The sequence below is a fragment of the Solanum dulcamara genome, chromosome 1, assembly GCF_947179165.1.
Source record: "Solanum dulcamara chromosome 1, daSolDulc1.2, whole genome shotgun sequence".
NCBI lineage: Eukaryota > Viridiplantae > Streptophyta > Magnoliopsida > Solanales > Solanaceae > Solanum > Solanum dulcamara.
Window position 1 is genome coordinate 88,741,873 of NC_077237.1, and position 144,179 is coordinate 88,886,051.

At 39.8% G+C, this 144,179-nt stretch overlaps 8 protein-coding genes and 2 pseudogenes across 13 annotated transcripts; 6 read left to right on the forward strand and 4 right to left on the reverse strand.

Moving 5' to 3' along the window:
- The first annotated feature begins 329 nt into the window (after positions 1 to 329).
- LOC129884133 (protein CHROMATIN REMODELING 5) lies at positions 330 to 25,201 on the forward strand. Of its 3 annotated transcripts, none has more exons than XM_055958483.1 (31): positions 330 to 651; positions 1,179 to 1,916; positions 2,298 to 2,353; positions 6,491 to 6,934; positions 7,309 to 7,533; positions 7,675 to 7,758; positions 8,320 to 8,379; positions 8,463 to 8,566; positions 8,828 to 8,879; positions 10,180 to 10,243; positions 10,504 to 10,597; positions 10,682 to 10,769; positions 10,853 to 10,987; positions 12,354 to 12,545; positions 12,657 to 12,724; positions 16,780 to 16,873; positions 16,995 to 17,119; positions 17,213 to 17,276; positions 17,823 to 18,035; positions 18,220 to 18,462; positions 18,599 to 18,709; positions 18,878 to 18,964; positions 19,254 to 19,436; positions 20,198 to 20,278; positions 20,367 to 20,597; positions 20,811 to 20,966; positions 21,050 to 21,227; positions 21,335 to 21,516; positions 23,566 to 23,919; positions 24,003 to 24,096; positions 24,323 to 25,201. In XM_055958483.1, exons 2-31 carry the CDS (start codon positions 1,277 to 1,279, stop codon positions 24,742 to 24,744), a joined length of 5,124 nt encoding a protein of 1,707 aa, XP_055814458.1. In that variant the 5' UTR covers positions 330 to 651; positions 1,179 to 1,276; the 3' UTR covers positions 24,745 to 25,201. The 3 variants fall into 3 exon arrangements, with proteins under 3 accessions (XP_055814458.1, XP_055814465.1, XP_055814460.1); XM_055958490.1 differs by having other exon boundaries at positions 330 to 640; XM_055958485.1 differs by having other exon boundaries at positions 330 to 441.
- A 2,236-nt stretch (positions 25,202 to 27,437) lies between these two features.
- On the forward strand, positions 27,438 to 35,593 carry LOC129884158 (uncharacterized). Of its 3 annotated transcripts, none has more exons than XM_055958509.1 (6): positions 27,438 to 27,543; positions 29,765 to 29,876; positions 29,972 to 31,447; positions 31,583 to 31,793; positions 33,742 to 33,824; positions 35,240 to 35,593. In XM_055958509.1, exons 3-6 carry the CDS (start codon positions 30,113 to 30,115, stop codon positions 35,330 to 35,332), a joined length of 1,722 nt encoding a protein of 573 aa, XP_055814484.1. In that variant the 5' UTR covers positions 27,438 to 27,543; positions 29,765 to 29,876; positions 29,972 to 30,112; the 3' UTR covers positions 35,333 to 35,593. The 3 variants fall into 3 exon arrangements, with proteins under 3 accessions (XP_055814484.1, XP_055814480.1, XP_055814487.1); XM_055958505.1 differs by having other exon boundaries at positions 29,765 to 29,868; XM_055958512.1 differs by lacking the exon at positions 35,240 to 35,593 and adding an exon at positions 34,536 to 35,213 and having other exon boundaries at positions 29,765 to 29,868.
- Positions 35,594 to 38,259: 2,666 nt separating this feature from the next.
- LOC129884201 (serine--glyoxylate aminotransferase) lies at positions 38,260 to 42,911 on the forward strand. Its single transcript, XM_055958542.1, has 6 exons — positions 38,260 to 38,353; positions 39,810 to 40,042; positions 40,637 to 40,921; positions 41,039 to 41,405; positions 41,665 to 41,875; positions 42,664 to 42,911. The coding sequence occupies exons 2-6, from the start codon at positions 39,838 to 39,840 to the stop codon at positions 42,799 to 42,801; spliced, it is 1,206 nt and encodes a 401-aa protein (XP_055814517.1). The 5' UTR covers positions 38,260 to 38,353; positions 39,810 to 39,837; the 3' UTR covers positions 42,802 to 42,911.
- A 943-nt stretch (positions 42,912 to 43,854) lies between these two features.
- On the forward strand, positions 43,855 to 57,686 carry LOC129884219 (uncharacterized). Its single transcript, XM_055958552.1, has 9 exons — positions 43,855 to 44,068; positions 46,552 to 46,774; positions 46,879 to 46,931; positions 47,052 to 47,088; positions 48,063 to 48,134; positions 49,300 to 49,404; positions 49,783 to 49,939; positions 50,058 to 50,134; positions 57,376 to 57,686. Exons 1-9 carry the CDS (start codon positions 43,962 to 43,964, stop codon positions 57,439 to 57,441), a joined length of 897 nt encoding a protein of 298 aa, XP_055814527.1. The 5' UTR covers positions 43,855 to 43,961; the 3' UTR covers positions 57,442 to 57,686.
- LOC129884195 (receptor-like protein Cf-9 homolog) lies at positions 52,743 to 54,301 on the reverse strand (annotated as a pseudogene).
- A 51-nt stretch (positions 57,687 to 57,737) lies between the features above and the next one.
- LOC129884189 (receptor-like protein Cf-9 homolog) lies at positions 57,738 to 59,273 on the reverse strand (annotated as a pseudogene).
- Positions 59,274 to 59,344: 71 nt separating this feature from the next.
- LOC129884213 (receptor-like protein Cf-9) lies at positions 59,345 to 60,548 on the reverse strand. The gene has a single exon (XM_055958548.1). It carries the CDS (start codon positions 60,419 to 60,421, stop codon positions 59,345 to 59,347), a length of 1,077 nt encoding a protein of 358 aa, XP_055814523.1. The 5' UTR covers positions 60,422 to 60,548.
- An 80-nt stretch (positions 60,549 to 60,628) lies between these two features.
- On the reverse strand, positions 60,629 to 62,481 carry LOC129884232 (receptor-like protein Cf-9 homolog). Its single transcript, XM_055958563.1, has one exon. The coding sequence runs from the start codon at positions 62,177 to 62,179 to the stop codon at positions 61,556 to 61,558; it is 624 nt and encodes a 207-aa protein (XP_055814538.1). The 5' UTR covers positions 62,180 to 62,481; the 3' UTR covers positions 60,629 to 61,555.
- A 1,550-nt stretch (positions 62,482 to 64,031) lies between these two features.
- On the forward strand, positions 64,032 to 67,067 carry LOC129884237 (uncharacterized). Of its 2 annotated transcripts, none has more exons than XM_055958568.1 (2): positions 64,032 to 64,138; positions 66,228 to 67,067. In XM_055958568.1, the coding sequence occupies exon 2, from the start codon at positions 66,284 to 66,286 to the stop codon at positions 66,752 to 66,754; it is 471 nt and encodes a 156-aa protein (XP_055814543.1). In that variant the 5' UTR covers positions 64,032 to 64,138; positions 66,228 to 66,283; the 3' UTR covers positions 66,755 to 67,067. The 2 variants fall into 2 exon arrangements, with proteins under 2 accessions (XP_055814543.1, XP_055814548.1); XM_055958573.1 differs by lacking the exon at positions 64,032 to 64,138 and adding an exon at positions 64,193 to 64,305.
- An 880-nt stretch (positions 67,068 to 67,947) lies between these two features.
- On the forward strand, positions 67,948 to 71,508 carry LOC129884226 (SNF1-related protein kinase regulatory subunit beta-1). Its single transcript, XM_055958558.1, has 4 exons — positions 67,948 to 68,224; positions 70,353 to 70,531; positions 70,647 to 70,809; positions 71,022 to 71,508. The coding sequence occupies exons 1-4, from the start codon at positions 68,015 to 68,017 to the stop codon at positions 71,340 to 71,342; spliced, it is 873 nt and encodes a 290-aa protein (XP_055814533.1). The 5' UTR covers positions 67,948 to 68,014; the 3' UTR covers positions 71,343 to 71,508.
- The last annotated feature ends 72,671 nt before the right edge of the window (positions 71,509 to 144,179 follow it).

Sequence of the window (144,179 nt, forward strand, 5' to 3'; positions counted from 1 at the left end):
TTATCATAGGTTTAAATTTAAATAATGAGTATGAAAAATAGAAATTACTATTCCCAAATGGGCCCCCAATTGATGCAGATCCAAATTAGTCAGACTTCAATGTTGATACCTTCGAATGGAGCCTTATTCAACGTGAATTCAAATTAGTTGAACTACAATACGGGTATAAGACATTGGGTACAGAACTAAACATAAATAAAATGCTCCCACATTCCATTTTCTCTCTCTCTATAAATTTTAATTATATAGATATATATGTATTTATCTTACAATACAAAAAACAAAGATAAAAGGGGAAAAAGAGAATTTAAAAAAAAATTACTTCTGATATTTTTTTCTCTTGAGGAAATTTATTTGCTTTTTCTCTCTCTCTTTCTCTCTCTACAACACCCACATTCTCTCTCTAAAAAAAAACTGGAAAATTCATCAAAAACCACACCGGTAAATCCGATTCACCTGCTTCATCTTCTTCATCATTCCGATTTTAATCGATTTTTATCCTTAACTTGGCCTCCAATTAGCAATAATCGCTTTAACAAATTCAAAAAAAATAATAATTTCAATTAACAAACGTCGTCGTATTATACACCTTCAGCTTTTTTTTTGAGCCGCCGGAGGTGGGTTGTTGTTCTCCGGTGAAGTAAGTTTCCGGTGAGAGTCCGATTACTCTTTTTTTACCTAACGACGTTGTATAGATTGTGTTTTTATTGGTTTGCTAGATAGTGAGTTGTGTTTTTTTTTTTTGAAATCAATTTATGCTGTAAGCATCGGTTTTTTTGTGGAGTGTTGGTTTGGTTGATGGATTGGAGAGGAATTAGGGTTTTGGGGTTGTAGATTTAGTTTTTTTGGGTTGGTTTAGGGTTAGGAAGATGGTTTTTGGATTGATTTTGTTTGGTCTTCAGTGGGTAGTGACCGATCCATTGTTTTCAGTGTAAGATACTGTGTTTTGTGATTTCATTGACTTGTATGATTTTCTGGATCAGTTTTTTGCTGATATTAAGCAATGGCAAGTGATTGGTGTATTGTACAGAGCTATTTTCTAATATTGTTAAAATAGTTTGTGATGTTCATGAAATGAACTTTAGTTTGTTTGAGTGCATTCTGTTAGCAATTTTACTTCATTGTTGTTGAGAAATGCGCTGGTTATTGATTAGTTTTGAATTTTCCTTGTGCTTCAGAGGTTTTTGGAGGGAAGAGAACTGACATTAATACATTTGAAAGCAATTACCTTTTTGGGAAAATAAGAGCAACTGAAATTTTAATGTGAAGACACAGTATGGCTTTTTATAGGAATTATTCGAATGAAACGGTAACGTTGGATGACAAAAGCCAAGGGGAACAAAGTATGCAGGGAATACATCAGGATGTAGGAAATGAAGAAGTGGAAGGTAGTTTGAGTGAAAATGATGATAATGGTCAGTTACAAGATGAAGTTGGTGTAGAAGTGGAAACAGCTGTGGAGGATCAGGTGCCGCCTGGAAGAGGAGTTAATATGGCTGGGAAATGGGGTTCTGGGTTTTGGAAGGATTGTCAACCTATGGACCCCTCAGGTAGGTCTGGTTCCGGTGAGGAGTCGAAGAGTGGATCAGAGTATAAGAATGAGGAAGAATCTGATGAGGTATCTGATGGTAGGGAAGATCAGTTGGAGTCGGAAGATGAAGGAAGGCAGAAAGAAATGGAAAAGAGTCGCAGTGTTCCCGTCGACGAGATGTTGTCTGATGAATATTATGAACAAGACGGTGATGATCAGAGTGACTCGTTACATTACAAAGCTGCTAACCCTTCAAGTGGGTATAGTTCAAAGCCGCAGTCGAGGCCGGCTGCTGCCAGCAAGTATGCAAGTCGGAAGGCAAAAGCTTCAAAAGATCAGGATGATAACGAGTATGCTGATTACGACGACGACGGCAGTGAAGATGGTAAATTCCTTTCTTTAAAACATATATGATGGAATTTCTATATAGAACATGATGGGAATAGTCATGATTTTCAATTGTTTCCTCTTCTGTGGTGGGACTTGCGGAGCACGCGTACGTGTGGACAATTGATATTTTGTAGGAAGTTACTGTAATGAATTGCTTGTGTGTATGTGGAAAAAGAGGAAAAATAGAGGATTGTAGGAATATAAAGTAGGAGAATAGAATAAAACTAAATAACCACCCATTTAATAGATTACTCTTATCAATCTCTTCTCTTTCTTTCTAGTCGTCAAGAAGTTGTTATTAGAATAAATTAGTGATCGGATTCAGAGTTGACTTTCACCGTAACCTTTTTATTAACTGTTTTCCTACTTCTTGCAGAAGACGATCCTGATGATCCTGACTACGGTAGCACAGGTCGTGGAAGGGGCATTAAGGTTTGCTCTTATGCATGTTGTTGATCATATACTATTCGGCTTGCTTGGCCTTGTTATTGCTTATTGGTACTTCATGATATGTGATGAATGTTGTTGCCTTTTCTATAGTATTTGCCTTCCCAACATTTGACATGCCTTTTAGCATGTCCACTTTTAGAATCTTTGCAGTCGGAAATTTTGGTCCTTATAATTCATGTTGTGTCGCCTATTTTGAAATATAGTACTTGAAAATCCATGTATATAGTATTATAGTCATAATAATGTGTTTGATATATTGATGGGATGAAATTTAATGATAAAATGGCAACGAGTAATACATGGTCTAAATATGGATTTTGTACTCTAAAATGGAGATGGAGGCACTAATGCATTATTTGAGATGGTTTTAGATGAAAATTAAGCTACATGATAGGCAGCAAAAGCAACCCTGTTTCAAAAATGTTTCTTTTGAGCCAAAGGTCTTTCGGATACAACCTTTGTACCCCACAAAGGTAGGGTAAGGTCTATGTACATCCTATCCTCTCTAGAACTCACTTGTGGGATTACACTGGGTATGTTGTTGTTGATAGACAACAATTTTTTTTACTAGTAAGGTCCTTGTCAGTTGCTATGCCAACAAGATTATTGTAGCAATGGTATCGAATACTAACAAATATGTAAGGATTAAGTAGCACTATGCAGGATGATAATTAGAGAGTTAAGAGAAAAGCATTTTAACTCGGCACACCTGATTCTGATGGTTGTTTTCCATGCTGTAATTCCCTAGTTTGGTCTTTTCATATGAAACGACCTCTCTACTTCCCAAAGTAGGCATAAGGTCTGCGTACACACTGCCCTCCTAAGACCCCACTTGTGGGATTACACTAGGTATGTTGTTGTTGTTAGTCTTTTCATATGAAAATTTGTGGAAGCTAAGGTTAATCCTCCTGTTGAATCCGATGTTTATAGACATTAGGGTCTTCTGTGGAGATATTAACTTGAGAATGGACTAAATTAAAAGAAAATGCAATAATAGTAATCTATTAATGTCACCTAGAGGTGCTACGATAAGCTGGTTCTTATGATAGGGTGAGCTTGTATATTATAGCAGGTGTTTTTGACTCTAAAAGAGCAGAAAGCCAGTATCTCATCTTTTATCTTGGTACTTTTTCCAATGATCATTTATGCTTGTATGACCTTAACTGTACTCAAGAAGAGTAAGATCAGAATTGGTGGCTGCCTTAATGTTAAATTTGAACTTTTCTACTTTTTTTAGGCCAACAGAGATAGATAACCCCTTAAAGTTGCACGAACTGTCAATTAAGCACCTTATCTAGCCTGTGGCCAGTTAGACCCTCTGCTATAGTGCATTTTGTGAATACCTATGACTGTCATGGCTTATGGTGCCTAAATTTTTGAGAGCGTGAATCATTTTTCCAAAACTCAAAAAGGTTCTCTTTCTCTCTCCCTTCCATAGCTGACCCTTACCTCCTTTATGAAACACACTCACAAACACCATCAAACTCCACTCATTGCCACAATTGTCCGACCCCTTTCAAACGAGGAGAGGATAAAATGATGAAGATCAGTGTTGGAAACAAGAAATATTCTGGCTTGCTATTTCTCACTGGAAAATATGGAGATTCCGGTGAATCATTTCCGGTAATTGTTCATCAATGGAATCCGTAATGCCATTTTTCCTTCCAGACGTAACACACAAATCACATAAACATAAAAAAGGCTCCATTGCCTGACCCATCAATCACCATAAAAGAGACGATGGACGTAATACATCATGAAAGAACATGTAAAAGTCTTTGGGTCAAGGACTTTATGGTCAAGGAAGGAAGCGAGAGACAGGGATAGAACAAAGAAGCCACATCTAATGATACATGCAATGGAAAAATGCCTGCAGAAAGCAGAAGTTCTAAAGATGCAGGGAGGTTTTTCTTGATTGGGCAGAGAAGAAGAGTGGGGAGGGGAAGTCTCTTTTCCCGATTTAGAAGGAGAAGATTAGGGGAAGATAGGGGATGTGTTTTTCCATTTATTTTTTAAATTACAAACTAATTAATTTTCTTTAAAAAAGAATATATGTGTTATTCATTGATTTGTCTATTTGACACATCATTTGTGATTCTATCTCACGCATTAGGTCTGTTCGATTCGAATGTCCACGAGAAACATATGCCAAGTAGAAGTGTCTACTTGGTCATTGGCAACCCGTAGATGTCTAACTGGCAATTCATGTCAACTTTAATGGGCTATCTATGTATTTGGCCTTTCTTCAAATAACATTTGTGTTTGAGTCATCTAGATTCTAGCACACCTCAACTACTCCACCATGTACCTACTGCATCTCACCAACACAAGCACCAACACAAGTACTGGTGACTCCACCCACCAAGGTTTTTAGTCAGATGGAAACAAATCACCTAGCAGTCTTTTGTCTCTACTAAGAGTTGAATGTGCTATCTCCCATGATTTTCATCTACTTCATTGATTACTAGACCACACCCTTGGATGCTAAATTTTCTAGTTATTATTACTTTCATCCAGCTCGATCACTGAATCCTGCAATCTAATTATTTATATCTGGTGTAAGTTGGTTAGTATCATTTGAGAAGTCAAGATAGCGAGTTGGCTGGTATTTTAGGTAAATTTGGATTGATAATAAATTCTGGTACTTGTTCTTGGAAAAGTACGGAAATGGTAAGTAGGACTTTCCTCCAATTCTTTGCAGAGTAGGGTTATATGTAACAATATTGTCACATATGTGGGCTGTATTGAAACCACCAACAATATTTTTGAAGAATCTTGATGTGACTTATTTCTGTGGTCCTTTGTGGAGTTTTTCTTACTTATTTGATGCTTTATGCAGCTTTTCATTCCTATTGATTTCTATGCCACATTTATATAATTCTCCCTATTCTTGTCCCTTTTCACTAGGCCTTAGAGCAGATTTTAAATTTATGCATTACGTGCCTCTTTTGTGTTCCAAATCATCACCCATAATTGGTCGATTCAAAAGCTCTTTTAGCCAACTGGGTTCCTATATTTGTTCTTAAAGCACTATAAAGTTAGCTCCAGAAAGAACAATTTTAGAACATAACATTTGTATCAGTTTGGACTTCCATGCTCGTCTTACATTAGCTTGGGGTTTCTAGGTTCTTTTATTTAAGAACCAACTTTTTTCACATCTAGGGAACTACTACCACTAATTAAACGTAATCTATCTTGATCTAGGAAAGACCCTAGCTGTGTTCAATTTGTAGGTAATAAGGTTCATGCACAGTTTAGACCTATGGCATGCACACACGAAAATAAATTTTGGAACGGGGTGGAAGTTGAATTATGAAGAAAAATAAAACAGAAAGGAGAAAGTAGATATATGTTCCGCCATGTAACGTAAATTGTCCCATTCTTTAAATCCGAAGTTTGTCGCAACAATGGATTGCTCGACTAGCTCCTTTTGTAAGCTTTACACACCGTTTGTGATCAGTAAAAGAGTTAGTACCATTTTTTAAATGACATCTTGATTCTTGGGTGATATTTTGAGAAAAAAGTTATTAGTATTTGGGTCTCCTTAGGTTATCAAGTAGGATGAACGTTTAATAATACTGGGATTGTACCCATCAATAAAATAATAAAAAATCCTTGGATTGTAATTATAGATTTTTGGTTGGTAAACAAAAAAATAAGTACTTGAAATACTTGCTAATCACTTCAATAAAATCCATACTTTTTAAAATGAATTACCTAGTAACCACTTCCATTTAAGCAAACTCTTGACCATATTCAAAAGCTTTTAGTTCTTTAGATTTTTGATAAGTGTTAATTTTATTAATTACAAGTACCTTAAGGATGTGCTGGAAATTTCAACGATTTTGGTTCTTTGTATGTGGTGGAATGAACTGTATATTGAGGTTTTTGTTCTCTAAGCAACTGATTAAAAAAAATACTAATGTTCTCTAAGCTCAGCTGGTACTGAAACAATCGTTTCTCCTTTTCATTTGTTCAGTTTCCTGTCATTGCAGTGAGTTGGGAGTCGAGTGATGTTGTGATTTTGTTCCCCTTTTCTTTTGGGGTAAATTTGCATCAAACAATTCTAAATATAATTGTATTCGTCAAGTGACCTGGTCATTTGCTTTGATGTCGCAGGACAAGGATGATGACTGGGAGGGTGGAGAGTCTGATGAGGTCAACAGTGATGATGATGAGGTGGGCATCTCTGATGAAGATGAAGAATATTACAGAAAACCTCAAGGCAAGCAAAAGAATAGGGGTGGGCATAGTGTAAAATCTACCAGAGTAGTTAGGTCTCTTGCTACATCTGCTCGACGGAAAAGGGGTAGAACATCATATGAGGAGGAAGAATCATCAGAACATGATTCTGAAAACGAGAGCGATGAGGACTTTGGAAATAAACCTAGAAGAGTTGCAAATCTCCGCCTGAAAAATAGTGTTAGATCTTCTGCTTCTAGTGTATCTGGCAGGAATAGTGAAATCCGAACTTCAAGTCGTCGATCGGTTCGGAAAGTTTCATATGCAGAGAGTGAAGAAAGTGAAGAAATTGACGATAGCAAGCAAAAGAAGGGCCAAAAGGTGTTATCATGGGTTCCATGCATACTATGTTTTTCTGTGTATCTGTTGTCTGAACTTTTTCTGGTCGATGTATTTTATAGCTTGAATCTTAATTTCTTTACCTTCTTACCTTAATTTCTTTATGTGCCATCTATGTCATTGACCGTTTTCACTGGACAATCATGTGCCATTTGCCCTTCATACAAATTGCATGTGCCTGGTGAAATTGCATTTAAAAAAACAAAAGTTCCTGGTGAAATTGCTAGTGCTTTGTGAATCTGGCTTTTAATATGTTTGCTTATCATCTCACATCAGGGAGTCTTTTCATCATTTCATGTCTTTGATATCTTTTCTAGCCCTGATTGATAGTGTGTAACAATTATTTCTTGCAACAGGAAGAACTTGAAGAGGAAGATTGTGACTCAATTGAGAAAGTTTTGTGGCATCAGCCAAAGGGCATGGCTGAAGAAGCTACAAGGAATAACAAATCAGCTGATCCTATGTTGTTGAGTCATTTGTATGACTCTGAACCAGATTGGAATGAGATGGAGTTCTTAATAAAATGGAAAGGCCAGTCTCATTTGCATTGTCAATGGAAGTCATTTGTTGAGCTACAGAATGTATGTCTTTTCAGATCTGCATTGAAGTAACAAATTCATGTTGCTACACTTTCTTATGATTGGCTACATATTCTGTTTTGATAGCTACATATTGAAGTGATTAATTCTAGTTTTATCTTGGCTTTTTCCATGCTTGAGCAGCTTAGTGGGTTTAAGAAGGTCTTGAATTACACCAAAAGGGTCATGGAGGATGTAAAGTATAGGAAGACTGTATCCCGCGAGGAGGTAAGGTTTATACACTATTTCTCAAGAATATTTGAGATATATATTTCTTAGTCCAGTAGGAAGGACTTGACTTGCATGGGCTATTTTAGTTTCTCACGTGTGCTTGTGGTTGTTTAGTGGAAATATTTTAAAGACAATTTAGATAGATTCAGATTTGATTTGTAAATGACTTTTGCATGGTTCACGGCCTTTTAGCTAACATGAAATGAGAAGCTGGCTTGTGAGAACATTTGAGATTTCTGATATATGAGAAAGAGGAGTCACTGATTTACTCATGGAGCCATGTGTTTTGCTGTTCCTTTTTTTGGGTTGGTTTGGGGGGGGGGTTGCATTTTGCTCTTGCAGTTTTAAGCTTCAAATTCTTGTGAAGGAGCTTCTTGCCATTTAACTGTTTTCCTCAACCCCCCCCCCCTCCAAAAAAAAAAGAGGCTTGTGGCCAAATTTTTTTGATTCGTTTTGTTTCTTTATTGCTGTTGACATTTTATAGTTAGCTGCAGGATTTATTTTTCAAATTATTTACAGCCTCCTCTCTTATGACCCCTTTTTTCTGTTGTGCATTAGATCGAGGTAAATGATGTGAGCAAGGAAATGGACTTGGATATCATCAAACTGAACAGTCAGGTTTGTTGTTCTTAGAGACCTCTGTCACCTCATTGCACAGTTCACACAGCTCTTAATGTTCGTTTTGGTTGATACATCCTTAGGTTGAGAGAGTTATTGCAGACAGAATCAGCAAAGATGGTTATGGTAACGTGGTGCCAGAGTATTTAGTTAAGTGGAAAGGGCTATCTTATGCTGAAGCAACTTGGTATGCAGATTGTTTGTGCACTTGTATCATTCTATTTGTTCTTTTGACCCTGCCTGTTGTTTTTACATAGACAATGTTTCTTGTGGTTTACTTGGAGAAGAACGGTTGATTAACTGCGTGCACTTCTGTCTTTTCTCGCCTCTCCCTGCCTTGGATTGTTTGTTATTTGTTTTATCTGCTGAACAAATTATGTTGTATTTTAGCTGTATAAATTGCAATTGAAGCTTGAGTTCTTAGCGGGTCTCCTTCATGTTATCTCAGGGAGAAGGATGTTGATATTGCTTTTGGTCAAGATGCTATCGATGAGTACAAGGTAGCAATGTGGTAGCATACACTTTACGGTCATGTCGTATCACTCTTGGATCCACCTCCTTTTCTGCAGCATTACTGATTAATTCTTTCATTTCCTTAAGTAATGCTGTATGTGTAGATATAATATAATTAATGTATATGATCATATATATTGAGTGTATAGTGTGAAATTAATGAGCGAACATATTTGGATAGTAATTGTTTCTGGAGAAGTGTTTGAGAAACTTGAGCACACAGTAATTGCTTGTTTAATTTTTCTGATCAATGAAATCAGCATGCCACCAATTTTTTTTATATAGAAAAGATCACATAGGAAAGTTTGGTCTTTTCTGATAACATGCACAATGCTTCTATATTCTGATAAGTGACCAGTAAGATTGTCTTTATTAGAGTATCCCATATTGGTCAAGTGAATGGGCCGTTGTCTCCTACTTATGAAGTTTTGGGAAATTCTTACTTCATGAACTAAGCTTTGAGTTGAGTTGGTCTGTCCATTTATTTTCATTGCATCAAAGACATACCCGTTCTTGCTTTTGTGTTTTCCATTGTTGGACCTCCATGCTATGTTATCCATGCTCTGGATATCCAGTCTTGGGGATACGAGAGAGCCAAGGTGATATGTGTGTTAAAGCGTTCCACTTATGTTGTAGTTGTAGTCTTTTTGGATCGGTCTCAAGGTCCATTTTCTTATCACGGTATTTGAGTCAAACCCATCCCTGTTTTTGGTTACCCAGTGTTGGGTCCATGTCATACTTTCCAGCCCATGGGGGCGTGTGGGGGGAGGGGGAAATATTGACTGTGCCTCATTGATTGAGGGAATGGGCCATTGTCTCCTTATGGTTATGGGCAATTCTCACCTGATAGCTGAGCTTTGGGGTTGAGTTTGGCATAAGGTTTATTTCTTTACGTTTTATGGTCAAGAATGTCTTTACTAAATTACTTTTGAATCATTGAATCTTGACCTCCTGAGAACTGATATCGGGATCTTGTTTCCTTGATGTGATCAAGATTGTGGTGTAGGAATAGAATTTCTTTTGCATCCTACCCTGATTGTATGGTACCTTCGACACTAATTTTCTTCCATTGCATTTTCTTATAATTAACTAAAAGTTGTTGCTCATATTCATTTTCCTTTTCAAGACTAGTCAATTAGTGGCTTCTTGTTATATCTGCCCTTTATAATGGTCATTTATTTTCATGGTTACTTTGTTATCTTTTTAAATATATTTGATCTAGTTTGTTTTTGGTCATGGTGAGATCATCTTCTTCTTCAAAGCTTTAAATTGTTATGCAATTTGCAGGCTCGTGAGGCTGCCATTATGGTACAAGGGAAATCAGTGGATTTCCAGCGCAAAAAGAGCAGAGGTTTTACGCTCTTATCTTTTCCATCTAACCTTCTCCTCTTATTCTGTTATTAACATCTGCCATCTCCAATTTCAACTCGTCATTCCATACTTTACATCTCTTTCTATGTTGTCTCTAGTCCCAGATATATTCTTAAAGGCAAATTTGGAACAGGCCTCACCCATCTCATCTGTCTTCTTTACAATATTGTTCATTGTGTTCCTTCTTACTATCTGTTGAATGTTGATGGCATTGTCAATTTAAAACTGATACCTTATTAGGTAGTTTGAGGAAGCTTGAAGAGCAGCCTGAATGGTTAAAGGGTGGGAAACTTCGAGATTATCAGCTTGAAGGCTTAAATTTTCTGGTTAACAGGTAATGCAGTTGGCTCTGCATTATGGTTAAATATGTTTTCTTTCCACTAGTTTTTGCCTCCTGATATGTCTTCTCACAGCACAGTTGGAGGAATGATACTAATGTTATATTAGCTGATGAAATGGGCCTCGGCAAAACTGTTCAGTCAGTTTCAATGCTCGGTTTTCTACAGGTGCTGACTTCTCTTTCTTTTCTGCTCTGCAAAGTATTGCTATTTCATTTTTGGTAAATGGTATTGTTTTATTGTCCCTGCAGAATGCTCAGCAAATTCATGGACCATTTCTGGTTGTTGTCCCATTATCAACTCTCTCCAATTGGGCAAAAGAATTTAGGAAATGGTTGCCTGATATGAATGTTATTGTCTATGTCGGAGCACGTGCTAGTCGTGAGGTAAGTCTGGATTATACAGTGTTGTTCACTGTTCATACTGTATTTCGTTTGATTTGATAATTATCTAGTTAGTCAGTTGTTAACTTTAATGCCTCTAGGGAAATGATATCTGTATTCTTTTTCCAGGAATGTTGTATGATGATATTCAAGCACAATTGTGTGTGATTTTACTACTAGTGACTTCATCGTTATTTTACTTGTCTGTACATTCTTAACTTTCTTGATATGCTGTCTGCATGTTGCGGCCTTATTTTGTTGGGTGTGATGTTTATACCTACTACAGAGGGGTATTTATTCTTTTTCGATGTAATTTACTTTTCTGTACATTCTTTTTTCTTTGAAGCAAACACTGGCTTTGGCGCTTCATGAGCTTTAGCACCCACTCCCCCCCCCTCCCCCACGATCCAAGCCAAACCATTTGAGAACACTGTGCTCATGAATATTGGTTGGTTTAGACCTGAATTAATTTAAAAATGTGTTAATTTCATTTTTTTTTTGAAACGCCAATAATACCCGACTGACTGAATATACTGCTATTTATATTTCTCATTTAGAAAATTGACTCTCTTTGTACAAGATGCAGATGTAGAAACCTAAAACTACTGGGTCCAGTTCCACTCATTAATTTTTGTATATGTATTCTGAACATGGTCATTTGTTGAATGTATGGCATATTTGATCACTGTTGGGTTTGTTGCTAAGAATCATAGTTGATACACATGGCTTTATGAATTATTGTTTTGGTCAGTTCTTATAATGTTTCCCTTGGGATGCTGCTATGCTTTAGTTTTTTAAAATTTAGGTTGAAAAAACAAGTTCATTGCTAGACCAGAATTCTTGTTGTTCTACTCTGAAGCAAAATACTAAATCTAGTTGAATGGGGAAGAAAGCAGGTGAGTCAACCAAATTGCTTCAGATGTTACTTGAGGATTGCATTTCTTATAAAAGATTTTTGAGGGAAGTGTTCGAATGATTCGTAATATAATCATTGAGTTGCTGTCCTTGAATTATCATCTGAGGCCGGTGGTTGAGTATATTTTGCATAACCTTTATTAGCTGCGAATTGCTCCATGTCTCTCTCCAAAAACTATTGTCGGATATCTTGACTGTACTCATTTATAAACAGATAGTGCTCTTGACTTTTTCTCATCTCTTTATATGCTGCAATGTGGGAGAAGGTGCTCTTGACTTCTTCTCATCTTTTTATATGCTGCAATGTGGGAGAATCTTCTTTCTTATTTGGTTCTCCTGACCATGCTTCTAATACTTAATTACTTCTTAATTAAGTTGAATAGATATGATTTTCTGCTGTTGCTTGTCTAGTTCTTTCTTTACATGTTATTTTATTTGCATGTGATCTCTGCAGGTCTGTCAACAATATGAATTCTACAATGATAATAAAGTTGGCAGGACTATCAAATTTGATGCGCTGCTTACCACTTATGAGGTACTTTTGAAGGACAAGGCAGTGCTTTCAAAGATAAGGTGGAACTACCTTATGGTTGATGAAGCGCACAGGTTAAAGAACAGTGAGGCTTCTCTTTATACAACACTTTTGGTATGATGACTTCTCCTGCTGAATTTTTTTCAAGCATGTATGTCTCTGGCATTACTGAGCACTCATATATTGGCTCTCTTTTTCTTTTTTGGGTTTACTTTGTATCTTTAGGAGTTCAACACGAAAAACAAGTTGCTTATTACTGGTACTCCATTGCAGAACAGCGTTGAAGAACTATGGTAGGAGTTTTCTCTTCTTTTATTGTATTTCTATATTTGATTTTACTTTGATGTCCTACTTATTAATTCAGTGTGTGTTGTATATAACTTTGTTTATGAGCAGTATCTTCTTGTTAATCTGTTTGGAATGGTAATAGAAAGTCTTAGCAGATATAACAAGCTATGGAACATGTTTTTTGTAATTCTAGGCATAAGTAGGACCATCTTTAATGCCGTGATTGAGCTTTGCAAGGCTGGAACAGAGAGGGGCTTAGGAAAAAAATTCTGAAAACTTGGAACACCATAACTCAGGCCATTTGGTGGGCTATCTGGCTCGAAAGAAAAAATATAATCTTTGATGGGGAAAAGAGTACCATGCACAGCCTTAAACAGAGATGTCTTTGTTTGGTAGCTTTTTGGTGCAATCTGGTTATTGTACATGATGTATATGGAATGTTAGACACAATAGAGGGATTGCACAATCTGTAATTATGCCTATTGCACTGGCTTAGTGCACAAATTTATAAAAGCTTTACAACAACAACAACATACCCAGTGAAATTCCACAAGTGGGGTGTGGGGAGAGTATGATGTATGCAGACCTTACCACTAACTCATGGAGATAGAGAGGTTGTTTTCGAAAGACCTTCGGCTCAAAAGTCACAGTCCCAAGTAACGGAGAAAAAACAATATATATAGCATAAAGGCACAAAAAACGAATAACAAGAATAATAACGATAGCAAAGTAATGTGATAATCAAAGGCAATAACAAGAACAATAACGATAGCGATGCAAATTTTACAGAACAAGAACAATAGCAAGAACAATAATGATAGCAAAGTAATGTGATAAAGTGATAATCAAAGGCAGTAACAACGCAACTATAAAGGCGCACCTAGACCTACGACCACCCTAAACCGGCACACGGCCAGACACCATTCTACCCCTATTAGCCTTCTACCATAATCCACAACCTCCACTCCTTTGTATCTAAGGTCATGTCTTCGGTGATATGGAGTAGCACCATATCTTGTCTAATCATCTCTTTTCAATACTTTTTCGGTCTACCCTACCCCTCCGCATGACCCCCAAATCCAACTGCTTGCACCTCCTAACTGGGGCGTCGACACCCCTCCTCTGCACATGTCCAAACCATCTCAGTCTCGCTTCTCTCATCTTGTCTGCCACAGATGCCACTCCCACCTTCTTCCGAATAACCTCATTCCTGATCTTATCACTCCTAGTGTGTCCAAACATCCATCTCAGCATCCTCATTTCCACCACATGTAGCTTCTGAACATGAGAGTTCTTTACTGGCCAACACTCCACTCATATAACAATGCTGGTCTAACCACCGCTTTGTAGAACTTACCTTTAAGTTTAAGTGGTACTTTCTTATCACGCAGGACTCTAGAGACAAGCCTCCATTTCATCTACGCTGCCCCAATGCGGTGCGTGGCATCATCATCGATGTCCCCACTACTCTGGATGATGGATCCAAGATATTTAAAGCCTTTTGTCTTGGGGATAGGTTGAGTGGCAAGCCTCACTTCCATGCCCTCTTCCTCCATCGCAACACTAAATTTGCATTCCAAGTATTCTGTTTTGGTCCTGCCCAATCTGAACCCTTTGGACTCCAGTGTTTGTCTCCAAACCTCTAGCCTATCGTTAACTCTATCTCGAGTCTCATCAATCAAAACTATGTCATCTGCAAATAGCATACACCATGGAACCCCCTCCTGAATAGACCTTGTCAGCTCATCATCACCAAGGCAAAAAGGAAAGGACTCAACTCATCATCACCAAGGCAAAAAGGAAAGGACTCAGCACAGATCCCTGATGTAGTTCCATCTCAACAAGAAAATACTCTGAGTCACCTTCCGTTGTCCTAACCCGAGTCTTGGCTCCAGCATACATGTCCTTTATCGCCCTAATATAGACCATCAGGACACCTTTAGCCTCCCCTCCAGACACCTCTAGAGAACATCCCTTGGAACTTTGTCATAAGCCTTTTCAAGGTCAATGAACACCATATAGAGATCCCTTTTTCTTTCTCTAAATTTCTCCACCAATCTCCGCATAAGATGAATTGCTTTAGTAGTCGACCGCCCCGGCATGAATTCGAACTGGTTCTCTGAGATTGACCTCCTCTCCTCACCCTCGTCTCCACCACTCTCTCCCAAATCTTCATAGTGTGGCTTCGCAATTTGATACCCCTGTAATTATTATAGTTTTGGATATCACCCTTGTTCTTGTACAATGGAACCATAGTACTCCACCTCCATTCATCGGGCATCTTAGCAGTCTACAAAATAACATTAAACAACTTAGTCAACCATTCCAAACCTGCCTTGTCAGTGCTCTTTCAAAAGTCAACTGGAATCTCATCGGGCCCGGTCGGTCTCCCCCTCCTCATCCTGCTAATGGCACGTCTAACTCCTCAACCCTAAAACATCTGCAGTACCCAAAGTCCCGAAGACTATGAGAGTATGCCAAATCACCCAATATAATGTCTCTGTCTCCTTTTTCATTTAAGAGTTTGTGGAAGTAAGCTTGCCACCTTTGCTTGATAGAGGTCATTTTAAAAGCTTTAATTACTCATAAAAACAAGTTACAATTGTAAAGTAATGTCTGTCTTTTCTTGCGACTGAGATTATGTCTAGAGGTTCTTGATCCTGCAAGAGTTCATTTTCCCCTGAATAGGATAGCATTTGGTTACTACCTATTAAATAAGAAAGGATCACATTTGGTCATCTGTATCTTTATAAATGTCCAATACTGTTGCTTTTTGATTGTTATTATTATTCTTTGATCTTTTAGCAATAAGCAGAAAGTAAGAGTTAGAAAGAATGTGCCTAGCTTATAGAAGAATGTTGGATCATCATGTGACTTGGAAAGAATGGTCTGGAAGAGACCAGGTTGAGATGCGAGTTTATGTATTATGTAGATTCTTTCAGGAAATATGCTTCTAATACTCATTGACCCAGCAGAACTTAGATGCTGTCCCTTGAACTGATCATGACTTGCAGTCTACCACCTATTGACATTAGCATTTAGATACAGCTCTTTATTTTTTTTTAGATAACTAACAAATCCTCGTGGGCGAGTGGCGCACAATTCAAAAGTCGGTGGGTAGTGGACCCGGCCTCTACCCTTCTCCACTTAAATACCAGGCTTTTGTATGCAACATGGTTTGAATCCATGACGTGCGTCTGCCCACATCTCGTGCTACGCTCTTACCATTATAGCAACCACAGTTCTTCATCTTTTAAGCATAGTACATCGTCGAAATCAGGGCATCGACTAAAAAATTTCACTTCGGCGGCAATGAAAAAAGAGAGAAGAGAATGCAGTCCTTGTAACTTCCTAAGAATGATCATGGTATTGTCTCTATGCAATGGATGTGTTTGACATCATAGATGGAGTTGCTCATCAGAGTTTCTCAAGTTTCATTCTCGAAGAATGTTAAACTGTTTCTGCTTCGAGTATCTCCAATTTCATTCTCTCAAATTCTTTAGCGCCTAGCTGTCTCACTAGCTGCAGGGTGTATTTGTATGCTCCTTCTATTAATTAAGACGCTTTTTATAAGCATTTCTGGGGCAAAACCTTTTGTTTTTGACTTCTTGTTTTAAAATTGAATTGTATTCTCCTCCTGTCTGGAGTAGCTACTCAATCTACTACTTTTTTCGCTTATCCAGTAACCTCCAACCAGTCCCTTTCCTTTTCTTTTGGTACAATACTGTGTGCAATCTTCTTCTTTGTTGGCTTGCTTTAAAATTGAATAATTAATTGTACTCTCCTTCTATCAAGAATAACCTCCAATTAGTCTCTTTTTGTTTATTTCAGTATAGAACTGCTTCAATTCTTTTCTTGTATATCTTTATCAACTGTAACACAGAGAGCATCTTATTCCTGCCTGTTCATTTTAGCCCCTGCATACTGGTTGAAATCTAATCTTCATTGTTTACCTAAAAAAAAGAAGAAAGAAGCGATCCCTGTCCTTTTATAAAAACTTTTGTGAGGTCATATATGCCTTCAGTTGGTTAATATGTCTATTTGTTCATGACCTTGGCAGGGCCTTACTCCACTTCCTTGATCCTGATAAGTTCAAGAGCAAGGACGATTTTGTTCAGAATTATAAGAATCTTAGTTCGTTTAATGAAATAGAGGTATCTTTAGAAATGTTATTATCCTGGTTGTCTTTGTCTTTCTCTCCGGATGCTATTTTGTTATAGTCTGGTGACCTTTGCATGGACGTACTTTTTAAGGGAATATTATGTTGTATTGTAGCTTGCGAATCTTCACAAGGAATTGAGGCCTCACATTCTCAGGAGGGTCATAAAAGATGTGGAGAAGTCACTTCCTCCAAAGATTGAACGAATTCTTAGGGTTGAGATGTCACCGCTACAGAAACAGTATTGCCCATTGACTTAATGTATACTTACCTTTAAATTGTTAGCAGCACCTAGTTTTCTTAATTCAATCATTTTCCATGTTATATTTGGTAGGTATTACAAATGGATCTTGGAAAGGAATTTTCAAGACTTGAATAAAGGTGTTCGTGGGAATCAGGTTGTCAAAGGACCCTTAATCTTCTATTCCTTCATATGGATACCATCATTTCCCTTGCTGTATTTTCTTAATTTGTCTTTAAAGATTTTGACTACTTACTTTGCCTGCCATCGTTTAAAATGATCAGCATAGTTTTACTTGCATAATGTGTAGATAAGAGGAAAGATTTATTTTTCGGGTACTGGTTGATGTGGTGTCCAAACTCCAAATCTGTTTTCATTCCTTTTGTAAGGTAGAATAAATAATAGCATTACAACGTGGATTTAATTTAATATTCCCAAACTAGAGATCTTGATTTTTGATTTGAATGAGCAGCAGTATGGGATTTCTCCATAAACATGAATTTTCATGACCAAGTATGACAGAAATAGGAAAAGAGGTTACAAGATCCCCATTGCGTTCTACTTATACGTTCCTATAGCATCTTTTGTGACCTATGCATGATTGCATACTAAAATAATTGTCTACGGTACAGATTATTTTCTTGATATGCAACATAAAGAACTACTCCTTATTTTGCTTATGTTGGCCTTGTGAACTTTGTAGGTTTCACTTTTAAATATTGTGGTGGAGTTGAAGAAATGTTGCAATCACCCCTTTTTATTTGAAAGTGCGGACCATGGTTATGGTGGGGATGCAAATTATTTTGGCAGCACAAAAGTGGAAAGAATTATACTTAGCAGTGGTAAGCTTGTTATACTTGACAAGCTGCTGGACAGATTGCATGAGACGAAGCATCGAGTGTTGATATTTTCTCAGGTTCGTAACTCCTTTTCCCTATGAGAAATGGTTTAAAATATATACAGCGAGCATTTATGTTACTATCCTTAGTCACAAGAACTGTTATAGAAGGCTTGTTTTGAGGCTCACCCTTAGTCATGATGATGTTCACCTGTGCTTTCAACTATCTTAGTAAGTTCTGTCAATCATCTTCTGATTGCAGATGGTTAGGATGCTGGATATACTGGCAGAATATTTGTCTATCAAAGGATTCCAATATCAGCGGCTTGATGGTAGTACTAAGTCTGAGTTACGCCAGCAGGCTATGGACCACTTTAATGCACCTGGTAGTGAAGACTTCTGTTTTCTTCTGTCGACGCGAGCTGGTGGATTGGGTATAAATCTTGCAACAGCAGACACTGTTATTATTTTTGATTCTGATTGGAATCCCCAAAATGACTTGCAGGTTAGGACGAACTTGTTGTTTACATATGTTGTGTAAAGGTTTACGATTAGCCAAATCAAAAGATGGATTTTGTGAAAAAAATTGTTTTATCTAGCATGCTCCTTTATGCTGTATCATCTTTGTTTGTCCTAATCAGGCAATGAGTAGAGCTCATAGGATAGGACAGCAAGAAGTTGTCAACATCTACAGATTTGTTACAAGTAAAAGTGTGGAGGAAGATATCTTGGAACGTGCTAAGAAGAAGATGGTAAGACAAGATATGGATGCCTTCAATGTTCGAATGCCATTGTTTTTTAATGTGACATAGTATGTTATTGAGATATCAAATGTGTCATAGTATGTGGTTGAGAAATCAAGTGTGGCAATTTTGTATATTGGTGTCATGATGGTTTTATCGGTCATGTTTTTCTTGCAGGTTCTTGACCATCTGGTGATTCAGAAACTGAATGCAGAGGGTAAATTAGAGAAGAAAGAAACCAAGAAAGGAAGTCTCTTTGATAAGGTATGGAAGAGCAGTGGTAGTCTCACAAATATCTGATAGATAAAGTGCTAAGTTTTGTATGTTCTGTTACTGACTGAACTCAAATGACACGATGAAAATAAAATTCTATACTGTTAGAAGTTAGAACATCTCTACCTTTATGAGGTAGTGGTAAGGTCTGCGTACACTTTACCCTCCCCAGACCCCATTAGTGAGATTTTACTGGGTATGTTGTTGTTGTTGTATAAGTTAGAACATATTTGATCTTTTAGATAGTTTATATATTACTGTTTGCCTGCTATGATTGTAGAATGAGCTCTCTGCAATCTTGAGGTTTGGGGCTGAGGAATTATTTAAGGAAGAAAAAAATGATGAAGAGAGCAAGAAGAGGCTTCTCAGTATGGATATTGATGAAATTCTTGAGCGGGCTGAAAAGGTTGAAGAGAAAGGAGCTGAGGCAGAGGAAGGAAAGGAGTTGCTGAGTGCTTTTAAGGCAAGTTGCAATTTTCCTTCTTGCAGATATTTTTGCTGTTCTTTTTTTCTTTTTGAAACTGGTGAAGTTGTATTCCTCAAACATTAAGGACATGCTGGAAACCTTCAAAATATTGTGTATCAAATCATAGCCCAAAATAGTAATTACAAAGATCCTAAAAGATCTACTAACCGATCAGCTTCCTCTACACATTCTTCTTTACACCAAAAATAGAAGGCTATAATAATACAATTCCATTTGATTTTCTAAATGGAAGTAAAACTATCTTCAGAACATCTATTGTTTTTTTCTCTCCTCACTATGTACCATATACAGTGTGGAACTAAATTCTGCCACTTCTTTTGACTCTTGCTTCCCCCTCTCCTGATCCAGCAGCTCAAGAGACCTGCTGTATGCTCTGGCATTGTCCATTTGGTTTCTGTGAGACTGAGAAATAGTGCCCAAATCTCTGCCGTTACTTTTCAGTGTAAGAACAAATGACGGGTTTGTTTCCACAGCCTCATTACAAGGGAAACACCTGGATACTATCTGAAATCCTCTCCTTTTGCTGTTTGTTTTTCTTTCTGATTCTCCTCTTTTGATTTCTCCGACTTAGTGGCTCATCTTTTCCATTTGCTTTTCCGCTCTTTTTCTCATCTCTTCTTCCCACTAAGTTTTATTTCTCTCAGATTGGAGGTCAGACATGCTCGAGACTTAATTTTTTTCCCCCTTTTCCCTCTTTGTTCCCTGTATAACCCGTGTTTTGCAATTTCTCTGTGCAGGTTGCCAATTTCTGTGGTGCTGAAGATGATGCAACTTTTTGGAGTCGATGGATAAAGCCAGAAGCTATTGCACAAGCTGAAGTATTTAATACTACTTTAGTAGGGCTATACTTTCTGTAATGGTTTCTATACTGATGAATTTTTTATTTTATGATATTTTCTTTGATAGGACTCTTTGGCTCCTCGAGCTGCTCGAAATAAAAAGAGTTACGCAGAAGCTAGCCCTCTGGTGGAAACTAATAAAAGAAAGAAGGGTGTTGATGCTCAGGAAAGGTTCCCTAAGCGTCGCAAGGGAGATTTTAGCTGCACACTTCCGGCAATTGATGGTGCTTCCGCTCAAGTGAGAGGATGGTCTTATGGGAACTTGTCAAAAAGAGACGCCACACGTTTTTCTCGTGAGGTAGGGCTAGTTAATTATGTACTTGAGTTTATTTTGGCTCTCTTGTTCTACTTGTAAAATGTATTTGTTGGAATGGACAGTTCCTTTGTTCCTTCAGTTGTGTGATTTTATTTTCTTTCCGTCCATTCGTGGTAACATCTTGTCTTGGATCATTATTTTTGATTGTGTAGATATCAAAATCATATTAATCTGTTAACTTCCCACTAATTTTAGGTCAAGAAGTTTGGGAATGATAGTCAAATTGACTTAATATCATCAGAGGTTGGTGGGGCAGTTGAAGCGGCGCCAACTGAAGCTCAAGTTGAGCTTTTTGACTCATTAATAGATGGCTGTAGAGAAGCAGTTAAAGGTGAAGTTGTTGACCCAAAGGTCTGTATATTGGTTCATAATGTACTTTTGAAGATTGGGCGATGACACACTTGAGCTGACATTTCGTGTGTTTTCACCTTCAGGGACCTCTCTTAGATTTTTTTGGTGTTCCTGTGAAGGCCGATGATCTATTGGGCCGTGTTGAGGAACTTCAACTCCTAGCAAAGCGCATTTCTCGGTATGAGGATCCCGTCTCACAGTTCCGTGCTTTGGCTTATCTAAAGCCTGCTACTTGGTCTAAAGGTTGTGGCTGGAACCAGAGTAAGTTGATACCCCTTTTTTATTTCAACACTTGTTCTTTCCATTTTCCTTCCCCTTTCTATCTTGGAAAATTCTCTGTGGTTTGTCTTGACTCCTTTATTTGGTAGAGGATGACGCCAGACTGCTACTCGGAATTCATTATCATGGATTTGGCAACTGGGAAAAGATACGGTTAGATGAAAAACTTGGCCTCATGAAGAAGATTGCTCCAGTGGAACTACAACATCATGAGACTTTCTTGCCACGAGCTCCGCAGTTGAAGGAGAGAGCTTCTCAACTTCTGCAAATGGTATAGAATACTCACTCCTGAGTCTCTACATTCATTAAAATTGCATGTTAGTTCCATCTTTCTATTATTATGTCATCATTCTCCTTTCTCCTTTTTGGTTTTCGTGCACTCATCTGCATTCAATTGCTGCTGAGAGCATTGTGTAGTTTGCTAGTGAGACAGATCAGACAAAAATATATTTTGCTACCTAGAAGCAGCACTTTCTTATTTAATTGAAAAAGACATGATGACAAAAAGGACATGAAGATAAGTTATCAAATTACAATCTTAGAACTGAGATTGTCCTTTCATTTCTGGAAGGTGTGTCTATGTGCTACAAGGAAGTGTTGATGCATGATTTAGCAGACTTTGATGTGTCTAAGGGACTAATACATTTGTCTGTAAACCCATAGCATCTTAAAATTTCAGTCCTTGTGTTCTTTTACTGGAAGTAATAATGTATGTGGGGTTTTGCTCCGTGTCAGTGAATGTTTGGTAATAAATTTGCTGTGTTCAAGATGATATTGAAGAATTTCAACTCAGATTAGAGAGTTGTATTATTTAGACTGTTAATTTGAATATGCTTCTAGGAGTAAATAAGTGAAGTCACTTGATCAAACGTACAAGGGTTCCCTCCCCTCTCCCTATTTCATGGGTTAAGCGGAGTAATGGATAATCAGTAATAACTTCAGTAAAAGAATTACCCTTGGATTTTGTATTTTGCTTGTTAGGTCACCAAAGCTTTTTTATTTTTTTTTATTTTTTTAAGGGTGAAGTATTTTATTGGTGTGAACCAGCAAAGCTGGAGAATGCTCTAAAAAGTTACTTTACTGAGAACAGAAAGAACCAAGAAAATCTATCGAGGCAGAAGGCTCTAAAACATAATTACTTTACTGAGAACAAAAAGAACCAAGAAAATCTATCATGGCAGAAGGCTCTAAAGCATAAACCATGGCCATGTCACACTAATAAGTATGCAAAAGAACAAATTTTCTGCTCAAGATTAAGAGCCTGGTTTGATTGGCTTATGTTAGGTGCTTTTAAGCAGTTTTATAGTGTTTGGGTAAAATAAAAAAAATGCTTATAAGCATTTGTTTTTAAGTCAAAATAACAATAATTAGCCAAAAGTCATTAGTCAAAAGCCAATCCATACAGGCTTTTTACCTGAAAAGTGGAAAGGCAAGAGGATCTACATGGTTATGTTCATTGTGTAGTGTTTCCAAGTCCTCCACATTAGCTTAATTGGTCCATTCAGAGTTTAGTGTTTGGTTTACATGCTAAAATTCAAATTCAAAAAAAATGTTTGGTCGTACGTTCTTTACCTCCCCAATTTATCCTTTTTTTTGGATAACCGAGAAAATTTCCCAAGAGTCGGTGGTGCACAGTTTGAAAGTCGGTGGATAATGGGCCTGCTCATCTGCCCTTCTTCACTTAAATACCAATCTTTTGTTTGTGGCAGAATATAAACCCGTGATGTGCACATGAACCACACCTGACACTTTGTGCTCTTATTACTTAGACCAAAGCCCCCGTTCACCTCCTCTAGTTGTACTAAACAACACAAAGGCGAAGGATGAATTCTTTTCTTGTTCACAAAAAAGATTGACCTTCCCCATTTTCGCTTCCCCTTCTCTTGCCCTCAAGAAGGAAAATAGCGATGCCATATCAGTATGTTCTGGTCTCATTGTGTGGGGTGTCATTGACATAAATAGTGAACTCCATCTGTGTGGTGCTCATGCTGCTGCTTTATATCAGTCATGGCATGATCTCTATCTTTACAATGTCAACTGTTTCAATATCTTGGACTTGTTCAACCATAGGTCTTCAGTTTGCTTCCTTCTGACTTTTGATACCTGCTTTCCCAGCAAGTGCACTGAATGCATACAGTTGTTTCTTTTTGAAATTCGAATTCCTTTGTGTTTGTGGTTATATTTTCTTCCTCTTAGTTTGCAGATGTTCTTCCAGCTGTAGGATGTGGAAGTTCGCTAATCTTTTTTGCTGTGTGTTGATTCTAAGAACTTTAGCTTTTCAGTTACCTGTAAAACTTACCCACGTTAGTCTTGCTACCAGGAAGTTGCAGCTGTTGGTGGGAAGAACACTAGTTTAAAAGTGGGCCGTAAGTCTTCCAACAAGCAGAAGGAAAGCCTTCCCAGCACCACAGCACCTCTTGGAAAGGGTAAACAAAGTAAATTAAGCTCATCCGGAAATGCTAAAATGGGTAGAGGCAGAGCTGCAAAAGGTCAAAAAAAGGTTGAACCGTTGGTTAAAGAGGAAGGTGAAATGTCAGACAATGAGGAAGTTTATGAGCAGTTTAAAGAGGTGAAATGGATGGAATGGTGTGAAGATGTGATGGTATATGAGGAAAAGACGCTTAAGCGTCTTCAAAGATTGCAGACTACTAGTGCTGATCTCCCAAAGGACAAGGTTAATTTACTAAATTCAGTTCTCTGTCTCTCCCTTATTTCTATCTCTCTTTTCAGTGGGTCTGAATCTTTTTATCGTACCAGGTGTTGGCCAAAATACGGAACTACTTGCAGCTTCTTGGTCGCAGGATTGATCAAATAGTTTTCGAATATGAAAAGGAATCCCATAAGCAAGAAAGTAAGCCTCTCATGTTACCATTATTTGGCTTCAGCTAATAGTTTTATAATTACTGCCCCTCCTTGAGACCCTCTCTACCTGAATTGGAGTGTGTGGGTGCATTAGTGTTCCTTTCTCTTAGTTATGAAGCAACATATGAATGTGGAAATGGAGCTATTCTCTCTCTCTTAATTTCTCCCCTCCTAAATGCATTCAGTTAACAGGCTCATTTAAAATCTTGCTACAGGGATGACAGTCCGTTTATGGAATTATGTCTCAACATTTTCAAATTTGTCTGGCGAGAAGCTTCGTCAGATTTATTCTAAACTTAAACAGGAGCAACATGTAGAAGGAAGGGTAGGACCATCGCAATTTAATGGTTCTGCACCTGCGCATCCAACGCCAGGGTTTATACCCCGAGGTTTTGATGCGGCCAAATTTGAAGCATGGAAACGAAGGAAAAGAGCTGAAGCTGATGTTCATTCGCAAGTTCAGCCCCAACATCAAAGAACTTTGACCAATGGTACGCGCCTTCCTGAACCGAACTTATCATCAGGGATTCTTGGCGCAGCTCCTTTAGATAGCAAACAGTCGGTTAATGGTAGGCCTTACAGAACACATCAGTCTGGCATGCCCCAGAGACCAGGTTTCTCATCCGGTCCCAGATAGCTCTTCTACTGGACATAAACTGCCATGGTACCCCTGCAGGGAAGCCATTCAATTTTGTCTCAGTGGCTTTTGCTGCTTCGGTCTATATTCTTTACCTGGAATTGCGTTGGTCCATGGGAATACAAATTTTTGCCAATTCCTTGGCCACCATCTGCTATTCTGAAGCAACTGTAAACCAGAGGACTGCATCATTTAGAAGCCAGAACCAGTGAACTCAGAGGCCCTTTCCTAGATCCAGGAGATGAAGATTTGGATATATTGAAAAATTCTAGGGCACAAATATCTTCCCGTTATAGATAAAATCCCGGTCTTTTTTGTTTTGACGTATATAGTGGATAGTGAAAGAGCATTTCCCTAGGTCATATGTGACAGTATGTCACAGTCTGTATGTATTATGCTTTTTGCGAAGTGTACATTATCAAATTTTGCTTATTCAATAACTCAACATTATTCTTTACACCACTGACTCCACTTGACTAGTTCTCTTTTCTCTGTTGATTAGTTTTCTGCATTTACTGGTTTCTTCATGTACTATGCCGATGTCTTTACTGTGTTGAGGGTCTTTGTTTATCTTGTTACTTATTCAGGTAACATTAACATTACTGTACCTTCCCTTACTTTGCTATTGATTCTTTTTTTAAGTATGAAGTCAGCAGAATTGATCCTCAGTATTGTGCTGATGAAGTCGCGAACAACTATCAACGATAATCAGGTAATTAGATGACATCAGTGTTGTTTTTTGAAGTGTGTAAATTTCAATTGCTGTATTTACATATTATAGCTTTATGAAGGGTACACCGTTCAGTTTGTTACAACTTAGAAGGGATGGTCTTGAAATAAGGTCCATGTTGCTTAGGCTCTCCAAAATGTTGTCACACATGTGTCGAATTCTCTCGTCTCTTGAAAAAGGAGTCCAAGCAAGATTTAAGGTAACAGAGCTAGTCTTGAGAGTTGTGGCAAATGTGTTTGGATTCTTACACTAGTTCTCATGGTAGAAGTGGTTTCTATATTCCTTGAAAGAAACAAATTGTAATAGTGTTTGTCATTTGCTGGCAATACAGTATTACATCTTCATGGTATGGATCTGAATCATTTAGATATTAGCTTGTGAAGTGCATTCTATTTCCATTCATAATCATTTATTAACGGTTATTCGGTTAATAGCTTCGAATCATTCAGATCTTATACCTTAAGACTTCATTTAAAGAATAATGTACCATTACCACTATTCTATACATTAAATTATCATTGTAAACCACTTCTACAACTTGCCACCACTACAAAGTATCTCTGCTATTAGCTTCTGTTGCATAATCATCATCATCAACTATCATTGTATCACCGACAACTTTAATTGTTGGTCACAATTACCAGTAGCCGCAACTACCTAAGTTAATTGGACGCAATGACTATCCAACTATTACCAATCACCTCTACGAACTAGCTTCGATTACTGAATGATCAACACTAATCACCTCTGTGATCAATCACTAGCATTAGCTACACTGCACTACAATCACTACTGCACAATCACCATCAACCACAATCCATCATCTTAGACTTTATACGAGAACGGCCACCATCAGCTTGGGCTAACAATTAACATTTACGATAAATAATAAATAGAAAGATAAAAAGAAGAGTCGCTTCATTTGACAAAAAATCATCACTACTTGACAACATCGTAAATTAGATATGTATATTATTTTATCTAAAATTCAATATTTTTATTAGTTCTTAATATAAATTATGAATATTTAGACACTGAGAAAACTAACAATTTTAATTGTTTAGTATTCAAATTTAATTATAATATTTTAATATATATTCATATTTAAACATCTTTTTCTTGTTAAAAGACAAATGGCGCCATAATCTGATTTGAGATTCAGAAAATACCTAAGAAAGAAAACATCATTGAATGGAAAAGTAATTTGAATGATTTTAGTGTATTTCAAATTAGATTATATTGTCTCTGAGTTGGATTCACAAAATCAAATACGTATATATTTTGAAGGTTATTTACTTTTATTATAACAGTTTTAGACGTACTCCTCTATTTTAAATTATATCACTTATACCCCTTATATTTAAAACTAAGTAATTGAAATATAATTATTAAAACATAGATTAAAATTATAAATAAATAGTTTTTAATGTAATTTTATGATAATAGGAAGTAGAAGAATAAATACACACGCTAAAATAAATATGAGAAATTCAACAACATACCCGAGTAATTTCACGAATGAAGTCTGAAAAGAGTAGTATATACACAATATTACCCCTTCCTTGCGAAGGTAGAGAAATTGAAAAAATTCCCGAGAAATTCATGTTTAAAATATAGAAAAATTATTACTAATAATTGATATATCTTATTAAATAATTTGTATTCATTTCTTATTTATATATTTCAAAAGGTACACGTTTTATTTGAAAAACAAATGTTCTCTATTTTAATCAAATACGTGAATAAAGATATTCAACAATTTCTTTTATCTTCTTTATTAAAATAAATACATAAATATAATATAAGTGTATAATTTAAAACTATAAGAGATATATATGAAATTGAGTCATCGTACATGTACATTTAATAAATACTTAATAGAAAATTAGAGAAAAAGAAAATATCCCAAAAGGAAAAAAAAAGGTTTGGAAGTCAAAGTTTAGTAGTAGAATAGAAGTAGGGGTCTTTTTATTTTTCTCCAAAAATAAAATAAAATTAGTTACAGAAGAGCCATTTATCTGCCATTGTTATTCACGCTGCTACTGATTTCTTCTTCTTTATCTGCGATGGTGAGCAGCCAAATTATGCCTTTTCTTATTTTCAGCTTTGATTTCAGTCTTTTTTGTTGTTTTATGTTTAAAGTTTCAATCTTTTTTGCTTTATGTTTCAGCTAAATTTTCAGTCTTTTTTGACGTGTGTTTCAATTCCCACTCATGAAATTGTATAGGTTTTGTTAATTGAGTTATGTTATATCTGTATATATGCATTTGGGATTTGTGGGTATTCAAAATCTTGGTTTTTGATGTAATCATTGAGGTGAACAATCTAGCAGTCAATCAAGTTATGCCCTTTCTTTGATTTTTCAGTCTTTTCTTTGCTATATGTTTCAAGATTCATTCTTTTTTGCTATATGTTTCAATTCCCACTCATGGAATTGTATAAGTTTTGGCTCACCTCTGGGGTACTGTGCAATAAGAATGTTTCGTCAAGGCTTAAAGGTAAGTTTTACAGTGTGGTGGTTAGACCAACACTATTGTATGGGGCTCAATGCTGTCCAGTCAAGAATATGCATGTTCAGAATATGAATGAGGATGCTCACATAGATGTGTGGGCATACTAGGAGATATATAATTAGGAACCAAGTTATACAGGACAAGGTGGGAGTGACCCTCATGGTGGACAAAATGAGGAAATGAGGTTGAGATGGTTCGGACAAGGAGGTGCAAGGATGCACTAGTGAGGAGGCGTGAGAGGTTAGTTATAGAAGGAGTTAGGAGAGGTAGCGGTAGGCCAAAGAAGAACTGGAGGGAGGTGATTAGACAAGACATGACACAACTTGAAGACATGACTCCTAGATTAAAAGGCAGGGAAGTCGAGAATTAGAGTAGAAGGGTAGTGGGTATTCGAGTGTTGTCGTACTTGATTTATAGTTTTTTTTTCTCCAATGTGTATTAATAGCTGTTGCTACACTTGTTTTGTACATTTTTGTTTTGTTCTCTCGTCTTCTTTCTTACTTTCGTGCATTATTTGTATTTTTTTGGTTTGCTCTCGCTCGGCTCGCTCCCGCCTGTCTTCTTCCCACTGTAGTGAAAGATCTTTTTCTTCACCATAGCAGGGGGAGGGTCTATTGAAAGCAACCTCTCTACCCTACAAAGGTAGAAGGAGGTTCTGCTTACATGCTACCTCCCCGGACCCTACTTGTGGGATTACTTTGGGTATGTTGTCGTTGTTGGGTTTTTGGGTATCCAAAATCTTGGATTTTAATGGAATTATTGAAGGTGAATTACCTTGCCTGAAAGCTTAGCAGTTAGCAGAAAACATTGGTTTATTTGTTAATTATATCTTCAATACACAGTGTGTAGGCAAGATTTTTACCAATAAGGTTCATCATCTACTATATACATAAACCCAGGTTCATCATCTACTGTATACATAATAAAGGGGGTTTGTCTTTTCCGCCCCTCTAGCTCTTCCCCTGTCAATACGTGTCATGTGATTCTTTTTTTGGGGCCGTATCACCTCCTTTAAAAGCTTAGCAGCTAGGGTGCCCTTCTATTTACTTAATTGTGTTTTTAATGTCCCATCACTTGATTCCTTTTCTTGGACCACAAGTGTATGTCTTAAAGTTAGCAATTAGAGAGATTATACTTGTGCTTATTTATTTATTTACTTATACTGAATGTGACCAGGAGGTCACGGGTTCAAGCCTTGAAAACAGCCTCTGGCAGAAATGCAAGGCAAGGCTGCGTACAATAGACCCTTGTGGTCAGGCCCTTCCCCGGACCCCGCGCATAGCGGGAGCTTTAGTGCACCGGGCTGCCCTTTTTTACTTATACTGAATGTGAATCCCCTAGAAGCACACATGTTGACGGGAATCTTCTCAACTGTATCGACGGGAATCCCCTCAACTGTGGCTTATATATTAGTAGTAATTTATTTATTTAGTTTTGTCTTCAATGTTCTTTTCTTGAGCCAAGTATGTAGATATACTTTTTATTAATGGGTAGCCGTGAGATTCCAACTTGCTTTCCCGTACCATGTTATTGTGTAGTCACTCCATCAAAAAGTTTAAGTTATAAGAGAAGGCTTGCTTTATTTATTTAGTTATGTCTTTGACATAAGTTATGATGGATGGTTATTGTTATTTAAAGTGATCTTTCAGTTGGATGTTTTTTTATAATTTCAGATGCTGTGTGAGTGTAAACTTTCAATAGCTTAGTTATCTTTAATATTTTTAGTAAAGAACATACATTGGCACAATTATGAAGTTGCACCTTTGGTTACATGCAGGTCACGTGTTCAATGCGTGGAAACAGCCTCCTCGCATAAATCCAAAGGGAAGGTTGCAGATTATATATGCCCACACTTCTACCCTGGGGAGTATTTCATTTCATGTACGGTGGTAGGCCTTCCTTTTTTTTTTTTTTTGGTACAAGTATTTTTTGACAACTTACATTGATTATATTCCTTTTCTCCTGCCTCTAATCATTTTTTCAGAAGATGTCTTGATAATGGAATTTAAGAAGCTTCAAGAAAGGTAGTAACTGATTTATTCGTCTGTGGATGTGGGGATAAGTAGGGGATAGGAGTGAAGTTGTTTCTCTGATCTATTTGCTAGTAAGTCTGAATCCCATTAAAATGGTGCGACGGGGATTGGAGGGCTGTGATATTTTGTTTGATATATCCCGTTTAGGGAGAAAGAGGGCACACTCTTGGAATAAGGAGTCAGAGTCTGAAAATAGTGATATTTTTCGTCTCAAAAGGCAGATTAGAAAAACTAAGAATATGGATGAAGATTATGTACAGTATTTGATGCTTCTCCTTGACTACGATGAAGAGTCTAAGTGTTACACAAATGAAGGCGGAAATGAAGGTCCCGCTGTTGCTAAAGATAGGCTTTATCACGACATGGATGAGGATGTGAATGAGTATGAGGATGATGAAGACGAGGATGAGGATATTGATCCAGAATACAAGAAGTTTTTGGCTAATGCTAAACCAAATGGGAACTCATATATGGTTAAAATTGATAGAAGTGTTGGGTTTCCTGTGTTTGTAGAGTTTGAGAAAGATGATGGATCTGATGCAGGGTTCGAATATTTAGGACAGAGAAAACACCAGGATTCTGGGGATGAGAAGGATTTTGGTAATGTCAGTTGCAAAGATAAAGTACAAAGTCAGCCATTTTCAAGAATTGTCCTGGAAAATGATGATAATAGATCTGCAGGAGACACCAATGTCATATTTGAGCCTTCTGATCCTGTTACTCCGATGGAAAAAGGGCTGACGAGCAAGAAGCTTAGCTTGGGGGAGAATGGTGAATGCAAGAGGCGTCGGAAGGGTGAGATGAAGAATAGGTCAAATAAGGAGCAGAAGAAAAAGAGAGGGAGACCAGCTAAAGTTACTACAAAAGAAGAGGGAGCTGATATAGATGAAGACTATTCCTATCTTCTGGAGAAATTTATATGTAAGAATTGGAGCACAACAACCTCATTTATGAGGAAATATAATCTAAAAAGGAAGAAATCATCAACAAATGTCCTGGAAAATGATAGTAATATATCTGTGGGAGACATCAATATGACACATGAGCCTTCTGATCCTCTATCTCCAAAGAAAAAGAAGAAAAAGGGGCTTATGAGCCAGAAAAATAGCACGAAGGGAAATGATACATCCAAGAGGCAGGGAAAGGGTGAGAAAAGGAAAAGATCAAACGAAAAGCAGACGGCGAGAAAAGGGAGAAAATTAGCAGTTGTCCCTTTAAACGAAGATGTAGCCGGGAGAAAATCAGTAGATGTCACTGTCAAAGAAGAGAGAGCTGATGTTGATGAAGCCTCATTTAAAAGTGGCAACAGTTTTGAACGCGAGGCTGCTGACGAAGATCTTCAAATAGTTGTCAATGATAATTGTACATTTGGAAAGGAAGGAGGTTCTAATATCGTGGAAGCTTCTTTAGCAAAACACTGTGAAAATGTATGACCATTCTCTGCTTCTCCTCCTCAATTTATTTTATCCTCCCTACACCTGATTTCTTTCTTAGTTAATTTGAAGTTTTGGAGTATATTCTGTTGTGATGCTTATATATTGATGATACAATGAATATTTAAGGTTGAGGATAGCTTCCCAAGGAAAACTGTGCGTTCTGATTTTTGGTACAATGTCAAGGCTCTTCTCGAGAGGCCTTACGATCAGAAGGAATATATCGGATTGTGGAAAGCTGTCAAAAGTAGAAAGCCTACTCTAAAGGATATGGACTTGCGTAACGGGAAATTTTACTCGTCGAGGCGGTTGGGAAAATCATATTTGGATCATTATAAAGGTGAGCTAAACATCTTAAATATTTTCTGCATTGATGATATGGTTTTCTATACGTTTCAAAGTGGTGTTACTCCTCCTTGCCTGGTTCCAATTGTGCATGTCAACCAATGTCTTGTCCATAGACGTTCTGACTTTTTCGAACATTTGTAAATTTGTTCATCAAATGGTTGTAATCAGTCACTGAACTCAATCCCTCCTGACGTATACATATTATTATGTTAATTTTCTTTTCGATAAGGAATTCTTGTGTTGATTTTCCTTTCTAAAATTTTAAAACAATTTAAATTCTTCAGCCCCTGAACTTCATTATAAAATTTCTCAGTTGCTATTGCAAGATTTTATGTCAACTGAAAAGAAGAACAAATATAAAAATGTATTAAGAAGTTGACATAGTTATTTGAAAAAATACCAACCAAAAGTAAGTGTAGGTTTTTTTAAACTAAGGTGTTTCTTTTAAGATTCAAATTACTGCAAGATTTGTGGAACCCTTTTCAATTCTTCCGTTTGCATAAGTTTACTCTCTCGCTCTAGCTAAGTTGTGGAATTATTCTTGACTATTGTTTCAGAGTCAGACCTGAAACAACCAATAGGTTAATATTGAGTTAATTACACTGAACAACCTTGTAATATGTCTCAATTTCAGATACATCCCCTGTATTTTGAAATGAAACACGTATAATCCCTATATTATTGAAATTCTATACTTACACCCCCTATGAGGTATATCCATCACTAACAACAACAACAAACCCAATGTTTGCCCCTTCCTTGAGAAGGTATAGTGGATGCTTCCGAGACCCTCGGCCGTATCCATAACTAAGTGTATTAAATTATATTTATTAGTAACATATTAAAATTATAAATAAAAAAGTTTTATGCATGAAATTTTTTGAAAAATAGGATTACCATTTTGTTAAATAATCAGTATGCGCTATCGATTAAAAAGAGAATATTCATTTTTTGAAATATATATCTTTTGAAACTCTTAAATAAGAAATGAAGACAAATTACTTAATGCTATGTAGTTAGTGATGGTCATTAATAAACATTATTTCAAATTGGATGTTCATATCTTATGCATGCAGGGGCGGAGTCACCTTGTGTTCAGGGGGTTCATATGAACTCCCTTCGGTGGAAAGTTATAGTGTTATACTATTTATACATGGTTAAAATAATTATATATATATATATATATATATATAGTAGATGTCGAACCTCCTTTAGCTACTTTGTGTATTTACCTCTTAAGATTTTGAACCCTCTTAATGAAAATCCTAGCTCTGCCACTATATGCATGAACCGGCTAAAATAATTGTCATTCTAAAGTGAGGTTACTGTTGTAAATGGTGCACTTAAAAAGCGCTAAAGCCCTAAAAAGTGAGGTGCTAAACACGTTCAGCGCTTTGCCTCGTTTAGCGGGCACTTCAGTGTCATCATCAAGGCTCTAAGATATATTTTTCTTGCCAATGAGCGTAATTCTTGACATTTCACTTTGTCGTATCCCCCCCCCCCCACCACCTTTGTCCATATATTTGTTTTCATACTTATAGTTATTAGTCTTGGACTACTTATTTGTATGTTTCTCTATTTGCACCTATCTTCGTTAAAGCCCATGTTTTATTTGAGCTTAAAGCTCCAACATACCTTAGAGTTTTTAGTTTTTTTTTTTTTTTTTTTTTCCGCCTAATTTTGCCATTTTGATTCACTAAACATATATATATTGATAGAGGAAGCTTCTTTTCTCACTTTCCTTAGTTTGATTAAATTTGTTCAAAAGTTAATTCCATCTAACCATGCTTTACCTTCACTTCAATTTTCTTGGCCGCTTTTTCTTTGTATTCTCTGCAGTTTTGTGCTATAAACAGCATTTGACTCTGTGCTTCTGTTAATTGTTATTTAGGTTTCACTGCAAAGGCATTATGTATTGATTGTCCACTTTAAACTTGCAGACCTTCATGAAAAACTTAAAGAAGTTGACAATGACAACATAAAACAGCTAACCATCTTGCGCGGCTTTTTCTTCTGGTTACAGGTGAGTTGCTCATATTTTGAATAATGAATTGTGTAATGCGTTCCTTTGGCTGGACTTCTTGGCCGCCTACATATGTTCGCCATGTCTACAGTATACATCATCATCTCCTTTTTTGATAGGTAGCACATGTCTCTCGTCACTTTACCTCGTGCCCTCGTCATAGCAACATCCTCTACACCCCCTACAGGGTCCATTATTTTTCTACTTATTGCATTAGTCACATCTATTTTGACTCCCCCCATCCCACCCCAACACACACACACGTGTGCGAACCCCCTTGGGAAGGTTCTAGAAGGCCGCCCATCTGGAGGCATAGAAGCTTTCATGCTTAGTGATCTTGGGAATACATTTACATTGACTTACGGAATAACTGATCAATATAGAAAGAAATTGTTTTATGGAATCCGTTTTAAATACACAGCTTTACTGTACTTCACAATTATATAAATGCTAGTCCAGTTCTGGAGAAGCAATTATAACCTAATCCTTTTATTAATATTAAGTAGCATGTTATATTCATCTGACATCAATAAGTAATTTTGTTTAGTCGAAATCCATCTTGAGTTGTCTCATTTGACTTCATGAGTGCACTTACTCTAGCTTATTTCCATACTTTTTTGTTTTTTAGGCTAGCTCCTTAGGCTGAGTGTTGCACAATGTAATGGAGCTAACATTGAATATTTCTGTAATTTTGCATCTTCTTGATGCCAGCAAACAACTTCATAAAAAAAACGTAATGATCAGATCGGTTGATGCATCCACCAGTGACAGTATAAATGAAGCAGCCCATGGAGTACTTTTGTAGCCAAAGCCAGATTCATCACCCTGGATATTTGTCAAGATAATCAATTTTAGTAACTTAATATGTGAGCAAATAAGTTGGCATTATTGTTTATTAAATTTTAATTTATGTAAACATTCAGTATGCTGATATGTTTCGGACACAACCTCTCTACCTTTGTCATGGCTGATATGTGGGATTATACTGGGTTTGTCATTGCTTTTGGCATCTTGTCTGACTTTTTATTTTACCTATATTTAGACTTTCTTGTGACTCACAGAAGAAAAATGTTTTGGTGATTGATAACTTGATCCAATTGAAGCTAACCTTTTTGGTTTCCGTTTCCAATTGAAGCTTTTAAAACAACTTAAATTTCATATTCACATGCTGGTTGGGTGCAACTATTATAAGAGTGACTTGAGCATTGATCTCATTCGTCTAGTCTGAGGAATGTCGTTATGAGGGATTGAGGAGACATAAATTCTGTACTTTCATTTAAACAGCAATTACAATAATCCAGTATTTGAGACAATATCTCCGCGTCTTACTATGTTCTGTTCATTACATATTTAGTACTTTGCACAAATTTAGTTTTACAACATAAACTCCATGATTGTTCTTCTGTGGTTGCTAGAATCTCACACAGAAAGGAGCCTTCAGGCCTTGGACTGATCCGGATTGGCTCTCATTGGTTGATAATTCTACTGTTCCAATGCTTACTTCCTAAGAATAATCAAGCCGGGACAAATTGGTGAAAAATGCTACTAAAGTATGCTATGCTGAAGTCAGAAATTATACAGTGCGTTGTCCATTTTGTTAGTGGATTATCTTGCTATCTTTTTTTCTTTTCTTGGCTGATAACATTGTAGTACTCTTTTGAAAGATTTTAAACTGGCTGTTGTTGATTTACCTGAAGTTACTTCTTTACAAAGGATGTAAAGGGGATTGAAGTTACTCTATGCAAAGAGATTTTTGGTTGATATCTTCATCTACTTGTGTTTTGTGTTTGCTATGTACTGCTTTCCTCATTAGCTATCATGTTTTCTTCACTATCGTTTTCCCTTCTCATAACTACTTTGATTTGCTGCACTTGAGCAGCCGAGGGTCCTTTAGAAACAACCTCTCTACCTCCACGAGGTAGGGGTAAGGTCTGCGTACACTCTACCCTTTCCAGACCCCACTTTATGTGATTTCATTGGGCAAGTTGTTGTTGTTATCTTCATCTACGTGTGTCTTATTTCTTCTTCTTTCCTTTTTACTCTGTCTTGTTACCTGTTTACATTCCCTTAATGTCGCCTTCTGAAAACAATGCAAATGGTGTGGGCAAAAGAGACCTTCCTTTTGTGCATGTCGAGACAATAAGACTTTACGTGCACCAGGGCCTTTGCCAAAAGAAAAATATCAATCTGGTATGTGTAGATGTTGTAACTGAGTATTTTGGTATGCAGATTTTGGAAGCTTTTCCTTTATTTGGGCTGTCATTTTCTCATTTCCCTTGCCAGAAAGAGGTAAAAATTAGAAGGAAATTAAAGCAAAGAAAGCTCATGGTAAAGTAACGATTCATATAATCAACTTCAACTTATTTGAAACTGAGACGTAATTATTGTATAGTAAACTGCAATGTATCTAGGGGTGTGCAAAAATCGAATCGAAAAAAATATTATTGGGTTATTGCTATTGGTTATTGGGTTAATGGGTTTTTAATGATTTTATAAAAAAAATTATCGGGTTATTGGTTCGATATTGATTTTTAATATTGGGTTATTGGGTAAACCGATAACCCAAGACAATAGTAATGCACTAAATTACTCCTAAATAAATATTAAATATTAATATCAATACCTTATTGGTTATTACCTTTGTCCTTTATAGCCTTCAATTCACATTATTGTCCAAGTTCTTTTATTTCTGTTGCACTTGTAGAGTTCTTTTCATGTTAGTCACTATTGTTTCTATTTTATGAGCATTTCATAAAGTTTTATTATTGTCTTGTCGCGCCAAATTATTGGAGAAGTCATATAATTATTTTATGAACATTTTCTTATGGGGTAAACCGAAAATCGAACCGTTAAGGACAAAAACCGATTAAAAATATCTTATTGGTTTGTTATTGGTTTAGCATATTTCAAAATCGAAAACCGATAATACATAAAATCGAACCGAACCGACCGATTCACACCCCTAAATGTGTCTCTGTTAGGAACCTTTATTGAGTCAATTCTCCAAACTTTCTAGCATTAGAAGTTGCACTTTGTTAAGAAAACTTCTCCATCATTTCACTACTTGTTACACTAAGATATTTTTTGGGGGCAAAGTTAAGCGCGACTACTCTCTCTCTTATAACGGTCATGTCCTACTCCGCTTGCATGCGTCTCAACTAATCTACTGAGTACCTATTACTCACCACCAACACATGCATCAGGTAACATTGGGTATCACGACTTAGTGTGACTGATTTTGACCACTTACCTAAAGGGTACAAGGCCAACATATATTTAATAAAGACAATTTGGATGAGTGTGATCGAAAACAAATGGCTAAACACAGAGAAATAAAAACAAACCAATGAAAAGGAAAGTAACAAGATAACAAAAATATATGAAAATTGCTAGGTATAGCTATTGTTTCCCACAAACGAGGGAGTGGTTCATATAGGCCTTTTTATCATCTTATCTTTTCACAAATTCTTTCTCAACCTCATACACTAAATTAAATGTTTGTGTGGTCATGTATAAACCTCTTGTGAAATAAAAAGAATTTATGCATTTTCACTTTTTATTTTTCATCACTAGGTGTTCTCTAGTCATCTTGATAAGCTCTTTGATTTTTTTCTCCACCTATTATATTTGAATCATGTACTCGCTCGATCTCAATTTACGTGATATGTTTTAACTGAGTATAAAATTTAAGAAAGAAAGAACCATTATTAAAATTTGTAATTTAAAACAAATTATGAATATTCTTATCTAGATAAAAGTAAAATTAAATTTTTTAATTTAATGTAAATATCGAGTGCGACTAAGCAGATATGTGAGGAAGAGAGGAGACGTGTGGTGCTTTGCTATACCCTCAAATTGTAGAGAGGACCACTTTTGGACTATTCTCATAACATTAATTACTTTCTTTCCATATTATTTGTTATTTTGGAAAATATTTTTAAAAAAAATTATTCGACGTCTAATATATATATATATATATATATATATATAAATTCTATCACGTATAATTAAAGTTTTCTTTTCATACTTGTGTTATATTCCCTTTATTTGAGCCGATGATCTATCGGAAATGATCTCTCTAACTTTACAAGATAGGAGCAAGATTGTATACACATCATCCTCCCTATACCTTACTTGTGAGATTATACTAAGTATGTTATTGTTGTTGTACGTATAATTAAAATGCAATCGCTTGAAAATAAGAAAACTATTTTATGATAAATAAGTTATTAATAATAGAATGATCTTTTATCTTTAAATATTTGAGACCAAAATTATGGTTTTTTTAGAAGAAAGTAAACAAAAAATTAAAATTAAAATTGGACAATCAAAATTCATAATTTTTTAAGCCACAGGATTAGCATCCACGTAAGTCACTTATCTGCCACGTCAACTACAATATGGGACCCACATAGAAAGGTTGAGTGGTATAAGAGTTTGTATTTGTTGCTTTGGACTTTTCATATTTCCCCTTGGCTTTGATTCTCTGCTCTTCTCTGAGCCTGTTATAGTTATTAACTGCATTTCAGGTACATAGTCTCTTCAAATTTCACCTATTATATTTATGCATGTGTACTTACGAGTTTATGTTTTATGCACTAACGTGATAATTGTTAATTTGATCTACAACGAGTTGCGTAGTCTCATGATATAGAATGAAAGGTAGTCAGTTGAACATCCTTCGTCGAGAAATTGTATTGAGTGCTTTTTACGAGTTTATGTTATGTGTACTTAGAGGTTGGCTATGGTGAGTATGAGGAGAGGTAGAAGTAGGACGAAGAAGTATTGAGGATAAGTGTTTGCAGGTTATCGAGAACATGACTCTAGATAAGAGATATGGTGGTTGAGAATCAGGGTAAAAGATTAGTAGGTAGTTGAACGCTGTTTAGTTTCCCTTATTAGTACTGTTATTATTACTCTCCTATTTTGTTCTTACTTGTTTTTCCTTTGCTTCGGTTATTGTAATATATATTGTTGCTATTGTTCTCTTCTTCATTATGTTCAGGATGACTCCTTCACTAGTATGCTTTCTTTTTGTACTTGAATTTGTTATGCTTTATTTTAGTCGAGTGTCTATCGAAAACGGACTCTCTACCTTCACAATATACGTAGGGGTAAGACTGTGTATACACAACCCTCCCGGACCCCACTTATGGAATTATACTGGGTTTGTTATTGTTGTTTATGCTATGTGCACTTATGAGGGTAAATGTTAGTCACATACAGCAACAAGTTGAGTATGATATCTTACAAAATAGAGTTATAACACGCTATAACCGGTTGAGTTGAGAATGTTGATAGTGTAAAATTTCTTGCTATCGGGTATATAACTTAAACTCATATTATACATATATGTTATTGTATAACTCGTGCCATCTCGTTTTATGTGATAGTGTTTGACCGGATATAATATGTTAATTTTATATTACTTTAGCACGGTAGGTGAAGAAATACTAAACAAAGTTTAATCCAAAAATAAACAGGATTCTTGAAAGGTTAGGGTGTATGGAATAGTAAAATTAGTGAATTTAAAAAATTATGTTCACAGAATTTAATTATTGATAATTTTACACCCTTCTCATTTCTTTGACATTTTCCTAACTAATTACCTAACATCTAGCTGATATTATGGAAAGTGTTTAACTGAGTCAGTTATTAGTGGGGAAAAATTGAGTTTTTTCTTTGTTGAAATTAAAGGAGAAACAGAAAACTAAATGTTGATTATAGGGTGTGGCTAGCGGTCAATGAAGTGAGTGAAAACTATAGAAAACCACGGTTCAAAGTTTGAACCGATGGAATAGTCGAAGTGCGCACAAGCTGGCTCAGACACCACTTTTATAAGAAAAAACATATTTGTTTAGTGTCTCGTTCTAGCTATACAAGTGGTATAACATTTGTTTTTCTTGTTCCTAGTTGGCTTCTTGCTTTGGTTTGTAGAAATTGTGTAGTAATTGGAGTTTTTTTTTGTGTGTGGACATATTGAAGGCATAACGTGAACTGTTAAGGGGAGAAAATGGACTATGTTAATGGACCTGGAAGGAACCATTTGTTTGTTCCGGGACCTGTTAATATCCCGGAACAAGTTCTCCGTGCTATGAACAGGAACAATGAAGATTACAGGTCCCCGGCTGTTCCAGCTCTCACAAAGACCTTGCTTGAGGATGTGAAGAAGATTTTCAAGACTACTAGTGGAACTCCATTTCTGTTCCCAACTACAGGTATAACAATACGTTGGCCGGTGTCTTACTCTTTATATATATCGTCTTGTTATTTGCATCCAAATGAGTTTGGTTTGGTATATGTTGCCACTTATTTCAATTTTACAGACAGGGGAAATACAAGTTGAGTAGGTTTAGTCGTCTTGATTGTCCACCTTGGAGTTAAAAATGACGAGATACGATCTTTTTTTAGTATTAGGATGAATCTTTTGCTCGGAAAATAGGACAAAATAGAAGAAAAAGATCTATATAGGCTATACAAATCAGTTGAGATTAACTCTTAGTTATGTTAGTAGTTTTGGTTTAGGTCCAATAGTCTAAAGGACTCGTTTAGTCCTGTCAGAGATTTATTTGTCATATAGCCGACCTCAACTTGCTTGTGATTGAGGCATAGTCATTCGGTTGTTGTATTTCGATGAATCTTTTCAAATTGATCTTGTCCATCTTCTGTTATAACAATAAACAAAAGGTGATGGCTTTGCAGTAATATCTGCAACATCATCGATGAACATAATTTTAAGTAGTTTTTGAATTTCTTGTGGCTCAACTGTCGAATTTGTGATGGCCAAACTTCATATTGTTTCCGAGTGGCAGGTACTGGTGCATGGGAAAGTGCACTCACGAACACGTTGTCTCCTGGTGATAGAACTGTATCGTTCCTCATCGGTCAGTTCAGTCTGCTTTGGATTGATCAACAGAAACGCCTAAACTTTGACGTTGATGTCGTTGAGAGTGATTGGGGCCAAGGTGCAAATCTTGAGGTTTTGGCCTCGAAAATTGCAGAAGATAAGTCGCATACCATCAAGGCGATTTGCATTGTGCATAATGAGACAGCCACTGGAGTTACCAACAACTTGGCTACTGTAAGGAAAATACTCGGTAATGTATCTAAACTGTGGCATTTTTTCTTCGAAAAAGTGAATTCAGATAACGAAAAGTATGTATGAAATTCACACTCTCTGAAGTTTCGTATTTGTTTCTGTCGATGCCTACCAGATCACTACCAGCATCCTGCCCTCTTCCTTGTTGATGGAGTGTCCTCAATTTGTGCACTCGATTTTCGCATGGATGAATGGGGTGTAGACGTGGCACTTACTGGTTCCCAAAAAGCACTTTCACTCCCCACCGGGCTCGGGATAGTCTGTGCTAGCCCCAAGGCACTTGAGGCCAGTAAAACTGCAAAATCAGTGAGAGTTTTTTTCGACTGGAGCGATTACCTTAAGTTCTACAAGCTGGGAACTTATTGGCCGTATACTCCTTCCATCCAACTTTTGTATGGTCTGAGAGCAGCTCTCGACCTTCTTTTCGAGGAAGGCCTCGATAATGTGATTGCAAGACACGCTCGTCTTGGTAAAGCAACAAGGTAAAAGTACAAACCTCTGTTACTAAATAAAGAGGAAGGACCAAAAGCTCAATATGCTATACATCAATTACATACTTTTTAACTTCACATTTTACCCTTAATGACATGTTCTTATAGTCACACAAATTTCATTGCTTATTTAAGACCACACGTATTAAAACTCTTTCTTAAATTCTGCGCCCACTCAAACAGTGTCATATAAAAAGATTCGGTCTTGAAATGGAGAAATGATACATATTTCTTTTGACCGAGAATGCAGACTTGCTGTGGAGGCATGGGGCTTGAAGAACTGCACTCAGAAGGAGGAATGGTTCAGTGATACAGTCACAGCCGTTGTTGTTCCTCCACACATCGAGAGTTCTGAAATCGTGAAAAGGGCATGGAAGCGATACAACTTAAGCTTAGGTCTCGGCCTAAACAAAGTTGCAGGAAAGGTTTTCAGAATAGGACATCTTGGAAACTTGAATGAGGTAACATTCTCTTTATTGCAGATAACATGTCTTATTTTTATCGCGCATTTTGTGAAGACTAATAAAATGAAGATTACGCGATCTCATTCCTCGAGCACGTTAAGGCATTCAAGAGCATTTTTTTAAATAAAAATTCAGGATCATTTTTGTGTTATGTGACTGCTATTATGCATAAGCTTTTGGTTTGTTAGTCTATTGGCACCAGATACTCATAATCATCCAAGTTAAGGGCTGTTTCAACCAATGTTGCTCGGACTCTTAAAAAATGTCACTGGGAGTTTGGAGGATCCAACATGGGTGCGGCAACATTTGTAGAGAGTCTAAGCAACGTAGGTTTCAACTATATACTAACTAAGCTAAAATCATAACATCATCATCAAACAGTTAATTTATGTGCTATGAGTTCATATCTACAATAAATTTATGCTCCGCATCCAAGATAGTGGATTCAGATGAACCCGACATCAATACTCTGCATCCGCCTATGTTTTCAACCACTACTTGATACTCTTTCTTCATCTCTACTCAGAGGCGGAGCCATGATTTCAATAAGTACTAATAACTTGGTTTTAAATCTAACGTGTACATATTTAATGAATAAATTAACACATGAAATTCATCTGTTCAGTCAAACACCGTCACATAAAACGAATCGGATGAGTAATCCTTTTATGTTACTATTTTCGACACAGATGAGAATGCATGCTACAAAAGATAGGGTCGAGTTGATACATCAACCGTCTTTTTTTATTATTACATAATAATTCTTGTTTTTTTCCTTCTTGTAGTTGCAACTATTGGGATGTCTTGCTGGAGTTGAAATGGTACTTAAGGATATTGGTTATGCAGTGAAATTTGGTAGTGGAGTTGCGGCTGCTAGTGCTTTTCTGCAAAATTCCACTCCACTTATTCCATCAAGAATTTAATTCAATTATTATTATTATTGAAAGTATACAAAACCAATGCATGTAAATTATTCTCTTCATGTAACTTTTGTTTCAATGTTCAAATACTGGTTGAGAATACTTTTGTAAAATTGCAAAATTTCCTTCTTTCTTCTTTTTGATATATTCTTCTGATCTTTCTCGAAAGTCGATCACTAGTAGTCAATAGCTATTATCTTGACACCAAAGAAAAGTTCGACCCCATGCTAAATATTTTTTTACAGAGGAAGAGAGGTAAGCAAATGTCCAAATTATCAATTTAAAAAGAACAATATTTTCTTTCAAAATTCACTCTTGGAGTGACATCTATCTATATTAGAAATTTTCTAAATTCTATTTATTTAAACTTTCATGTAAGTTCAACTTTTGTTGTTTTTATCATTGGCTCAATTAATTCAAATTCATATCACGTATGTTTCATTTAAGGGAAATGCTTTCTATCGAAGTTTTATTCTTAATATTTGAATAAAAAAAAATTTAATCAGGGGAAAAAAGAATTCATGTTGACATGCCGACTCAATAATACTAACTAGCTTAATACATAGTCGGACCCTTGAACTTTTCAGATATTTTTCATTTATACACTGTAATTAAGCCTCGTTCCAATCGAACACTTTCAATTTAAATTTTGATTTTTTTTCTCGTGTGTTCTTGTTCGTTTATTATTAGACAGTTAAGTTACTCACATAAAATATGTCATATCCTTTAAATGAGATAACATTATATTTTATGTGGTTAAATTAAGAACCTAATAGAAAAATAAAAACATACACAAACGTATTTTCAAAATTTAAATAAAAAATGGCTAATTAAAACACTTAACTAGAAATTGAGGTGTTCAATTGCAACATGACTTAGTTCGAATATGTAAATGAAATATCCTAATAAGTTAAAGCGATTGACGACATATTAAAATCAATTTGTTTATAAAAAAAAGAAAATACTACATTGATTGCATTAAAATATCATTTTGTGGGACCCAACATGAACCCTACAAAATTAGGAAAGTGGATAAAGTGGATAATAATATCTGTTGACCATCTCAATTCTTGATTTTTCGCATTTTAGGGTCTTACAGAAAAAAAAAAGTTTGAATTTTTCTCATGTGATTCAACAAGAAAAAGGAGAAAGAAGAAAGAAAAATGGAGCTGAGAAGTATATTCTTGCCTCAATTCAAGATTCAACAACCTCAATTCCCTTGGGTTTTTTCTAAAGACGAACCCCTTGTTGTTGTCGACATTTTTAGCAGGTAAATATGATGTTTTTGTTTGGAATCTGTTCCTAATAGATTAGATATAGAGTATTTATATAGCCCCACCCTAATTAGTTTGTGATTTCTTGAATAAAGTTAGTTTTTTTATTTGTGATTCTGAATGAAATGGGTATAGAAGATTTATATGGTTGACCCCAATTAGTTTGTGATTTACTTAACACCCAAATCAAATTGGTGGATATATATGAGCCTTATGGATTTTTTTATTCCTTTTATTTGTGATTCTGAAATGGGTACAATGGAGTGGAATAGACTTGGAAGATTTATTTAGCTGACCCAACTAAAGGATAGCCCAGTGCACTAAGCATCTCGCAGGTTTGGAGAAGGAGTGTGATGTAGGCAGTATCTGATTTCACAGCTCAAACCCGTGACATATAGTTTACACAGAGACAACTTTATACTTTATTGTTGCTCCAAGGCTCCCTTCGGTGGTTGACCCAAACTAGTTTGGGATTTATGTAATATACAAATAGGATTGGTGTGTATATATATGAAGGTAGTGATGTTCTCAAATCTAATCTTGGAATTCCTTTGAGGGGTTGCATAAAGGTGGTTCTTTTATTTGTGATTCTGTTGGAAGTAAGTGCAGTGGAAATGTGGAATAGATATAGAAGATTTATGTAGCTGATTCAAACTATAAGACAGCCTGGTGCACTAAGCATCCCACATTCAGGCAGGTCCAGAGATGGGCCGCACCCCTAAGGGGTGTGATGTAGGTAGCTAACCTGATAGTGTTTGATTACACGACTCAAACCTGTGACCTATAGGTCACATAGACAACTTTATACTTTACTGTTGCTCCAAGGCTCCCCTTCGTAGCTGACCCAAACTAGTTTAGGATTTACGTAATACCCAAATAGGATTGGTGTGTATATATATGAAGTTAGTGGTGTTCTTAAATCTAATCTTGATATTCCTTTGAGGGGTTGCATAAAGGTGGTTCTTTTATTTGTGATTCTGGAGGAAATTGGTGAAGTGGAGTGGAAATGTGGAACAGATATAGAGCCCGTTTGGATGGGCTTTAAGTTGGTCAAACCAACTTATAAGCCTTTTTTAGCTTTTGGACGTATTTGCTTAATGCTAACTTTAAGCCATAAAGTTCTTAAAGTCAGTCAAAAATGAAAAGTTAGGATTTCTAACTTTTTTTTTCTAAGTGCTTAAAGCCATTTTGTTTGACCATGGAAATTACTTTTATATCCCTTATATTTTAACTAAATTTCCAAACTACCCTTTTTATTCTTTTAACCCTAAAATTCAAACACTTATTTTCAACATAAGCACTTTTATCTAAACACTCAACTGCTTATTTATAAAAATAACTTTCAGCACTTTAAAGTTCTAAAAGCACTTCATACATAAAAGTTATTTTTTTTAAGCCCATCCAAACGGGTTCATAGAAGATTTATGTAGCTGACTGAAACTAGTTTGGGATTTATTTAAAACAGAAATCGGGTGGGTGGATATATATGAAGCTAATGGTGTTCTCAAACTTAGTATTCCTTGAAAGTGTTGCATGTAAATAAAGTTGGTTCTTTTATTTGTGATTTTGAATGAAATGGCTACAATGGAGTGGAATAGATATAGAAGATTTGTATAGCTGATCGAAACTAGTTTGGGATTAATTTTAAACAGAAATCGAATTGGTGAATATATATGAAGCTAACGGTACAAAACTTGGTATTCCTTCATGTAAAAAAAGTTCTTTTGTTTGTGATTCTGGTTGAATTGGTTACTGGAATGGGAAGAATTATATAGCTGACCCGAACCAGTTTGAGATCTACTTAATACGAAAGTTGGATTAGTGTATAGTTATGAAGCTAATGGTGTTCTAAAATTTCAATCTTGGCATCCCTTTGAAGGATTGCATGTAAATAAAGGCGGTTCTTTTACTTGTGATTCTGAATGAAATAAATCAAGTGGAGTGGAAATGTAGAATAGATATAGAAGAATTATATAGTAGACCCAAGCTAATTTTGGAATTTACTTAATAACCATATCAAATTTGTGGGATATGTATGAAGCTAATGGTTTTCTTAAACTTGGTACTTTTTTAAAGGATTACTAGTGAATAAAGTTGGTTCTTTTTCCGGGTTGACCAGATTACAAACAGAACGGTAGTAAAGTTCTTTTCTTTTGTGTTTCCAAATAATTAAGGTTGGGTGTTACCTCAAAAAAAATAATAATTAAGGTTGGGCGCTGGACCATTGGTATAAATGCTTGATACTAGTGCAATGCATTATTGAACAATTGCATAATGAATGTAAAAAACTCTAAATTTGTTCATGGGGATAATGTTATCGTCAAGAACATGCCAAGAAAAGAGTGTTAAATTCTAAACATATCTTCTTCATCACTGTATGAAAAACAAGATTTATTGAGTTATATTTCTTTTTGGCATCTCAAAAAATTCTAACTTCTGCATTTTCTCTTCTCTCTGATGGTATGCAATCTGTTTCTAGGGAGGCTTTTCCCGTTTCATATGATAGGTGGAAAAATATTGAAGTACATTGCAATAATGACCAAAGTATCAGGCACTCACCTCTGTCAAAGCAGGACAATGCAAAGTTACCTGAGCTAACTTTTAACCGGCTTCAGCAAACTGATGATGGGTACTCTGGATTGCAAAGGCGGAACTTTGGTCGTTTCATTGCTCGTGAAGCCGTGCTGGATGAAGAATATTGGGTTTGTTCTGCTGCTTTTAAAAAAAAAATTCATGGCTATTCTTTGTTACTCTTCCTAAAAGTATTTCAGATTTTCTTGTTCCTCTGTCTTACTGTCAATGGCAGACAGCAGCCTGGCTCCGAGCAGAAGCACATTGGGAATCTGTCTCCTATATGAGGTTAGAGCTCACACTTATCACCTATCCCTCTTATAAATAGGACTAGTTTAAAAATTGTTTTCTCTATGTAAGTCTGAGTTTTTATATGGTAAATATTAACTGTACTTTTGCTAATTTTAGGCATGTTGATGCATATAAAAGAAAGTATGCTGAACAGGTGAGTTGCAGTAAAAACTTTTTGTTTGTTAGCAGTTAAAATATTATTTGTTGAAGTTGAGATCTTACCATCTAATATTTCCCCCCTTTTCCCTGCAACTCAGTAGTATGACGTTAAGCAGTTACTGTTTTAAACAATTGCCCCGTCTCATAGCTTGCCCACAATGGTTTGTCCGATCATAACTTTTATCTATATCTTTAGGCTGGCCAGGTAGTAATAACTTCAGTGAGCCCTCACATGTTTATTATCAGTGAAACACATATAGAGGTCACTGCATTTTATCTATTTATTAGTTTGAGAGCTCCAAAGCTATTCTTCTCATGCCAGATCGAGGTTTATACAATGTTATCAAAAGCAAAAAGCGCAAAAATACTCAAGGCTGTTGGGGATTTAAGCGCAAATAAAACATGGGCTTTAAATGGAAAGGTGCACATTAAGCGAGGCAAAAAAGCGCCCAACACATGGAGTAGAAGACAAATGGAAGTTGTATCCTCTGCTGGAAGAAGCCTGGTTCTGTTAAAGATTTAAAATAAATTCACATGTAAGATTGTGAGCTTGCATATTCATGTTTCGGGCATTGGTTTAATGACTTCTGTACTTTTAGTATTTAGACTTGACAAAAGAGCAAAGACAGATCCTTACCTAGTTTGAATAGATTAAGCATTTGGGATTATAGGCATTGAAGCTCAATGCCCATAAATGATATTACATTTTACTAGGATTGTTATTAGGACAGCACATGTAGTTTCATTTTGGGAAAAGGTGTTTCACGTGGTTGATGAGCTTGCGTTTAATTAGACATGTTCAAATTTGGCAATGACATATATTTGGTACTAGCAACAACACCTTTGATATAGTGTTCTTCTGTTTACACAAATATTGATCATCACATGTTGCTCTAATTTCTACCGCTACTATTGCTTAAACCCTCATGTTTATTTGCTTTTTCTTTTCGTTCCAATCTTTGTGTGCAGGAGTTTTATGCTTTAAAGAGAAGATGTTCTGGTCAGGATGGAAATTGCTTGAAGTGTTTATGTTTTGTTGCGGTACGTATAGTGGCTTGTAGACAATTTCCTTGTTCTTCCTTAGTGTTGTGTTTGCACTAGTTGCAACTGGTTAGTCATAGTTGATTTAGATGGCTCTCTAACTTCCAGAATTGCTTTCATTTTACCCCTGATTTCAAATATAGTGCTTTGCATCTAATCCATTTTCGCCTGTCGCCAATTTTATTACTATCTAAGGTTCTTATTTTAGCGGTAAAATGTAAAGATGGAGATTTTTTTAAAAGAAGTTTGGGAGTCTTCTCTAATTTCTCTATAGCCAATGCTAATCACCGTTCTGATTTATTATGTGTAAATAGCTTCAAAAAGTTGGTGACTTGGGTGTTGGTTCATAGGCTGAAGAAATCTAAGAACCTCATACAACTGGGGCTGCTTCATAGTGCATAAATCCTGACAAACCAAGCTAACAACTGAACTTTTCCTGCGGCCTTTGCTAGGCCTCTTCATGTCATATTAAGCTGTTGAATACCTAAGTGCCTTATACTACATTATCTGAAGCTAAAGAAACATTTTTCAAGCTATTTTGGTATGTGTTCTCTAATTTCCTTCTCGGACCTGAGTTAACTGCTTCTGAATTGAACACCTATTTTCTGATTTAAGAACTGTAAAAGCACTTACGTCTTGGTTTTTTCCGGCAGATAGCAAACATCGGAGGTAATGGTTCTCCTTTGAGAAATTCCTTCATTTAATGTGAGAATGAATACATATAGATTGTGCTGGATGTTGCCGATGAATTCTGGCTAGGAAGTAATACGAGAACTGCAAAATAAATTTTCTGTTTAAACCATGAACCAGCTAGACTACCGTCCGATAAAAAGTTCAATTGTGTCTGTGCATTTTGAATTTTGATGAGAAAATTCTCACTCCATGAGGTGCGGGCAATTAAACTTCACCACTTTGTGCCAAGTGGCCTGATGCTTCTTCAAAGTGCTGACATCTGTTTAACAAGTTCTAGTTTCTGCATAATATAATTTTTTTTGAGTAAAAACATGCTTAAAACTTCTGCCATGTACTTAGATGATTGTTATGTGATATTCTTTCTTTTAGAATTTGATATTTTCTTTCATGTAAGTAAGATGATTGTTTGTGATATTTATTCTTTCTAGTTTGATATTTTTATTGGATATCCATTAGCCTTCAAATGTTTCAGGTCAAAAAGGAAGAGAAGAATGTTAGAAGAACAGTACTTAACAGTGTAGTGGGAACGTTGGACCTGTCCATCCGGCAATTTGTACAAAGGGAGAAATACCCAGGGGTACCAATTTAAGCAAACTCGTAGCTAAATGTCTAAGTTTTAATGGATCTTCTTTTACTCTAATGATTTGTCTCAACTGTTGGACTGGACAAATGGAATTTGATTATATTGCAACTTTGCATATGTTACTATGTGCAAATATTGGGGATGCCTACATCTTTGCATTTATTTTTCTGGTGAAAGTCCTTTTGTTGTTCCTTTTTCATTATTTTCTACTGTTCTTTCTCCACGGCCCCTTCCCTCCCAATTCTGCAACAGGAGAAAAAGGAAGAAGACAAGCTTGAACTGTACTTTGTTTCCTCCTGTTAAAGTGGAAGTAAATTTGTGTACTCGGGTTTGCTTAACCCGCTGAATTCCTTTTCTTTTCATTGTCTCCAGGAAATCAAAAGGTTATCAGCTGTCTTGGCACGTCAAGAACCCTTTGATTCACATAAATATGCTTACATTGCAAATGTTTGTGTTGCAAAGTATGCTCGACGTCAGGGTATTGCTTCAAATATAATACATTTGGCTGCTGATATGGCTACATTAGAAGGTGCCTGCTTTCAACTTTTTAATGTGCTCTTCATTATGATCTACCAGTTCAGAATTGCCATCCCTTTTAATTAATTTTCTCTGAATTATGTGTAATTTAAGTTTTCATGTCCAAGCAGGTTTCAAGCAGCTATTTGTTCATGTAAATGTAGACAACATACCTGGCCAGGAATTATACAAAAAAACTGGCTTTAAGGTTAGCTTCAATCTGTTTTTCCATATATGGAGCATCTTATTGCTATTGTTTAGTATCTGTTTATGTGAATGATCGTCTTTCGTTAGCTTTTTTTTGTTTTTTTCTTTTTTCTTTTGACAAGTGAATGATTGTTTTCATTATTGTGTTTTACATTTTGAATGTCTTAATGTTTGCATTTCATCTCTTATAATCATCCCAAGAGTTGAAGCTAGTCTATTGATGACCATGAAACATTGTTATTAGGCTGTTAATCTATTCAGATTTCAGTTGCGAGGGACCAACTGATGAAAGTTTATCAAATTAAACTCTTTCTTTGCACATTTATAGGAAGTAAACTGGAATATGAAAGACACTTGTTATAAAATATAGATGGAATGCAGAAATACTTATATGTAAATAAAGCCACAAGAGACTGAGAGAAACATGAAGTTCCTGGTTTTGTAGGAGCTGTTCTAACTTGTCAGTAGGCAACGCATCATGCTCAAAAAGTACAAATTTCAAGTATAGCACTAAGCCACTATTTCATGGAGTTCTCTTTTGTGATTTCCTCATCAAACAACATACCCAGTGAAATCCCACTAAGTGGGGTTTGTGGAGGGTAGAGTGTACGCAGACCTTACCATTTCAAGAGTTACATGGTATTGAGGTCATTAATGACACAAGGTTTACCATCTGGTCAAACGAGTTAGGATTTGGGATTGTTGGAATGTAATCTTCATGAGTCCCAGTTTGCATAATCGTCTGTAAGAGAAACACCTCGAGTTGCTCTGCTCAAATACCCTTACTTTGTTTCCTCTTTTGTTTTCTTCGTGTATATTTGTGGTTTCTTCGCTTAGCCTTTTTTCTTTTCCATTTGAGAGCCCATTTTGATTGGCTTATAAGTTGCTTATAAGCGGTTTTCAACTTTTTTGAGTGTTTGGCTGGCCAACTTAAAGCCATTTTGTCCTTAAAATTAGCTCAAAGAAATAATTGGGCCTGTTTGGCTTAGTTTATCTAAATAAGTTTATAAGTTGCTTTAAATAAGCTAAGCCAAATAGGCACTGAATCAAGGGATCATCTCCATTATCCAAACCTTAATGATTTGCATCGAGACGTAGGTATCACTCTTTTGGTTTATTTGTAGTTATAGCCTTCTAGGGCCTAACTTCTATTGCATTATAAAGAACGGAAAAAGGACAAATATATCCTCGAACTATCACAAATGGTATGTCAATACCCTATGTTATACTTTAAGGTTGTATATACCTTTATCGTCAATCTTTTGGGTTGTGTATAACTGTATATCCTTAAAGCTAACGGATGGACACGTGGCTTCATCTAAATAATTAACCCGATTTTTTTTCCACCCAATTAAACAAACCACCCATATTCCATAATTTATCCACCCGACCCAGATTAAAACACCAATGGAAGGGCCTTTTTGTGTTTCAGAGTTCATGGAGTGATTGTGCCCAGAACCACACCCCAATTTTGTGATTGTCCACCGTCGCCGATTTCGTACAAGGTGCCGGAAACATCATTAGAAATGAGATTTGTGGCGTTTCTCTTGGTGGAATGCAGCGATTTTTTGAAGGGTTGTGCGCACCTTGGACAGGCGCCCAGCTTGACACTGGCCTTGCTCTGTTAAGGTCGCCGGAACCGCCGTCGACAGCTAACAGTTGCCTGCTGGAGTTCAAGCCATCCGAATGAGATGAAATTTGTTGGTGTAGAAAATAAGAGGGTGGAGAATAAATTCCAGAGGTCAAAACATCACGAATTTGGCCGAAAATTGGTCGGAATGCCTCACAACAGTGCCCTGTCTCAGGCGATTTCGTCGAAAATTCGCAAAAGTTCTCCATTGATTTTTGTCAAATTGTAGGGGAGATGAGTTGAATTTTGGTGAGGGAGTAGATCTGATGATGTTCCATACACAATCAGTGGACCTTTTCGGGAAATATTACTACGATTGAGCATTTTCCCTTTCCGAGGCAAATAGCATGGTTGTCCTTGGCCTTCTCAGCATCTGGGTAAGCACTAATTTTCTTCAAAGCTTTGATAGTATTGTTAGTCTTCTCAATACCCTCGATTGAATCAGAAACAACGAGAGGGAGCTCAGGGACTGATTCAATCTGATGTCCACATGTTAGAACCAATGAAGAAATGAAAGATGCAGCAATAACAGAAGCAACAACATACCAATAGCCGGGTTATTTCAGTTTGGTTGTGGGTCGGGTGGGTTTAAAATAGAAAAGGGTTGGGTTTCTTGATTTTGGGTTAAAAAAATAAATAAAATAGGGTAAATCGTTTAGATGAAGCCACGTGTTTGTCTGTTAACCCAAAAAATTGACCCAAAAAATTGACGGTAAGAGTATGTACAACCTTAAAGTATAACGAAGGGTATTGACATACCATTTATGATAGTTCTGGGGTATTTGTCCTTTTTCGGTATAAAGAATGGCACTTGTGCTTGCATAATATGAAAGGCGTTTAGGTGGTGAAGATTAAACAGAAGGTTGATATTTCTATAAATTATCAGCTTTACATTGAGCTAACACTTATCTTTTGTAATTCAACATCCTTTTGTTCTTTTATTTTGCATCTTCTTGATGCCATCAATGAAACTTCTTGCTTCATCAAAAAAAAAAGTTATCACTTTTACATTTCAAAATTTGGTGACTGGTGAAAATTTTCATGCTTAGATCTAGTTGTACCACTTACTCCCTCTGTCTCAATTTATGTGTTATCCTTTTCTTTTTAGTCTATCCCAAAAAGAATGTCACCGTTCTTACAATATGGCTGAGAATCTAGGAGAGATTCTAACACAACTTCAAGCAATCATATTGCATCTCCAATTCAATTATTCCATCTTCTGTGATGGCCTCGCTGCTGCTTTCGCTTTCTCATAACAATTCTGTATTCGAGTTCTTCAGCGATCCTTGAAAGCCAATTGGAATTTCGACTCGAAAGCATGAAATATGCTATGGAGAGTCCAATAATAAGTCCACTCCCATATCCCATAAGAATCCCATTCCTAAATTCACTCAGAGATGTAGAGTTGCTTATTTCATCCAGCAGATGTGTTGTGTTGTTTGTCTCTGACGTACTGCTACTTCCACAACCTTCTGAAACAGGTAATCCACGTAATCCATCATTACCTTCATACGAAATGATCTCAAATGTAGAAAATTGATTTCCTTGAGGAATGCACCCTTCGAGATGATTGGAGGAGATATTTAAGACTTCAAGAGATGTAAGAGAAGCAAATCTTGCTGGTATCCCTCCTACAAGATAGTTATCTGACAGGTCCAATGATTCGACTACAGATAAATTACCAAGTGATAATGGTATATGACCCTGCAATCGATTATGAGAAAATTTCAGCACACGAAGCGCAATGAGATCTCCTACAACACTGGGAATATGTCCTTGAAATCTGTTATTTGAAAGATCCATAGTGGTGTACAAAAACAAGATTCTCTCAACTTCAAGCTCCAATCCCTTTGTCACTACAACTACCGAGTCTTGGTAATATCCATCACTTACTGCCTTCTTGGATGGATCAATTGTCCTCATGGCTTTCAGATGTTGAAACAGACCCATAGGTAAGTTTCCTGAGAAGTCATTGTAAGAGAGATCTATGATTTGAAGCTCAGGAAACATACTTTTAATCTTTGAAGGTTGAATGGACCCATGCAATTTATTGGATCTCAAGCTTAGAACTTGCAGATCTGGCAGAGTTCCCAACCACATGGGGAATGTGTCGTTGAGATAATTATGTCCTTAATCGAGAACCTGCAATTTTTACAATTGGCTAAAGATCGGGGAATTCCCCCCCTCTAGTTTATTGCCATGCAAGTTGAGGCTTCTCAGTGAACTTCCAATTCTAAAAGTAGTTGGGAGAGTCCCTGAAAGATTGTTGTGGTGCATATCCAAAACCTCGAGATTGTTACTCATGTTACCCAAACATTGTGGAATTTCTCCCTTCAAGTTGTTTCTCGCCAAATCTAGCATTACCAGTGATGTCAAATTGCAAATAGACGAAGAAATTTCTTCAGTGAGATTATTATGGGATATGAAGTTTCTTGTGGAGTTTGATGGAATAGGTAGTGAACCTTGGAGCAAATTGGACTGGAAATCAATAATATATCCAGACTGAAGAGGAATTGAATCCACACTTGTCAGCATGTTGTGGGATAGATTAAGAAGTTGCAATGGAAAGATCCAATTAGACCATGCCCAATCTGGGATTCTTCCTTGAATCTTATTATTTGAAAGATCCAATCGCCAAAGAAGCTTTGCGTTTCTTAAAAACTCCAATTCTTTCACTTCACATGCGGCCAATTGTAAGCTCATAAGAGATCCTGGCAAAGTAGATTTAACTTCCTTTTCATTAGTCAATGAGATACTGTTGTATGAAAGACTAAGATATGAAAGCCTTTTGTGGTCTGAAATGAGGCCGACATCCACATGACCACTAAAATTATTCGATGATAGGTCAAGGTACTTTAGGTACACAAGATTTTGAATTGACTTGGGAAGATGGCCTTGCAGCTGATTATTGCTGAGATCAATCAAGATTAGTGAATTGGATTTGAAATCCTCAAGCTGACCAGAAAAGTGGTTATAACTCAATTGTAAATAAATTAGTGATGGAAGGGAGAATATCCCTGATGGTATTGTTCCATTCAGGGAGTTGTTTCCAAGGAACAAAGACTCATATGCGGGAGAGATTGGATAGAGATTCAGGAATAGGCCCTCTAAGGTTGCAATTTTTAAGAAACAAAGAATGCAGTGAAGTTAGATAGCCAATAGACTCTGGCAAATTATTAGAAAAATTCACAAAATTGAGTTCTAACTTCCTGAGAGATGCACTGCTATTCCATTTGGTCTTTGGAAAAGAACCGCTGAGTTGATCATTTTCTGATAAGTCAAGTGTTTCTATGTTGGGAAGGTGAAAAATACTCTCAGGTATTATCCCATACAATCCTGTATCTCTCAGGCTCAGAGTTGTTAAATGAGAAGAAAAAATTAGAGGAATGGTGGAAGAGACGTTTATGGAAGTAAGATCAAGCTCTATTAAATGGGTTAAACTCTGAAGGAGCATTTCAAAATTGTGAGGTCCAAATTTGAGCATTTCTCCTGAGAAATAAAGCGACTTTAACTTGGAAAGATGAGAAATTTCAGAAGTAATTTGACCTGAGAAATATGAGTAGGAAAGATCAAGATGCGTCAAGCTCGAGAACCTGCCAAATTCAAGGGAGATGTGAGAATCAGAGAAGTTATTAGAAGAAAGGTTGAGCCTTTGGAGATGAGAGAGTTGGAAGAGGCTGCTATTGGAATCAGTCTTTCCTACAAGACCGCTACAGCCGAGGTCAAGCTCAATGACATGGCCAGTCATCTCATCGCATATGACTCCATCCCATGAGCAATAATCTCTACTCATGTTTCATGAATTCGTATAGTAGTAGAAACTACACCAATCTAATGAGGGATCTACAGTAAGAGTTTTCTTGAATTTTAGAAGAGTGGAGCTTTGATCTTTGCGGCACGGATGAGGTATGGATGAAGAAAAAGCAAGCAGACAGAAACAAAGAAAGAGCAGAAATGAGAATTGCCCAGACCCCATGTTTAGCATCGAAGTGTTTTAGAGAAAGTTGGTAGTGAAAATCAAGAGAAGGTTACGCAAATATATTTAGGCAGATCAAGTTGCTACAAAGTAGTAAGTAGTGAGAAGTCTGTGTGTTTGATAATTGGACTAAATTTTTGGATAAATTTTTTACATATTGTAAGTTCAATTGATGATTACCTTAATAGTAGAGGTATGCTTGACAAACCGCACCAAACCGATAATCCGAGTCCAATCAGGAAAAAATAATTCGATTATTGAATTGGTTTGACTTGATTTGGTATTGGAAAAAGAATCCCGATCAGAATTGGTTTGGTTTTAACTAAAAAAGGTCAGACCAAACTAAACCAACCCGACATTAATGTATAAAATGTTTTAAAATATGTTATACATAAAAGTATTCACTATTGATGTAATTTGTAAATACTTTTTTCGTAGTTTTCATCTTTTAACATATTATTTGAAGTTTGATGCTTAGAATTTTGAATAATCCGATAAGGGTTATAGCCCATAGATATTAGTAACTCAAATAAAGCTTAAATCAATCTATAATTTTGTGTTTGATAATAATGAATTCAGTTGAACCCGTTGTTTATGGGCTGCATCCACCTCTACAAAAATAAAGAGCGGAGGAAATGAACTCAAGAAAGATAATGTATTATGAATGTAAATTTGTTGGTTTTTTTCATGGAAATTCAAATGAAAGCTACTTATCATTAATGAGTAAAGACCAAACGGAAACATGTTTTCTCCGAATTTTGCAAATTCGTCTGCTCTCTCTTCTTCACACAAACTCTCTCTTTCACACTTTCTTTGTTCATACTTTATCAAAGAAAATGTTAGTCAAGCCAAACTTGAGTTGTTCTATTTTTGTCTTTTTATTTTTATCCATGTGTTACACATCTACATGTTTTTCACTAGTAACCGAAACTATCTTAAAAATGTAAGTTTCCTCATTAGAGGATATATATAAATTGTTAAGTGGCTAAAATTTCTACCACATACAAAGGTCATTCTTGCACTCATTGAGTAAGAAAATATGTGAATTTTGAAGACAGCGGGTGCATAATATTGCTCTAATCTGTAATTTTGCGAAAGCACATGTTTTTTTGTATTAATTTGGTCCTGTTATAAATATATAAAAAATGGTTAGAAGTGCTTACTCATCTAGTGAAGGATAGGTAGGCGGAGTCATAGTTTGTAGCTTATGAATTCGGAATGTTAGTCCTTTTGCGTTACTGGGTTTTAAATCCGCTTCTTGCACTCTTAGCTCCGCCCCTTGTAGAGATTGAGCTTATAGGTGCATAGTCTTCTCTTTGCATTTCTAATGTTTTTACATCTTGAACCTTAAATTTACAGGTCAATTAGCAACTAGTAAGACTTGTCATCACTTACTATGAGGTTAAGTTGACCTTCAAAACAAGGTAGCTTTTCATGGAACGTCATATAGCAAATCTGATATGATAATCTATAACCTGTTAAATTGAATTGACGGTGTAACATTTCTTTACACGTAATGTATAACTTAAATCCTTTTGAAATTGTTTACTTCAACCTATCTTAGTTTGTTTGAAAATATACTCTTGATGTATAACAAAAAGTGAGTCTTTTGACTTGCTCTTGTCACTCCCTGCAGATTGTGGAAGCCGACTCATCGTCTCTATCAAAAGAACAGAGGATACTGATGTCCTTGGATTTATGATTTCCCTTAGCTACTTCACTTCCAGACTAAAGAGGATATTTTAGTTTGTACATTTACATGGTTTGAAGCCAATGCCTTGTTGATTAATGTATGTATCTTTGGGTAGACAGACAAATAGTTAGTTACAGAGTGTTATATATGTATAAATAAGTTGTACGATTTGTTTGGACTAGGGAATGAGTACGTATTGGACACGTGTTTATTTAAGTATCCAATACGAGCAATCCGATTAAATATTTAGTGTATTTTGGAGAATTCAGACTATGTACTCATACATAATGTCAGATATTTGGACATGAAGATATTGTTTTTTGTTTTCTTATCAAAAAATGATTTTGTTGTTTAGTATATTACAATGTTGAGAAAGTTAAATATGGGTATGAGTCTATGAGAGATTCTAACACAACTTCAAGCAATCATATTGCATCTCCAATTCAGTTATTTCATCTTCTGTGATGGCCTCGCTGCTTCTTTCGCCTTCTCATAGCGATTCTGTATTCGAGTTCTTCAGATATCCTGGAAAGCCAATTGGAATTTCGACTCGAAAGCATGAAATATGCTATGGAGAATCCAATAATAAGTCCACTCCCATACCCCATAAGAATCCCATTCCTAAATTCACTTAGAAATGTAGAATTGCTTTCTTCATCCAGCACATGTATTGTGTCGTTTGTCTCTGGCATCCTGCTACTTCCACAACCTTCCGAAACAGGGAATCCACGTAATCCATCGTTACCTTCATATGAATTGTTCTCAAATGTATCGAATTGAGGTCCTTTAGGGATGCATCCTTCAAGATGATTGTGGGAGAGCTTTAAGTCCTCAAGAAATGTCAGAGAAGCGAGTTGTTCTGGTATCTCTCCCAAAAGCTGGTTAAATGAAAGGTCCAATGATTCGAGTACAGATAAATTTCCAACTGATGATGGAATATGATCTTGCAATCTGTTATGAGAAAAATTCAGCATCCGAAGCGCGATGAGATCTCCTATAACACTAGGAATATGTCCTTTGAATTTGTTATTTGAAAGATCGATAGTGGTGTACAAAAACAAGATTCTCTCAACTTCAAGCTCCAATCCCTTTGCCACCACAACAACCGAGTCTTGGTAATAACCATAACTTGGTGCCTTCTTGAGTGGATCAATTGTCCTCATGGCTTTCAGATGTTGAAACAGACCCATTGGTAGGTTTCCGGAGAAGTTATTGTAAGAGAGATCTATAATTCGAAGCTCAGGAAACATACTTTCAATCTTTGAAGGTTGAATGGACCCATGCAATCTATTGGATCTCAAGCTTAGAACTTGGAGATCTGGCAGAGTTCCCAACCACATGGGAAATGTGTCGTTGAGATGATTATGTCCTAAATCAAGAACCTGCAACTCTTTGCAATTTGCCAAAGATCGGGGAATTCCCCCCCTCTAGTTTATTGCTATGCAAGTTGAGGCTTCTCAGAGAACTTCCATTGGTGAAAATTGTTGGAAGAGTCCCAGAAAGTTTGTTGTTGTGCATATCCAGAACCTCGAGGCCACTAATATTACCCAAAATTGAGGAATTGCTCCCATCAAGTTGTTTCTCGCCAAATCTAGCATTACCAGTGATGTCAAATTGCAAATAGAAGAAGGAATTTCTTGAGTGAGATTATTTTGGGATATGAAGAAGAATGTTGTGGAATTTGATGCAATAGGTAGTGAACCTTGAAGCAAATTGGAACGTAAATCAATACTATATAGAGATTGAAGAGGAATTGAATCCACACTCGTCAGCATATTGTGGGATAGATTAAGATATTGCAATGAAAACATCCAGTTAGACCATGCCCAATCAGGAATTCTTCCTGGAAGCTTATTATTTGAAAGATCCAAGTCATAAAGCTTCTTTGCGGATCTTAGAAACTCCAATTCTTTTACTTCACATGTGGCCAATCGTAACGTCTCAAGAGATTCAGATAAAGTAGATTTAACTTCCTTTTCATTAGTGAATGAGATACTATTGTGTGAAAGACTAAGAAACGAAAGCTGTCTGAAAAGAAGCTGACATCCACATGGCCACTAAGATTATTGAAAGAAAGATCAAGATATGTTAGGTTCACATGGTTTTTAATTGATTTGGGAAGACGGCCTTTCAACTGATTATTGCTTAAATCAATCCAGCTTAGTGAATTGGAATTGAAATCCTCAAACTGACCAGAAAAGTGGTTATTATCCAAACATAAAAATCTTAGTGATGGAAGGGAGAACATCCCTGATGGTATTGTTCCATTCAGGGAGTTATATTGAAGGTTCAAATCCTCTATGCGGGTGAGATTCATAAGAGATTCAGGAATAGGCCCTCTAAGATTGCAATTTGTAAGAGACAAAGAATGCAGTGAAGTTAGATAGCCAATAGATTCAAGAAAATTATCAGAAAAATTCACGCCACTGAGATCTAAATCTATGAGAGATGCAGTGCTGTTCCATTGGGTCTTTGGAAAATAACCACTGAGCTCATATTTGTAACTTAAGTCGAGTGTTTCCAAGTTGGGAAGGTGAAATATACTCTCAGGTATTATCCCATACAATCCTGTATTTCCCAGATCCAGAGTTGTTAAATGAGAAGAAAAAATCGGAGGAATGGTGGAAGAGATGTTTATGAAACTAAGATCAATCTCTCTTAATTGGGTCAAATTCTGAAGGAGCAATTTAAAATCATGGGCTGCAAATGCTAGATCATTTACTAATGATGGGGAGAGGCGAAGAGACTGTAACTTGGAAAGATGAGAGATTTCAGAAGGAATTTGACCTGAGAAATTAGAGTTGGAAAGATCAAGATGCATCAAGCTCGGAAACCTGCCGAATTCAGGGGAGACGTGAGAATTAGAGAAGTTATTCAAAGAAAGATCAAGCCTTTGGAGATGAGAGAGTTGGAATAGGCTGCTATTGGAATCAATCTTCCCAGCTAGACCGTTTAATTGGAGGTCAAGCTCAATAGCATGCCCAGTCATCTCATCGCATACGACTCCATACCATGAGCATCAATCTTTGCTCATATTCCATGAACTCATATAAGAGTAGGGATCAGTAAGAGTTTTCTTGAACTTTAGTAGAGCGGAGCTTTGATCTTTGCTGCACGGATGAGGTATGGATGAAGAAAAACAACGCTGACAGAAACAAAGAAAGAGCAGAAATGAGAATTGGAAAGTTGGAAGTGAAAATCAAGAAAAGGCTACCAAAATATATATAGGCAGATCAAGTTGCTACTAAGTAGTAAATAGTGACAAGTCTGTGTGTTTGATAATTGGACTCAATTTTTATATAACTTTATTCACATATTCTAAGTTCAATTGATGATTACCTTAATAGTAGAGGTGTACTCGACAAACCATACCAAATCGATAATCCGAGTCTAATCAGAAAAAAATAATTCAATTAGTAATTTGGTTTGACTTGATTTGGTAAAAAGAAACCCCGTCATAATTGATTTGAATTTAACTAGAAAAGTCCAATCAAACTAAATCAATAGCTTCTATAGACTGAAGAGGAATTGAGTCCACACTTGTCAGCATATTGTGGGATAGATTAAGACGTTGCAATAAAAACATCCAGTTAGACCATGCCCAAGCTGGGATTCTTCCTTGAATCTGATTATTTGAAAGATCCAACTGCCAAAGAAGCTTTGCGGATCTTAGAAACTCCAATTCTTTCACTTCACATGCGGCCAATTGTAAGCTCGCAAGAGATCCTGGCAAAGTAACATTATGTTTGTTCTCATTGGTCAATGAGAAAGATCAAGATAATATAGTTGTTTGAGGTCAGCAAAGAAGCTGATATCCACATGGCCACTAAAATTATTGAAAGAAAGAATAAGGCCTGTTAGGTTCACACGGTTTTGAATTGACTTGGGAAGATGGCCTTGCAGCTGATTATTTCGTAAATCAATCCATATTAGTGAATTGGAATTGAAATCCTCAAACTGACCAGAAAAGTGGTTATTGCTCAAGACTAAACGACTTAGTGACGGAAGGGAGAATATCTTTGATGGTATTGTTCCATTTAGGGAGTTATATTGAAGGTCCAAATCCTCTATGCGTGTGAGATTCAAAAGAGATTCAGGAATAGGCCCTCTAAGGTTGCAATTTTTAAGAGACAGACTGCAGTGAAGTTAGATAGCTGAGAGAATCAGGCAAATTACAAGACAAATTCACGCCACTGAGATCTAACTCTACGAGAGATGCACTGCTGTTCCATTTGGTCTTTGGAAAATAACCACTTAGTTGATCATTGTTTTGTAAGATAAGTGTTTTCAGGTTGGGAAGTTGAAAAATGCTCTCAGGTATAATCCCATACAATCCTGTATCTCTCAGCCTCAGAGTTGTTAAATGAGAAGAAAAAATTGGAGGAATGGTGGAAGAGATGTTTATGGAAGTAAGATGAAGCTCTCTTAATTGTGTCAAATTCTGAAGGAGCAATTCAAAATCGTGAGGTCCAAATTTGAGCATTTCTCCTGAGAAATAAAGAGATTGTAACATGGAAAGATGAGAGATTTCAGAAGGAATTTGACCTGAGAAATAGGAGTCAGAAAGATCAAGATATGTCAAGTTCAAGAACCTGCCAAATTCAGGTGAGATATGAGAATGAGAGAAGTTATTAGAAGAAAGGTCGAGCCTTTGGAGATGAGAGAGTTGGAATAAGCTTCTATTAGAATCAATCTTCCCTACAAGACTGCTGCAGCCGAGGTCAAGTTCAATGACATGGCCAGTCATCTTATCTTATTTCATACGACTCCACCCCTGAACAACAATCTCTGCTCATATTCCATGAACTCTTATAATAGTAGGAACTACACGTAACTAATGAGGGATCTATAATAAATGTTCTCTTGAATTTTAGAAGAGCGGCGCTTTGATCTTTGTGGCACAGATGGGGTATGGACGAGGAAAAAGAAAGCAGACAGAAACAGAGAAAGAGCAGAAATGAGAATTGCCCAGATCCCATGTTTACCATCAAAGAGTTTTAGAGTAAGTTGGTAGTAGTGAAAATCAAGAAAAGGCTACACAAATATATATACACCTTAACATTATCACTGATGCAATCAACAACTTTGTTGTATATGATGCAGGATATACGTTTTTTGGTTCTCATTTCTCACCTCTAAAGTAGTGGACCATATAGAGTTGCACGGACGAGCCAGGTAGGGTTGAGGGGTTTCATCCAAACATTTTTGGGAAAATTATTTTTCATGTATACATAGTAGATATTGAATCTCATTCGACTTTTTCGTATCTTGAACTCGTTTGGTGAAAATTTTGGCTCCCCCACTGTCCAGTTGAACTCGTTGTTTATGGGCTACATCCGCCTCTACAAAAATAAAGAGAGAAGGAAATTAAATCAAGAAAGATAATGAATAATTACATGAGTTTTAATCTGTTTGTCTGATTTTGACTTGACACGGAGTTTAATAAAATAAATAAGATTTTTAAATCTTGTATTCATACATTAAAGAGATGAAGACTTTCCTTTTCAAAAAAGACTAAAAAGGAAACTGCAAATGTAAATGTGATAAAATGTAAAGACTTATTATTATTATGTACCAAAATGGAAATGTGCTTTCTCAAAATTTTTCAAATTCGCTCTTTATCATTCACACTTTGTTTATATTCTATCAAAGAAAAAGTTGTCATTCTAAAGTCAAATTTGAAATGTTTTGTTTTTGCCTTTTTATTCATGTGTTACACATCTTTACAAGTAAACAAAATTATCATAAGAAAAAAAAATCCCTGAAAAAGAAAGCAAGCTTAAAATGAAGTAGAGAATCATATTTTTAGTTTATTTTCTTAACATATAATCATATGTTAACACTACTTTCTGATTTTATCGTCATCACAAAGTTTAGAGGTTAATTACACCAATGATCACTACTAAACATACTTTTTTTAAAATTAAAGTCATAAAACTATTTTTAAAGTTATAAGCAATTCAAAAAATATTAAAATTTAAAAAGAAAACGAGTTGCTGCAAATCATATGTATAAATTGCATGTCCAAATAAATAAATAAATAAAATATAGGTCATTACTAATATAGTCTTGCAGCAAGGATTTTCCCAAAATATAAAGTCATTGGGATGGAGAATTTTCTATTAATATACAATTTTGATTTAAGACGATTCAAAAAATGAACGTATTCAAATATGAGTGTTTTTGAGATTGAAACATATAACTATTGTCTTTCATTTTAGAATTATGTAATTAGACATATAAAGTTGAAAATGTGATAAATCAAGCTACTAAAACTCAAGTAAATTAATACTCCTACAAACTTTGTCAAGTCACAAAAAGAAGAACAACAAATTTACAAACACAAATGAGATTCATGATATAAAATAAAACTTAACTATGAACATAGAAATAATTAAACAACTATAATCTATTAAGATTTACCAATGTCATTATTTTTATAAGAAAAATTATTAAGCGTGGCCAAAAGTTCTACTATCCTTTATAGAGGTCATTTCTGCAAATTACCTACTTTTAGGGGACCAAAACACATATAATTAAACTGCAAGGGCTTATATGTTTCAAACTTACAAAAGAAGGATGCAAAGCGCAATTTGCCCCAAAATTTTCTCTTTTTCCCTCTCATATAAAATCCCTTTCCTTATCCCCTAGCTGCCGGCTTTAGTCACAAATTCTCCGGCGAACTTTCCGGCAATTGTCTTGGCAGGTACGGTATTCTATATCTGAGCTCTGAAGCTAAAAGGGTTTTGAGTCTTTTGACTCCTCGGAGTCAAAATTTGAAGCTTATGGGTTCGGAATGTTAGTAGTTTTGAGTTATTGAGTTTTATGATTCGTACACTCTAGCTCCGCCCCTTGTAGAGATTGAGCTTATAGGTGAATAGTCTTCTAAAAAGTTGCTATTTTTACATCTTGAGCATGGAATTTTTAGGTCAATAAAGTAGCAACTTTGTGCTTGTTGGCAAGAATTGTCATCACTTATTATAAGTATGTATTGGAATTATATAGTCGAGACGAAGACGATGATGAGCTATAATCATGCAATGCTCCTAGTTGTGAGGTGTGTTGGTGATGGCTCGGTTTTTCTTGAGTAAAAGCAGTAAAAATGGTGTTGTAAACTTAGGCAGGCACTACATTGAGAATGAAATGGACCCTAATAGAGCAAAATGTAATAGAGGATTTGTGTAGTTGACTTCAACTAGGTTGGAATTGAGACATAGTTTGTTGATTGATTGATACCTCTTTGTGAATTTTCTTGTTTTTTCGTTTTGACTCAATGTTATAAGTGCATTCCTCTTAATATTTAACGAATAGATATGCAATTCAATGTCTTTCACTTGTTGAAATATCAGGTCTTTTGAGGTCTAACTATTCTCGTTTCAATTCTAGCAATGAAGTCTTATCTGTACGTATCCTTTTCAGTTGGCGCAGATAATATATGTCAGTGCTACATTACTGTTCTGTGGTGGTTCCTTATGACTCGAAACAGATTAACTTCTTCGATTACCTTAATTTGCAACTACGAACAAAAGAAGTTTTTTTTTCCATAGGTTTAATACAGCATAGGCTTGTTTTGTTTCCGGGGGAAGAAGGCATATTTGCAGCTCTGGTTGTTCTATGTTCCTATTGGAAGAAAATGGTCCAGAGGGAGTATTGAGGAGAATAGTAATATTAGGAATGCAGACCACAATGTGGTATCATGAAATTGCACCGAACATGGGTGTGTTGGCCTTGAATTTGGTTATCTGCACACCCACTATGGGTGCGTTAGCATTTCAATTCTCAGTTTCAAAAAATATTAGGAATGCAGTATATTAAATGCTTATTTATCTTCAATATGGTGAGCTCGCCTTTTCTTAAAAGACTCTGAGCTCTGTAGCCATTTTGAAAAGTAAGCGCAAAACATTAATTTTGAACTATTCATGTTGTGCCTGCAAGATAACTACACTAAGATGAATTTATTTTAGCATTTATAAACGATTAAATTCAATTTCACCACTGTTCCCCCTCTGTATGTGGCTTCATTTTCAGCAAGTGGAAAATAGCTTTGAGATGTTGTGTCTTATGATTCGTGACATCTGATAATCTTGTGACTTTGTTGACTGGTTTACTGGAAATAACACTTGCAGGTAGTTTATTAAAGTATATCTGAACAATTTATTCATGTTTGTAGATTAGAGAGTGAAATAAAGAGGGTCATTCTCTTGAGGTACGAGTTGTTGGAGGGGGATAAAGTTTGCTCTGATCCAAAACTGTATACTAGCTGCTGGTGAAAAATAGCTTTTTTGAAATTCACAATATCAATCGACCTGTCTCAGAGTAGTTGATGTTGTTATTTGTCATGTATTGTCGTTTCACTAGAAGGATCTCCAGTGATTGAATGTGCATAATTTGCTTTTGATTTCATTTCGTGTTTAGAGAAAGAAAAAGAGGTCTCTTTTCTTTGTGCTCACTTGGCTTATGCTCTTACTTTGTGTATGGTTTTAACATTTTCTCATTCTCTGTCCTGCTATATTAATCCATGACATCATGATATCTGCAATTTTGTTTTCTGTTTGCCGTTGCGAATTTTCTGTATCTATTCACTTAAGTGATTACTGGTTAATCATAGTATAAATTATTAAAAATATGCCAGAAACTTTACTTCTTATATATGATACATTCTTAACCTGCATTGCTGCCTAGAGAGTTGTTCTCAAATATTTGTTTTGGCTGGTTCACAAAGTTCAATGCATTCTTCAATTAGCTAATATGAGTGTGCCACTTTCTATTTAATTTTCTTTCTTCCTGTTGCACAGGCTTAATCTGAAAGTGTGGAAATCAGAGAGAACACCAGGGGAAAAACAAAAAGACAATGGGAAAACCACCACAACCAATTCAAAATGGGAAGGAGGAGATAAAAGAGATTGATACTGCGACAACCAGCAACAATAACGAGAGCAGCAAAAAGAAGGTGACAAGAAAGTTGCCAAGCGCGAGAGAGCTTGTATCACACTATGAATCACAAGGCATGGATCTCCAAGAAGCTTCCTTTAAGGTCATTGAGGATCTCCAGGGTGCTCTCTTCAGGGTGATCAGCACTTCTCGAAATGACAAGAATCGCAATAATAATCGGAATGTGTCATCTGAAACCTCTAGAAAACTCGATGTCATCAATGCTCGACTCCTCAGCCTTGACATGAAAGTTGACTCCAAGCCAGGCTACCCTCAAACCCTCGCCATCGGGATGGCTTCTGGTGGCCTTCTTCAAGTGCTCCCTCGTGTTGCAGAATCGGTCGTCCAAATTTGGAACACTGTTAGAAATGCTACTAACTCAAAACAGTAATAGATGATAAATCTTGTTGGTTAGCAATACTTGCTTGTAGTCATGGTTCTTCTACTTCTGAAGTAGAGTTTTGTTGAACTTATGATATGCCAAAAAATAGAAAATTGTTCTCTTATGGCCCTTTCTTTTATCAACATTGTGCAACCTAGTGTCATGGATCTTAGCGTGTATCACATTTTTTGGCTGTTATACAGTTGCTGTCGCTCAAGATCTATGGTCTTTATCCGGACCCGATGAAAAAAGTGGGATCACCTATGTTTGTTGGGCTTTCTTAACGGTAGTATTGACAATATTCTTGTTGTTTTTTGTTCTTCGATTTTGATTATCACCTTTGTTTGTATGTGCTTTGATTATCTCAATATTCCGTTGTTGTTACTGTTTTTTCTTCAGTATGTTGTGTACTATTTTTCATTTAGCATTATTTCATTGTTATTAATGGTTTTAAGCCACGAGTCTATCAGAAACGATCTCTCTATCTCTACGAGGTAGATATAAGATTTGCGTACATTCTATCCTTTTTATACTCCACTTGTGAAATTATATCGAAAATATTGTTTTTGTTGATGTACCTTGCTTATATTACTTTCCTTAATGCCGTTAAATTTCTTTATAAAGACCTCGTTTGATCGGAACGTATAATATTCAAGTTTTTCTTTTTCATTTTTTATTCTTCACATAAAACTTTTCGTTTTCATTTGATAATATTAAAAATTCAAAAAGATAATTTTGTCTTCTTTCCCACATTATTAATTGTTGATAATACTTTTTTGGTGTCACCATCATAGAGGATAATATATGCACAAACAAAGTACATTTTATACACATTCATAAATTTAGTGAATCTACACCTTTCATTTTGTACTTATCCTTTATCAACCATTCTGATCTCTCCACGTCATCAATATTTATCCTCTAAACTTTCCTTATTTTTTTCCCACTTTTCAATCTCGTGTTTTCAAAATAACATTTTTATCTCTTAAAAGATAAATCTCCATATAGTCTGCCGCATTTGAAGTTTTGTGTATTATTTTCCATGGAAAATGATTTAAGTTATTGAATCGTAAATTAGTCGAGATGATCATAAACGAAAAATTGAACTAAAAAAAAGTCAATCGAGGGCATTTTTGTAAATAACCCCTAATACTGTGCCTTATCTTTTACTATATATGAAAACACGAGAACGTGACTTGTATAACTTTCTCTCTCTACATATACATACAAAATATACATATGTATATTCACTAGCATTATTGGAAATACATGGGGAATGCGAGCGCCAGAGAAGACGGCGCCGCCGTCGACGGCGAAGGCAACGGTGATGTGGTACCGGGAAGAAGATCTAATGTTGAATCTGGAATAGTAGAAGATTACAACGCTCTGAACTCGCGCGTGCCTTCAGCTGACTTGATGGTCAATTCTCCTCCGCAGAGTCCACATCGTTCTGCTTCACCTCTCTTGTTCGGACCTCAGGTTTCCAATTTATGCTCATTTTCTCCTATTTATTATATATACATATGAAGCAATATATGTGTGTATGTGTGTTTCTGGTGTTGATGATTCAAAGGTGGATTTAGGATTTGGTGTGGAGCAGAGCACAAATGAGGTCTAATTTGAGCTTTATGTATAGTTCATTTGTCCAATATGTAGCCTTTTTTCACTTTTTGGAGATTCAAACTAAGAGAGTTTTGTTTTAAAAATGCATTTTTAAAGGAAGGACAGGGTTTTAATTAAAATTAAAGTATTATTAGAGTCCTAAGTTGGTTGGGGAGGGGAATGACTAGCGGTTCTTATATGGATTTGGGCAATCCTCTCTTAATGAATTAGTTTTTGGGTTGAATTAGGCATAAGTATCATATCTTTACCTGGTATTAGGGACTCGCGGTGTTTATAGGGATTTGGGCAATCCTTCTTTAATGAGTTAGCTTTCGGGTTAAGTTAGATCCGAGTGTCATATTTTTGAGCAATACTCCCATGAGCTAGTTTTGGGGATTGAGTTATACTCAAGTGTATATCTATACATGGTATCAGAGGTAGGTTCATTCCCGTTTGGGCTCTTAGCCCACGCTGCAGTTGGACCTGAGCGTGAAAGGAGTATTAGAGTGGGTTAGAGTCCCACATTGGTTGGGAAATGATTTGACAGTCTGCTTATATGAATTTGGGTAAGCTAACCTTTTGGGTTGAGTTAGGTCCAAGTATCATATTTTTACAAGTACCAAAAATTACAAAGGAATGGACTTGTCTCTATCTGAGTATATAAGTAATCTAGCAAATGCATTGTAAGGTCTGTCCCATTTACAGTATTCTGTCTATTCCACATATAAATTTTGCTCGTCATGGAGTATTTACTTGAGAAAAGATGACTTTTTTGCCCTTTAAAACATCAATGATTTCTTTCTATCCAAGTACATTTCTTACCATATTGATATGATGAGAATTGCAACTTATAGTACTTTTTGTTTAGTTTTCAAATGCCTAAATTTTAATTCCAAATAATGAGTTTATCTAGTTTGATTTACCGCGAAAGTTAGTCACAGTGACTCTTCTTTAGGAAATGTGCTAAACAAATTAAGATGGAAGAATTAATCCTTCTTAAATGGTTTAATAGGTGATGGATACGCCCACGCCCTCTGCAATTACTCTGCATTTAATTCTGCCTGTCTGTATGCCTGTGATTTGTAGGGATGTGTCTTCATCTATAGCGGAGAGTTGTAAATTGATGGTTGTGCTGTTCATTATATGCTTAACTGTGATTTGATGAGTTATCTCGATGTGGTAGCGTTGAGGTGTTCTGTTTGGCAGTAAATTGAAACACCTATAGGAATAATAATTACTGCTTCCCAATCCCAGATTGGTAATATGAACCGAATCCTCTATATTACATTCCACTTCTATTAGGTTTCATGATATTCCTATATGTAATATATTTAGGTAAATGCTGGATAAACTCTTTTCTGTTAGGTTGGAAGTTTGCATTGTAGGACTTGCTTGAGTGTTGGCCTTAGACCCTCTGTTAAATCGGAAAAGGGAAAGCATCTCATGGCTTATCTTTTTGTTGGGTAAAACAGACATACTAATTTATGTTAGCAAGGTACTTGGAAAAACAAAAGGAACTTATGCCAGACGAGCAAATTATAATGTTTCTGTATTAGAATGTCTTGCACTATTGATTCCTAATGCATCCGGGAGCAAGAGGCGGGTGCAAAAATTTTATACTGTAATCCTAGTAGGACTGGTGAAACCTTTTAGTCAATCTGTAGTCGAGTGAAATTTGGAGGTCTCCTTTTTTGTGCGAGTTCTGCACTGAATAATTTAATCTTATTCACACTCGATGATTTTTTTAACCACCATATACTTGATGAAATCCTTCAAGTTTTATAATCAACATTATCACTCAAAATTTAGTTCTTTCTAAGCAGACAGAAGGGAATAATGTCCCTATGAGGTGGGCCAATTATCAAAAGCAAGCACCTCTTATTTTTAGTTATCTTGGAGATAGACCAGGAGCTGTTAATTGCTTCTTAGGTGCCCCAATTGTACCCCATAAATACTTATGTCTGTCTAGTTTTGAGACTAAACTTCTCTTTATCATCCTTTTCAGGTGCCAGTAGTTCCTTTACAAGGAGGGGCTGGCAATCCTGTTAGCAATCAAATGTGGGGCAATGAATCTCAGGATGCCTCTGATCATCCTCCAGAGAGTGGCATACCTACTTTGATAACATGGAGTTATGGTGGTAATAACGTTGCTATCCAAGGATCTTGGGACAACTGGAGATCAAGGTAAACTCTGGCCCTGTGTTCCGGAGTTGAACTAGATTCAACCAAGTACCGGCTGTTGCGGTGATTCCTGTTAATGGGGTTTCTGAACGTATCCACTAATGATATTTTCTTGCAGGAAGATTCTCCAAAGATCAGGCAAGGACTATACCATTCTCTTGGTCCTTCCGTCGGGTATATATCATTACAAATTCATTGTGGATGGAGAAGTTAGATATATTCCAGAACTTCCATGTGTAGCAGATGAGACAGGCGTTGTCTTTAATCTTCTTGATGTCAATGTAAGTGAGAATTCTGCCTCCTGATTATTGAGGGGAAGCCGATTTACATTTGCCTAATGAACTGATAGTTACATTATCACAGCAGAGGCATCTTTGATAACTTTAGCACATTAATAAATAAACATGTGTTCTATAGTCTATATACCTGCTATTCCCTGTGAATTTGCTTGGCTCATAACACATGGATAATGCAATTCGTGTCCTTCCTACAGGACAATGTGCCAGAGAACCTTGAAAGTGTTGCAGAGTTTGAGGCCCCACCATCACCTGAATCTAGCTATGCACAATCTTTGCTGGGAGATGAGGATTTTGCAAAGGAACCAGTGGCAGTTCCACCACAACTTCATCTAACTGTTCTTGGTTCTGAAAACTCAGAAGAGACACCTTCTTCTCCGAAGCACCAGCACGTAGTGCTTAATCACCTCTTTATAGAAAAAGGATGGGCTTCTCAATCTGTCGTTGCTCTTGGTTTGACGCATAGATTCCAGTCCAAATATGTCACCGTTGTCCTGTACAAGCCACTGAAGAGGTGACCCCGATCCGTGTTTACAATCAAATCTTTCTAGAGCTTTCCCAGTGTGGTTGCTTTTAGATTTCCACTGTTTATAGACCTGCTCAAGGTTCAAACTTCCTTTAACCTCTCTGCTCTGTTGTACAATAGTTTCAAGTTTTATCAGCAATGCATATTATCCTTGCAAATTCGGGCATTATTAAATATAAGACTAGAGAAACGTATTCAGTCATTAAAAAAATAGCGCCAATATAAAGATCTTCTTTAGTGCGTAATAACCGATTGTATATCTTCATTGATAAATATCATAATAAGCGATATTCACTAGGCCAAACTCTAACCTCGGAACAACATATCTCTCATTTGCCCTTCGAATGGATAATTGTTTTTGGTGGTTTATTAGTTTTGTAACTCATATATCTTTGTTTTGTAATAAAAAAGTTACTCAATTATTGTCATTTCACGTATAAAGTTAAGAATGATATGGTTCTGGTGGTGCCTATAATCATACTGTATATATGAATGTTGCTCGACTATCCAAACATGTTTTAAATATCAATTTTCACTTTGAAAACAAAACTACTTTTCAAATATTCACTATTATCATTGCCAAATTTGCCTTTATACTTCTATCAACATAAGTACACCTTTTGAGTTGGTAGAGAACAAATGATGCTACACAATTCATCCAATACACTGTAAATCAGGATTTAAAGATGAAGAAATAACAGTAATATTATTGCTTAAAAGCCTACAAAAGGTCCCAAAAACTGATTAAACATCATTGAAAACAGTGACTATTTCTTCTTCTGTAATTCCTTTGCCTTCGCTGCTTCTTTCTCCTTCCCATCATTATTTTGTGTGCCAGCTCTACGATGATTCTTGCAAGCCATTTCGGTTTCCAGTTGAAATCATGAAATATATTACGGATAATCCAATACATAGTCCACTTCCATAGCCCATAAGAGCAACTTTCCGAAAATCACTCTGAAATTCAGAATTGCTTTCTTCATCGTCTAGCTGTCCAGATACGGCATAATTTGTCCCTGATACATGATCACTGCCACAACTTTTTGAAACAGGAAATCCACATAATCTATCATTACCTTCATATGAATTGCTCTCGAAGGTCTGAAGTGGAGTTCCTTGAGGTATACACCCTTCAAGATGATTGTAGGAAAGATTGAAGACTTCAAGAGATGTAAGAGAAGCAAAGCCTTCATATGAATTGCTCTCGAAGGTCTGAAGTGGAGTTCCTTGAGGTATACACCCTTCAAGATGATTGTAGGAAAGATTGAAGACTTCAAGAGATGTAAGAGAAGCAAATTGTGCTGGTATCTCTCCTACCAGATGGTTACTTGACAGGTCCAATGATTCGACTCAAGATAAACTTCCAAGTGATGGCGGTATATGACCTTGCAAACCATTATGAGATAAATTCAACTTGCAAAGTGCAATGAGATCTCCCATAATACTTGGAATATTTCCTTCAAATTTGTTATTTGAAAGATCGATAGTGGTGTACAAAAAGAAGATTCTCACAATTTCATGCTCACATCCCTTGGATATGACAACTACCGAGTATTGGTAATATTGGTATCCTTCATCACTTGGTGCATTCATCGTTTGATTAATTGTCCTCATGGCTTTCAAATGTTTAAACAGACACGGTAAGTTTTTTGTGAAGGCATTGGAGGAGAAATTCTTGGGTTAATATACATGAAAAATGAGAAAATCACCTAATTTCGCTTGTGCGGCCTCTAAATGCTATGAATATGACGTGGATCAAGCCGAGACTACACATATTACTCCTCCGGGTACTTACGGAGGGTCTCACAAAGGTTTCAAAAAAATATTGACCGTAAATCATATCCCAAAAATATTCATGGGCTAAAACACACGAAAAATGAGAAAATTGCCTAATTCAGCTTGTGTGGATCCTAAATGCTATGAATACTTCGCTGATCATGACGATGCTACACATATTTCTCCCTCGGTACTTAAGGAGGGTCCCATAAAGATTTCGGAAAATAATTGATCAAAAGATATATCATCAAAATATTCATGTGCTGAGAAAATTGTCTAATTCCGCTTGTGTAGCTCTAAATAGTATGGATACGCTGAGGATTTTGCCAAGACTAAACGCACAACTCCCCAGGTACGTATGGAGGGTCCTATAAAGGTTTCGAAAAAAATTGACCAAAATTCATATCACCATAATATTTATAGGCTAATACACATGAAAAATAAGAAAATCGCCTAATTCCGCTTGCACGACCCCTAAATGCTATGAATATGCTGTGGATCGTACCGAGGATACACGTATAGATACCGTAGGTATTTATAAAGGGTCCCATAAAGGTTTTAAAAAAAATGACCGAAATTCATATCACTAAAATATTCATAGGTTAACACACACGAAAAATGAGAAAATTATTTAATTCCGCTTGTGCGGCCCTAATTGCTATGATTATGCCGTGAATCGTACCGAGGCTACATGTACTGATTCCGAGGGTACTTACAGAGGGTATCATAAAGGTTTAAGAAAAATATTGATTGAAAATTATATCACCAAAATATTCATGGGCTAATACACATAAAAAAAATAAAAAAATAGCCTAATTCCACTTGTGTGGCCTTAATTGCTATGAATATGTCATTGATCCTGCCGATGTTACACATACTGCTCCCCCGAGTACTTACGTAGGATCCCATAAATGTTTCTAAAAATTTTTGGCTGAAAGTCATATCACCAAAATTTTTATGGTCTAAAACATATGGAAGATAATAAAATCACCTAATTCTCCTTGTGCGGCCCCTAAATGCTATGAATATATCGTGAATCATGTCGAAGCTAACACACCTCTCCCCTGAGTACTCTCGGAGGGACCATAAAGGTTTCGGAAATTTTTTGACCAAAAGTCATATCATCAAAATATTCATTGGCTAACACATACAAAAAATAAAAAAAATTATCTAATTCCGCTTGTGCGGCCCCTAAATGCTATGAATACGCTGAGAATCATGCCGAAGCTACATGTACTGCCTCCCCGGGTAATTACGGAGGATCCCATAAAGGTTTCGAAAAAAATTGACCAAAGTCATATCACCAAAATATTCATGGGCGAACAAACACAAAAAATGAGAAAATCATCCAATTCCTCTTGTGCGGCCCTAAATGCTATGAATATGCCATAAATCGAGCTGATGCTACATGTACTAATTTTGCAGGTACTTACGGAATGTCCCATGAAAACTAAGAAAATAGCCTAATTTTGTTTGTGCGGCCCCTAAATGCTATGAATATGTTGTGAATCGTGTTGAGGCTTTATGCACTGTTCCCTCGGATACTTATAGAGGGTTTCTTAAATGTTTCAGAAAATAATTGACCAAAAACCATATCACCAAAATATTCATAGGCTAACACATACGGAAAAAAAAGAAGAGAAAATCATCTAATTTTGCTTATGTGGCCCCTAAATGCTATGAATATATTGTAGATAGTGCCGAGGCTATACATATTGCTCTCACGGATACTTACGGAGTGTCCCATAAAGATTTTGGATAAAATTTGACCGAAATCCATATTAATAAAATATTCATAGACTAACACACAAAAAACGAGAAAATTACATAATTCCATTTGTGCGGTCCCTAAATGCAAAAAATACACCATGGATCATGTCGAGGATACACATATTGCTCCCATCGATTCTTACGGAGGGTCCCATAAAGGTTTCTGAAAAAATTTGACCGAAATCCATATCTCCAAAATATTAATGGGCTAACACATACGTAAAGTGAGTAAATCGCCTAATTCCGCTTGTGAGACCCCTAAATACAATAAATACACTTTGGATCATGCCGAGTCTATACATACGGCTCCCAAGGATACTTACAGAGGGTCTCATAAAGGTTTCTGAAAAAATTAACGAAAGCTATTGAACCAAAATATTCATAGGCGTTAACATACGAAAAATGAGAAAATCGCTTAATTCTATTTGTGTATGAATATTTTCTGGATTATGCCGAATTTACACGTACTTCTCCCTCGAAAACTTACAGAGGCTTGCATAAAGGTTTTCGAAAAAATTGACCAAAAATTATATCACCAAAATATTAATGGGCTAACACACACGTAAAATGAGAAAATTGCCTAATTGCTCCTATACGACCCCTAAATGCTACAAATACGTTGTAGATCATGCCGAAGATACACGTAGTGATCCCCCGAAAACTTATGGAGGGTACCATAAATGTTTCAAAAAAAATTGACCGAAAGTCATATTATTAAAATTTTCATGGGCTAAACACACGAAAAATAAAAAAATAAATCACCTAATTCAGCTTGTGCGACCTTAAATGTTATGGATACACCGTGGATTGTGTCGAGGCTACACGTATTGCTCTCTTGAGTAGTTAATGAGGATCTCATTAGGTTTTGGATAAATATTAACCGAAATTTATATCACCAAAATATTCATGGGCTCACGCACACAAAAAATAAAAAAATTGCCTAATTTCAGTTATGAGGCCCCTAAATGCTATGAATATGTCGTAGATCATTCTGAAGCTACACGTGTACTTACGAAGGATCCCATAAATGTTTCTAAAAAAAATTGACCAAAAGTCATATCACCAAATTATTCATGGGCTAATACATATGAAAAATGAAAAAATCGCCTAATTCTGCTTGTGCAGTCCCTAAATACTATGAATATGCCGTATATCATGTTGAGGCTACATGTAATACTTTTTCGAGTACTTACGGGGGATCCCATAAAAGTTTCAAAAAAATTGATCGAAAGCCATATTACCAAAATATTCATGATCTAATACACACGAAAAATGAGAAAGTCGCCTAATTCTACTTGTATGACCCCTAAATTCTATAAATACACTGTAGATCATGCCGAAGCTACACGTACTTCTCCCAGGGTACTTATGGAGGGTCCCATAAAGTTTTATAATTTTTTTTACCAAAAGTCATATCACCAAAATATTCATTGGCTAACACACAAAAAATGAGAAAATGAATTAATTCCATTTTGCGGCCCATAAATGCTATAAATATGTCGTAGATCGTGCTAAGGCTACATGTAACACCCCAGATTTTTTTTTTGCCAAGACTTGAACCATTCTTCTTGTGCGTGTAGGATCGAACTCGATGACTTGTAATTTTGTATATGAGTTTGGATCAATTCCTAAGTATTGAAAGTGTATTAGATTTTTTTGAGGATCATAAGAGATCTCTAACACCAAGCCGAGTCCAAAGAATTCCAATCGACTAAGTTTTAGGATGAGTTTGTATAAGGGTCAAATTCAAACGACCATATCTCTTAAAATATAATGAATTTGGTAGTCCATGACGTATCAAATTAAAGGTCTTTGAGTCTTCTTTCCAACTCCACCAAAATTGTAATTTTTGGAGTCCAGAGTCAAAAGTTATGACCATTTTACTATATACTATAACTGCAGAAATTTCAGGCCTGGGGCTACAGTGGCACCCGACACCACTATAGCGCCAGAAACTGGTCTCTGTAGTTTGCTCCTTGGTGCGATACGCCATTATTAGGCCTGCAGGTTTTTGGACCTATTTTTCAGTTTTTTCTTGAGAAAGGGCATTCCGAACTTTTCCCCACCCATTCCAAATATAACCCTAGCCATTTTGGGACAAAAAAAATTAGTTCTTCATCACACCAAGGAGGGTTTTCTCCTCATTTAGGCATGGAAGAATTGGAGAGAAGAAATAAGAGAAGAAGAAGAGGAGTTAGATTTCAAGCCATTCCTTCAAGTCTTGATTTCCTTCGATTTTCAGGTATGTAAGGCTAACCTAAAATATGGATTGAGTTCTTACGTATGCCCATAGATGTGATGGATGGAAGTTGTGAAAGATTTGAACCTTCTATGAATGTTTCTTGAATTTTTGTATATAAATCCATATGTATTAACGATGTTCTTAAGTTGAGTTTGTTGAGATTATGGATTCATGTATTCATCCACATGAAACCAAGATGAGATTTTCTTTTTGGTCATAATTTGTCTTGAGGTTGAGATTGATGGTTTTTATGTATAATAAAAACAATATGGCTTTCAAAGTGAAATGAGGTATTCTTTTATATGAATTTGATGAAATTGAATATTGAATAAAAATGAGGATTTTGGAGCAAGATGATTGATGATGATGTGAGTAATGTTTATTTAACTAAGGAAAAATGATTGATGAAGAGGTTATGTTGATGATGATGTTTTGAGTTGAAATGGATTGGTGCCTATGTGACTACATGATATGTGATTTGCATAATTTGATTTGATTGGAGTCATATGAGTATAAATGATTGATTGAGAAGGAGTTTTAAATAAATGATTTGTGAACATTTTTGCATAAACTATTTATATACTATTTTGAGTTTAAAGAATGATTATTTTTATCTTTGATTTAAAAAGAGTTTAAGCATGATTTGAGTTTGAGAAGTCTCTTAATTATCATTTTGAACATGAATATTTTGAGTATAAATGAGTTGAACATTTTTACATAAAAATGTCTATTTTGAGTTTGAGTTGAGGAGTTAAAATTATGTTTTAAACACATCTAATATTTTCTGCATTCATTGAGTTGAGATGGTAGAAAATTTAAACATAAGAGTTTGATGATTGAGATGAGTTGATTTGAAAGAAGGTCCAATGAGGCCAGATTTGATTTGAGTTGTGAAAAGAGTCCAATGAGACTAAATGAGTTGATTTGCAAGAGCCCAATGAGACTAAATGAGTATTTTGAGTATTTTACTCACTTGATAGATATGAGCATATTGAGTCTTGGGAGAAGTATTGAGCACCGAATTGGGTAAGAGTATAGTCCATACTCAAACCCATGAACTACCTAGCCAATGTAGGAAGGGATTGGACTATTAAAGTCAGATGTTTCCCATTTTATTGTCCTGAAATGATAGGACTTGATTTGGTTGATTGGTTGATTCGTTCATACCCTGGCAAAGTATGAACGAACGTGGCAACAATGTCGGCTTGTTGTACATCACTGGATCATAGGTGATGTTTGTCGGTTAGAGAAACTCCCAAATTGAGTGGATTGTGCATGATATGATTGGTTTGATTGTGATTGTAGATGATTGAGTTAAATTGTAAAACATTGCTAAATTTTAATTTACATATCTATTAAATTGAGTCCTTTGACGTGATTGTTGAGTTGATTGTATATGATTGGATTGGATTAGATGATATGTGATTAGATTGTATCTGATGAAATATGATTGGATTGGAGTTGATGGTATATGATTGGATTGCATATGATTGGATTAGATGGTATGTGATTGGATTGGATCGGATTATATATGATTGGATTGGATCGGATTGTATATGATTGGGTTGGATCAGATTGTATATGATTGGATTGGATCGATTGTATATGATTGGATTGGATCGGATGGTATATGATTGGATTGGATCGGATTGTATATGATTGGATTGGATTGAATGATTTGATTGAATTGTATTGTACATGATAGATTGGATTGGATGGTTTATGGTTGCTCTCTGTCTAAACTGTGTTCTTACTTTAGACTTATGACACCTTGATTGAGTCTCCCTTATCTTTCTGATTTGAGATATCCGAACTGATATTATTCTACCTTGAGGTATGTTTCATTCCGCCATATTACATACTCGTACATTCCATGTACTGACGTCTATTTGGACCTGCATCGTTTCATGATGCAGAGACAGATTTAAGAGATCATCAATAGAAGCACAATTGAGGATCTATTCACACTCAGCTTATTGGTGAGTCCTCCCCTACATTCGGAGGACACCACTTATGTTATTCTTGCGTTGAGTTTAGTCCTTCATTTTGATTTGAGGTAGCCATGAACATGTCATTGGCACCAATTAGATAGTAGTGATAGAGGCTTCATAGACTAGATAGTGATGAGTCAATTGAGTATTTTATTTCCATGAATTGTTCTTGTCAGACTATTTAATGACATAGATTGGAGTTTGATTTGTTGGCCCATGACCTTTATTCCTTTGAGTTAGATTGATGATTTGAGTTGCCCACTAAATTATTTCTTTATTTTAAGCCTTCCACTAATTGATTGAATAAACGGATGTGTGATTGGACTAGGTGGTTTGCTTGGGGACCAGCAATGGTCTTTGAGTGCCGGCCACATCTAGGGTACCCTCGCAGGGTGTGACACTACACGTACTTCTCCCACGAGTAGTTACGGAGGGTTCCATAAAGGTTTCAGAAAAAATTGACTGAAAACCATATTACCAAAATATTAATGGGCTAACAAATACGAAAATTGAGAAAATCGTCTAATTCTACTTATGCAGCTCCTAAATGCTATGGATACGTCGTAGATCGTTACTTCTTCTCTGGGTACTCACAGAGGGTATCATAAAGGTTTCGAAATAAAATTAATCAAAATTCATATCACTAATATATTCATGGGCTAACACATACAAAAAATAAGAAAATAGCCTAATTTCACTTGTGCAGCCCCTAAATACTATGAATATATTGTAGATCGTGTCGAGGCTAAATGTACTGCTCTCTTGGATACTTAGAGAGGGTCCGATAAAGATTTTCGAAAAAAATTAACTTAAAGCCATATCATCAAAATATTCATGGGCTAACAAAATAAAAAATGAAAGAATCACCTAATTTAGCTTGTGCGACCCTAAATGCTAAAAATACGTCGTAGATCATACCAAAACTATTCGTACTTGTCCCACAAGTACTTACAGAGGGTCCCATAAAATTTTTTGAAAAACATTGATCGAAATCCATATCAACATAATATTAATGGGCTAACACACTCGAAAAATGAAACAATTGCCTAATTTCACTTGTGGGGACCCTAAATGTTATAAATATACCGTGGATCGTGCCAAGGCTACACATAGTGCTCCACCGAGTACATACAGAGGGTCCCATAATGGTTTCAAAAAATATTGATAGAAATTCATATCACCAAAATATTCATTGGCTAACACACACGAAAAATGAGAAAATCATCTAATTCTGTTTGTGCGCCCCTAAATGCTATGGATACGTCGTGGATTATGCCAAGGTTACACATACTACTCTCCAAGTACTTATTGAGGGTCTCATAAAGGTTACGGAAAAAATTAATCAAAATCCATATCACATTTCCTAGGTCGTTACGGATGCTAAAATGGAAGAATCTAAGAAAATTTTACTCGGACCCCCGGCACCCAAAAATCCGTGGGTTAACACACATGAAAAACTGGCAAAATTGCCTAATTCTTATTACGTCGCTAATAAAATGCTCCTAAACCCTTCTAAAGCACCGTCGGGGCTACTAAAGTCATTTCCTAGGTCGTTAAGGACGCTACTATGGATGAATCCAAGAAAATTTGACCGGAACCCCTGACACCTAAAAAATCCGTGGGCTAACACACACGAAAAACTGAAAAAATTGCCTAATTCCTATTATGTCGCCAATAAAATATTTCTAAACCCTTCTAAAGCGCCGCCGGGGCTACTGAAGTCGTTACCTAGGTCGTTACAGATGCTACAATGGAATAATCCAAGAAAATTCAACCCGGACCCCCGGCACCTAAAAAATCAATGGGTTAACACACACGAAAAACTAGCAAAATTGCCTAATTCTTGTTGCGTTGCCAATAAAATGCTCCAAAACCCCTCTAAAGTGCCATCGGGGCTACTGGAGTCGTTCCCTAAGTTGTTACGAATGCTACTATGGAAGATTCTAAGAAAATTCAACCCATACCCCCGACACCAAAAATATCTAGGGGCTAACACACACAAAAAATAGGCAAAATCGCCTAATACCTATTGCGTCGCCAATAAAATGCTCCTAAACCCTTCTAAAGCGCTGCCGGGGCTACTAGAGTCGTTCCCTAGGTCGTTACGGATGCTACTATGAAAGAATCCAATAAAATTCGATCCAAACCCCCGACACGTAAAATATTCGTGGGCTAACACACACGAAAAACTAGAAAAATTGCCTAATTCCTATTGCATCGCCAATAAAATATTCCTAAACCCTTCTAAAGTGCCGCCGGGGCTACTGAAGTCGTTCCCTAGGTCGTTACAAATGCTACAATGGAATAATCCAAGAAAATTCAACCCGTACCCCCGACACCTAAACAATTCATTGGTTAACATACACGAAAAACTGGCAAAATTGCCTAATTCCTATTGCGTTGCCAATAAAATGCTCCTAAACCCCTCTAAAGCGCCACCGGGCTACTGGAGTTGTTCCTTAGGTCAATAAAGATGCTACTATGGAAGAATCCAAGAAAATTCAACCTCTACCCCTGGCACCTAAAAAATCTGTGGGCTAACACACACAAAGAACTGGCAAAATCGCCTAATACCTATTGCGTCGCAAATAAAATGCTCCTAAACCCTTCTAAAGCACCACCGGGGCTACTAGAGTCATTCCCTAGGTCGTTACGGACGCTACTATGGATGAATCCAAGAAAATTTGACCGGAACCCCTGACACCTAAAAAATCCGTGGGCTAACACACACAAAAAACTGGAAAAATTGCCTAATTCCTCATATGTCGCCAATAAAATGTTCCTAAACCCTTCTAAAGCGCCGCCGGGGCTACTGAAGTCGTTACCTAGGTCGTTACAGATGCTAAAATAGAATAATCCAAGAAAATTCAACCCGGACCCCCGGCACCTAAAAAATCCATGGGTTAACACACACGAAAAACTAACAAAATTGCCTAATTCCTGTTGCGTTGCCAATAAAATGCTCCTAAACCCCTCTAAAGCGCCACTGGGGCTACTGGAGTCGTTCCCTAAGTCGTTACAGATGCTACTATGGAAGATTCTAAGAAATTTTGACCCGGACCCCCGACACCTAAAACATCCATGGGCTAACACATACGAAAAACTGGCAAAATTGCCTAATTCCTATTGTGTCGCCAATAAAATGCTCCTAAACCCTTCTAAAGCGCCACCGGGGCTACTGAAGTCATTTCCTAGGTCGTTACGGATGCTACTATGGAAGAATCCAAGAAATTTCGACCCAGACCCCCAGCACCTAAAAAATCCGAGGGCTAACACATACGAAAAACTGGCAAAACTGCCTAATTCCTATTGCGTCGGTAATAAAATGCTCCTAAACTCCTCTAAAGCATCGCCGGGGCTACTGAAGTCGTTCCCTAGGTCATTACGGACCTTAAAATGGAAGCATCCAAGATAATTTGACCCGAACCCCTGCCACCTAAAAAATATGTGGGCTAACACATACAAAAAACTGGAAAAATTACCTAATTCCTATTGCGTCGCCAATAAAATGCTCTTAAACCCCTCTAAAGCGCTGTCGGGGCTACTGAAGTCGTTCCCTAGGTTGTTACAGATTGTACTATGGAAGAATCCAAGAAAATTTTGACCTGGATCCCCAGCACCTAAAAAATTCATCGGTTAACACACACAAAAAACTGGCAAAATCCCCTAATTTCTATTGCGTCGCCAATAAAATGCTTCTAAAACCCTCTAAAGTGATACCGGACTATTGGAGTCGTTCCCTAGGTCATTACAGATTCTATTAAGGAAGAATTCAAGAAAATTCAACTCGTACCCCTAGTAGCTAAAAACTCTGTGGGCTAACACACACGAAAAACTGGCAAAATCGCCTAATACCTATTGCATCGCCAATAAAATGATCCTAAACCCCTCTAAAGTGCCATCAGGGTTACTGAGTCGTTCCCTAGGTCGTTATGGATGCTACTATTGAAGAATCTAAGAAAATTCAATCTGGACCCTGGCACCTAAAAAATCTGTAGGCTAACACACACGAAAAACTTGCAATATCGCCTAATTCCTATTGCGTCACTAATAACATACTCCTAAACCATTCTAAAGCGTCTCCAGGGCTACTGGACTCATTTCCTAGGTCGTTACGGATGCCACTATGGAAGAATCCAAGAAATTTTGACCCATACCCCCGGCACCTAAAAAATTTGAGGGCTAACCTACATGAAAAACTGTCAAAATCGCCTAATTCCCATTTTATTGCCAATAAAATGCTCCTAAACCCCTCTAAAGCTCCTCCGGGGCTACTAGATTCGTTCTCCTGGTCATTATGGATGCTACTATGGAAGAATCCAAGAAAATTCGACCCGGACCCCCGGCACCTAAAAAATCTGTGGGCTAACACACACGAAAAACTGGAAAAATTGCATAATTTCTATTGCGTCGCCAATAAAAAGCTCCTAAACCCTTCTAAAGCGCCACGTGGGCTATTGTAGTCGCCCCTAGGTCATTACGGATGCTACTATGAAAGAATCCAAGAAAATTCGACCCAGACCCGCATCACCTAAAAAATCTGTGGGTTAACACACACGAAAAATAGGCAAAATCACCTAATTCCTATTGCGTTGCTAATAAAATGCTCTTAAATCCCTCTAAAGCACCGCCGGGGCTACTGGAGTCGTTACCTAGGTAGTTACGAATGCAAAAATGGAATAATCTAAGAAAATTCGACCCGGACCCCCAGCACCAAAAAAATCTAGGGGCTAACACACACGAAAAACTGGCAAAATCGCCTAATTCTTATTACGTCGATAATAAAATGCTCCTAAACCCTTCTAAAGAGCCGTCGAGGCTACTAAAGTCATTCCCTAGGTCGTTACGGATGCTACTTGAAGAATTTAAGAAATTGCGACCCGAACCCCTGGCACCTAAAAAATCCCTAGGCGTTAATTCCTATTTCATTGTCAATAAAATGTTCCTAGACCTCTCTAAAGCGCCTCCGGGGCTACTAGAGTCGTTCCCCAGGTCGTAACGGATGCTACAATGGAAGAATACAAGAAAATTCGACCCGGACCCAGCACCTAAAAAATATGTGGGCTAAGAGACAAAAAATTAGGAAAATCGCCTAATTCCTACTGCGTCACCAATAAAATGCTCCTAACCTCCTCTAAAGCATCGCCGGAGCTACTGGAGTCATTTCCTAGGTCGTTACGGATGCTACTATTGAAGAATCCAAGAAAATTCAACCCAGACCCCCAACACCAAAAAACTCTAGGGGCTAACACATATGAAAAATAGGCAAAATCGCCTAATACCTATTGCGTCGCCAATAAAATGCTCCTAAACCCTTCTAAAGCGCTGCCGGGGATACTAGAGTCGTTACCTAGGTCGTTACGGATGCTACTATAGAAGAATCCAATAAAATTCGACCCAAACCCCCGACACCTAAAACATTTGTGGGCTAACACACACGAAAAACTGGAAAAATTACCTAATTCCTATTGCGTCGCTAATAAAATATTCCTAAACCCTTCTAAAGTGGCGCCGGGGCTACTGAAGTCGTTACCTAGGTCGTTACAGATGCTACAATGGAATAATCCAAGAAAATTTAACCCGGACCCCCGGCACCTAAAAAATTCATTGGTTAACACACACGAAAAACTGGCAAAATTGCCTAATTCCTATTGCGTTGCCAATAAAATGCTCCTAAACCCCTCTAAAGCGCCACTGGGGCTACTGAAGTCGTTACCAAGGTCATTAAAGATGATACTACTGAAGAATCCAAGAAAATTCAACCCCGACCCCTAGCACCTAAAAAATCTGTGGGCTAACACACACAAAGAACTGGCAAAATCGCCTAATACCTATTGCGTCGCAAATAAAATGCTCCTAAATCCTTCTAAAGCACCACCGGGGCAACTGGAGTCATTACCTAGGTCGTTACGGACGCTACTCTGGATGAATCCAAGAAAATTCGATCGTAACCCCTGACACCTAAAAAATCCGTGGGCTAACACACATGAAAAACTGGAAAAATTGCCTAATTCCTATTATGTCGCCAATAAAATGTTCCTAAACCCTTCTAAAGCGCCGCCGGGGCTACTGAAATCGTTACCTAGGTCGTTACAGATGCTACAATGGAATAATCGAAGAAAATTCAACCCGAACCCCCGGCACCTAAAAAATCCATGGGTTAACACACACGAAAAACTAGCAAAATTGCCTAATTCCTGTTGCGTTGCCAATAAAATGCTCCAAAACCCCTCTAAAGTGCCATCGGGGCTACTGGAGTCGTTCCCTAAGTCGTTACGAATGCTACTATGGAAGATTCTAAGAAAATTCAACCCATACCCCCGGTACCAAAAAAATCTAGGGGCTAACACACACGAAAAATAGGCAAAATCGCCTAATACCTATTGCGTCGCCAATAAAATGCTCCTAAACCCTTCTAAAGCACTGTGGGGGCTACTAGAGTCATTCCCTAGGTTGTTATGGATGCTACTATGGAAGAATCCAACAAAATTCGACCCGAACCCCCGACACGTAAAATATTCGTGGGCTAACACACACGAAAAACTAGAAAAATTGCCTAATTCCTATTGCGTCGCCAATAAAATGTTCCTAAACCCTTCTAAAGTGCCGTCGGGGCTACTAAAGTCGTTCCCTAGGTCATTAAAGATGCTAATATGGAAGAATCCAAGAAAATTCAACCCCGACCCCTGGCACCTAAAAAATCTGTGGGCTAACACACACAAAGAACTGTCAAAATCGCCTAATAACTATTGCGTAGCAAATAAAATGCTCCTTAACCCTTCTAAAGCACCACCCGGGATACTGGAGTCATTACCTAGGTCGTTACGGACGCTACTATGGATGAATCTAAGAAAATTCAACCGGAACCCCTGAGACCTAAAAAATCTATGGGCTAACACACACGAAAAACTGGAAAAATTGCCTAATTCCTATTATGTCGCCAATAAAATGTTCCTAAACCCTTCTAAAGCGCCGCCGGGGCTACTGAAGTCGTTACCTAGGTTGTTACAGATGCTACAATAGAATAATCCAAACAAATTCAACCCGGACCTCCGGCACCTAAAAAATCTGTGGGCTAACACACACGAAAAACTAGAAAACTTGCCTAATTCCTATTGCGTAGCCTATAAAATGCTCCTAAACCCTTTTAAAGCATTGCCGAGGCTACTAGAGTTGTTCCTTAGGTCGTTACAGATGCTACTATGGATGAATCCAATAAAATTCTACCCGGACCCCTGGCATCTATAAAATGAGTGGGCTAACACACACGAAAAACTGGCAAAATCGCCTAATTCCTATTGCGTCGCATATAAAATGCTCCTAAACCCTTCTAAAGCGCCACCGGGGCTACTTAGGTCATTTCCTAGGTAATTACGGATGCTACTATGGAAGAATCCAAGAAAATTCAACCTGGACCCTCGGCACCTAAAATATCTATGGGCTAACACACACGAAAAACTAGCAAAATTATCTAATTACTATTGCGTCGTCAATAAAATGCTCCTAAACCCCTCTAAAGTGCCACCGAGGCTACTAAAGTCGTTCCCTAGGTCGTTACAGACGGAACCCCGGTATCTTAAAAATTGCATAATTCCTATTGCGTCGCCAATAAAAAGCTCCTAAACCCTTCTAAAGCGCCACGTGGGCTATTGTAGTCTCCCCTAGGTCATTACGGATGCTACTATGAAAGAATCCAAGAAAATTCGACCCAGACCCCCATCACCTAAAAAATCTGTGGGTTAACACATACGAAAAATAGGCAAAATCACCTAATTCCTATTGCGTTGCTAATAAAATGCTCTTAAATCCCTCTAAAGCACCACCGGGGCTACTGGAGTCGTTACCTAGGTAGTTATGAATGCAAAAATGGAATCATGCAAGAAAATTAATCCCGAACCCCCGGAACCTAAAAAATCCAGGGGTTAACAGACACACGAAAAACTGGCAAAATTGCCTAATTCCTATTGCGTTGCCAATAAAATGCTCCTAAACCCCTCTAAAGCGCCACCGGGGCTATTGGAGTCGTTCCCTAGGTCATTAAAGATGCTACTATGAAAGAATCTAAGAAAATTCAACCCCTACCCCTGGCACCTAAAAAATATGTAGGCTAACACACACAAAGAACTAGCAAAATCGCCTAATACCTATTGCGTCGCAAATAAAATGCTCATAAACCCTTCTAAAGCACCACCGGGGCTACTAGAGTCATTCCCTAGGTCATTACGGACGCTACTATGGATGAATCCAAGAAAATTTGACCGGAACCCCTGACACCTAAAAAATCCGTGGGCTAACATAAACAAAGAATTGGCAAAATTGCCTAATTCCTATTGCGTCACCAATAAAATACTCCTAAACCCTTCTAAAGCGCCACCGGGGTTACTAAGGTCGTTCCCTAGGTCGTTACGGATGCTACTATGGAATAGTGCAAGAAAATTTGACCCGGACCCCCGGCATCTAAAAAATCTGTGGGTTAACACACACGAAAAACTGGCAAAATAACCTAATTCCTATTGCGTTGCTAATAAAATGCTCTTAAACCCCTTTAAAGCACTGTCGGGGCTACTGGAGTCGTTCCCTAGGTCGTTACAGATGCGAAAATGGAAGAATCCAAGAAAATTCAACTCGGACCCCCGACACCTAAAAAATCTGTGGGCTAACACACACGAAAAACTAGCAAAATCGCCAATTTCCTATTGCGTCGTTAATAAAATGCTTCTAAACCCTTCTAAAGCATCGTTGGGGCTACTGGAGTCATTCCCTAGGTCGTTACGGATGCTATTATGGAAGAATCCAAGAAAATTCGACTCGAACCCCCGATACCTAAAAAATCTATGGGCTAACATACACAAAAAACTGGCAAAATTGCCTAATTCCTATTCGTCGCCAATAAAATGCTCCAAAACCCTTCTAAAGCACCGCCGAGGCTACTGGAGTCTTTCCCTAGGTCGTTACGGATGCTACTATTGAAGAATCCAAGAAAATTCGACCTGGACCCCTGGCACCTAAAAAATCTGTGGGTTAACACACACGAAAAACTAGCAAAATTGCCTAATTTCTATAGCGTCGCCAATAAAATGCTCCCAAACCCTTCTAAAGTGTCATCGGGGCTATTGGAGTCATTCCTTAGGTCTTTACGGACGCTACTAAGGAAGAATCCAAGAAAATTCGACCCAGACCCCTAGCACCTAAAAAATCTGTGGGCTAACACACACGAAAAACTGGCAAAATTGCCTAATTTCTATTTCATTACCAATAAAATGCTCCTAGACCCCTCTAAAGCTCCTTCGGGGCTACTAGAGTCTTTCCTCAGGTCGTTACAGACGCTACTATTAAAGAATCTAAGAATATTCGACTTGGACCTCTGACACATAAAAAAATCTGTTGACTAACACACACAAAAAACTGGCAAAATTGCCAAATTCCTATTGCATTGCCAATAAAATACTCCTAAACCCCTCTAAAGCACCGCCGGAGCTACTGAAGTCGTTCTCTAGGTCGTTATGGATGCTACTATGGAAGAATCCAAGAAAATGCGACCCAGACCCCCGGTACCTAAAAAATACATAGGTTAACACACACGAAAAACTAGCAAAATCGCCTAATTCTAAATGCATCGCCAATAAAATGCTCCTAAACCCCTCTAAAGCACCGTCAGGGATATGGAAGTCGTTTCCTGGGTCATTACAGATGCTACTACAGAAGAATCCAAGAAAATTCGACTCGGACCCCCGGCACCCAAAAAATCTGTTGGCTAACACACAACAAACTGGAAAAAATTGCCTAATTCCTATTGCGTCGCCAATAAAAAGCTCTTAAACCCCTCTAAAGCACCGCCAGGGCTACTAAAGTCGTTTCCAAGGTCGTTACGGACTCTACTATGGAAAAATCTAAGAAACTTCAACCCGAACCCCCGGCACCTAAACAATCTATAGGCTAACACACACAAAAAACTGGCAAAATTGCCTAATTCCTATTGCGTGGCCAATAAAATGCTCCTAAACCCCTCTAAAGCACCACCGAGGCAACTAACTCATTCCCTAAGTCGTTACAGATGCTACTATGGAAGAATCCAAGAAAATTTGACCCGGACACCTGGCACCTAAAACATCCGTGGGCTAACACTCACGAAAAACTAGCAAAATTTCCTAATTCATATTGCGTCGCAAATAAAATGCTCATAAACCCCTCTAAAGTGTTGTCGGGGCTACTAAAGTCATTTCCTAGGTCATTACAGATGTTACTATGGAAGAATCCAAGAAAATTAGACCCGGAGCACCAACACCTAAAAAATCTGTGGGCTAACACATACGAAAAACTGGCAAAATCGCCTAATTCCTATTTCAATACCAATAAAATACTCCTAGACCCCTCTAAAGCGCTTCCGGGGCTACTATAGTCGTTCCCCAAGTTGTTACGGATGCTACTATGGAAGAATCGAAGAAAATTCAACCCGTACCCCCGGTACCTAAAAATCTGTGGCTAAAACACACGAAAAACTGGCAAAATCGTCTAATACCTATTGTGTCGCCAATAAAATGCTCCTAATCTCTTCTAAATCATTGTCGAGGCTACTGAAGTAGTTCCCTAGGTCGTTACGGATGCTACTATGGAAGAATCCAAGAAAATTCAACCCATACCCCCGGCACCTAAAAATCTGTGGGCTAACACACACAAAAAACTGGCAAAATTGCCTAATTCCTATTACATCGCCAGTAAAATGCTCTTAAACCCCACTAAAGCACCACCGGGGTTAATGAAGTCATTCCAAGGTTGTTACGGACGCTACTATTGAAGTATCCAAGAAAATTCGACCCAAACCGCTGGCACCTAAAAAATCCGTGGGCTAACACACATGAAAAACTGGCACAATTTTCTAATTCCTATTACGTCGCCAATAAAATGCTTCTAAACCCCTTTATAGCACCACCGGGGCTACTGAAATCGTTCCCTAGGTCATTATGGATGCTATCATTGAAGAATCCAAGAAAATTTGACCCGAACCCCTGACACCTAAAAAATCTGCTGGCTAACACACACGAAAAACTGGAAAAATCACCTAATTCCTATTGCGTCGCTAATAAAATGCTCCTTAACCACTTGAAAGTGCCGTCGGGGCTACTGGAGTCATTCCTTAGGTTGTTATGGATGTTACTATGTAAGAATCCAAGATAATTTGATCCGAACCCCCGACACCTAAAAAATCCGTGGGCTAACACACATAAAAAACTGGCAAAATCGCCTAATTCTATTGTTTCACAAATAAAATGCTCCTAAACCCCTCTAAAGCACTGCCGGGGCTGCTGCATTCGTTCCTAGGTCGTTACGGATGCTACTAGGGAAGAATCCAAAAAAATTCAACCCGGATCCCCAGCTCCTAAAAAATCTGTGGGCTAACATATACGAAAAACTGGCAAAATCGCCTAATTCCTATTGCGTTGCCAATAACATTCTATTAAACCCCATTAAAGCGCCGCCGGGGCTACTAGAGTCGTTCCCTAGGTCATTACGGATGCTGGAAGAATCCAAGAAAATTCGACCCAGACCCGCGCCACCTAAAAATTAGTGTGCTAACACACACGAAAAACTAGCAAAATTGCCTAATTATATTGCGTCGCCAATAAAATACTCTTAAACCCCTCTAAAGCACCGTCGGGGCTACTGAAGTCATTCCCAAGGACGTTCGGGACATTATTATGGAAGAATCCAAGAAAATTAGACCCAGAACACCGCCACCTAAAAAATCTGTGAGCTAACACACACGAAAAACTGGAAATATTGCCTAATTCCTATTGCGTCGCCAATAAAATGCTCCTAAACCCTTCTAAAGCACTGCAAGGGCTACTAGAGTCATTCCCTAGATCGTTACGGACTTTACTATGAAAGAATCCAAGAAAATTCGACCCGAACCCCCGACATCTAAAAAATCTATGGGCTAACATACACGAAAAACTGGCAAAATAGCCTAATTTCTACTGCGTCGCATATAAAATGCTCCTAAACCCTTTTAAAGCGCCGCCGGGGCTACTGAGGTCATTTATAGGTAGTTACGGATGCTACTATGGAAGAATCCAAGAAAATTCGACTCGGATCCCCAACACCTAAAAAATCTGTGGGCTAACATACACAACAAACTGGCAAAATTGCCTAATTGCTATTTCATTGCCAATAAAATACTCCTAAACCCTCTAAACCCCTTTATAGCACCACCGGGGCTACTGAAATCGTTCCCTAGGTCGTTATGGATGCTATCATTGAAGAATCCAAGAAAATTTGACCCGAACCCCTGACACCTAAAAAATCTGCTGGCTAACACACATGAAAAACTGGAAAAATCACCTAATTCCTATTGCGTCGCTAATAAAATGCTCCTTAACCACTTGAAAGTGTCGTCGGGGCTACTTTAGTCGTTCCTTAGGTTGTTATGGATGTTACTATGTAAGAATCCAAGATAATTTGATCCGAACCCCCGACACCTAAAAAATCCGTGGGCTAACACACATAAAAAACTGGCAAAATCGCCTAATTTCTATTGTTTCACAAATAAAATGCTCCTAAACCCCTCTAAAGCACTGCCGGGGCTGCTGCATTCGTTCCTAGGTCGTTACGGATGCTACTAGGGAAGAATCCAAAAAAATTCAACCCGGATCCCCAGCTCCTAAAAAATCTGTGGGCTAACATATACGAAAAACTGGCAAAATCGCCTAATTCCTATTGCGTTGCCAATAACATTCTCTTAAACCCCATTAAAGCGCCGCCGGGGCTACTAGAGTCGTTCCCTAGGTCATTACGGATGCTGGAGGAATCCAAGAAAATTCGACCCAGACCCGCGCCACCTAAAAATCAGTGTGCTAACACACACGAAAAACTAGCAAAATTGCCTAATTATATTGCGTCGCCAATAAAATACTCTTAAACCCCTCTAAAGCACCGTCGGGGCTACTGAAGTCGTTCCCAAGGACGTTCGGGACGTTATTATGGAAGAATCCAAGAAAATTAGACCCAGAACACCGCCACCTAAAAAATCTGTGAGCTAACACACACGAAAAACTGGAAATATTGCCTAATTCCTATTGCGTCGCCAATAAAATGCTCCTAAACCCTTCTAAAGCACTGCAAGGGCTACTAGAGTCGTTCCCTAGATCGTTACGGACTTTACTATGAAAGAATCCAAGAAAATTCGACCCGAACCCCCGACATCTAAAAAATCTATGGGCTAACATACACGAAAAACTGGCAAAATAGCCTAATTCCTACTGCGTCGCATATAAAATGCTCCTAAACCCTTTTAAAGCGCCGTCGGGGCTACTGAGGTCATTTATAGGTAGTTACGGATGCTACTATGGAAGAATCCAAGAAAATTCGACTCGGACCCCCGACACCTAAAAAATCTGTGGGCTAACATACACAACAAACTGGCAAAATTGCCTAATTACTATTTCATTGCCAATAAAATACTCCTAAACCCTCTAAAGCGCCGTCGGGGCTACTAGAGTCGTTCCCCAGGTCATTACAGATGCTACTATTGAAGTATCCAAGAAAATTCGATCCGGACCCCCGGCACCTAAAAAATTCGTGGGTTAACACGCACGAAAAACTGGCAAAATCACTTAATTTCTATAGTGTCGCCAAAAAAAGCTCCTAAACCCCTCTAAAGCACCGCCGGGGCTACTAGAGTCATTCCCTATGTGATTATGGATGCTACTATGGAAGAAGTCAAGAAAATTCAACTCGGACCCCGGCATCTAAAAAATCTTTGGGCTAACACACACGAAAAATGGTCAAAATCTACTAATTCTTATTGCGTCGCCAATAAAATGCTCCTAAACCTTTGTAAAGCACTGTGGGGGCTACTGGAGTTATTCTCTATGTCGTTACGGATGCTACAATGGATGAATCCAAGAAAATTCAACCTGCACCCCCGGCACCTAAAACATTTGTGGGCTAACACACACGAAAAACTGGCAAAATCGCCTAATTCCTATTGCGTCGCATATAAAATGCTCCTAAACCCTTCTAAAGTGCCGCCGGGGCTACTGAGGTCGTTTCCTAGGTAGTTTCGGATGCTACTATGGAAAAATCCAAGAAAATTTGGCTCGGACCCCCGACACCTACAAAATCTATGGGCTAACACACACAAAAAACTGGCAAAATTATCTAATTACTATTGTGTCGCCAATAAAATGTTCCTAAACCCCTCTAAAGTGCCACCGAGGCTACTGAAGTCGTTCCCTAGGTTGTTACAGACTTTACTATGAAAGAATCCAAGAAAATTCAACCCAGACCCCCGACATCTTAAAAATCCGTGGCTTAACAAATATGAAAAATTGGCAAAATCGCCTAATTCCTATTGCGTTGCCAATAAAATGCTCCTAAACCTCTCTAACGCACCACTGGGGCTACTAGAGTCGTTTCTAGGTCGTTACGGACGCTACTATGGAAGAATTCAAGAAAATTCAATCCTTACCCCTGACACCTAAATTATTCGTGGGCTAACACTCACGAAAAACTAGCAAAATTGCATAATTCTTATTGTGTTGCCAATAAAATGCTCCTAAATTCCTCTAAACCACCGCTGGGGCTAGTGAAATCATTCCCTAGGTCGTTACGGATGTTACTATGGAAGAATCCAAGAAAATTAGACCCGGACCACCAACACCTAAAACATCTGTGGGATAACACACACGAAAAACTTGAAAAAGTGCCTAATTCCTATTGCGTAGCTAATAAAATGCTCCTAATCCTTTGTAAAGTGCCTCCGGGGCTACTGAGGTCGTTCGCTAGGTCGTTACGGATGCTACTATGGAAGAATCCAAGAAAATTCAACCTAGACCCCCGGCACCTAAAAAATCCATGGGCTAACACATACAAAAAACTAGCAAAATCGCCTAATTTCTATTTCTTCGCCAATAAAATGCTTCTAAACCCTTCTAAAGCGCCGTCGAGGCTAATGGAGTCGTTCCTTAGGTCGTTATGGACGCTACTATAGAATAATCTAAGAAATTTTGACCCGAACCCTCGATACCTAAAAAATCTGTGTGCTAACACACACGAAAAATTGGCAAAATTGCCTAATTCCTATTTCATTGCCAATAATATGCTCTTAAACCCTTTTAAAGCACTGTTGGGGCTACTGTAGTTGTTTCCTACATCGTTACATATGCTACTATGGAAGAATCCAAGAAAATTTGCTTAATTCCTATTGTGTCGCCAATAAAATGCTCCTAAACCCCTCTAAAGTGTCACCGAGGCTACTAAAGTCATTCCCTAGGTCCTTACGGACGTTACTATGAAGGAATTCAAGAAAATTCGACCCGAACCTCCGGCACCTTAAAAATCCATGGGTTTACTTACACACATGAAAAACTGGCAAAATTGCCTAATTCCTATTGTGTTGCCAATAAAATGCTCCTAAACCCGTCTAAAGTACCGCTAAGCTACTAAAGTCATTCTCTAGGTCGTTACAGATGCTACAAAGGAAAAATCCAAGAAAATTCAACCCAGACCCCCGACACCTAAAAAATCTATGGGCTAATACGCACAAAAAAACTAGCAAAATCGCCTAATACCTATTGTGTCGCCAATAAAAAGCTCCTAAACCCCTTTAAATAACCGCTGGGGCTAGTGAAGTCATTCTCTAGGTCGTTACGGATGCTACTATAGAAGAATCCAAGAAATTGTCGACGCAAACCCCCTGTACCTAAAAAATCTGAAGGCTAACACACACGAAAAGCTGGCAAAATTGCCTAATTCCTATTGCGTCGCCAATAAAATGCTCCTAAACCCCTCTTTAGCGCCACTAGGGCTACTGAAGTTATTTCCTAGGTCGTTACAAATGCTACTATGGAAGAATCTAAGAAAATTTAATCCAGACCCCCAGCACCTAAAACATCTGTGGGCTAACACACACGAAAAACTCGAAAAATTGCCTAATTCCTATTGCGTCGCCAATAAAATGCTCTTAAACCCCTTTAAAGTGCCACCGGGGCTACTAAAGTCGTTCCCTAGGTCGTTACGGATGCTACTATGGAAGAATCCAAGAAATGTTCGAACTGAACCCCCACCACTTAAAAAATCCGTGGGCTAACACACATGAAAAACTAACACAATTGCCTAATTCCTATTGCGTCGCCAATAAAATACTCCTAAACCCCTTTATAGCACCATCGGGGCTACTGAAGTCGTTCCCTAGGTCGTTATGGATTCTATCATTGAAGAATCCAAGAAAATTTGACCCGTACCCCAGCACCTAAATAATTTGTAGGCTAACACACACGAAAAACTGGCAAAATTGCCTAATTCCTATTGCATTGCCAATAAAATGCTCTTAAACCTCTCTAAAGTGACGTCGGGGCTACTGCAGTCGTTCCCTAGGTCGTTACGAATACTACAATGGAAGAATCCAAGAAAATTCGACCCGGACCCATGGCACCTAAAAATTTTGTGGGCTAACACACATTAAAACCTGGTAAAATCGACTAAGTTCTATTGCATCACTAATAAAATGCTCCTAAACCCTTCTAATGCACCACCGGGGCTACTAGAGTCGTTCCGTAGGTCGTTACAGACTCTATATAGAAGAATCCAATAAAATTGACCACGGACCTCCGGTACCTAAAAAATCTGTGGGCTTACACATACGAAAAACTGGCAAAATAGCCTAATTCCTATTTGATTGCCAATAAAATGCTCCTAAACCCTTCTAAAGCTCCACTGGGGCTACTGAAGTCGTTCCCCAGGTCGTTACGGACGCTACTATGGAAGAATCTAAGAAAATTTGACTCGGACCCCCGGCACCTAAAAAATCTGTGGGCTCACACACCCAAAAAACTGGAAAAATTGTCTAATTCCTATTGCGTCGCCAATAAAATGCTCCTAAACCCTTCTAAAGCATCGCCGGGGCTAATGAGGTCATTACCTAGTTCGTTACGGATGCTACTATAAAAGAATCAAAGAAAATTCAACCTGGACCCCCGGCACCTAAAAAATCTATTGGTTAACACACACGAAAAATTGGCAAAATCACCTAATTTCTATTGTGTTGCTAATAAAATACTCTTAAAGCCCTATAAAGCGCCTCCGGGGCTACTAGAGTCGTTCCCTAGATCGTTACGGATGCTAAAATGGAAGAATCAGGGAAAATTTGACCCGGATCCTCGTCACCTAAAAATCTGTAGGCTAACACTCACGAAAAACTAGCAAAATTGCCTAATTCCTATTATATTGCCAATAAAATGTTCCTACACCCTTCTAAAGCGCCGACGTGGCTACTAGAGTCGTTTCCTAGGTCGTTACGGATGCTACTATGGAAGATGCAAAGAAAATTCAACCCATACCCCCGGCACCTAAAAATCTGTGGGCTAAAACACAAAAAAAACTGGCAAAATTGCATAATTCTTATTGCATCTCAAAACATTGCTCCTAAACCCTTCTAAAGCACCGTGGGCCTACTGGAGTCATTCCCTAGGACGTTACGGACGCTACTATGGAAGAAACAGAGAAAATTCGACCCAGATCCCCAACACCTAAAAAATATATGGGCTAACACACACGAAAAACTGGCAAAATCGCCAAATTCCCATTGCGTCGCTAATAAAATGCTTCTAAACCCTTCTAAAGCACCGTCGGGGCTACTGGAGTCATTTCCTAGGTAGTTACGGACGCTACTATGGAAGAATCCAAAAAATTAAACCCGGACGCCCGGCATCTAAAAAATCCATGGACTAACACACACAAAAAACTGGCAAAATTGCCTAATTCCTACTACGTCGCATATAAAATGCTCCTAAACCCTTTTAAAGGGTCGCCGGGGCTACTTAGGTTATTTACTAGGTAGTTACGGACGCTACTATAGAAGAATGGAAGACAATTCGACCCGGACCCCCAACACCTTTAAAATCTGTGGGCTTACACACACGAAAAACTGGCAAAATCTCCTAATTCCTATTGCGTCGCCAATAAAATGCTCCTAAACCCCTCAAAAGTGCCACCGGGGCTACTGGAATCATTCCCAGGTCGTTACTGACGCTACTATGGAAGAATCCAAGAAAGGTTGACCTGAACCCTGGCACCTAAAAAATCCGTAGGCTAACACACGCGAAAAACATGTAAAATCGTCTAATTCCTATTACGTCTCAAATAAAATGCTCCTAAACCCCTCTAAAGTGCCGCCGGGGCTACTGGAGTCGTTCCCCAGGTCGTTATGAACGCTACTTTTGAAGAATCAAAGAAAATTTGACCCGGACCCCCGGCACCTAAAACATCCATGGGCTAACACACACGAAAAACTGGCAAAATCTCCTAATACCTATTGTGTCGCTAATAAAATGCTCCTAAACCTCTCTATAGCGCCGACGGGGCTACTGGAGTCGTTCCCCAGGTTTTTATGGACGCTACTATGGAAGAATGGAATAAAATTCGACCCGTACCCCCGGCACCTAAAAACTCTGTGGGCTAATACACACGAAAAACTAGCAAAATTGCCTAATTCCTGTTGCGTACCTAATAAAATGCTCTTAAACCCCTCTAAAGCACCGCCGGAGCTACTGGAGTAGTTCCCCAGGTTGTTACGGACGCTACTATGGAAGAGTCCAAGAAAATTTGACCCGGACCCCCGGCACCTAAAATATCCATGGGCTAACACATGAAAAAGTGGCAAAATTGCTTAATTCCTATTGCGCCGCCAATAAAATGCTCTTTAACACCTCTAAAGCGTCGCTGGGGCTACTGGAGTCGTTCCCCAGGTCCTTAGGGACGCTACTATGGAAGAATGGAAGAAATTTCGACCCAGACCCCCGGCACCTAAAAAATCAATGGGCTAAGACACACGAAAAACTGGCAAAATCGCCTAATTCCTATTGCGTCGCCAATAAAATGCTCCTAAACCTCTCTATAGCTTCGCCGGGGCTACTGGAGTCTTTCCCCAGGTTGTTACGGACGCTATTATGGAAGAATAGAAGAAAATTTGACCCAAACCCCTGGCACCTAAAAAATTCGTGGATTAACACACACGAAAAACTGGCAAAATTGCCTAATTCTTATTGCGTCGCCAATAAAATGCTTCTAAACCACTCTAAACCACCGTCGGGGCTACTGGAGTCATTCCCCAGGTCGTTACGGAAGCTACTATGGAAGAATCCAAGAAAATTTGACCCTGATCCCCGGCACCTTAAAAATCCATGGGCTAACACACACAAAAAATTGGCAAAATCGCCTAATTCCTATTGCCTCGCCAATTCAATGATCCTAAACCCCTCTATAGCACCGCCGGGGCAGTTGGAGTCGTTCGCCAAGTCGTTAAGGACGCTACTATGGAAGAATTAGAGAAAATTCAACCCGTAACCCCGACACCTAAAAAATCCTTACGATAATACACACGAAAAAAATTGCAAAATTTCCTAATTTTTATTGCGTCTCCAATAAAATGCTTCTAAACCCCTCTACAGCGCCGCCGGGGCTACTAGAGTCATTCCCCAGGTCATTACGGACACTACTATTGAAGAATCCACGAAAATTTAACCCGAACCCCGGGCACCTAAAAAATCCATGGGCTAACACACATGAAAAACTAGCAAAATCTCCTAATTTCTATTGTGTTGCTAATAAAATATTCCTAAGCCCCTTTAAAGCGCCACCGGGGCTACTGAAGTCGTTCCCCAGGTCGTTACAGACGCTACTATGGAAGAATCTAAGAAAATTTGACTCGGACCCCCGACACCTAAAAAATCTGTGGGCTAACACACACAAAAAACTGGAAAAATTGTCTAATTCCTATTGCGTCACCAATAAAATGCTCCTAAACCCTTCTAAAGCATCGCCGGGGCTACTGAGGTCGTTACCTAGTTCGTTACGGATGCTACTATGAAAGAATCAAAGAAAATTCGACCTGGACCCCCGGCACCTAAAAAATCTATTGGTTAACACATACGAAAAATTGGCAAAATCACCTAATTTCTATTGTGTTGCTATTAAAATACTCTTAAACCCCTCTAAAGCACCTCCGGGGCTACTAGAGTCGTTCCCTAGATCGTTACGGATGCTAAAATGGAAGAATCCAAGAAAATTTGACCTAGATCCCCGTCACCTAAAAATCTGTAGGCTAAACACACGAAAAGCTGGCAAAATTGCCTAATTCCTATTATATTGCCAATAAAATGTTCCTACACCCTTCTAAAGCGGCGACGTGGCTATTAGAGTCATTTCCTAGGTCGTTACGGATGCTACTATGGAATATGCAAAGAAAAATCAACCCGTACCCCCGACAACTAAAAATCTATGGGCTAACACACAAAACAAACTGGCAAAATTGCGTAATTCTTATTGCATCTCAAAAAAATGCTCCTAAACCCTTCTAAAGCACCGTGGTACTACTGGAGTCATTCCCTAGGTCGTTACGGACGCTACTATGGAAGAAACCAAGAAAAATCGACCCAGATCCCCGGCACCTAAAAAATATACGGGCTAACACACATGAAAAACTGGAAAAATCGCCAAATTCCTATTGCGTCGCTAATAAAATGCTTCTAAACCCTTCTAAAGTGCCGTCGGGGCTACTAGAGTCATTCCCTAGGTCGTTACGGACGCTACTATGGAAGAATCCAAGAAAATTAAACCCGAACGCCCGGCATTTAAAAAATCCATGGACTAACACACACAAAAAACTGGCAAAATTGCCTAATTCCTACTGCGTCGCATATAAAATGCTCCTAAACGCTTTTAAAGCGCTGTCGGGGCAATTGAGGTCATTTTCTAGGTAGTTACGGAAGCTATTATAGAAGAATCGAAGAAAATTTGACTCAGACCCCCGACACCTAAAAAATCTGTGGGCAACATACACAACAAACTGGCAAAATTGCCTAATTGCTATTTGATTGCCAATAAAATACTCCTAAACCCTCTAAAGTGTCGTCGGGGCTACTAGAGTCGTTGCCCAGGTCGTTACAGATGCTACTATTGAAGTATCCAAGAAAATTCGATCCGGACCCCCGGTACCTAAAAAATCCGTGGGTTAACACACACGAAAAACTGGCAAAATCACCTAATTTCTATAGTATCGCCAAAAAATGCTCCTAAACCCCTATAAAGCACCGCCGGGGCTACTAGAGTCATTCCCTAGGTGATTATGGATGCTACTATGGAAGAATCCAAAAAAATTAAACTCAGCTCCAGGCATCTAAAAAATCTTTGGGCTAACACACGAAAAATGGTCAAAATCTACTAATTCTTATTGCGTCGCTAATAAAATACTCCTAAACCTTTCTAAAGCACTGTGGGGGCTACTGAAGTCATTATCTATGTCGTTACAGATGCTAAAATGGATGAATCCGAGAAAATTCGACCGGCACCCCCGGCACCTAAAAAATTTATGGGCTAACACACACAAAAAACTGGCAAAATTGCCTAATTCCTATTGCGTCGCCAATACAATTTTCCTAAACCCCTCTATAGCGCTGCTGGGGCTACTGGAGTCGTTCCCCAGGTCGTTACGGACACTACTATGGAAGAATGGAGGAAAATTCGACCCGGACCCCCAGCACCTTTAAAATCCGTGGGCTAACACACACGAAAAACTGGCAAAATCTCCTAATTCCTATTGCGTCGCCAATAAAATGCTCCTAAATCCCTCAAAAGTGCCACCGGGGCTACTGGAATCATTTCTAGGTCGTTACTGATGCTACTATGGAAGAATACAAGAAAGGTTGACCTGAACCTTGGCAACTAAAAAATTCGTAGGCTAACACACGCGAAAAACATGTAAAATCGCCTAATTCCTATTGCGTCTCAAATAAAATGCTTCTAAACCCCTCTAAAGTGCCGCCGGGGCTACTGGAGTCGTTCCCCAGGTCGTTATGAACGCTACTTTTGAAGAATCAAAGAAAATTTAACCCGGACTCCCGACACCTAAAAAATCCATGGGCTAACACACACGAAAAATTGGCAAAATCTCCTAATACCTATTGTGTCGCTAATAAAATGCTCCTAAACCTCTCTATAGCGCCGACGGGGCTACTGGAGTCGTTACACAGGTTTTTATGGACGCTACTATGGAAGAATGGAATAAAATTCGACCTATAACCCCGACACCTAAAAAATCCGCGGGCTAACACACACGAAAAACTGGCAAAATTGCCTAATTCCTTTTGCGTACCTAATAAAATGCTCCTAAACCCCTCTAAAGCACCGCCGGAGCTACTGGAGTAGTTCCCCAGGTTGTTACGGACGCTATTATGGAAGAATAGAAGAAAATTTGACCCAAACCCCCGGCACCTAAAAAATTTGTGGATTAACACAGACGAAAAACTGGTAAAATCGCCTAATTCCTATTGCGTCGCCAATAAAATGCTCCTAAACCCCTCTATAGCACCATCGGGGCTACAAGAGTCGTTCCCCAGGTCATTAGGGACGCTACTATGGAAGAATGGAAGAAAATTCGACCCAGACCCCCGGCACCTAAAAAATCAATGGGCTAACACACACGAAAAATTGGCAAAATCGCCTAATTACAATTGCGTCTCTAATAAAATGCTATTAAGCCCCTCTAAAGCGCTGCCGGGGCTACTGGAGTCGTTCCCCAGGTCATTATGGACGCTACAATTGAAGAATCCAAGAAAATTCGACTCGGACCCCCAGCACCTAAAAAATCTATGGGCTAACACACGAAAAACTGGCAAAATTGCCTAATTCCTATTGCATCGCTAATAAAATGCTCCTAAGCCCCTCTAAAGCACCGTCGGGGCAATTGGAGTCATTCCCTAGATCGTTATGGATACTACTATGGAAAAATTCAAGAAACTTTGACCCGAACCCCCGGCACCTAAAAAATCTGCGGGCTATCACACACTAAAAACTGGCAAAATTGCCTAATTCCTATTGTGTCTCCAATAAAATGCTCCTAAACCCCTCTATAGCGCCGCATGGGATACTGGAGTCGTTCCCCAGGTCGTTGATTCTACTATGGATAAATCAAAGAAAATTTGACCCGGACTCCCGGCACCTAAAAATTCTGTGGGCTAACACACACGAAAAACTAGCAAAATTGCCTAATTCCTGTTGCGTACCTAATAAAATGCTCTTAAACCCCTCTATAGCACCTCCGGGGCTACTAGAGTCATTCCCCAGGTTGTTACGGACGCTACTATGGAAGAATCCAAGAAACTTTGACCTGGACCCTCGGCACCCAAAATATCCATGGGCTAAAACACACGAAAAAGTGGTAAAATTGCTTAATTCCTATTGCACCGCCAATAAAATGCTCTTTAACACCTCTAAAGTGCCGCTGGGGCTACTGGAGTCGTTCCCCAGGTCGTTACGGATGCTACTATGGAAGAATTCAATAAAATTTGACCCAGATCCCCTTCACCTAAAAATTCTGTGGACTAACACACAAGAAATACTAGCAAAATCGCCTAATTCCTATTGCGTTTCCAATAAAATGCTCCTAAACCCCTCTAAAGTGCTGTCGGGGCTACTGGAGTCGTTTTCCAGATTGTTACGGATGCTACTATAGAACAATCCAAGAAAATTTGACCCATACCCCCGATACCTAAAAATTCTGTGGGCTAACACACACGAAAAACTGACAAAATTACCTAATTCCAATTGCATCGCCAATAAAATGCTCCTAAACCCCTCTATTGCACCACCGGGGCTACTGGAGTCGTTCTCCAGGTCGTTACGGATTCTACTATGGAAGAAATCAAGAAAAATCGACCTAGACCCCCGACACCTAAAAATTCGTGGGTTAACATACACGAAAAACTAGCAAAAATTGCCTAATTTCTATTGCGTCGCCAATAAAATGCTCCTAAACCCCTCTAAAGCATCGTCGGGGCTACTAGAGTCGTTACCAGGTCATTACGGATGCTACTATGGAAAAATCGAAGAAATTTTGACCCAGACCCCCGGTGCCTAAAAAATCTGTGGGGGCTAACACACACAAAAAACTGGCAAAATCCCCTAATTTCTATTACGTCACCAATAAAATGCTCCTAAACCCCTCTATAGCACCTCCGGGGCTACTAGAGTCATTCCCCAGGTCGTTACGGACGCTACTATGGAAGAATTGAAGAAAATTTGACTCGGACCCCCGACACCTAAAAGATCTGTGGGCTAACACATACGAAAAAGTGGCAAAATTGCTTAATTCCTATTGCGCCGCTAATAAAATGCTCCTAATCCCCTCTAAAGCACCGTCGGGCTACTGGAGTCGTTCCCTAGGTCATTACGGATGCTACTATGGAAGAATACAAGAAAATTCGACCCGAACCCCCGGTACCTAAAAATTCTGTGGGCTAACACACACGAAAAACTGGCAAAATTGCCTAATTCCTATTGCGTCGCTAATAAAATGTTCCTAAATCCCTCTATAGCGCCGTCGGGGATACTGGAGTCGTTCCCTAGGTTGGTACGGACGCTACTATGGAAGAATCCAAGAAAATTCGACCTGGACCCCCGGCACCTAAAAAAGCTATGGGCTAACACACATGAAAAATTGGCTAAATCGCCTAATTCCTACCGCGTCACCAATAAAATGCTCCTAAGCCCCTCTAAAGCGCCGCCAGGGCTACTGGAGTCGTTTCCCAGGTCGTTACGGATGCTACTATGGAAAAATCCAATAAACTTTGACCCAGACCCTCGACACCTTAAAAATCTGTGGTCTAACACACACGAAAAATTGGCAAAATCCCCTAATTCCTATTGTGTCGCCAATAAAATGCCCTTAAACCCCTCTATAGCACCTCCGGGGCTACTGGAGTCATTCCCCAGGTCGTTACGGATGCTACTATGGAAGAGTCCAAGAAAATTTGACCCGGACCCCCGGCACCTAAAATATCCATGGGCTAACACAAACGAAAAAGTGGCAAAATTGCTTAATTCCTATTGCGCCGCCAATAAAATGCTCTTTAACACCTCTAAAGCGCCGCTGGGGCTACTGGAGTCATTCCCCAGGTCGTTACGGATGCTACTATGGAAGAATTCAATAAAATTTGACCCGGATCCCCTACTCCTAAAAAATTTGTGGGCTAACACACAAGAAATACTAGCAAAATCGCCTAATTCCTATTGCGTTTCCAATAAAATGCTCCTAAACCCCTCTAAAGTGCCGCCGAGGCTACTAGAGTCGTTCCCCAGATCGTTACGGATGTTACTATGGAAGAATCCAAGAAACTTTGACCTGTCCCCCCGGCACGTAAAAAATCCGTGTGCTAACACACACGAAAAATTGGCAAAATCGCCTAATTCTATTGCGTCGCAAATAAAATGATCCTAAACCCCTCTAAAGCGCCGCCGGAGCCACTGGAGTCATTCTCGAGGTCGTAATGGACGCTACTATGGAAGAACTCAAGAAACGTCAACCCGTACCCCCGGTACCTAAAAGTTTTGTGGGCTAACCCATACGAAAAACTAGCAAAATTGCCTAATTCCTATTGCATCGCCAATAAAATGCTCCTAAACCCCTCTATTGCACCATTGGAGCTACTGGAGTCGTTCCCCAGGTTGTTACGGATGCTACTATGGAAGAAATCAAGAAAAAATTTACCCGCACGTCCGGCACCTAAAAATTCGTGGGTTAACACACACGAAAAACTAGCAAAATCGCCTAAATCCTATTGCATCGCCAATAAAATGCTCCTAAACCCCTCTAAAGCGCCGCCGGAGCCACTGGAGTCATTCTAAAGGTCGTAATGGATGCTACTATGGAAGAAATCAAGAAACGTCAACCCGTACCCCCGGTACATAAAAATTTTGTGGGCTAACACATACGAAAAACTGGCAAAATTGCCTAATTCCAATTGCATCGCCAATAAAATGCTCCTAAACCCCTCTAAAGCATCGTCGGGGCTACTAGAGTCGTTTCCCAGGTCGTTACGGATGCTACTATGGAAAAAACGAAGAAACTTTGACCCGGACCCCCTTCGCCTAAAAAATCTGTGGGCTAACACACACGAAAAACTGGCAAAATCCCTTAATTTCTATTGCGTCGCCAATAAAATGCTTTTAAACCCCTCTATAGCACCTCCGAGGCTACTAGAGTCATTCCCCAGGTCATTACGGATGCTACTATGGAAGAATTCAAGAAAATTCGACTCGGACCCCCGGCACCTAAAAGATCTATGGGCTAACACATACGATATACTGGCAAAATCGCCTAATTCTTATTGCGTCTCCAATAAAATGCTCCTAAACCCCTCTAAAGCGCCACCGGGACTACTGGAGTCGTTCCCCAGATCGTTACGGATGCTACTATGGAAGAATCTAAGAAATTTTGACTCGGCCCTCCGGCACATAAAAAATCCGTGTGCTAACACACACGAAAAATTAGCAAAATTGCCTAATTCTATTGCGTCGCAAATAAAATGATCGTAAACCCCTCTAAAGCACCGCCGGAGCTACTAGAGTCATTCTCCAGGTCGTAATGGACGCTACTATGGAAGAAATCTAGAAATTTCAACCTGGACCCCCGGCACCTAAAAATTCTGTGGGCTAACACACACGAAAAACTGACAAAATTGCCTAATTCCTATTGCATCGCCAATAAAATGCTCCTAAACCCCTCTATTGCACCACCGGGGCTACTGGAGTCGTTCTTCAGGTCGTTACGGATGCTATTGTGCAAGAATCCAAGAAAATTCGACCCGGCCCCCGGCACGTAAAAAATCTGTGTGCTAACACACATGAAAAACTGGCAAAATCGCCTAATTCCTATTGCGTCGCAAATAAAATGCTCCTAAACCCCTCTAAAGTACCGCCGGGGCTACTGGAGTCGTTCCCTAGGTCGTTACGGATGCTACTATGGAAAAATCCAAGAAAATTTGACCTGGACCACCCGGCACCTAAAACATCCGTGGGCTAACACACACGAAAAACAAGCAAAATCTCCTAAATCCTATTGCGTCGCCAATAAAATGCTCCTAAACCCCTCTATAGCACCGTCGGGGATACTGGAGTCGTTCTTCATGTCGTTATGGATGCTACTATGGACGAAATCAAGAAAATGCGACCCGCACCCTCGGCACCTAAAAAATCCGTGGGCTAAAACATATGAAAAACTGGCCAAATCGCCTAATTCCTATTGCGTCGCCAATAAAATGCTCTTAAACACGTCTAACGTGCCGCCGGGGCTACTAGAGTCGTTCCCCAGGTCGTTATGGATGCTACTACTGAAGAATCCAATAAAATTCGACTCGTACCCCCGGTACCTAAAATATCCGTGGGCTAATACAAATGAAAAGGTGGCAAAATTGCCTAATTCTATTGCGCCCCAATAAAATGCTTCTAACCCCTCTATAGAGCCGTCAGGGCTACTAGAGTCGTTCCCCAGGTCGTTACGGATGCTACAATGGAAGAATCCAAGAAATTTAAACATGTACCCCCGGAACGTAAAAAATTCGTGGGATAACACACACGAAAAACTTGAGAAATCGCCTAATTCCTATTGCGTCGCCAATAAAATGCTCCTGAACCCCTCCAAAGCGTCGCTGGGACTACTGGAATCGTTCCCTAGGTCATTACGGATGCTACTATGGAAGAATCCAAGAAAATTTGACCCGAACCCCCGGCACCTAAAAAATCCGTGGGTTAACACACACGAAAAACTGGCAAAATTGCCTAATTTCTATTGCGTCGCCAATAAAATGTTCTTAAATCCCTCTATAGTGCCGCCGGGGCTACTAGAGTCGTTCCCCAGGTCGTTGCGGACGCTACTATGGAAAAATCCAAGAAAATTCGACCTGGACCCCCGACACCTAAAAAATCCGTGGGCTAACACACACGCAAAACTGGCAAAATCATCTAATTCCTACTGCGTCGCCAATAAAATGCTCCTAAGCCACTCCAAAGCGCTGCCGGGGCTACTGTAGTCGTTCCCCAGGTCGTTACGGAAGCAAATATGGAAAAAACGAAGAAAATTCGAGCCAGACCCCCGGCACCTAAAATATCCGTGGGCTAACACATACGAAAAACTGGCAAAATCTCCTAATTCCTATTGCATCGCTAAAAAAATGCTTCTAAACCCCTCTAGAGCACCTCCGGGGCTACTGGAGTCATTCCCTAGGTAGTTACGGATGCTACTATGGAAGAATCCAAGAAAATTTGACCCGAACCCCCCGGCACCTAAAAAATCTGTGGGTTAACACACACGAAAAACTGGCAAAATTGCCTAATTGCTATTGCGTCGCCAATAAAATGTTCCTAAATCCCTCTATAGTGCCGCCGGGGCTACTGGAGTCGTTCCCAGGTCATTACGGACGCTACTATGAAAGAATCGAAGAATATTTGACTCGGACCCCTTCACCTAAATAATCTGTGGGATAACACACAAGAAATACTGGCAAAATCACCTAATTCCTATTGCGTCTCCAATAAAATGCTCCTAAACCCCTCTAAAGCACCGCCGGGGCTACTGGAGTCGTTCCCTAGGTCGTTACGGATGCTATTGTGGAAGAATCCAAGAAAATTCGATCCGTCCCCCGGCACGTAAATAATCTGTGTGCTAACACACAAGAAAAACTAGCAAAATTGCCTAATTCCTATTGCGTCGCAAATAAAATGCTCCTAAACCCCTCTAAAGTGCCGCCGGGGCTACTGGAGTCGTTCCCCAGGTCGTTACGGATGCTACTGTCGAAAAATCCAAGAAACTTTGACCTGGACCCCCCGGCACCTAAACAATCTGTGGGCTAACACACAAGAAAAACAAGCAAAATCTCCAAAATCCTATTGCGTTGCCAACAAAATGCTCCTAAACCCCTCTATAGCACCGTCGGGGCTACTGGAGTCGTTCTTTATGTCGTTATGGACACTACTATGGAAGAAATCAAGAAAATTCGACCCGCACCCTTGGCACCTAAAATATCCATGGGTTAACACATATGAAAAACTGGCAAAATCGCCTAATTCCTATTGCGTCGCCAATAAAATGCTCTTAAACACCTCTAAAGTGCCACCGGGGCTACTAGAGTCATTCCCCGGGTCGTTACGGATGCTACTATTAAAGAATCTAATAAAATTCGACTCGGACCTCCGGTACCTAAAATATCCGTGGGCTAATACACATGAAAAAGTGGCAAAATTGCCTATTTCCTATTACGCCCCTAATAAAATGCTTCTAAACCCCTCTATAGAGCCGTCAGGGCGACTAAAGTCGTTCCCCAGGTCGTTACGGATGCTACAATGGAAGAATCCAATAAATTTATACACGTCCCCCCGGAACGTAAAAAATCCATGGGATAACATACATGAAAAACTTGAGAAATCGCCTAATTCCTATTGCGTCGCTAATAAAATGCTCCTGAACCCCTCCAAAGCGCCGCCCGGGCTACTATAATTGTTCCCTAGGTCATTATGGATGCTACTATGAAAGAATCTAAGAAAATCTGACCCGAACCCCCGGCACCTAAAAAATCTGTGGGTTAACACACACGAAAAATTGGCAAAATTGCCTAATTCCTATTGCGTCGCCAATAAAATGTTCCTAAATCCCTCTATAGTGCCGCCGGGGCTACTGGAGTCGTTCCCCAGGTCATTGCGGACGCTACTATGGAAGAATCCAAGAAAATTCGACCTGGACCCCCGGCACCTAAAAAAGCTATGGGCTAACACACATGAAAAACTGGCTAAATCGCCTAATTCCTACCGCGTCACCAATAAAATGCTCCTAAACCCTTCTAAAGCGCCGCCGGGGCTACTGGAGTCGTTTCCCAGGTCATTACGGATGCTACTATGGAAAAATCCAATAAAATTTGACTCGGACCCCCGACACCTAAATAATCCGTGTGCTAACACACACGAAAAACTAGCAAAATCGCCTAATTCCTATTGCGTCGCAAATAAAATGCTCCTAAACCCCTCTAAAGTGCCGCTGGGGCTACTGGAGTCGTTCCCCAGGTCGTTACGGATGCTACTGTGGAAAACTCCAAGAAAATTTGACCTGGATCCCCCGACACCTAAAAGATCTGTGGGCTAACACACACGAAAAACAAGCAAAATCTCCTAAATCCTATTGCGTCGCCAACAAAATGCTCCTAAACCCCTCTATAGCACCGTCGGGGCTACTGGAGTCGTTCTTTATGTCATTATGGACACTACTATGGAAGAAATCAAGAAAATTCGACCCGCACCCCTGGCACCTAAAAAATCCATGGGCTAACACATATGAAAAACTGGCAAAATCGCCTAATTCCTATTGCGTCGCCAATAAAATACTCTTAAACACCTCTAAAGTGCCGCCGGGGCTACTAGAGTCATTCTTCGGGTCGTTACGGATGCTACTATTAAAGAATCTAATAAAATTTGACTCGTACCCCCGGTACCTAAAATATCTGTGGGCTAATACACATGAAAAAGTGGCAAAATTGCCTAATTCCTATTGCGCCCCTAATAAAATGCTTTTAAACCCCTCTATAGAGCCGTCAGGGCTACTAGAGTCGTTCCCCAGGTCGTTACGGATGCTACAATGGAAGAATCCAAGAAATTTAGACACGTCCCCCCAGAACGTAAAAAATCCATGGGATAACATACACGAAAAACTTGAGAAATCGCCTAATTCCTATTGCATCGCTAATAAAATGCTCCTGAACCCCTCCAAAGCACCGCCGGGGCTACTATAATCGTTCCCTAGGTCAATATGGATGCTACTATGAAAGAATCCAAGAAAATTTGACCGTAACCCCCGGCACCTAAAAAATCCGTGGGTTAACACACACGAAAAACTAGCAAAATTGCCTAATTCCTATTGCGTCGCAAATAAAATGTTCCTAAATCCCTCTATAGTGCCGCCGGGGCTACTAAAGTCGTTCCCCAGGTCGTTGCGGACGCTACTATGGAAGAATCCAAGAAAATTCGACCTGGACCCCCGGCACCTAAAAAAGCTATGGGCTAACACACATGAAAAACTGGCTAAATCGCATAATTCCTACCGCGTCACCAATAAAATGCTCCTAAGCCCCTCTAAAGCGCCGCCGGGGCTACTGGAGTCGTTTCCCAGGTCATTACGGATGCTACTATGGAAAAATCCAATAAAATTTGACTCAGACCCCCGACACCTAAATAATCCGTGTGCTAACACACACGAAAAACTAGCAAAATCGCCTAATTCCTATTGCGTCGCAAATAAAATGCTCCTAAACCCCTCTAAAGTGCCGTCGGGGCTACTGGAGTCGTTCCCCAGGTCGTTACGGATGCTACTGTGGTAAACTCCAAGAAAATTTGACCTGGACCCCCCGGCACCTAAAAAATCTGTGGGCTAACACACACGAAAAACAAGCAAAATCTCCTAAATCCTATTGTGTCACCAACAAAATGCTCCTAAACCCCTCTATAGCACCGTCGGGGCTACTGGAGTCGTTCTTTATGTCATTATGGACACTACTATGGAAGAAATCAAGAAAATTCGACCCGCACCCCTGGCACCTAAAAAATCTGTGGGCTAACACATATGAAAAACTGGCAAAATTGCCTAATTCCTATTGCGTCGCCAATAAAGTGCTCTTAAACACCTCTAAAGTGCCACTGGGGCTACTAGAGTCGTTCTCCGGGTCGTTACGGATGCTACTATTAAAGAATCCAATAAAATTCAACTCGTACCCCTGGCTCCTAAAATATCCGTGGGCTAATACACATGAAAAAGTGGCAAAATTGCCTAATTCCTATTGCGCCCTTAATAAAATGCTTCTAAACCCCTCTATAGAGCCGTCAGGGCGACTAGAGTCGTTCCCCAGGTCGTTACGGATGCTACAATGGAAGAATCCAAGAAATTTAGACACGTCCCCCCGGAACGTAAAAACCCATGGGATAACATACACGAAAAACTTGAGAAATCGCCTAATTCCTATTGCGTCGCTAATAAAATGCTCCTGAACCCCTCCAAAGCGCCGCCGGGGCTACTATAATCGTTCCCTAGGTCATTACGGATGCTACGATAGAAGAATCCAAGAAAATTTGACCCGAACCCCCGGCACCTAGAAAATCCGTGGGTTAACACACACGAAAAACTGGCAAAATTCCCTAATTCCTATTGCGTCGCAAATAAAATGTTCCTAAATCCCTCTATAGTGCCGCCGGGGCTACTAAAGTCGTTCCCCAGGTCGTTGCGGATGCTACTATGGAGGAATCCAAGAAATTTCGACCTGGACCCCCGGCACCTAAAAAATCTGTGGGATAACATACACGAAAAACTGGCAAAATCATCTAATTCCTACTGCGTCGCCAATAAAATGCTCCTAAGCCACTCCAAAGCGCCGCCGGGGCTACTGTAGTCGTTCCCCAGGTCGTTACGAATGCAAATATGGAAAAAACGAAGAAAATGTGACCCAGACCCCCGACACCTAAAAAATCTGTGGGCTAACACACACGAAAAACTGGCAAAACCCCTAATTCCTATTTCGTCGCCAATAAAATGCTCCTAAACCCCTCTATAGCACCTCCGGGGCTACTAGAGTCATTCCCTAGGTCGTTACGAATGCTAGTATGGAAGAATCCAAGAAAATTCGACCCGTCCCCCGGCACGTAAAAAATCTGTGTGCTAACACACACGAAAAACTGGCAAAATTGCCTAATTTCTATTGCGTCGCAAATAAAATGCTCCTAAACCCCTCTAAGGCGCCGCCGGAGCTACTGGAGTCGTTCCCCAGGTCGTTACGGATGCTACTGTGGAAATATCCAAAAACATTTGTCCTGGACCCCCCGGCACCTAAAAAATCCGTGGGCTAACACACACGAAAAACTGGTAAAATCCCCTAATTCCTATTGTGTCGCCAATAAAATGCTCCTAAACCCCTCTATTGCACTGCCGAGGCTACTGGAGTCGTTTTCCAGGTCGTTATGGATACTATTCTGGAAGAAATCAAGAAAATTCGACTTAGACCCCCGGCATCTAAAAATTCAGTGGGCTAACACGCACGAAAAACTGGCAAAATCGCCTAATTCCTATTGCGTCGCCATTAAAATGCTCCTAAATCCCTCTAAAGCGCCGCCGGGGCTACTGGAGTCGTTCCCCAGGTCGTTACGGACGCTACTATGCAATAATCCAAGAAAATTAGACCCGAATCCCCGGCACCTAAAAAATTCGTGGGTTAACACACGAAAAACTGGCAAAATCACCTAATTCCTATTACATCGCCAATAAAATGCTCCTAAATCCCTCTATAGCACCGTCGTAGCTACTGGAGTTGTTCCCAGGTCCTTAAGGATGCTACTATGGAGGAATCCAAGAAAATTCGAGCCGGACCCCCGACACCTAAAAAATCTGTGGGCTAACACACATGAAAAACTGGCAAAATCATCTAATTCCTATTGCGTGCCAATAAAATGCTACTATACCCCTCTAAAGTATTGTCGGGGCTACTGGAGTCGTTCTCCAGGTCGTTACAGACGCTACTATGAAAGAATCCAAGAAAATTTGACATGGACTCCCGGCACCTAAAAAATCTGTGGGCTAACACACACGAAAAACTGGCAAAATCTCCTAATTCCTATTGCGTCGCCAATAAAATGCTCCTAAACCCCTCTATAGCACTGTCGGGGCTACTAGAGTCATTTTCCAGGTCGTTACGGACGCTACTATGAAAGAATCCAATAAAATTCGACCCAGACCCCCTTCACCTAAAAGATCTGTGGGCTAACACACAAGAAAAACTGGCAAAATTGCCTAATTCCTATTGCATCCCTAATAAAATGCTCCTATACCCCTCTAAAGCGTCGCCGGGGCTACTGGAGTCGTTCCCTAAGTCGTTACGGACGCTACTATGGAAGAATACAAGATAATTTGACTCGGACCCCCGACACCTAAAAAATCCGTGGGCTAACACACACAAAAAATTGGCAAAATCGCCTAATTCCTATTGCGTCGCCAATAAAGTGCTCCTAAACCCCTCTAAAGCACCGTCGGGGCTATTGGAGTCGTTCCCCAGGTCATTATGGACGCTACTATGAAAGAATAAAAGAAACTTCGACCCGAACCCCTGGTACCTAAAATATCTGTGGGCTAATGCACACGAAAAAGTGGCAAAATTGCTTAATTCCTATTGCGCTACCAATAAAATGCTCCTAAACCCCTCTATAGAGCCATCGGGGCTACGGAAGTCGTTCCCCAGGTCGTTATGGATGCTACAATGGAATAATCCAAGAAATTTAGACACGGCCCCTCGGAACGAAAAAATCTGTGGGCTAACACACACGAAAAACTTGCAAAATCGCCTAATTCTTATTGCGTCACCAATAAAATGCTCCTGAACCCCTCCAAAGCGCAGCCAGGGCTACTAGAGTCGTTCCCTAGATCGTTACGGATGCTACAATGGAAGAATCTAAGAAAAATTGACTCGAACCCCCGGCACCTAAAAAATATGTGGGTTAACACACACGAAAAACTGGCAAAATTGCCTAATTCCTATTGCGTCGCTAATAAAATGTTCCTAAATCCCTCTATAGTACCGCTAGGGCTACTGGAGTCGTTCCCCAGGTCGTTACGGATGCTACTATGAAAGAATCCAAGAAAATTTCGACCCGGACCCCCGTCACCTAAAAAATCTGTGGGCTAACACACACGAAAAACTGGCAAAATCGCCTAAATCCTATTGCGTCGCCAACAAAATGCTCCTAAACCCCTCTATAGCACCGTCGGGGCTACTGGAGTCGTTCTTTATGTCGTTATGGACACTACTATGGAAGAAATCAAGAAAATTCGACCCGCACCCCTGGCACCTAAAAAATCCGTGGGCTAACACATATGAAAAACTGGCAAAATCGCCTAATTCCTATTGCGTCGCCAATAAAATGCTCTTAAACACCTCTAAAGTGCCGCTGGGGCTACTAGAGTCGTTCTCCGGGTCGTTACGGATGCTACTATTAAAGAATCCAATAAAATTCAACTCAGACCCCTGGCTCCTAAAATATTTGTGGGCTAATACACATGAAAAAGTGGCAAAATTGCCTAATTCCTATTGCGCCCCTAATAAAATGCTTCTAAACCCCTCTATAGAGCCGTCAGGGCTACTAGAGTCGTTCCCCAGGTCGTTACGGATGCTACAATGGAAGAATCCAAGAAATTTAGACACGTCCCCCCCGGAACGTAAAAAATCCATGGGATAACATACACGAAAAACTTGAGAAATCGCCTAATTCCTATTGCGTCGCTAACAAAATGCTCCTGAACCCCTCCAAAGCGCCGCCGGGGCTACTATAATCGTTCCCTAGGTCATTACGGATGCTACTATGGAAGAATCCAAGAAAATTTGACCCGAACCCCCGGCACCTAAAAAATCCGTGGGTTAACACACACGAAAAACTGGCAAAATCACCTAATTCCTGCTGCGTCGCCAATAAAATGCTCCTAAACCCCTCTATAGCGCTGTCGGGGCTACTATAGTCGTTCCCTAGGTCATTACGGACGCTAATATGGAAAAATCCAATAAACTTCAACCTGTACCCCCGGCACCTAAAAAATCTATGGGCTAACACACATGAAAAACTGGCAAAATCGCCTAATTCCTATTGCGCCGCCAATAAAATGCTCTTTAACACCGCTAAAGTGCCGCAGGGTCTACTGGAGTCGTTTCCCAGGTCGTTACGGATGCTACTATGGAAGAATTCAAGAAATTTTGACCCGGATCCCCTTCACCTAAAAAATCTGTGGGCTAACACACAAGAAATACTGGCAAAATCGTCTAATTCCTATTGCATCGCCAATAAAATGCTCCTAAACCCCTCTAGAGCGTCGTTGGGGCTACTGGAGTCATTCCGTAGGTCGTTACAGATGCTACTGTGGAAGAATCTAAGAAAATATGACCAGGAACCCCGGCGCCTAAAACATCTGTAGGGTAACATACACGAAAAACTGGCAAAATCACCTAATTCCTATTGCGTCGCCAATAAAATGATGCTAAACCCCAATATAGCACCGTCGGGGCTACTAGAGTCATTCTCCTGGTCGTTACAGATATTACTATGGAATAAATCAAGAAAATTCGACCCGCACCCCCGGTACCTAAAAGATTTGTGGGCTAACACACACGAAAAAGTGGCAAAATTGCTTAATTCCTATTGCGCCGCCAATAAAATGCTCCTAAATCCCTCTAAAGCACCGTCGGGGCTACTGGAGTAGTTCACTAGGTCGTTACGAATGCTACTATGGAAGAATACAAGAAAATTTGACTCGGACCCCCGGCACCTAAAAAATCCGTGGGCTAACACACATGAAAAACTGGCAAAATCGCCTAATTTCTATTGCGTCGCAAATAAAATGATCCTAAACCCCTCTAAAGCGCCGCCGGAGCTACTGGAGTCGTTCTCCAGGTCGTAACAGACTCTTTTACGGAAGAAATCAAGAAATTTCGACCCGAACCCCCGGCACCTAAAAAATCCATGGGCTAACACACACGAAAAACTGGCAAAATCACCTAATTCCTACTGCGTCGTCAATAAAATGCTCCTAAGCCCCTCTAAAGCACCGCCGGGGCTACTTTAGTCGTTCCCAGGTCGTTACGGACTCTACTAAGGAAAAATCTAAGAAAATTCAACCCAGACCCTCGGTACCTAAAAAATCTGTAGGTCCAACACACACGAAAAACTGGCAAAACCCCTAATTCCTATTATGTTGCGAATAAAATGCTCCTAAACCCCTCTATAGCACCTCCGGGGCTACTGGAGTCATTCTTTAGGTCGTTACGGACGCTACTGTGGAAGAAAACCAAGAAAATTTGACCCGGACCCCCGGCACCTAAAATATCCGTGGGCTAACACACACGAAAAAGTGGCAAAATTGCATAATTCCTATTGTGTCGCCAGTAAAATGCTCCTAAAACCCTCTAAAGTGCCGCCGGGCTACTAGAGTCGTTCCCCAGGTCGTTACGGACGCTACTATGGAAAAATCCAAGAAACTTTGACCCGAACCCCCGGCACCTAAAAAATCTGTGTGCTAACACACACGAAAAACTGGCAAAATCGCCTAATTCCTATTGCATTGCCAATAAAATGCTCCTAAACCCCTCTAAAGCGCCTCCGGGGCTACTGGAGTCGTTCCCCAGGTCATTACGGATGCTACTGTCGAAGAATCCAAGAAACTTTGACCCGTACCCCCGGCACCTAAAATATCCGTGGGCTAACACACACGAAAAAGTGGCAAAATTGCCTAATTGCTATTGCGCCGCTAATAAAATGCTCCTAAACCCCTCTAAAGCACCGCTGGGGCTACTGGAGTAGTTCCCAGGTCGTTACGGACTCTACTCTGGAAGAATCTAGGAAAATTTGACCCGGACCCCTTTCACCTAAAAAATCTGTGGGCTAACACACACGAAAAACTGGCAAAATCCCCTAATTCCTATTATGTCGTGAATAAAATGCTCCTAAACCCCTCTATAGCACCTTCGAGTCTACTAGAGTCGTTCCTCAGGTCGTTATGGACGCTACTATGGAAGAATCCAAGAAAATTCGACTCGGACCCCCGGCACCTAAAATATCCGTCTGCTAACACACACGAAAAACTTGCAAAATTGCTTAATTCCTATTGCGTCGCCAATAAAATGCTCCTAAACCCCTCTAAAGCACCGCCGGGGCTACTCGAGTCTTTCCCAGGTCGTTACTGATGCTACTATGGAAAAATCCAAGAAACGTTGACCCGAACCCCTGGCACCTAAAAAATCCGTGTACTAACACACAAGAAATACTGGCAAAATCGCCTAATTCATATTGCGTCGCTAATAAAATGCTCATAAACCCCTCTAAAGCGCCTCCGGGGCTACTGGAGTCGTTCCCCAGGTCGTTACGGATGCTACTATGGAAGGATCCAAGAAACTTTGAACCGTACCCCCGACACCTAAAATATCTGTGGGCTAACACACACGAAAAAGTGGCAAAATTGCTTAATTCCTATTGCGCCGCCAATAAAATGCTCCTAAACCCCTCTAAAGCACCGCCGGGGCTACTGGAGTCGTTCCCCAGGTCGTTACGGACTCTACTCTTGAAGAATGCAAGGAAATGTGACCCAGACCCCCTTCACCTAAAATATCTGTGAGCTAACACACAAGAAATACTGGCAAAATCTCCTAATTAATATTGCGTCGCCAATAAAATGCTCCTAAAACCCCTCTATAGCGCCGACGAGGCTACTGGAGTCGTTCCCCAGGTCGTTACGGACGCTACTATAGAAGAATACAAGAAAATTCGACTCGAACCTCCGGCACCTAAAAATTCCGTGGGCTAACACACACGAAAAAACTGGCAAAATCGCGTAATTCCTATTGCGTCGCAAATAAAATGATCCTAAACCCCTCTAAAGCGTCGTCGGGGCTACTTGAGTCATTCTCCAGGTCGTAACGGACGCTATTATTGAACAAATCAAGAAAATACGACCTGAACCCCCGGTACCCAAAAATTCTATCGGCTAACACACACGAAAGGCTGGCAAAATTGCCCAATTCCTATTGCGTCGTCAATAAAATGCTCCTAAAATCCTCTATTTCACTGTCGGGGCTACTGGAGTCGTTCCTCAGGTCGTTACGGATGCTACTATGGAAGAAATCAAGAAAATTCGACCCAGACCCCTGGCACCTAAAAATTCAGTGGGCTAACACATACGATAAACTGGCAAAATTGCCTAATTCCCATTGCGTCGCCAATAAAATGCTCCTAAACCCCTCTATAGCACCGCCGAGGCTACTGGAGTCTTTCCCAAGGTTATTGCGGATGCTACTATGGAAGAATCCAAGAAAATCCAACATGGACTCCTAGCACGTAAAAAATCGGTGGGCAAACACACACGAAAAACTGGCTAAATCGCCTAATTCCTACTGCGTCACCAATAAAATGCTCCTAAGCCCCTCTAAAGCATCGCTGGGGCTACTGTAGTCGTTCCCTAGGTCGTTACAGACGCTACTATGGAAGAATACAAGAAATTTTGACTTGGACCCCCGGCACCTAAAAATTCCATAGGCTAACACCCACAAAAAACAGGCAAAATCGCCTAATTCCTATTGCGTCGCCAATAAAATGCTCCTAAACCCCTCTATAGCACCTCCGGGGCTACTGGAGTCGTTCCCCAGGTCGTTACGGACGCTACTATGAAATAATACAAGAAACTTTGACCCAGACCCCCGGCACCTAAAAAATCCGTGGGCTAACACACTTGATAAAACTAGAGAAATCTGCTAATTCCTATTGCGTCGCCAATAAAATGCTCTTAAACCCCTCTATAGAACAGTCGGGGCTACTGGAGTCGTTTTATAGGTCGTTAGGGACGCTACTATGGAAGAAATCAAGAAAATTCGACCCGCACCCCGGCACCTAAAATATCCGTGGGCTAACACACACGAAAAACTGGCAAAATCGCCTAATTCCTACTGCGTCGCCAATAAAATGCTCCTAATCCCCTCTAAAGCGCCGTCGGGGCTACTATAGTCGTTCCCCAAGTAGTTACGGATGCTACTAACGAAAAATCCAAGAAACTTTGACCCGGACCCCCTTCACCTAAAAAATCTGTGGGCTAATACACAAGAAATACTGGCAAAATCGCCTAATTCCTATTGCGTCGCCAATAAAATGCTCCTAAACCACTCTATAGCACCGCCGGGGCTACTGGATTCGTTCCCCAGGTCATTACGGACGCTACTATGGAAGCATACAAGAAAATTTGACCCGGACCCCCGGCATCTAAAAAATCCGTGGGCTAACACAAACGAAAAAACTGGCAAAATCTCCTAATTCTTATTGCGTCGCCAATAAAATGCTACTAAACCCCTCTATAGCACCGTCGGGGCTACTGGAGTCGTTCTCTAGGTCATAACGGATGCTACTATTGAAGAATCCAAGAAAATTCGACCCTGACCCCCGGTACCTAAAATATCCGTGGGCTAACACACACGAAAAAGTGGCAAAATTGCTTAATTCCCATTGCGCCGCCAAATAAAATGCTCCTAAACCCCTCTAAAGCTCTACCGGGGCTACTGGAGTCGTTCCCAGGTCGTTACGGACTCTACTATGGAAGAATGCAAGGAAATTTGACCCGGACCCCCTTCACCTAAAAAATCTGTGGGCTAACACATAAGAAATACTGGCAAAATCGCCTAATTAATATTGTGTCGCCAATAAAATGCTCCTAAACCCCTCGATAGCGTCGCTGGAGCTACTGGAGTCGTTCCCTAGGTCGTTATGGACGCTACTATGGAAGAATACAAGAAAATTCGACTCGGACCCCCGGCATCTAAAAAATCCGTGCGCTAACACATACGAAAAACTGGTAAAATCACGTAATTCCTATTGCATCGCAAATAAAATAATCCTAAACCCCTCTAAAGCGCCGTCGGGGCTACTAGAGTCGTTCTCCAGGTCGTAACGGATGCTACTATGGAAGAAATCAAGAAAATTCGACCCGGACCCCCGGAACTTAAAAATTTTGTCAACTAACACACACGAAAAACTAGCAAAATCGTCTAATTCCCATTGCGTCGCCAATAAAATGCTCTTAAACCCCTCTATAGCACTGCCGGGGCTACTGGAGTCTTTCCCAAGGTCGTTACGGACGCTACTATGGAAGAATCCAAGAAAATTTGTGGGCTAACACACATGAAAAACTGGCAAAATCGCCTAATTCCTATTGCATCCTTAATAAAATGCTCTTATAACCCTCTAAAGTGCCGCCGGGACTACTATAGTCGTTCCCAAGTTTTTAACGATGCTACTATGGAAGAATCCAAGAAAGTTTGACCCGGACCCCCGGCACCTAAAAAATCCGTGGGTTAACACACACGAAAAACTGGCAAAATCTCCTAATTTCTATTGCGTCGCCAATAAAATGCTCCTAAACCCCTCTATAGCATCTTCGGTGCTACAGGAGTCGTTCTCCAGGTCGTTATAGACGCTATTATGGAAGAAATCAAGAAAATTCGACCCGAACCCCCGACACCTAAAATATCCGTGGGCTAACACACACGAAAAACTGGCAAAATTGCTTAATTCCTATTGCGCCGCCAATAAAATGCTCCAAAATCCCTCTAAAGCGCCGCCGGGGCTACTATAGTCGTTCCCCAGGTCATTAAGGACGCTACTATGGAAATACCCAAAAATATTTGACCCGGACCCCCGGCACCTAAAAAATATGTGGGCTAACAGACACGAAAAACTAGCAAAATCCCCTAATTCCTATTGCGTCACCAATAAAATGCTCCTAAACCCCTCTATTGCACCTCCGGGGCTATTGGAGTCTTTACCCAGATCGTTACGGATGATACTCTAGAAGAAATCAAGAAAATTCGACCCAAACCCCCGGCATCTAAAAATTCAATGGGCTAACACACATGTAAAACTGGCAAAATTGCCTAATTCCTATTGCGTCGCCAATAAAATGCTCCTAAACCCTCTATTGCACCGCCGGGGCAATTGGAGTCATTCCCCAGGTCGTTACGGACGCTACTATGGAAGAAATCAAGAAAATTCGACTCATACCCCTGATACCTAAAAATTCAGTGGGCTAACACACACGAAAAACTAGCAAAATCGCCTAATTCCCATTGCGTCGCCAATAAAATGCTCCTAAACCCCTCTAAAGCGCCTCCGTGGCTACTGGATCTTTCCCCAGGTCGTTACGGACGCTATTATGGAAGAATCCAAGAAATTTTGACCCGAACCCCCGGCACCTAAAAAATTCGTGGGTTAACACACACGAAAAACTAGAAAAATCACCTAATTCCTATTAAATCGCCAATAAAATACTCCTAAATCCCTCTATAGCACCGCTGGGGCTACTGGAGTCATTCCCCAGGTCGTTACGGACGCTACGATGGAAGAATCCAAGAAAATTCGACCCAGACCCCCGGCACCTAAAATATCCTTGAGCTAACACACACAAAAAACTGGCAAAATCGCCTAACTCCTATTGCGTCGCTAATAAAATGCTCCTATACCCCTCTAAAGCACCGTCGGGGCTATATGAGTCGTTCTCCAGGTCTTTACGGACGCTACTATGGACGAATCCAAGAAAATTTGACCTAGACCCCCGGCACCTAAAAAATCCGTAGGCTAACACATATGAAAAACTGGCAAAATCTCCTAATTCTTATTGCGTCGCAAATAAAATGCTCCTAAACCCCTTTATAGCACCGCCGGGGCTACTGGAGTCGTTCCCCAGGTCGTTACAGACGCTACTATGGAAGAATACAAGAAAATTAGACTCAGACCCTCGGCACCTAAGAAATCTGTGGGCTAACACATACGAAAAACTGGCAAAATCGCCTTATTTCTATTGCGTCGAAAATAAAATGATCCTAAACCCTTCTAAAGCACCGCCGAAGCTACTGGAGTCGTTCTCCAGGTCATAACGGACGCTACTATGGAAGAATCCAAGAAAATTCGACCCGGACCCTCGGCACCTAAAATATCTTTGGGCTAACACACACGCAAAACTGGCAAAATCCCCTAATTTCTATTGCGTCGCCAATAAAATGCTCCTAAACCCCTCTATTGCACCTCCGGGGCTACTGGAGTCATTCCCTAGGTCATTACGGATGCTACTATGGAAGAATCCAAGAAAAATTAACCCTGACCCCCGGCACCTAAAATATTTGAGGGCTAACACACATGAAAAAGTGGCAAAATAGCTTAATTCCTATTGCGCCGCCAATAAAATGCTCCTAAACCCGTCTAAAGTGCCGCCGGGGCTACTAGAGTCATTCCCCGGGTCGTTACGGACGCTACTATAGAAAAATCCAAGAATATTTAACCCGGACCCCCGACGCCTAAAAACTATGTGGGCTAACACACACGAAAAACTGGCAAAATCTCCTAATTCCTATTGCATTGCCAATAAAATGCTCTTAAACCCCTCTATAGCACCTCTGGGCTACTGGAGTCATTCCCCGGTTCGTTACGGACACTACTATGGAAGAATCCTAGAAAATTTGAACTGGACCCTCGGCACCTAAAATATCTGTGGGCTAACACACACGAAAAAGTGGCAAAATTGCTTAATTCCTATTGCGCCGCCAATAACATGCTCCTAAACCCATCTAACGCACCGCTGGGGCTACTGGAGTCATTCCTCAGGTCGTTATAGATGCTACTATGGAAGAATTCAAGAAACTTTGACCCGGACCCCCTTCACCTAAAAAAGCTATGGGCTAACACACAAGAAATACTGGCAAAATCGCCTAATTCCTATTGTGTCGCTAATAAAATGCTCCTAAACCCCTCTATAGCACCGCCGGGGCTACTAAAGTCATTCCCCAGGTCGTTACAGATGCTACTATGGAAGAATACAAGAAAATTAGACTCGGACCCTCAGCACCTAAAAAATCTGTGGGCTAACACATACGAAAAACAGGCAAAATCGCCTAATTCCTATTGCGTCGCAAATAAAATGATCCTAAACCCCTCTAAAGCACCGCCGGGGCTACTGGAGTCGTTCTCCAGGTCATAAAGGACGCTACTATAGAAGAATCCAAGAGAATTCGAACCGAACCCCCGACATATAAAAAATCCATGGGCTAACACACACGAAAAACTAGCAAAATCGCCTAATTTCTACTGCATCGCCAACAAAATGCTCCTAAGCCCTCTAAAGTGCCGTCGGGGCTACTATAGTCGTTCCCCATGTCGTTACGGATGCTACTATGAAAAAATCCAAGAAATTTTGATCCGGACCCCCGGCACCTAAAAAATCCGATGGTTAACACACACGAAAAACTGGCAAAATCCCCTAATTCCTATTGCGTCGCCAATAAAATGCTCCTAAACCCCTCTATAGAACCTCCGAGGCTACTGGAGTCATTACCCAGGTCGTTACGGACGCTACTATGGAGGAATCCAAGAAAATTCGACCCAGACCGCCGGCACCTAAAAAATCCGTGGGCTAACAAACACGAAAAACTGGCAAAATCACCTAATTCCTACTGCATCACCAATAAAATGCTCCTAAGCCCCTCTAAAGCACCGCTGGGGCTACTGTAGTCGTTCCCTGTTCGTTACGGATGATACTAAGGAAAAAGCTAAGAAAATTTGACACGGACCCCAATCGCCTAAAAAATCTGTGGGCTAGCACACACGAAAAATTGGCAAAATCCCCTAATTCCTATTGCATCGTCAATAAAATGCTCCTAAACCCCTCTATAGCACCTCCGGGGCTACTGGAGTCATTCCCCAGTTCGTTACGGACGGTACTATTGAAGAATCCAAGAAAATTTGACCTGGACCCCCCAGCACCTAAAATATCTGTGGGCTAACACACACAAAAAAGTGGTAAAATTGCTTAATTCCTATTGTATCGCCAATAAAATGCAACTAAACCCCTCTAAAGCACTGTCGGGGCTACTGCAGTCGTTTCCCAGGTTGTTACGGACTCTACTATGGAAGAATGCAAGGAAATTTGACCCAGACCCCCTTCACCTAAAATATATGTGGGCTAACACACAAGAAATACTGGCAAAATCGCCTAATTAATATTGCGTCGCCAATAAAATGCTCCTAAACCACTCTATAGCACCGCCGGGGCTACTGGATTCGTTCCCCAGGTCATTACGGACGCTACTATGGAAGCATACAAGAAAATTTGACCCGGACCCCCGGCATCTAAAAAATCCGTGGGCTAACACAAACGAAAAAACTGGCAAAATCTCCTAATTCTTATTGCGTCACCAATAAAATGCTACTAAACCCCTCTATAGCACCGTCGGGGCTACTGGAGTCGTTCTCTAGGTCGTTACGGACGCTACTATGGAAGAAATTAAGAAAATTCGACCCGCACCCCCGGCACCTAAAATATCTGTGTGCTAACACACACATGAAAAACTGGCAAAATTGCTTAATTCCTATTGCGCCGCCAATAAAATGCTCCTAAGCCCCTCTAAAGCGCCGTCGGGGCTACTGGAGTCATTTCCCGGGTCGTTACGGACGTTACTATAGAAAAATCCAAGAAAATTTGACCCGAACCTCCGGCACCTAAAATATCTGTGGGCTAACACACACGAAAAACTAGCAAAATCGCCTAATTCCTATTGCGTCGCCAATAAAATGCTCCTAAACACCTCTATTGCACTATCGGGGCTACTGGAGTCGTTCCCCAGGTCGTTACGGACGCTACTCTGGAATAAATTAAGAAAATTTGACCCAGACCCCCGACATCTAAAAATTCAGTGAGCTAACACACACGAAAAACTGGCAAAATTGCCTAATTCCCATTGCGCCGCCAATAAAATACTCCTAAACCACTCTAAAGCGCCGTCGGGGCTACTGGAGTCTTTCCCTAGGTCGTTACAGACGCTACTATGGAAGAATCTAAGAACATTTGACCCGAACCCCCGGCACCTAAAAAATCTGTGGGTTAACACACATGAAAAACTGGCAAAATTGCCTAATTCCTATTGCATAGCCAATAAAATGCTCCTAAATCCCTCTAAAGCGCCGCAGGTGTTACTGGAGTCAATCCCCAGGTCGTTACGGACACTACTATGGAAGAATCCAAGAAAATTTTACCCGAACCCCTGGCACCTAAAAAATCCGTGGGTTAACACACACGAAAAACTGGCAAAATATCCTAATTCCTATTGCGTCGCCAACAAAATGCTCCTAAATCCCTCTATAGCGCCGCTGGGGCTACTGGAGTCGTTCCCCAGGTCGTTACGGACGCTACTATGAAAGAATCCAAGAAAATTCGACCCGGACCCCTGGCACCTAAAAAATCCGTGGGCTAACACACACAAAAAACTGGCAAAATCGCCTAATTCCTATTGCGTTGCCAATAAAATGCTCCTAAACCCCTCTATAGCATCGTCGGGGCTACTAGAGTCGTTCTCCATGTCGTTATGGACACTACTATGGAAGAAATCAAGAAATTTCGACCCGCACCCCCGGCACCTAAAAAATCTGTATGATAACACACACGAAAAACTGGCAAAATTGCTTAATTCCTATTGCGCCGCTAATAAAATGCTCTTAAACCCCTCTAAAGCACCGTCGGGGCTACTGTAGTCGTTACCCAGGTCATTACGGATGCTACTATGGAAAAATCGAAAAAGTTTTGACCCGGACCCCCGGCACCTAAAAAATCTGCGGGCTAACATACACGAAAAACTGGCAAAATCGCCTAATTCCTATTGCATCGCCAATAAAATGCTTCTAAATCCCTCTAAAGCGTCGTCGGGGCTACTGGAGTCATTCCCCAGGTCGTTACGGATGCTACTATAGAAGAATCCAAGAAAATTTGACCCGAACCCCTGGCACCTAAAACATCTGTGGGTTAACACACACGAAAAACTGGCAAAATCGCCTAATTCCTATTGCATCCTTAATAAAATGTTCCTATAATCCTCTAAAGCGCCGTCGGGGCTACTAGAGTCATTCCCAAGTTTTTAACGATGCTACTATGGAAGAATCCAAGAAAATTTAACCTGGACCCCCAGCACCTGAAAAATCCGTGGGCTAACACACACGAAAAACTGGCAAAATCTCCTAATTTCTATTGCATCGCCAATAAAATGCTCCTAAACCCCTCTATAGCATCGCCGGGGCTACATGAGTCATTCTCCAGGTCGTTATGGACGCTATTATGGAAGAAATGAAGAAAATTCGACCCGCACCCCTGGCATCTAAAAAATCTGTGGGCTAACACACACGAAAAACTGACAAAATTACTTAATTTCTATTGCGCCACCAATAAAATGCTCCTAAACCCCTCTAAAGCGCCGTCGGGGCTACTATAGTCGTTCCCCAGGTCATTACGGACGCTACTATGGAAAAATCCAAGAAAATTTGACCCAGAACCCCAGCACCTAAAAATTATGTGGGCTAACACACATGAAAAACTGGCAAAATCTACTAATTCTTATTGCGTCGCCAATAAAATGCTCCTAAACCCCTCTATAGCACCTCCGGGGCTACTGGAGTCATTTCCCAGGTCGTTACGGACGCTACTATGGAAGAATTCAAGAAAATTGGACCCGGACCCCCGGCACCTAAAATATCTGTGGACTAACACACACGAAAAAGTGGCAAAATTACTTAATTCCTATTGCGACGCCAATAAAATGCTCCTAAACCCCTCTAAAGTGCCGCCGGGGCTACTAGACTCGTTCCCCAGGTCTTTACGGATGCTACTATGGAAGAATTCAAGAAAATTTGACCCGGACCCTCTTCACCTAAAATATCTGTGAGCTAACACACAAGAAATACTGTCAAAATCGCCTAATTCCTATTGCGTCGCCAATAAAATGCTCCTAAACCCCTCTATAGAACCGTCGGGGCTACTGAAGTCTTTTCCCATGTCGTTATAGACGCTACTATGGTAGAATACAAGAAAATTCGACTCAGACCCCCAACACCTAAAAAATCCGTGGGCTAACAAACCCGAAAAACTGGCAAAATCCCCTAATTCTATTGCGTTGAAAATAAAATGATCCTAAACCCCTCTAAAGCGCCGTCGGAGCTACTGAAGTCGTTCTCCAGATCGTAACGGATGCTACTATGGAAGAAATCAAGAAAATTCAACCCGGACCCCCGGTACCTAAAAATTCTGTGGCCTAACACATACGCCAATAAAATGCTCCTCAACCCTTCTATTGCACCGTCGGGGCTACTAGAGTCGTTCTCTAGGTCATTACGGACACTACTATGGAAGAAATTAAGAAAAATTGACCCAGACCCCTGACACCTAAAAATTCGAGGGTTAACACACACGAAAAACTAGCAAAATCGCCTTATTCCTATTGCATCACCAATAAAATGCTCTTGAACCCCTCTAAAGCGCCGCCGGGGATACTGGAGTCATTCCCTAGGTCTTTACGGATGCTACAATGGAATAATCCAAGAAAATTTGACCCGAACCCCCGGCACCTAAAAAATCCGAGGGCTAACACACGAAAAACTGGCAAAATCGCCTAATTCCTATTGCGTCGCCAATAAATTGCTCCTAAACCCCTCTATAGTACCGCCGGGTCTACTTGAGTCGTTCCCCAGGTCGTTACGGACACTACTATGGAAGAATCCAAGAAAATTCGACTCGGACCCCGGCACCTAAAAAATCCGTGGGCTAACACACACAAAAAACTGGAAAAATCGCCTAATTCCTACTGCGTCGCCAATAAAATTCTCCTAAGCCCCTCTAAATTGCCACCGAGGCTACTATAGTTGTTCCCCAGGTCGTTACGGATGCTACTAAAAAACAATCCAAGAAGATTTGACCCGGACCCCCTTCACCTAAAAAATCTGTGGGCTAACACACAAGATATACTGGCAAAAATGCCTAATTCCTATTGTGTCGCCAATAAAATGCTCCTAAACCCCTCTATAACGCCGTCGGGGCTACTAGAGTCGTTCCCCAAGTCGTTACGGACACTAATATGGAAAAATACAAGAAAATTCGACTCAGACCCCCAGCACCTAAAAAATCCGTGGGTTAACACAAACGAATAACTAGCAAAATTGCCTAATTCCTATTGCGTCGCAAATAAAATGATCCTAAACACCTCTAAAGCGCCACCGGGGCTACTAGAGTCGTTCTCCAGGTCAAAACGGATGCTACTATGGAAGAATCGAAGAAAATTCGACCCGGACCCCCGGCACCTAAAAAATTTGTGGGCTAACACTCTCAAAAAACTGGCAAAATCTCCTAATTCCTACTTCATCACCAATAAAATGCTCCTAAGCCCCTCTAAAGCGCCGCCGGAGCTACTGTAGTCATTATTAAGGTCGTTACCGATGCGACTATGGAAAAATCCAAGAAATTTTGACCCGGACCCCCAGCACCTAAAAAATCTGTGGGCTAACACACACGAAAAACTGGCAAAATCACCTAATTCCTATTATGTCGCAATAAAATGCTCTTAAACCTCTCTAAAGCGCCGCCAGGGCTACTGGAGTCATTCCCCAGGTCGTTACGGACGCTACTATAGAATAATCCAAGAAACTTTGACCCGGACCCTCGGTATCTAAAAATTCAGTGGGCTAACACACACGAAAATTTGGCAAAATAGCTTAATTCCTATTGCGCCACCAATAAAATGCTCCTAAACCCCTCTATAAAGCCGCCAGGGCTACTGCAGTCGTTCCCCAGGTCGTTATGGATGCTACAATGGAAGAATCCAAGAAATTTAGACGCGGCCCCCCAGAACGTAAAAAATCTGTGGACTAACACACACGAAAAATTTACAAAATTGCCTAATTCCTATTGCGTCGCCAATAAAATGCTCTTGAACCCCTCCAAAGCATTGTCAGGGCTACTGGAGTCGTTCCCTAGGTCGTTACGGATGCTAATATGGTAGAATACAAGAAAATTTGACCCGAACCCCCGGTACCTAAAAAATCCATGGGTTAACAACACACACAAAAAACTGGCAAAATCGCCTAATTCCTATTGCATCGCCAATAAAATGTTCCTAAATCCCTCTATAGCGCCGTCGAGACTACTGGAGTCGTTCCCCAGGTCGTTATGGACGCTGCTATTGAATAATCCAAGAAAATTCAACCCGTACCCCCAACACCTAAAAAATTCATGGGCTAACACACACGAAAAATTGGCAAAATTGCCTAATTCCTACTGCGTCGCCAATAAAATGGTTCTAAGTCCCTCTAAAGCTCCGCCGGGGCTACTGTAATCGTTCCCCAGGTCATTACGGACGCTACTATGGAAAAATCCAAGAAATTTTGACCCGAACCCCCGACACCTAAAAAATCTATGGGCTAACACACAAGAAATACTGGCAAAATCGTCTAATTCCTATTGCGTCTCCAATAAAATGCTCCTAAACCCCTCTAAAGCGCTGTCGGAGCTACTCGAGTCGTTCCCCAGGTCGTTATGGATTCTACTGTGGAAGTATCCAAGAAAATTTGACCCGGCCCCCGGCACGTAAAAAATCTGTGTGCTAACATACACGAAAAACTGGCAAAATCGCCTAATTCTATTGCGTCGCAAATAAAATGATCCTAAACCCCACTAAAGCGCCGCCGGAGCTACTGGAGTCGTTCTCCAGGTCGTAACGGATGCTACTATGGAATAAATCAAGAAAATTCAACCAGGACCCTGCTACCTAAAACTTCTGTGGGCTAACACACACAAAAAACTCGCAAAATTGCCTAATTCCTATTGCGTCGCCAATAAAATGCTCATAAACCCCTCTATTGCGCCGCCGAGGCTACTGGAGTCGTTCCTCAGGTCGTTACGGATGCTACTACTTAAGAAATCAAGAAACATCGACCCAGACCCCCGTCACCTAAAAATTCATGGGTTAACATACATGAAAAACTAGCAAAATCGCCCAATTCCTATTGTGTTGCCAATAAAATGCTCCTAAACCCCTCTAAAGTACCGTCGGGGCTACTAGGGTCATTCTTTCTTGGAATTTTCCATAATAGCATCCGTTACGGATGCTATTATGGAAAATTCCAAGAAAATTTGACCCAGACCCCCGGCGCCTAAAAAATATGTGGGCTAACACACACGAAAAACTGGCAAAATCCCCTAATTCCTATTGCGTTGCCAATAAAATATTCCTAAACCCCTCTATAGCACCTCCGGGGCTACTGGAGTCATTCCCCGGGTCGTTAAGGATGCTACTATGGAAGAATCCAAGAATATTTGACCTGGACCCCCGGCACCTAAAATATCTGTGGACTAACACACACGAACAAGTGGCAAAAATACTTAATTCCTATTGCGACGCCAATAAAATGCTCCTAAACCCCTCTATAGTGCCGCCGGGGCTACTGGAGTCGTTCCCAGGTCGTTACGGATGCTACTATGGAAGAATTCAAGATACTTTTACCCAGACCCTCTTCACCTAAAAAATCTGTGGGCTAACATACAAGAAATACTGGCAAAATAGCCTAATTCCTATTGCGTCGTCAATAAAATGCTCCTAAACCCCTCTATAGAACCGTCGGGGCTACTGGAGTCATTGCCCAGGTCGTTACAGATGCTACTATGGTAGAATACAAGAAAATTCGACTCGGACCCCCAACACCTAAAAAATCCGTGGGATAACAAACCCAAACAACTGGCAAAATCACCTAATTCTATTGCATCGAAAATAAAATGATCCTAAACCCCTCTAAAGCGCCGCCGGAGCTACTGGAGTCGTTCTCCAGATCGTAACGGACGCTACTATGGAAGAAATCAAGAAAATTCAACCCGGACCCCCGGTACCTAAAAATTCTGTGGCCTAACACATACGAAAAACTGGCAAAATTGCCTAATTCCTATTGCGTCACCAATAAAATGCTTCTAAACCCCTCTATTGCACCGTTGGGGCTACTGGAGTCATTTCCCAGGTCGTTACGGATGCTACTATGGAAGAAATCGAGAAATATTGACCCAGACCCCTGACACCTAAATATTCGTGGGTTAACACACACGAAAAACTAGCAAAATCGCCTTATTCCTATTGCGTCAACAATAAAATGCTCCTGAATCCCTCTAAAGCGCCGCTGGGGATACTAGAGTCGTTCCTTAGGTCATTACGGATGCTACAATGGAAGATCCAATAAAATTTGACCCGAACCCCCGGCACCTAAAAAATCCGAGGGCTAACACACACGATAAACTGGCAAAATCGCCTAATTCCTATTGCGTCGCCAATAAAATGCTCCTAAACCCCTCTATAGCACCACCGGGTCTACTGGAGTCGTTCCCCAGGTCGTTAAGGACGCTACTATGGAAGAATCTAAGAAAATTCAACTCGGACCCCGGCACCTAAAAAATCCGTGGGCAAATACACACGAAAGACTGGAAAAATCGCTTAATTCCTACAGCGTCGCCAATAAAATGCTCCTAAGCCCCTCTAAATTGCCGTCGGAGCTACTATAGTCATTCCCCAAGTCGTTACACATGCTAGTAAGGAAACAACTAAGAAATTTTGACCCGGACCCCCTTCACCTAAAAAATCTTTGGGCTAACACATAAGAAATACTGGCAAAATCGCCTAATTCCCATTGCGTCGCCAATAAAATGCTCCTAAACCCCTCTATAATTCCGCTGGGGCTACTGGAGTCGTTCCCCAAGTCGTTACAGACACTACTATGGAAAAATACAAGAAAATTCGACTCGGACCCCCAGCACCTAAAAATTCCGTGCGCTAACACAAACGAAAAACTAGCAAAATCGCCTAATTCCTATTGCGTCGCAAATAAAATGATCCTAAACCCCTCTAAAGAACCGTAGGGGATACTAGAGTCGTTCCCCAGGTCGTTACGGATGCAACTATGGAAGAATCAAAGAAAATTCGACCCGTACCCCCAACACCTAAAATATCTGTGGGCTAACACAAACAAAAAAGTGGCAAAATTGTCTAATTCCTATTGCGCCGCCAATAAAATGCTCCTAAAGCCCTCTATAGCACAGCCGGGGCTACTAGAGTCATTCCCCAGGTCGTTATGGATGCCACAATGGAAGAATCCAAGAACTTTCGACACGGCCCCCCAGCACGTAAAAAATTCGTGGGCTAACACACACAAAAAACTGGCAAAATCCCTTAATTCCTATTGCGTCACCAATAAAATACCCCTCAACCCCTCTAAAGCGTCGTCGAGTCTTCTAGAGTCTTTCTCCAGGTCATTACGGACGCTATTATGGAAGAATCCAAGAAAAGTTGACCCGAACCCCCGGCACCTAAAAAATCCGTGGGTTAACACACACAAAAAACTGGCAAAATCACCTAATTCCTATTACATCGCCAATTAAATGCTCCTAAATCCCTTTATAGCACCGCCGGGGCTACTAGAGTCGTTCCCCATGTCGTTACGGACGCTACTATGGAAGAATCCAAGAAAATTCGACCCAGACCGCCGGCACCTAAAAAATCTGTGGGCTAACACACACGAAAAACTGGCAAAATCACTTAATTCCTATTATGTCACCAATAAAATGCTCCTAAACCCCTCTATAACACCTCCGAGGCTACTGGAGTCATTCCCCAGTCGTTACGGACGCTACTATGGAAGAATCCAAGAAAACTTGACTCGGACCCCAGGCACCTAAAATATCTGTGGGCTAACACACATGAAAAAGTGGCAAAATTGCTTAATTCCTATTGCGTCGCAAATAAAATGATCCTAAACCCCTCTAAAGCGTCGCTGGGGCTACTGGAGTTGTTTCCCCAGGTCGTTACGGATGCTACTATGGAAGAATCCAAGAAAATTCGAACCAGACCTCCGGCACCTAAAACATCTGTGGGCTAACACACACGAAAAACTGGCAAAATCGCCTAATTCCTACTGCGTCACCAATAAAATGCTCCTAAGCCCCTTTAAAGCACCGCCGCGGCTACTGTAGTCGTTCTCAGGTCGTTACGGACGCTACTAAGGAAAAATCTAAGAAAATTTGACCCGAACCCCCGGCACCTAAAAAATCTGTGGGCTAACACACACGAAAAACGGGCAAAATCCCCTAATTCCTATTGTGTCGCCAATAAAATGCTTCTAAACCCCTCTATAGCACCTCCGGGGCTACTGGAGTCATTCCCCAGGTCGTTACGGATGCTACTATGGAATAATCAAAGAAAATTCGACCCGGACCCCCGGCACCTAAAATATCCGTGGGCTAACACACACGAAAAAGTAGCAAAATTGCTTAATTCCTATTGCGCCGCCAATAAAATGCTCCTAAACCCCTCTAAATCACCGTCGGGCTACTCGAGTCGTTCCCCAGGTCGTTATGGATGCTACAATGGAAGAATTCAAGGAAATTTGACCCGGACCCCCTTCACCTAAAACATTTGTGGGCTAACACACAAGAAATACTGGCAAAATCGCCTAATTAATATTGCGTCGCCAATAAAATAATCCTAAACCCCTCTATAGCACCGCCGGGGCTACTGGAGTCGTTCCCCAGGTCAATACGGATGCTACTATGGAAGAATACAAGAAAATTCGACTCGGACCCCCGGTACCAAAAAAAGGCCGTGGTCTAACACACACGAAAAAGTAACAAAATTGCCTAATTTCTATTGTGTCTCCAATAAAATGCTCCCTAGGTTGTTACGGACGCTACTATGGAAGAAATCAAGAAAATTCGACCCAGACCGCTAACACCTAAAAATTCGTGGGCTAACACACACGAAAAATTGGCAAAATCTCCTAATTTCTATTGCGTCGCCAATAAAATGCTCCTAAACCCCTCTATAGCATCGTCGGGGCTACTGGAGTCATTCTCCAAGTCCTTACGGACGCTACTATGAAAGAAATCAAGAAAATTCGACCCGCACCCCCGGCACCTAAAAAATCTGTGGGCTAACACACACAAAAACTGGCAAAATTGCTTAATTCCTATTGTACCGCCAATAAAATGCTCCTAAACCCATCTAAAGCACTGCCGGGGCTACTGGAGTCGTTCCCCAGGTCGTTACGGACGCTACTATGGAAAATTCCTAGAATATTTGACCCGGACCCCCGACACCTAAAAAATCTATGGGCTAACACACACAAAAAACTAGCAAAATCGCCTAATTCGTATTGCGTCACCAATAAAATGGTCTTAAGCCCCTCTATTGCACCACTGGGGCTACTGGAGTCGTTCCCCAGGTCGTTACGGACGCTAATCTGGAAGAAATCAAGAAAATTCGACCCAGACCCTCGGCATCTAAAGATTCAATGGGCTAACACACACGTAAAACTGGCAAAATCGCCTAATTCCCATTGCGTCGCAAATAAAGTGCTCCTAAACCCCTCTAAAGCGTCGCCGGGGCTACTAGAGTCGTTCCCCAAGTCATTACGGATGCTACTATGGAAGAATCTAAGAAAATTCGACCCGAACTCCTCGTACCTAAACTATCCGTGGGCTAATGCACACGAAAAAGTGGCAAAATTGCCTAATTCCTATTGCGCCACCAATAAAATGCTCCTAAACCCCTCTAAAGCATCGTCGAGGCTACTAGAGTCGTTCCTCAAGTCGTTACGGATGCTACTATGGAAAAATCCAAGAACATTCGACTCGGACCCCCCGCACCTAAAAAGTCAGTGGGATAACACACACGAAAAACTAGCCAAATCGCCTAATTCCTATTGCGTCGCAAATAAAATGATCCTAAACCCCTCTAAAGCGCCGTCGAGCTACTGGAGTCGTTCTCCAGGTCGTAACGGACGCTTCTATGGAAGAAATCAAAAAATTTTGACCCGGACCCCTGGTACCTAAAAATTCTGTCGGCTAACACACACGAAAAACTGGCAAAATATCCTAATTCCTATTGCGTCACCAATAAAATGCTCTTAAACCCCTCTATTGCACAGTCGGGGCTACTGAAGTCGTTCCACAGGTCGTTACGGATGCTACTACAGAAGAAATCACGAAAATTCGACCAGACCCCTGGCACCTAAAAATTCAGTGGGCTAACAAAAACGAAAAACTGGCAAAATTGCCTAATTCCTATTGCGTTGCAAAGAAAATGATCCTAAACCCTTCTAAAGCACCGCCGAGCTACTCGAGTCATTCTCTAGGTCGTAACGGACGCTCTTATTGAAGAATCCAAGAAACTTTGACCCGGACCCCCGGCACCTAAAATATCTGTGGGCTAACACACACGAAAAAGTGGCAAAATTGCTTAATTCCTATTGCGCTGCCAATAAAATGCTCCTAAACCCCTCTAAATCATCGTCGGGGCTACTGGAGTCGTTCCCCAGGTCGTTATGGATGCTAATATTGAAGAATTCAAGGAAATTTGACCCGTACCCCCTTCACCTAAAAAATCTGTGGGCTAACACACAAGAAATACTGGCAAAATCGCCTAATTAATATTGCGTCGCCAATAAAATGATCCTAAACCCCTCTATAGAGCCGCCTAGATGCTCATATACCCCTCTAAAGCATCGCTGGGGCTACTAGAGTCGTTCCAAGTTTGTTACGGACACTACTATGGAAGAATCCAAGAAATTTTGACCCGAACCCCCGACACCTAAAAAATATGTGGGCTAACACACACGAAAAACTGGCAAAATCACCTAATTTCTATTGCATCGCCAATAAAATGCTCCTAAACCCCTCTATAGCATCGTCGGGGCTACTAGAGTCGTTCCCTAGGTCGTTACGGACGCAACTATGGAAGAATCCAAGAAAATTCAACCCGTACCCCCGGCACCTAAAAAATCCTTGGGCTAACACACACGAAAAACTTGCAAAATCGCCTAATTCCTATTGCGTCGCTAATAAAATGCTCCTATACCCCTCTAAAGCCTCATCGGGGCTATTGGAGTCGTTCTCCAGGTCTTTATGGACGCTTCTATAAAATAAATCAAGAAAATTTGATGTGGACCCCCGGCACCTAAAAAATCTGTGGGCTAATACACATAAAAGACTGGCAAAATCTCCTAATTCCTATTGCGTCGCCAATAAAATGCTCCTAAACCCATCTATAGCACCGTCTGGGCTACTGGAGTCGTTCTCCAGGTCGTTACGGAGTTACTGTGGAAGAAATCAAGACACTTCGACCCACACCCCTGGTACCCGAAAAATCGGTGGGCTAAATAACACGAAAAACTGGCAAAATGGCCTAATCCTATTGCGTCGCCAATAAAATGCTCTTAAACCTCTCTAAAGCGCTGTCGGGGCTACTGGAGTCATTCCCCAGGTTGTTACGGACTCTACTACAGAAGAATCCAAAAAAATTTGACCCGGACCCCTGGTACCTAAAATATCCGTGCGCTAATACACACGAAAAAGTGGCAAAATTGCCTAATTCCTATTGCGTCACCAATAAAATGCTCCTAAACCCCTCTATAGAGCCATCGGGGCTACTGCAGTCGTTCCCCATGTTTTTACGGATGCTACAATGGAAGAATCCAAGAAATTTAGACACGGCCCCCCGGAACGTAAAAAATCCGTGGTCTAACACACACAAAAAAGTGGCAAAATTGCTTAATTCCCATTGCGCCGCCAATAAAATGTTTTTTAACACCTCTAAAGCGCCGCTGGTGCTACTAGAGTCGTTCCCCAGGTCGTTACGGATGCTACTATGGAAGAATTCAAGAAACTTTGACCCGTACCCCCTTCACCTAAAAAATTTGTGGGCTAACACACAAGAAATACTGGCAAAATCGCCTAATTCCTATTGCGTCGCCAATAAAATGCTCTTAAACCCCTCTATAGAACGGTCGAGGCTACTGGAGTCGTTTCCCTAGGTCGTTACACAGGTCGTTACAGATGCTACTATGGAAGAATACAAGAAAATTCGACTCGGACCCCCAACACCTAAAAAATCTGTAGGCTAACATACCCGAAAAACTGGCAAAATTGCCTAATTCTATTGCGTCACAAATAAAATGATCCTAAACCCCTCTAAAGCGCCGTCGGAGCTACTGGAGTCATTCTCTAGATCGTAATGGACGCTACTATGGAAAAAAACAAGAAAATTCAACCCGGACCCCCGGTACCTAAAAATTATGTAGGCTAACACAAATGAAAAACTGACAAAATTGCCTAATTCCTATTGCGTCGCCAATAAAATGCTCCTAAACCCCTCTATTGCACCGCCGGGGCTACTAGAGTCATTCCCCAGGTTGTTACGGACGCTACTATGGAAGAAATCAAGAAAAATCGACTCAGACCCTCAGCACCTAAAAATTTGTGGGTTAACTGACACGAAAAACTAGCAAAATCGCCCAATTCCTATTTAGTCATCAATAAAATGCTCTTAAACCCCTCTAAAGCACCGCCAGGGCTAGTAGAGTCGTTCCCCAAGTCGTTACGGATGCTACTGTAGAAGAATCTAAGAAAATTTGACCCAGACCCCCGGCACCTAAAAAATCCATGGGCTAACACACACGAAAAACTGGCAAAATCGCCTAATTCCTATTGCGTCGCCAATAAAATGCTCCTAAACCCCTCTACAGCACCGCCGGGGCTACTGGAGTCGTTCCCCAGGTCGTTACGGACGCTACTATGGAAAATTCCAAGAAAATTTGACCCGAACCCCCGACACCTAAGAAATTTATGGGTTAACACACACGAAAAACTGGCAAAAATCCCCTAATTCTTATTGCGTCGCCAATAAAATGCTCCTAAACCCCTCTATAGCACCTCCGGGGCTATTGGTGTCATTCCCCAGGTCATTAAGGACGCTACTATGGAAGAAATCAAGAAAATTCGACCCGCACCCCCGACACCAAAAAAATCTGTGGGCTAACACATATGAAAAATTGGCAAAATCGCTAAATTCCTGTTGCGTCGCCAATAAAATGCTCTTAAAACCCCTCTAAAGTGCCGTCGGGGCTACTGGAGTCGTTCCCCAAGTCGTTACGGATGCTACTATGGAAGAATCAAATAAATTTCGACTCGGACCCACGACACCTAAAATATCCGTGGGCTAACCCACACGAAAAAGTGGCAAAATTGCTTAATTCCTATTGCGCCGCCAATAAAATGCTCCTAAACCCCTCTAACGCGCCGCCAGGGCTACTGGAGTCATTCCCCAGGTCGTTATGGATGCTACAATGGAAGAATTCAAGGAAATTTGACCCGAACCCCTTTCACCTAAAAAATCTGTGGGCTAACACATAAGAAATACAGGCAAAATCGCCTAATTAATATTGCATCGCCAATAAAATGCTCCAAAACCCCTCTGTAGTGCCACCAAAGCTACTAGAGTCGTTCAACAGGTCGTTACGGATGCTATTATGGAAGAATCCAAGAAAATTTGACCCAGCCCCCCGGCACGTAAAATATCCGTGTGCTAACACACACGAAAAACTAGCAAAATTGCCTAATTCCTATTGCGTCACCAAAACAATGCTCCTATACCCCTCTAAAGCACCACCGGGGCTACTGGAGTTGTTTCCAGGTCGTAACGGACGCTACTATGGAAGAAATCAAAAAAAATTGACCCGGACCCCTAGTACCTAAAAATTCTGTCGGCTAACACACACGAAAAACTGGCAAAATATCCTAATTCCTATTGCGTCGCCAATAAAATGCTCCTAAACCCCTCTATTGCACGGTCGGGGCTACTGGAGTCGTTCCACAGGTCGTTATGGATGGTACTATGGAAGAATCCAAGAAAATTCCACATAGACCCCTGGCACGTAAAAAATCTTTGGGCTAACACATATGAAAAACTGGAAAAATTACCTAATTTCTATTGCGTCTCTAATAAAATGATCCTAAACCCTTCTAAAGCACCGCCTAGGCTACTGGAGTCGTTCCCCAGGTCGTTACAGACGCTACGATGGAAGAATCCAAGAAAATTCGACCTAGACCCCTGGCACCTAAAATATCCGTGGGCTAACACACACGAAAAAGTAGCAAAATTGCCTAATTTCTATTGCGTCTCTAATAAAATGATCCTAAACTCCTCTAAAGCACCGCCGAGGCTACTGGAGTCGTTCCCCAGGTCATTACGGACGCTAATATGGAAGAATCCAAGAAAATTCGACCCAGACCCCCGGCACCTAAAATATCTGTGGGCTAACACACACGAAAAAGTAGGAAAATCTCCTAAATCCTATTGCGTCGCCAACAAAATGCTCCTAAACCCCTCTATAGCACCGTCGGGGCTACTGGAGTCGTTCTATATGTCGTTATGGACACTACTATAGAAGAAATCAAGAAAATTCGACCCGCACCCCTGGCACCTAAAATATCTGTGGGCTAACACATATGGAAAACTGGCAAAATTGCCTAATTCCTATTGCATCGCCAATAAAATGCTCTTAAACACCTCTAAAATGCCGCCGGGGCTACTAGAGTCGTTCCCCGGGTCGTTACGGATGCTACTATTAAAGAATCCAATAAAATTCGACTCGGACCCCCAGTACCTAAAATATCCGTGGGCTAAAACACATGAAAAAGTGGCAAAATTGCCTAATTCTTATTGCGCCCCTAATAAAATGCTTCTAAAGCCCTCTATAGAGCCGTCAGGGCTACTAGAGTCGTTCCCCAGGTCGTTACGGATGCTACAATGGAAGAATCCAAGAAATTTAGACACGTCCCCCCGGAACGTAAAAAATCCATGGGATAACATATACGAAAAACTTGAGAAATCGCCTAATTCCTATTGCGTCGCTAATAAAATGCTCCTGAACCCCTCCAAAGCGCCGCCGGGGCTACTATAATCGTTCCTTAGGTCACTACGGATGCTATATGGAAGAATCCAAGAAAATGTGACCTGAACCCCCGGCACCTAAAAAATCCATGGGTTAACACACACGAAAAACTAGCAAAATTGCTTAATTCCTATTGCGTCGCCAATAAAATGTTCCTAAATCCCTCTATAGTGCCGCCGGAGCTACTAAAGTCGTTCCCTAGGTCGTTGCGGACGCTACTATGGAAGAATCCAAGAAAATTCGACCTGGACCCCCGGCACCTAAAAAATCCGTGGGCTAACATACACGAAAAACTGGCTAAATCATCTAATTCCTACTGCGTCGCCAATAAAATGCTCCTAAGCCACTCCAAAGCGCCGCCGGGGCTACTGTAGTCGTTCCCCAAGTCGTTACGAAAGCAAATATGGAAAAAACGAAGAAAATGTGACCCAGACCCCCGGCACCTAAAAAATCTGTGGGCTAACACACACGAAAAACTGGCAAAATCCCCTAATTCCTATTGCGTCGCCAATAAAATGCTCATAAACCCCTCTATAGCACCTCTGAAGATACTAGAGTCATTCCCTAGGTCGTTACGGATGCTACTATGGAAGAATCAAGGAAAATTTGACCTGGACCCCCGGCACCTAAAATATTCGTGGGCTAAAACACACGAAAAAGTGGCAAAATTTCTTAATTCCTATTGCGCCGCCAATAAAATTCTCTTTAACACCTCTTAAGCGCCGCTGGGGCTACTGGAGTCGTTCCCCAGGTCGTTACGAATGCTACTATGGAAGAATCCAAGAAAATTCGACCCGGCCCCCGGCACGTAAAAAATCCGTGTGCTAACACACACGAAACACTGGCAAAATTGCCTAATTCCTATTGCGTCGCAAATAAAATGCTCCTAAATCCCTCTAAAGCGCCGCCGGAGCTACTGGAGTCGTTCCCCAGGTCGTTACGGATGCTACTGTGGAAATATCCAAAAACATTTGACCTGGACCCCCCGGCACCTAAAAGATCCGTGGGCTAACACACACGAAAAACTGGTAAAATCCCCTAATTCCTATTGCGTCGCTAATAAAATGCTCCTAAACCCCTCTATTGCACTGTCGAGGCTACTGGAGTCGTTTCCCAGGTCGTTATGGATGCTATTCTGGAAGAAATCAAGAAAATTCGACTTAGACCCCCGGCATCTAAAAATTCAGTGGGCTAACACGCACGAAAAACTGGCAAAATCGCCTAATTCCCATTGCGTCGCCATTAAAATGCTCCTAAATACCTCTAAAGCGCCGTCGGGGCTACTAGAGTCATTCCCCAGGTCGTTACGGACGCTACTATGCAAGAATCCAAGAAAATTTGACCCGAATCCCTGGCACCTAAAAAATTCGTGGGTTAACACACGAAAAACTGGCAAAATCACCAAATTCCTATTACATCGCCAATAAAATGCTCCTATATCCCTCTATAGCACCATAGTAGCTACTGGAGTCGTTCCCCAGGTCGTTAAGGATGCTACTATGGAAGAATCCAAGAAAATTCGACCCGGACCCCCAGCACCTAAAATATCTGTGGGCTAACACACACGAAAAACTGGCAAAATCATCTAATTCCTATTGCGTGCCAATAAAATGCTCCTATACCCCTCTAAAGTGCTGTCGGGGCTATTGGAGTCGTTCTCCAGGTCGTTACAGACGCTACTATGGAAGAATCCAAGAAAATTTGACCTAGACTCCCGGCACCTAAAAATTCTGTGGGCTAACACACATGAAAAACTGGCAAAATCTCCTAATTCCTATTGCGTCGCCAATAAAATGCTCCTAAACCCCTCTATAGCACTGTCGGGGCTACTGGAGGTGTTCTCCAGGTCGTTACGGACGCTACTATAGAAGAATTCAATAAAATTTGACCCGGACCCCCTTCACCTAAAAGATCTGTGAGCTAACACACAAGAAAAACTGGCAAAATTGCCTAATTCCTATTGCATCCTTAATAAAATGCTCCTATACCCCTCTAAAGCGTCGCTGGGGCTACTGGAGTCGTTCCCTAGGTCGTTACGGACGCTTCTATGGAAGAATACAAGAAAATTTGACTCAGACCCCCGGCACCTAAAAAATCTGTGGGCTAACACACAAAAAACTGACAAAATCGCCTAATTCCTATTGCGTCGCCAATAAAGTGCTCCTAAACCCCTCTAAAGCGCCACCGAGGCTACTGGAGTCGTTCCCCAGGTCATTATGGACGCTACTATGAAAGAATACAAGAAACTTCGACCCGAACCCCTGGTACCTAAAATATCTGTGGGCTAATGCACACGAAAAAGTGGCAAAATTGCTTAATTCCTATTGCGCCACCAATAAAATGCTCCTAAACCCCTCTATAGAGCCATCGGGGCTACTGAAGTCGTTCCCCAGGTCGTTATGGATGCTACAATGGAATAATCCAAGAAATTTAGACACGGCCCCTCGGAATGAAAAAATCCGTGGGCTAACACACACGAAAAACTTGCAAAATCGCCTAATTCTTATTGCGTCACTAATAAAATGCTCCTGAACCCCTCCAAAGCGCAGCCAGGGCTACTAGAGTCGTTCCCTAGGTCGTTACGGATGCTAAAATGGAAGAATCCAAGAAAAATTGACTCGAACCCACGGCACCTAAAAAATCTGTGGGTTAACACACACGAAAAACTGGCAAAATCGCCTAATTCCTATTGCGTCGCTAATAAAATGTTCCTAAATCCCTCTATAGTGCCGTCGGGGCTACTGGAGTCGTTCCCCAGGTCGTTACGGACGCTACTATGGAAAAATCCAAGAAGAATTCGACCCGGACCCCCGGCACCTAAAAGATCCGTGGGCTAACACACACGAAAAACTGGCAAAATCGCCTAATTCCTGCTGCGTCACTAATAAAATGCTCCTAAACCCCTCTAAAGCGTCGTCGGGGCTACTAGAGTCGTTCCCCAGGTCGTTACGGATGCTACTATGGAAAATTCCAAGAAATTTTGACCCGGACCCCCGACACCTAAAAAATTTGTGGGCTAATACACACGAAAAACTGGCAAAATCCCTTAATTCCTATTGCGTCGCCAATAAATTGCTCCTAAACCCCTCTATAGCACCTCTGGGGCTACTGGAGTCGTTCCCCGGGTCGTTACGGACGCTACTATTGAAGAATCCAAGAAGATTCGACCCGAACCCCCGGTACCTAAAATATCTGTGGGCTAATACACACGAAAAAGTGGCAAAATTGCCTAATTCCTATTGCGCCCCCAATAAAATGCTTCTAAACCCCTCTATAGAGCCGTCAGGGCTACTAGAGTCGTTCCTCAGGTCGTTACGGATGCTACAATGGAAAAATCCAGGAAATTTAGACACGCCCCCCCGGAACGTAAAAAACTCAGTGGGCTAACACACACGAAAAACTTGCAAAATTGCCTAATTTCTATTGCGTCGCCAATAAAATGCTCCTAAATCTCTCTAAAGCGCCGCCGGGGCTACTGGAGTCGTTCCCCAGGTCGTTACAGATGCTACTATGGAAGAATACAAGAAATTTTGACCCGGACCCCCGGCTACTAAAAAATCCGTGGGTTAACACACACGAAAATCTGGCAAAATCACCTAATTCCTGCTGCGTCGCCAATAAAATGCTCCTAAACCCCTCTATAGCGTTGTCGGGGCTATTGTAGTCGTTCCCTAGGTCGTTACGGACGCTAATATGGAAAAATCCAATAAAATTTAACCTGGACCCCTGGCACTTAAAAAATCTATGGGCTAACACACATGAAAAACTGGTAAAATCGCCTAATTCCTATAGCATCGCCAATAAAATGCTCCTAAACCCCTCTAGAGCGTCGTCGGGGCTACTGGAGTCGTTCCCTAGGTCGTTACGGATGCTACTATGGAAGAATACAAGAAAATTTGACCCGGAACCCCGGCGCCTAAAAAATCCATAGGGTAACACACACGAAAAACTGGCAAAATCTCCTAATTCCTATTGCGTTGCCAATAAAATGCTGCTAAACCCCAATATAGCACCGTCGGGGCTACTAAAGTCATTCTCCCGGTCGTTACGGATGGTACTATGGAATAAATCAAGAAAATTCGACCTGAACCCCCGACACCTAAAAGATCTGTGGGCTAACACACACGAAAAAGTGGCAAAATTGCTTAATTCCTATTGCACCACCAATAAAATACTCCTAAATCCCTCTAAAGCACCGTCGGGGCTACTGGAGTCGTTCCCTAGGTCGTTACGTATGCTACTATGGAAGAATACAAGAAAATTTGACTCGGACCCCTGACACCTAAAAAATCCGTGGGCTAACACACACGAAAAACTTGCAAAATCGCCTAATTCCTATTGCGTCGCCAATAAAATGCTCCTTAACCCCTCCAAAGCGCAGCCACGGCTACTAGAGTCATTCCCTAGGTCGTTACGGATGCTACAATGGAAGAATCCAAGAAAAATTGACTCGAACTCCCGGCACCTAAAAAATCTGTGGGTTAACACACACGAAAAACTGGCAAAATCGCCTAATTCCTATTACGTCGCTAATAAAATGTTCCTAAATCCCTCTATAGTGCCGCCGGGGCTACTGGAGTCGTTCCCCAGGTCGTTACAGACGCAACTATGGAAGAATCCAAGAAAAAATTCGACCCGGACCCCCGGCACCTAAAAAATCTATGGGCTAACACACACGAAAAACTGGCAAAATCGCCTAATTCCTGCTGCGTCACCAATAAAATGCTCCTAAACCCCTCTAAAGCGCCGCCGGGGCTACTGGAGTCGTTCCCCAGGTCATTACGGACGCTACTATGAAAGAATACAAGAAACTTTGACCCGAACCCCTGGTACCTAAAATATCTGTGGGCTAATGCACACGAAAAAGTGGCAAAATTGCTTAATTCCTATTGCGCCACCAATAAAATGCTCCTAAACCCCTCTATAGAGCCATCGGGGCTACTGAAGTCGTTCCCCGGGTCGTTATGGATGCTACAATGGAATAATCCAAGAAATTTAGACACAGCCCCTCGGAACGAAAAAATCTGTGGGCTAACACACACAAAAAACTTGCAAAATCGTC

Coding starts and splice junctions, on each gene's coding strand:
- LOC129884226 (XM_055958558.1), top strand. CDS start 68,015: ATGGGGAATGCGAGCGCCAGAGAAGACGGCGCCGCCGTCGACGGCGAA. Junction 70,532..70,646: donor TGGGACAACTGGAGATCAAG/GTAAACTCTGGC, acceptor ATTTTCTTGCAG/GAAGATTCTCCAAAGATCAG. Junction 70,810..71,021: donor TTAATCTTCTTGATGTCAAT/GTAAGTGAGAAT, acceptor TCCTTCCTACAG/GACAATGTGCCAGAGAACCT.
- LOC129884232 (XM_055958563.1), bottom strand. CDS start 62,179: ATGACTGGCCATGTCATTGAACTTGACCTCGGCTGCAGCAGTCTTGTA.
- LOC129884158 (XM_055958509.1), top strand. CDS start 30,113: ATGGTGCGACGGGGATTGGAGGGCTGTGATATTTTGTTTGATATATCC. Junction 31,794..33,741: donor ATATTTGGATCATTATAAAG/GTGAGCTAAACA, acceptor TTAAACTTGCAG/ACCTTCATGAAAAACTTAAA. Junction 33,825..35,239: donor GCTTTTTCTTCTGGTTACAG/GTGAGTTGCTCA, acceptor TGTGGTTGCTAG/AATCTCACACAGAAAGGAGC.
- LOC129884219 (XM_055958552.1), top strand. CDS start 43,962: ATGGAGCTGAGAAGTATATTCTTGCCTCAATTCAAGATTCAACAACCT. Junction 49,405..49,782: donor AAAGGGAGAAATACCCAGGG/GTACCAATTTAA, acceptor CATTGTCTCCAG/GAAATCAAAAGGTTATCAGC. Junction 50,135..57,375: donor ACAAAAAAACTGGCTTTAAG/GTTAGCTTCAAT, acceptor CACTCCCTGCAG/ATTGTGGAAGCCGACTCATC.
- LOC129884201 (XM_055958542.1), top strand. CDS start 39,838: ATGGACTATGTTAATGGACCTGGAAGGAACCATTTGTTTGTTCCGGGA. Junction 41,406..41,664: donor CGTCTTGGTAAAGCAACAAG/GTAAAAGTACAA, acceptor CCGAGAATGCAG/ACTTGCTGTGGAGGCATGGG. Junction 41,876..42,663: donor ATCTTGGAAACTTGAATGAG/GTAACATTCTCT, acceptor TCCTTCTTGTAG/TTGCAACTATTGGGATGTCT.
- LOC129884133 (XM_055958483.1), top strand. CDS start 1,277: ATGGCTTTTTATAGGAATTATTCGAATGAAACGGTAACGTTGGATGAC. Junction 7,534..7,674: donor CATTTGTTGAGCTACAGAAT/GTATGTCTTTTC, acceptor ATGCTTGAGCAG/CTTAGTGGGTTTAAGAAGGT. Junction 8,880..10,179: donor ATGCTATCGATGAGTACAAG/GTAGCAATGTGG, acceptor TGCAATTTGCAG/GCTCGTGAGGCTGCCATTAT.
- LOC129884237 (XM_055958568.1), top strand. CDS start 66,284: ATGGGAAAACCACCACAACCAATTCAAAATGGGAAGGAGGAGATAAAA.
- LOC129884213 (XM_055958548.1), bottom strand. CDS start 60,421: ATGACTGGGCATGCTATTGAGCTTGACCTCCAATTAAACGGTCTAGCT.